Source organism: Tenrec ecaudatus, chromosome 5 (assembly GCF_050624435.1).
Source record: "Tenrec ecaudatus isolate mTenEca1 chromosome 5, mTenEca1.hap1, whole genome shotgun sequence".
In the NCBI taxonomy this organism is placed as follows: domain Eukaryota; kingdom Metazoa; phylum Chordata; class Mammalia; order Afrosoricida; family Tenrecidae; genus Tenrec; species Tenrec ecaudatus.
Window position 1 is genome coordinate 67,804,032 of NC_134534.1, and position 144,179 is coordinate 67,948,210.

General features: G+C 42.2%; 1 pseudogene; it reads left to right on the forward strand.

The window, feature by feature from the left end:
- The first annotated feature begins 119,392 nt into the window (after window positions 1-119,392).
- On the forward strand, window positions 119,393-120,330 carry LOC142448774 (elongation factor 1-delta pseudogene; annotated as a pseudogene).
- Window positions 120,331-144,179: the final 23,849 nt, after the last annotated feature.

The window sequence follows — 144,179 nt, forward strand, 5'->3', positions numbered from 1 at the left end:
AGGTTCCCAAGGACCATGTATGGGCACCAAAATCACATCATTTACAAATTACATTGATTGGGCATTGGCTCACTATTGGTTGGTTGAGTTCTTCTAGCAGCATGCAAGGCCCAAAAGAATACCTACCATACCTACAAAACACCTACAACTTCATTCATTCCAAGGCTCTCCCAGAACCTAAGCAGCAAATGGATCCATTAAGTCCAAATTATATATCTAGAATTTGGGCAGAGATATACTTTTTCCTAATGAAACTGGACCCCTTTCTAAGTGGCAGCTAGCAATGATTTCTACAACTATATTTAATATTAAGGATGTTTCCAGTCACTGATTACACGACTCAAAAAAACCCCAAACAAACAAAGAGCCAACGAGCAATGCTAGGACATTCAATAGACATGGAACTTCAACTCTCTCTAAATTCCCTGCTTAATTGTTAATGCCCTTGTGAAATTTATCACTAGTGGTAAAAATAACCTCCATAAATTACTTAAAACTTGACTCATTGCAATGTATGCCTGCGGTATTATATCGGTAATGTTAAAGAAGAGTAGCGGTGTTTTTATCCAACAGGAGTTGGCAGTGCAGGTAGGGTGTACCAATCTCTGGTGTCAGGCCAGCTCTAAAGCACCATTTGTTTGGGGGAGACTTGAAGGATATGAGCAAGTAAGAAAGAGTAGGTCCAGATGTTCTGCTTCAACCCAGGTGTGGCTCAGTTGTCCTGCTTCGTGATGAGGGATTTTCCAGAGCGCAGGAAGCTGCACCTGTATGAGATTACACACAGATTTAAACTCTCTGCAAAGTTGACTGCCTTCTGTCTGATCTCCTCCTAATTGCATTGGTTTGGACAGATCTCAGATGGAATTGACCAAATATAAAGACTTTGTTGGCTACTGCTTGAGTTGCCTGAAAAATGTGAAGGGAGCTTAGTGGAAGCAAGATCAATTGCCAATATAATGAGATCAAAGTTGAAAAGACCATAAAGATTGGTGCTCACCCAATTAATAATTAACCCTAGTCATATTATTGCTATTATACCCTTCCCCCCAAAAAGGGGCAAGCACATTTCCAATCATTTTCCATACCTAAAGCAGGGCAATAGTAGAAATGTGAGGCATTGCTAAGCATCCATGATCCTGGGTCGGTATTCAGCAGGTTTTCTCTGTAAATCAGTTTGGTGTGTGTAGATGACTTTGTGGCTGCCTTATTAAAGGAAAATTCTTCCAGTAAAAATACACAGCACCCTTTTTTATATAGTAAACAGATGTCAGCCTTTCGTTGTAAAGCAGTTTTGATTCGATGGATGTCAAGTATGACTTTAACAGACAGTTCCTGTCTACAAAGAATACTTAACTTTTGAAAGATGAAATAGTCACTCGAATGCTTTTGTCAGCAGAAAATGAGGCACTATTAAAACGAAATGACTTTGAAAGTCATGTCTTAGCACTTTAACTTAAAGATGAGCTCTATGTCAAAGTTTCTCCGGTGTATGACTTGGCAATGATAAAGAGCTTATGGCTGGATGTGTATGCAACATAACCCAGCCCCTTCATAAATCTTTGGGGCTTGGACAAACTCTCTTGTTCTTGCAGGACATGCATGCTGAGTGACAGAAAGCACAGTGCACATGGCCAAATCAAGATGGGTCAATCTGTGCAGAACTAGTTTCAGCAGTCAAAAGACTGTGCCAATGATGGACAAGAAATTGTTCTTTTTGTTTAGCTAGTATCGTCTCACTAGCTATTTTTAGGCAGAATAGCCAGCTGCTAGGGGTTGTGTGCTGCCCATGAGAAGCTGTGTTGGAATCCTAGTACAAAAACTAGGGATGCAATCCTCTTTGGAAATAAGAATTGCTCTGTTTCATTAATTAGGTCATCTCCAACTAGAGTGGGTTCTAAACCTAATCACTTCTGAGTTGTGTAAAAATAGCATGCTACTTAGATATGAGTGGGAGGCAGATGCCACATAAAAATTGCCAAGGAGTAGCCAGGGATTCCGACAAGGAAGGCTTCACTGTGGCTGAGAACTTCATTTGGACTTTAGCCTCCACAACTGTGAGAAAATAGGCATGCATTCTGTGAAGCCTGCTGCATGAGCTATGTGTGTTATGGCAGCTCTAAGAAACTAAAACACGAGTTTATGCACATTTCTATGAAGAGAGGCTCCTAACTCAGAGTTAGTTGCTGTATTATGCCACAGGTTCCCAGACTGATTTGGAATACTGTGTTCTTTCCAGAATAAAAATGTTACTCAGCACCTCCCCCATCCCTGCAGCCCCCAACAATATAAAAACTTTTATACTCTAACCCATAGTCCAGAATAAAGTATAAATACGTGTTTTGCAAACCCTATCCCCCCCTCCCCCATCTATTGTTTCAGCGCACCCCTCCCCGACGGGGCAGTATGGCCTACTTAGAGAGACACTGTTTTATAATGAAAGGTTTTAATTCAAGTACACACATGGGTGGTTTCATTTTCTTTCTAATGGACTTTAAAATAATCTTTGTAACATGCCCCATAAAAGCAAGTCACAAGTTCCCGTGCCCCTCTTAGAGCAACAAGCTCCCCCACTCTATGTTTGTATGCTGTCCCTCAGCTCACAAAGTAGGCCACATTGAGTTTTAGTCTCACAGCACCCCGGTGTTCACCTCTGCAGGCAGAGGAAAGAGTTACGGCTAGGGGACAGGAGAGACCCACCTCTACCTGGTAAGCAGAAGACCCAGGACTAAAACATGGGGTGGTTAAAATGGACAGAAGTGGAAATCGCTTTCCTAGCCTCTGGCTAGGAGTGTTCTTAAACAATCCTGTGTCTAAAAACTAACTACAAATATAAAATGTTTAAGCAGTTGATGGGTATAATCTTTCCTCACAAGTAGTCCATTTAGGGAAAATGACATCGTGTGTTAGTTTAGTAATAGGAACAAAAGTAAATGTTTGGTAACAAAGTGATTTCAACTAAGAAGACGCTTAAGCTTTCTCTGGAGAAGGTTCTGGATGAACCCCATGTCGAGAAGAATGCTTTTTGGCTGGAATCTTGACTCAGATTGTGCCGCTAATGGATTCCTGAAATGTCAGGAGTCACACAATTGGGCCAGTCATCCAAAATCACAATTATACTTCCTTGGCATGAGGGAGAGGGGCTGACCAGGACATGTCCATGCCTAGCCCTGGAAAATGATGCAGAGCAGAGTCTATGACTGGGCGAGTAACCTCACGTTGGATCACATGCAAAGGCAGCACACTCTTACCAAGCACAAAAAAACAACAACCACCAACAGCAAAAGCTGTTGCCATTAGATGCAACTCAGATCAGAATAGAACTTCGATTTTTGATTAATGTCATCCTTAGGAAGTAGATTGCCAGGCCTTCCTTCTCATGCTCCTCTGATTGGATTCAAACTATCAATCTTCTGTTTAGTAGCCAGGTGCTTAACGCTTTGCACTGCCTAGAGAAAACCTTGCCCAAGTATCCAGTGCCATTGAATTACAGTGTTTGTCGTAAACTGTTTGTCATGTGGAGTCTTGATCTAGTCTCTCAGAAGACCCAAGGGTTTCTCAGGCAGAGGCATTGTCTGAGTACTCCCAGCCCTTTGCTATGCAAGGAGGGGTCGGGGGTAGTGAGGATAGGGGAAGGAGTTTCTTAGAGAAGAAAAGTAGTCGATATGCATTGAAAACAAATAGTCGATATTCCCATAACGAGAATGGAGTCTTGATACCTGCTGCAACAAGATGAACACTGATAACAACATGAATGAAATAAGTCCATACCAAATAGACAAATATTTTATGAGCAGATCATCAGAGAAACTGAATTATATGAAGAAAATGTGGCATCAAGATTCAAGGAAGGCTTATTAACCACCCATGGTAAGCAGCTGACACAACCTTGCTTGCTGAAAGTGAGGATGACTTGAAGCACTTGCTTCAATGATGAAGATCAAGGATTATAGCCTTCAGCTTGGATTATGACTCAATGTAAGGAAGACCAAAATCCTCACAACTGGACCAACTGGTAACATCTTAGTAAAAGTGGTAAAAAAAAAAAAAAAAAAAGGAGAAAACAATGAAGCTGTCAGGGATTTTGTCTTAATTGGACCCACAATTAATGCTCATGGAAGCAACAGCCAAGAGATCAAAAGAGAAGTTGCATTAGGTCTGACTGCTGCACAAGACCTCATTAAAGGACTGAAGCACACGGATGTTTTTGCGAGGACAACAGTGTGCCCAACACAAGTCATGGCATTCTCCATTGCATCCTATGTATGTGAAAGTAGGAGTTGAACAAGGGTGATCAGAGAAACAATGGTGCATTTGAACTGTGGTGCTGGAGAAGAATATTGGAAGTACCTCAGACTGTCAAACAGATCTGTTTTGGAAGAAGCAAAGCCCAGGTGTTCCATAGAGGCAAAGATGGCAAGAATCCACCATATACTTTGGACAGATTGTCAGGAAAGGCCAGTCCCTGGAGAAGAGCATCATAGTTGGTAAAGAGGAAGGTCCTCAGTATATTCCTGTCAACAACAGGAATATAAAATATCTAGATAAATGTATAGAGGCAAAAGTTTATTCATGGTTACCAGAAGTACATGGACAGTAACCATTGTTTTGGAAGCATCAGGTATCTATTAATGGTGATGAAAATTTTAGTAATGGATACTGGTGGTAATTGTACAACATGACGAATGGAATCAATGTCTCACTGGATTGTTTGGGTGAAACATATTAAAAGAGCAAATGTCCTGTTTTATATATATTATATATGTTTTTAAGTAACTGATATAAGTTGGCATCGACTTGATAGCAGTTACGTTGATTTGGGTTGTGAATAACCTTTAACATATTCAGGCAACTAATTTGGCTGTTTTCTTTATTTTTTTCAAGTTCCCATACTTCCAACCCATAGAACCCTGGTGGCATAGTGATATTGAGTTGGGCTGATAACCACAAGCTGCTCCATGGGAGAAAGATGGGGCTTTCTACTTCCATAAAGAATTGCAGTCTCGGAAACTCACAGGGCAATTTCACCCTGTCCTATAGGGTCTCTGTGCGTTGGCATCAGCTCAGTGGCAGTGAGCGAGTTTCTATACTTCTGCCCAGCAATCCTGCTGACTCCTTGTGAAATGAGTACAAGAATAGCAACAACTAGTAAGTGTCTCAGGGATCCCTTCTGCCCACCTGGGATTCCCAGGATTTCCTACCATGGAATTACAGGAGTGCCCATGCTATACTATGCAGAACCCAGCCTCTTCTAAAATACTCCCAGCCACCAAGGCTGATGGTGGCTGCATGTAGTCTGAGGAGTTCAGAAAGCCTGCGGTCAGGTCCTCCACAGCCCCCCTCATGAGCCTCCGTCCCTGTTGGGCTCATCTCAGTGTGGCTCCCCAGGGGCCCACACACGTGTCCCTGCTTTTCACTGCTGTTACCCTCCACTTCATCCTCTCTTTCTACACCGTCATTACACTCTCTTTGTCCTCTTTTCCTCTTCAGCCCCTCTCCATGTCTCCAGCCTCCGTAAGGTCCTGCTCCTGCTACGCAAATGTCCTGTCATTATTGCAAGCATTTCATGATGGGGCACCTCAGCACCTCATCCCTTTATCCTTCTCTCAAATGAGGAGGGTAAGGTTTGTCAAAAGCAGAGACTAGAATAAAATGCATACAAACAAATGCATTTCAGTAGCAAGAGTATAAGTATGATAGGTGGATTTTGTGTCAACCTGGTTGGGAGAAGAGTCTCAGTTTGGTAACAGTTGGAGCCACCCTCCCAAGAGAATCTAACATAATGTAATCATCTCCATGATGGGATTTACTAGACTACTGTGAGCAGCCAAGCAGTAATCGGAAGATGAGGGTAGGTGCTACCTCCTGGATCAGGTCACAGCCCTGATTCAATTGGAAGGACATCTTATTGGGGGTGTGGCTTATTCCTACAGCCCTTGACACTGAGGAAGCAAGCTCACTTCTTGCTCATCCGGATCCTGACGTGGCTCACGGATCTCCCATATTGCCTGCCAACCTGGGATTCATTTGACGCTGCAATCACACATCTTACAAATTGTCTGCTTTTGTCCTCCTGCTTCCTGATTCATCAACCCAAGAAGCTACATGACTCAGAAAAAATGACAAGCCTGACTTGCTAAACTTGTACTCCTCTGCCAGTCTGTGGCCTTCCTGCTTTCTGATGCATCTTTCTGCTTCTTGATCCATCAGTTCCTGCAGATTATCTGACCCCCAGACTTGAACCAAACTGCACTTAACCACCCTCTTCTTGATATTAAATTATATATATACACAGCAAAAAAAGGAAGGCCCTCAATTGACATGGTGACTGCAACAGTGAATGCACACGTCAGAACAATTGGGAAGGGTGATGTGGGAGTGGGCAGCGCTCCATTCTGTTGTACCTTGGGTCACTCTGAGCGAAAACCAACTCGGTGGCACCTAACAACAACAACATCCCACAGGGGTCTTGTGAGAATTTGTGAGAAAACAAAAGGAACTCTAATGATGCCGTAATTGAAGCACTTGGCTGCTAAAGAAATGTTGGCGGTTCAAACCCACGAGTAAAGATTAGTGCTGGAAACCCTAAGGGGAAATTCTTCTCTGTCTGGTAGAGTCACTATGCATCAGAATCAACTTGGTGGTAAAGGGTTTGTTTGTTTTTTCTCTCTTAATGAGAAAAAAAACTTATGAAGCACATAATATAAGGCCACAGTACCTCAATCTCATTGCCATCTAGTGGATTCTGCGGCATAGTGACCCCATAGGCACAGCAGGACTGAGTAGACTTGCTCCTTAGGCTTTCAGAGACTAACTCTTTCCGGACGCAGACAGCCTCACCTCTCTCCCTCGGAGAAGCTTGTGGGCTCAAAACACAGATTTTGCGGTTGTTTAACCCAATGTACCACCGGGCTCCTTGGCATGTCCAGAGCACCATAAAAGTTAGCTGTGCGTATCCGAGGGGTCACGTCTAAAGGGCTGAATTAGGATCAGAGGTAAGTAGGTCATTCAGCCTGCTTTTTAGGATGAACATCAGAGTGCAGACCCCAAAGCCCTGTCTGTGGCTCCGCTAGGTCCGTCTCAGCTTATCCTGGGTAGAATTTCAACAAAAGTGTTTGGGGCTAAGTTTCACAGCAGTGAACACCACGCAGTCCCCTGGACTGGTCCTGTCCTGTCTTCTTTGAGAACCTGTAGTGTCAGTGGAGGTTTCTGTCCTTTCTTTCTCTCTGCCCACCTTATGACCCATGCTTATTTCCTCCCTCCCACTCCACATCAGAATCCTCTTCCTATTTACCCCAGCTAGAGAGAACTTGTATTTTCTTCCTCAAAAAGAATTTTTAGTAAACCAACAAAAATGGTGCCGTCAAGTCAATTCTAACTCATGGTGACTCCATTTGTGTCCGAGTAAAACTGCACTTGTTGGGTGTTCACTGTTGGGGAGACTTCTCTTCCCAGTCGTCACCTACTTTACTCAACCCTCCAACATATATTTTAGTTCCCAAGCACATTAATCATTTGCATCATCCAGGGACTCTAACTTTATACTATATTAAAAGATCTTTGAGGGCAGCCTTTAAGCCAGAGGAGCTCATTGAAGCCCCCATAGAAGTAAGCACATTGCTGAGCATGCAGCAAGAGCGCAGTAAATACATCATCCACTTTTTATTATGAGTTTTACCATTGATATTGTATGAAAGAAAAATTTTGCTAAAGATCATCTAACAATGGTTGTAGCAATACATTGACAGATTGTTGCCAGAGGCTCAGGCTGGATTCAGAAGAGTAGTGAAAAGTGATATCCTTGCTGATGTCAGGTGGATCTTGGCTCAGAGCAGAGATTATCAGAAAGATGTTTACTTGTGTTTTATTGACTGTGCCAATGCATTTGACTTGGTGGGCCATAACAAACTCTGGATGACCTTGAGAAGAATGGGAATTCCAGAACACTTCGTTGTGTTCATTCAGAATTTGGGTGACTAAAACAAGGGACTCCTGCATGATTTAAGACCAGCAAAGGTGTGCACCAGAGTTGTATCCACTCACCATACTTATTCAGTCTGGACGCTGAGCAAATCATCTGAGAAGCTGGGTTGTATGAAGAATAATGGGCATCGGGATGGGAGGAAGGCTTATTAACAACTTGCAGTCTGCAGATGGTACAATATTTCTTGCCAAAAATGAGGAGAACTTGAGACACTCACTGATGAAGATCAAGACTTGCAACCTTCAGTATGGATTACTACTCGATTTCAAGAAGAGCGAAATCCTCCCAAGAGGACCAATAGGTAACCTCATGGTAAATGGGCAGTAAGTTGTCAAGGATTTTGTCTTACTTGGGCCCACAGTCAATGCTCATGGAAGCAGCACTCAAGAGATCAAATGATGTATTGCATTAGGGTAACTCTGCTTCACAAGACCTCTTTAGAGTACTGAGGATCCAGGATGTTACTTAGAGGACTAAGGTGTGCCTGGCACAGCCATATATTTTCCATTTCCTCAGGTGAAGGTTGGACACTGAATAAGGAAGACAGAAGAAGAATCCACTTGAACTCTGATGTTGGAGACCAATATGGGAAGTACCATGGACTGCTAAAAGGGAAAAGTGGTCTGTCTTGTCAGAAATAGGGCCCAAGTGCTCCTTAGGTGCAAGGATGGCAAGACTTCATCTTTTATACTTCAGACATAGTGTTAACAGAGTCGAGTCCCTGGAGAAGGACATCATGCTTGGTAAACTGTAGGGGCAGCAAAAAAGAGGATGACCATCAATGAGATGCATTGACACATGGCTGCAACCATGAACTCGGGCCTGGGAATGTCTGTGAGGATGGCGCAGGACCATGCACCATTCTGTTGTGCATAGTGTCGCTATGGGTCAGAACTGGCCTGATACCACCTCATGAAAATTTTCTTTAGCAACATAATCTGAATCGAAGGAGAAGGAGCTAAGGCGGGGCATGTCTAAGCTAAAGAACCAATGGAAAGGATGTGGAACTATGACATAAGTTTTATACAGTGTTCTAGTAAAAGACTTCAAGTTATGAAATATATACTAACTGTGAATTCCGCGAGGGAGGTGGGAAGGGTATTTCTTGTTTTCATTCATCCCCCTTTTTTTCCCGTTATTTGTAGTATCAAATGCTGGATGTCTGCATCAAGTTCGTTACACACTGAGCTCTCCCACTAGTGCTGTTGTTGTCATTAGATGCTGTCAGGTCGGTTCCATCATAGCAACTCCAAGCACAACAACAAAACACTCCCAGGTGCCATGCTATATTGAAGTCCATTGCTGCAGCTGCTCTGTCCTTTTATCGTGCGAAGGGTCTTCCCCTTTGTTCCTGACTTTATCAAACCTGATGGGCTTTTTCAGGGCTAGTCCCTCCTGCCCTGAACGTGCCCAAAGCACCTGAGACAGAATTTTGCCATCCCCACTTCTATGGAGCATTCTGGTTGTACTTCTACCAACCAGCCTTGTTCATTCTTCTGGCAGTCTATGTTTCTTCTTTGGTCTTCCTTATTCATTGTCCAGCTTTCACATATATATGAGGGGATTGACAGTTTTATGATCTGAGTCCGATTTGATTTGAGTTAGTCTTAGAATGGCATCTTTGCTTAGTGCTGGTTTCCTGTCTCTATGAGACATGCAAACCACATAGTGCTTATGTTCTCTATGTCTCTTCCTTTCCGAGTTGACATAACAGCAAACAAAAATCCAGCATCAATAATTATTTATCACGGGCACAACAGCAGGCACTGTAGCTGATGCAAACGAACGACTTGGCACAGGGAATTCAGCTTTTAGGTCTCCCCAATAGTTAGGCTTAATGGTGACCATATTGTTTGGGGAGAAAGTACTCTTAATTTCTGTGTGAAATCCCAACAATATGATCTCGATTTATGAATAAGATGAATTAATCAAGAGTTTCTCCCCTCGGCATTGTTCAGGGTTTTTTTCCCTTTTTGTTTTATCTGATTGCACCAATAGCAGAACTGAAAATGTTTGGCCACATGAAAGTACCTTAGAGCTGAAGCGTGAGAGCGGCCCTTAGACAGTCACAGAAGAGCGTGAGCTGCTGTGTGTGTGGAAGTGTTGTCCAACTCCCAGGGCTTCCAAAAGGAAGCCGTGGAGCAAAAATTATGCCACTGCTCTTGGGGAATGAAAATCACATAAACTGTCTCCTATAAATCATATTTTGTTCATCTAAATGGATCCGACGAGGGAGAATGAGAGGGGGCTCTCGATGCCCAGGAGCTTTGATCACTTTGATCAAACACAGACCACCTATCAGCCCTCCAACTGCCACCATGCGTCATACACATTTGTAATATTGTGTCATAATAGCTACCAGTCATTGTAGTTGAGATAAAAAAGGGATTGTAATTAGACATATGATTGGATCCAGACATTTTAATCATGCCTCTATCTAGTTTGCAAAGCAGGCCTGCTGTTTTCCCAGCAGTCCCCTGGAATCGCCCTAGGAGCACAATTTGCATGCTAACTGAATTCATGTACCGTGCAGCTTGCACAAGGACATCTGTTGCTGATTGTTTTGGTCCTCTGCTCTTCAGACTCGAATATGAAAATGCAGAAAGTAAAAGGCAAATTATGGAGCCCGAGGCAAGAGAGCAGACTGATTGTTTGATTTTTCTTTCTCTCACCATCCTTCCAGAGGAGACAAATGCAGACCGCCCTCCACGGGGCAGTGTCCTCAGCCTTACAGTGGGATCTGCACCCAGGAAAGGATGCTCTTTCCCACCTGCCTCTTGCCTTAGCCTTAGAAAAGAGACCCCATTCCCAGCTTGAAAACCCCCAAACACAAGCATTCTGAGACTGTTGAAAAGGGGAGGGGCTGCCCTGACCCCTAAACACAGCCATAAAAATGAGGTGGGGCCCAAAATGTCCTTTGCTGCCTGAGGAACCTGAACAATGGACTTCGCAAACACTCTTCTCAACCTGGAGAATGGAAAATTACCCACCTGTGAAGGAAATGTGTCACATAAACATTGAAAGCAATGAATTCATGAAACCACTTTTTCTAAAAGACCCATATTAAAATGCAGAGACAGAATGGTTCAGGTGTAGTGTGCAACACACAGACCTTCATAGTTTGGAAACAAAACAGACTGAAAGAAACCCAAACTCACTTTCATTGAGTCGATACAGACTCATAGAGACCCTGTAGGACAGGGTAGAACTGCCCATTTGGGTTTTGGAGTGTTCTAACTCCTTATGGGTGTAGAAAGCCTCATCTCTTTCCCTCTGAGTGGCTGGGGTTAGCAAGTCAGTACACAGCTTACTAGACGAACAGAGCTACTCAAAAAAAAAAAAAAAAACCACAAACAAACAACTAAACTCACCGCCATCGAGTTGATTACAATTCATAGCAACCGTATAGGAAAGGGTAGAATTGACACTGTGGGTTTTTGAGGCTGCAATTCTATGGGAGTAGAAAGCCTCATCTTTCTCCCAAAGGGTGGCTGGTGGTTTCGAACTGTTGACCTCGCAGGGCTCCACTGGGGCTCCTAGTGAGTAAAATTAAAAGAGAAAATTTGAAATATTGATGATGATACTTCAAAAACTATTACAATAGTACATCAATAAGGAACTGAAAGAAGTTTACTTGTGTTTATTTAGTACACAATGGCATTTGACTGTGAGGCACATAACAAATTATAGATCACTTTGCAAAGAATGGAAATTCCAGAACATGTAATTATGCTCCCATACCTGTACCTAGACATGCACCTGTAGCTAGACCAAGAGGCAGTCATTCAAACAGAACAGGATACCATGTGGTTTAAACTCAGGAAAGGTGTGTATCAGGGTTGCATCCTTTCACCACATTGATTCAGACTACATGCAGCTCCCCTGAGGTCACCTCCTTGAGACCCTAGAGAGCAGTTCTTTGTTCCACTCAGCACGTGGAGAAGAGTGGGCATTGACTCTAAAGCAACTAACAACATCCGTTGACAACAACACATAAAAAGCATAGTAGTATTCCTAGTACAACACCTGACTCAGAATAGCTGTTCAGCTCCTACCAAAACCACCGACACTGAGTCGATCCCAATTCCTACTGTCCCCATAGAATGGAGTAGAACTGCCCATAGGTTTCCCAGGCTGCAAATATTTTTGGAAACCAAGTACCACATCCTTCTTCCATGGGGCAGCTGGTGAACTGAAACTGTCAACATTTTGGTTAGTCAACCAAAGCCTAGCAATTATGCCTTTGTGGTTCCTCCTGCTCAGCACACACTCATTGTCTCATTCTATGTTCTTCCCTCTCAAGGAATGTGTACAGTCCAGTATCTGCCTCCAAACACAAGTCCTGCTATAGTAGCAGTTTAATACAGAGAAGAGATTGCTAAGTGCAAAACCACCTATCTGCACCATTAATGATACTTCTTCTGTCTTTGTCATATGTATATGGAGCCAGGGAATTAGATGCTGCCACACCACTTGGGGGCATTTTTAGTGGAACACAGTAGAGAAGGGTCCCAATAGGAAGCAAACAAGAGAGGTATCCTTCCTGAGGGCACTGGTGGGAACCTCAAACCGAAGAAGGCAGTCCAGCCTAATCTTGTTTGTTCCTGTTATGGATTGAATTGGTTCTCTCCTCAGGCCTATATTAATCTGCAGAGGCAGATGAATCGAAGGATAGCAGGTGAGGCTCATGACTAGAAAGATGTATGTATCAGAGGTTGGCAGACCAGGTAGCAGGTCGCTGATGGCTCCTGGGATCAGCAGGAAACATGGCACTCCAAAGAACTAGCGGTCATAAGTCAGATGCAAGGTCCAGATCCAGCAAAAAGCAAGCAAGCTTTTCCATAACATGCACTTACATAGGAAGCAGGCCACAGCTCCTTGGATAAGCCCTTTCAATTTTGTCAGGGATGTTAACTGAGTTGAGAAGTTGACTATGTAAAGGCATTCTACTGTGTAGAATCATAACAAACTGGATAACCCTGAAAAAAAAGGAGGGATTCCAGAACACTTCACTGTGCTAATGAGGAATTTGTACATGGGTCAAGGGGCAGCTGTGTGAATAGAACAAGGGAAATTGCGTGCTTTAAAATCAGGAAAGGTATGCATTAGAGTTGTATCTTCTCATCATACTTAATCAATCTGTAAACTGAGCAAATCATCAAAGAAGCCGGGTTATAAGAAGAGAATGTGGCCTCAGGATTGGAAGGAGGCTTATTAACAGCATGCAATATGCAGATGATACAATCTTGCTTGCTGTAAACGAGGAGGACCTGAACCATTTGTTGACGAAGATCAAGAATTTCAGCCTTCTGTATGGATTAAAACTCAATATAAAGAAGACAAAAATCACAACTAGACCAACAGGTAGCATCATGGTGAATAGAGCGAAGGTTGAGATTATCAAGGATTTTGCCTTGTTTGGACCCACAATCAATGCTTATGAGAAGCAGCAGCCAAGAAATCAAAAGATGCGTTGTGTTAGCTAAATCTGCTGCACAAAGCCTCTTTTTTTTTTTTAACAAAGCCTCTTTAAAGTAGAGTGGGAGCGATTAAAAAACAACACCCCTCTTTTGAGTATTGAAAAGCAAGCAGGTTGCTATAAGGACGAAGGTGTACCTGCCCCAAGCCATGGTACTTTCCACGGCCTCATATGCCAGGGAAAGTTGGACCTCAAATGAGGAAGACCAGAGAAGAAGAGCTGCATTGAAGTGCGGTGCTCATGAAGAACACTGAAAGTGCCATTGACTGCTACAAGGGCCCACTGATCTGTGTTGGGAGAAGTGCATCCCATATGTTCCTTGGAGGCAAGGATACCAAGACTTCGATGTACATACTTTGGACATATTGTCAGGAGAGAGCAGTCCCTGGAGAAAGACATCATGCTTGGTCAAGTGGAGGGGCTGCAAAAAAGAAGAACGCTCTCAACTAGATGGATTGACACTGTGGCTGCAGCGAGGGGCTCAAGCATAGGAACAATTGCGAGGATGTCACAGGGCTGGGCAGCGTTTCAGTCTGTTGTATGTGGGGTTGATTTGGGTAGGAACTGACTCGATGACACCTAACGACTATGTCAACACTCCAGCCGCATCTTCGTATAGCTGCTTGGCTGCTCACAGCAGATACCATCGTGCAGTTGTTTATATTATGTTGGGTCACATCATGCGGAATGCCTACGCCTCAACTGACAGACCACGGCGAATCCTGGTCCAGTCAGGTTGACACGCACCTAGCTTGGCCATTGTGTTTCAAAGATGAAAGAGCAGAAGCCTCGTGATAGGAAAGGACGTAAGTACCATCACAGAACCAACAGCTGAATGACGCCCAGAAGCCAGGCTCTAGAACCCAAGTCGGAGACTTTGTCCCATGGAAGACAAAACTCTTCCAGCTCTCGCTAAGAATTTGCCACCTGTCTGTCTGGCCACACAAAGGATCATGCGCTCCATGAATTTTGCTAAATGTGTTCACTTGCTTGCTTGCTTGGGTCAAGCTACACAAGCACTTCCGCAATTAAGCTAGCCCACCTTGTGTGGCAGGTTTAGAAAGAGCTTCCTGCTTTCCTGTAGCAAGGACAGCACAGATAAAAGATCTTCTCCAACTATTGCATTTATTTCGTTCCCCATTTGGTCATGAGCCCCATAGATGTCTACCCACAAGCTAAACTGTAAGTCCCTTAAGGACAGTGCCTGTGTCTTCATTAAGCCCATTTTACAATTATCTTTCCATTTTATTTGCCTTTCTATCCCTGAAAAGGAGCAAAATCTCACACATTTTTAAACTAAAGGTGTTTCTCTCTTACAGCCCTCTCTCGGTGTGAAGACAAATGAGCTGCTAATAAAGTTCCTTGTGTGTGGCCAGAGTCTTTGTCCTTGTTAACTAGAGCACTGTGGTGCCTGTCACCACCTCTCAGAGCAGCAAAGCCTTCACAGGCCCACCTAGAGACTACCCAGCATCCCCCAGTAGACTGCCAACAGCTCTTCTATAGCTTCCTCCCCAGGAGCGTCACAAGATGACCTGGGTCAGCATTACTGGCCGCATTTCCTACCCGTGACCTTGTACTGCCCTCATGTCCACCCTTGCCTCATTCTCTCTACCCATTAAGCCCTTCTTCACCTTTGTCTGGCAAACTAGGCATGCTTCCCAACCAGGCTTCAAGATCCCCGCTTCCATACAAACCCTTCCGCCTTCTCCAAGTTTTCCATAAAGCTTTCGAAACTCACGTGTTTCCGTGTAAGTGCTGACGCTGACCTTTCCAAGACCTAATGAACTAGTTACCTCAACAAGGCTGTGAGGCCTGAGAAAGACAAATCACCTCCTGTAGGTAATGAGGAAATGTGATTCTCCTTGGGCTGCACCTTCAATGCCGACAAAGTAGTCATTCACCTAATCAACATTTATCAAGTGTCTAACGTAGGTGACAAGGAGCCCCAAGGGCCCAGCTGTTAACAGAAAAGTAGGCCCCTGGAACCCACCCCGCCACAGTTCTGCAGGAGAAAGCCCTACAAATCTGTTCCCATGAAGAATATCATGTCCTAGACAACCCTGTGGGACATCACACGGCATCCTTAAGAGTCTAAATCACCTCAACAGCACCTAACATGGACAACAACATATGCTACACACGGTCCCAGGTGCTGCGGACAGAGCAGTGAGGCAGGACCCAGAGCCCAACATGAAAACAGCAACCCTGATGGGGGAATCTCCACAGCAAAAAACAAACCAGGGCTGTTAGACCTTCTAATCTATCAGCACGATTTTAGAGAGTCTGTGAAAAGATAGCTGGGAAATAAAACACAGTGAAAGAACGAAGGATAGAGAGAGAAACTCATATTAGGCCCCGAACTCCTGTCCTCTTGTTTTCTTAATCTTAAATGACATCTATCAAGGTTTCAGTTTCAGGAGGCTTTTTGAAGCATTGTTCACCAATGCTTTTATTTTCTTCTTTAACTCTTCTTTTTGAGCCTTTGACTCCGAAGCTTCCTACTGTGAGGCACTGACAGTACGCAGGGAGGGTGAATATCAAGGCAATGATTCCTAAGGCAAGAAAGCAGAAGGCCAACCATTTCACAGAATCTCTGCACATTGCTTGTGTTACTGACCTAAAAAAATGAGCTTTCTGTGAATGAGATTACATACAAAATGCAGCAATGCTTTCAAAGCACTGGGCAGGACATGAGTGTGATGTAGTCACTAATTTCAAAACTGTGGAAGGGGGTGGCTGGGAACTGCATTGAGGAGCCCAGCACGTCAGGACCAAATGTCATCCACTCACAGCCCGTTAGTCTGGAGTCAAAGGAGACTGTCCCCCAACCAGACCATCGTGTCTGCTTTTGACAGCCTACCACAGTCTAGTAGAACGGGGAAGGCCTGGGACATATCAGCTAAGTCCTTGACTGCTAACCGAGCAGCCAGTGGTTGGAATTCACCAGCAACTCCCTAAGGTAAAAAGACCTGTCCATCTGCTCCCATAAAATGACAGCCCGAGGAACCCTGTGGAGCAGTTCCCCTCTGTCACGGAGGGCGGCTCTGAGTCGCAACCTTCTCTCGGGCCCAGACTAGTAACACTGGTGAGCTACCAACTAGGAGGGCCTTCACTCACCCCGTGCAAAGAAGTTGCCATCTGAAAGATAGCTGAGTGATATTGCAGTCAAAATGACACGATTCACTTGAAAAAATATATATATATATCCCTACCTATGTTTCCTATGACTGATGGCCAAAGAGAACAAGGAGATCTGTCTCAGAAGAAGTACAGCCAGGATTGCTATTACTGTGCCAGTGAAAGGGCTGTACTCCTTCACGCACCTCAACTTCCCAATCAGGAGAGTGCACGGTGCTTTTCCTGTCTTATTATTATTATGTAATTATATATATTATTATATTACATCCTAAAAGGAATGTAAGCACGGGAATTTTCATTGTCGCTCTCTCCCCCTGTTCACGAGCAGTGGTTCTGCTTTCTATCTGGGCCCCTCGGCTCTGTGCCTTGGGGCTTTGTCTCTATATTCGCTTGCCCTCTCCTCGGTGTTTGCCTTCCTTTGCTGCACCTCCCTCAGCTCTGGAACTCTGCACCTTCCAGCCCTGGCTCTTCCCGTTTCCGTTCCCTTTAGGAAAAATCCCGTGGTTCGTTTCTCTAGATAAAGCCTATAATTGGTCCCCTCGCTTCCTTAAAAAAAAAAAAGTACAGCCAGAATGCTCCTTAGAGGCAAGGATGGCAAGATTTAGTCTCATGACCTTTGTACAGGTTGTCAGAAGAGACCAGTCCCTGGAGAAGGACATCATCCTTGATAAGGCGGGTGGGGCAGCAAAATACCGATGGTCCTTGATGAGATGGATTCACACAGTGGCTGCACCAATGGCCTCAAGCCTAAGAACAATTGTAAAAATGATGCAGGGCCATGCAGTGTTTCATTCTGTTGTGCAGAGGGTCACCATGGGTCAGAACTGGCCGACAGCACCTCATAACAACAATGTAATACTGTTTTCTGTGACTAAGAGTGACCCTTGGATGACACGAATGTTTATGCACTCAGCTAGTAGTTCAAACCCACCCAGAGGCGCCTCTGCTTTGAAAAAGGCCACAGCTGGAACAGAATCAGTAGTAACTAGCAGCAGCAGCAATGGGAACATGGGACCTAGAGATCATCTCTCATGTTTCAGTGCACACACTGCAACAACTTCACGTGCCTAATTACTTTTGGTGACCATGAGGCTACCCCCTGCTGTCGAAAGGCACATACAGCTGTTTCCCCTTGGAGGTAAACAGCACCAACACAATAGAGTACAAGGGGATTGTGTAACAAAAAGTTAGCCTTTTGTTTAAAATGACTTCGCATACATTTATTCAAAGACCGACAGAAACTGAATGTTGCATGTTTTCGATAGAGGGGCATAGAATGCTGAAAATAAAGAAAAATAAATGTCACTTTAATGATGTTTGGAAAGGCAAAAAAACCTTACTGCAACTTTATTTGAAAGAGTAAAATAAATTGTTTAAAACAAAATCCTTGCCAGGTACGCTGGGCCCACTCCTCACATTCCGGAGGCTCTTATCCACCACCAGCTTCCCAGGAATTCGGGCATCATTATGGCCATTAACAACACTTGCCATGACATGACAGAGTTAATGCAATTTATTAAAATGACAAGGGATTCCTTACATGTTGCTGAGGTGATTCCAACGCACAATCATCTTCTAGGACAGAGTTGAACTCCTCAGAGGGTTTATCAAACCACAAGCCTTACAGAACCGACTGCCATGTCTTTCCCTCCAGAGTGACAGCTAGGGTTAGCCACTGAGTCCGTAAGCATGTAGCACCTAGATGCTTCCAATGTGTGCTCCATCCTGGCAGTTCTCTTAGCGCCCCGTGGTACCCCAGACTTCCACACTTGGAGAAACCTGATTGGGTGTCCTCACACTCATATATTTGTAAACATTTAAGCACTCTGTTAGATGTTCCCACACTTATGACATAAATAAATATGGAAAACCTTCAAGTAGTCCAAGTTAAACCTTATATTCTATGAACATCAATTCAGAGATGCCTCGGAGTTTTGATTACATTGAAACATGTAAAATTATAAAATGATTAAATTTTAAACTTTGTCACATACCTTTCTTCTATTTTGTGACATTAACAATTATTATAACAATGCATGTTTGCTTAACACTTTTTTTTCAATCCTTTTATTTTGGGGGCTTTTAACAGCTCTCATTGCAATCCGTGCATCCATCCATTGTGTCAGGCACATTTGTACATTTGTTGCCCTCATCATTTTCAAAACATTTCTTTCTACTTGAGCCCTTGGTATCAACTCATTCCCACCCCATGAACTTGATAATTTTTTTCATGTCTAACAATAACCACTGTCTCCTTTCATCCACTTTCTATTGTTTGTCCCCCTGGGAGTGGATTATATGTCAATTACTGTGATCAGTTCCTCCTGTCTCCCTCCACCTTACCTTCCTGGTATCACTACCCTAATTATTGGTGGTGAGGGATTTATCTGCCCTGGATTCCCTGTGCTTCTAGCTCTTACCTGTATCAGTGTCCATCCTCTGGTCGAGCCAGATTTGTAAGGTAGAATTGGGGTCATGAGAATTGGGGAGGAGGAAGCATCAAACACTTTCCAAGTTACAAAGTCCTGGTTTGGGGTTTGTTTGTTTGTTTTTTGTTGTTGTTGTTGTTTTGGGCAGCAAGTTAACTTTATTCTGTGGGCAATGGGGATTCCCTGCAAGTATTTAAAATGTACTTTTACATACATTTTTATTCCATGAGAGGAGGGGGGACTCATTTGTTTTGTTCAAAGCTGTATCCCTTGTCTTAGTGCAGTTAAGACCCAACGAACTCTGGTATGTAATACGTAATTTAATTTGATTTAGGCAAACCAGGAGGGATTAACCCCATTCTACCAGGAAGAAACTGAGGCTCAGAAAAGTTCATTGATACAGAGAAACAGAATAAGGACATGGCTGAGCTAAGACAACATCCGGGCTTTCTGGTCGCTAGTCCGTGTCTTTCTCATAATTGCTATTTTTGTTGTTAAGTGCCATTGAGTCAGTTCTGACGGATAGCAACCCACTGCGAACAAGAATGAAACACCGCTCAGTTGGGCACCATCCTCATAACGGTGCCCATGTTTGAGCCCATTCTTGCAGCCACTCTGTCAACCTCTCTTGTTTTGGGCCTTCCAACGATTACTCCAAGTCATTTCACAGGTTTTGTACATTTAAAGGAGCTGTCCATCAATCAACTAAACCAAAGCCACTGCCATCGAGTCCATGCTGACTCACGAGGGCCATGTATAAGGTTTCTGAGGCAGTAAATATTTGTGGGAGCAGACAGCCTCATCTCCGTCCTGCAGACGGCCTGATGGGTTCGAATTGCCAAACTTACAGTTATCCGACCAATAACGTCATCAGGACTTCTTCATAACCAACAAGCTGTTAGGAAATGTGTTTATGGTTTTCTTTGATCAATGTGATAGCCTTGTGAGGAGAACAGGAGACACAGTACTTCCATTTGGATGATGAGAAAAGTTGAGACTCCCGAATCATCTCACTAAGGAGAGGCAGAGCGAACCAGCGCAGACTATCTTTGAATTGCATGCTCAGTGCTCTGTGCTTTGCTCCATTATCTTACCCTTCTGTGGTAGCTTGATGATTTTGTCAACTAGACACTCCTGGCTAGGGGTGGAGTCAACCCTGTCAATCAAGCAGTAGCTTGGCACCTCCTTGGCGTGGCTTTTGTAGGAGAGCGAGTGACTCTGGGAACAGCCTCTCTCTCAGATACTTTGCCTTCCTCCTCTTCACTGGGACTCCATTTGAGTCCCCCAACCTGAGAGCTGTCAGGGCCCTGCCATGCTTCCACCGACCGTGGATCCATGAGACTCTGTACCAACCCTCCTTCCTGCGTCACCTCTCAGAGTCACCAGCTCCCATCTCCGTGAGTCTGAAGCGGGCCAGGCTAGCATCAGCTCTATGGGCTTGAGTTGGACTGGGCTGGGGTGCATTCTTGAGATTAAGTTAATTATTTATTATTATTATTTATTTATATATCATTCCATAGTTCAATCACGTCAAGCAGAATTGTACAATTGCTACCACAATGGTTTGAAACATTCTTTTTCTTGACATCATCTCACTGATTCGTTTCTTTAGACAATTGGCCTCCACACTTTCCAAGAAGCAGCGCTCTGACTTCTTTCTGCATTTCACAGGCAGTCTGTTCGGCAGGTTCTCTTAGGAGATGGAGGACGGACGACCCTGCCTGTCTCTCCCAAGGCTCCCCTCCTGTGGTGAGTGCACATGTGTGCATGGCGGTCCGTATAACAAATGGATCGCAAAAGCATTCAAAAGGTACACAAAGAAGGTCGATGGTTCTGTCAGACCCAAAAGAGAGGAGGACAATCCTGATTTTGAGTGCAATTTACTTTCTTATGGATGACGCTCCTATTTTGGATTACGTGGTGTTCCTTGATAGTGTAAATGGTTAACATGCTCAGCTAACAACTGAAAGGTTGGGGGTTCAAGTCCCTCAACAGCATCTCAGGAAAAAAATGTCTGGTGATGGAATTCCTAAATTTTGCCTTGGAAACCCTGGGGAGCACAATTCTACTCTGGCACACATGGAGTCGCCGTGAGTCAGAACATATTCAACAGTAATTGGTCACTTCTTATAAAATATCTCTAAAAAATTCATGGACAAATTATATTCTCTTCTAACTCCATTTTTCCAGGAATTTTTGAAGGTCCCTTATACTTTTCGGCCTATATAACTGGAAGAAAATTGCAGACCGTGTTTATAGGTGTTAGACACACATATACGCTACAGTGTCAATTAAAGCGTTTTCAACTTTTAAACACAGCTTGATCCTTATAGCAAAAACCTTTTCACCTATTCTCCCTCTCAGGGCTTGATCGTGCTTTGTGGCAATGTTCCCAGAACCAGAATGCAGCTCCTGCCTGTCTAAGCCAGTTGCTCGGTGCACAACTGCATGAGAATCATCTGAGGAGTCCTGTTGGCATATGGGTCATGCATTGGATCAGCAGTTCTAGACCCCCAGCAGCTCCTTGGGAGAAAGATGAGGTTTTCTAACCTAATAAAGAGTTACAGTTTTAGTAACCCACAGGGGCACTTCTACCTTGTTCTATAGGGTCGCTTAAAATCAGGATCAACTTGCTGGCAGTGAGTTTGGATTGGAGCTTTCTAAGTGCACTTTTAAAACCTACCGATGCCTGGTCTTCACCCAGATCAAATATACTGGACTATCTATCTATCTATCTATCTATCTATCTATCTCTATATATATTATTCTCCTAAATCAAATGGGACAATTGAGATCAAGTCACTTAAAAATAGTAAGTAATGTGATCACTATACCTCTTTGAGAACATTAACTTAACCATTTTACAGTTTACAAATCAGCAGCTTTTAATGCATTCATGGTGTTGTACAACCACCACCTCTACCTGGTTCCAAAACATCTCCACCCTAGCAACCATGAAACTTCTTTCTGTCTCTTCACATGGTCTATAACTCCACAACAATGAATGCAAGCATTTCAACTTTTCCCATCTGGAGCCAGTGAACCATTGTCTTTAGGGAATTTCTAATTTGGCTTTAAAATGACGTGACATGTTCCCACAACGTTTCAGATCGGGGTTGGCAAACTCGGGAGACAGAAGACCCAATCCCATCCCTGGCAACAATTTAAAAATCATTTGAGAGCTATGTGTTTACAAACAAATTTTGAAATCCTGATCATCTGAATAATAGCCTTTAATTGTTTTTCAATGTTACCTCAGAGTCACATGGAAGTCCTGAAAGAGCTGCATGTGGCTTGGGAGCTGCAGTTTGCCGACCAAGCTTTAGCTGAATCAATTCTGCACAAATTTCCGTGAATGTGAAAGGAAAATTATTGCACTCCCCCCCTCCCACTCCCTCCCACCTTTAAACTCCAGGGAATGATTTAGTGAGAGAGAATGTTGTTCCCCTTCGCCTATACTTTTTCCTAATGGAAGACTGAATCGCAACATTCTGGTAGCAACAAATTTAAATTTTTAGTATGATATAGATTTGGCAAAAAATAAACACAATGGTTATATTTTTAAAGTACTTGTAAGAGTTTGGTGTTGTTTCCTGGGCGGAAGAGAGACAGCATGAACTGACCACATTGTCACTCAATTACTTTGTCAGTTCCAAAAGTCTGAATTTATAAACGACATGAAACAGCTACTGCAAGAACAAAACTGTCTGATTCTTGCTACTTTGTGGTGGCTCGGTATTTTGGTGACAAAGGCGGTTTCTAGAAGTCACTGAGAATCATGTGTGGACACATTAAGTTGGGGGGTTTTCCACCGTGAAGAACAGATCAAAAGGACCCCCTGAGGGCCTGCCTGTCCTTTATTTCTGCTAGTATAATTATCAATCTATTTGGGGGAATACTTGGCATTTCACTTTTTCCCTAGACTTACGATTCTACTTCTTTTTTGATCCATACTTACTGTCTAAATTGCAGCAGTAGGCTAGAATATGTCGATGGCTTTGGTCATAATAAACATGTAAAATTATGGGTGACACACAGGTCTCATGCTGCAGCGAAAATAAAAATGGGCTACAAGTCAGCTCATTTATGTCTGAGCCAGAATAAACTACAAAAAAAGGTTATTTGCATTCTAGTCTGGTAACCATGCGGTAAAACAAAAGGTGACTTTTTGTGTGAAACTTTAAAATTGAAAAGAAAAAATATTATCTCTCACCCCTGGCATCTAGTAACTGTCATCAATCCTTCCAGCATTTAAATTCTGCATCAATAATTTAAATTCTGCATCAATAGTCTTCATTTTCCGGTGTTCTCACCCACTTTCAGGAACACCCCAGGAAGGTGAAAGAGACGCGGCAAGGAAGAGCTTCACCCACAGCCACTGCCACCACAGCATGCATGGGAATGGTCAGGGACCTTCTCAGCTCCAACTCAGTGCGACCCAGTAATGAGCTGTCCTATTGCTCGGTGGGTGGGGGGGGGAGGTATGTGTCAATCTCTTGGGGGAGGGGTGGTTCTTGTTAAACACACAACCCCCTGAACTACTCTGTCCTTGAGGGATTCACAATCTCTGCACGTGGAACCCAGGAATCTGTACCTACCATGATCCACCTGTGATTCTTATTCGTATGAACATTTGAGAGCATTTGAGACAAACCCATCGCCACTGAGTCAACACTGACTCATAGTCATCCTGTGTACAATTTCAGATGCTGTGACAGTTTGTGGGCTCAAATAGCCTCCCCTTTCTTCTCAGGAGTGGTTAGTCCATTTGAACCACTGACCTTGAAATGGCAGTCCATTGCTTGCCTGACAGCACCACCAGCACTCCTTTGAAACCATTGGATTCATTCCTGCTAACCATTCCGGGAGGAAGCATATTCATCAAAAACTCAAACCGAACTAACTCAAGCTCACTTCCAAGAGTCAATTGCAACTCATTCACCAAAAGACACACTAAATGCCCACGGTCCAGGGGAGTCCCTCGTTATGACACGCTTCATGTAGGAAGTGGATAATTAGGGAGGGGACGTGTAAGTCCATTTGAGAGTCTATGAGGGCCTTGGAAATATACAGGGTGCTAAAAGGTTGTAAGCCTAAGTAACTTGTTTCTGAGAAAAGGAGTTCCTTTGAGGTCTGAAATCCAGAAGTCAGCTCTTAATGCTGCTTTAGTGGAGGGAGCATCTTGGGTTTGGTGATTCGCTTAACCTCAATTCTTTTTAATTGAAAATAGTTGTTACAAATGACATATGTCTCTAACTGGGTATTTGAGTAACTGTTCACCAAATAACTGAAATATAGATCTTAAGTTCCTCACTCCCAGCTACCCGTCATCTGTCCAGACAAGCGTTCAAAGGCCACCTACTCACAAAGAGGGTGGCACTGTATCCAATCTGCATTTTCCTTCTGCTGCTGGGGATGATTTTTATGTTGTCTTCTCATCTAAAGTGTTATATAGAGTAACTGTACATAGAATTGAGTGATTAAAAATCACTAGGCAATTAAAATCTGCTCATTTAATGGGAACAAAATAGGGAAGAAATGTTCAGATTCTAATCATTTTTCTTGCACTTGCAAAAAATAATATCTGAGAAGCAGGTATCCCATACACTCATGTCATAACTTGTATCATGAGCCTACATTGTCTTCCGAGAAGAATATATAAAGAGGCATTATAGATATGACATGATTTTTATAACCCTCATTTATAACTGAGAGAATCTGATGTGATGGTAAATTCTCCAGGTAGTCTTAGAATGTATCATACCCAAGCAATCCAACAAACAAAATCATGTTGCCATAAAGTCAACCCTGGCGGTGCATGAGCTAAGCACTGACCCCTTACGAAAGTGGTTCAAATCCACTAGCCACTCCAAGGGAGAAAGTGTGCAGACTACTTCCATCAAGATTGACAACCTTGGAAACCCAGTGAGGAATTTCAATCTGTTCTGTCTATAAGGTTGCTAGGAGTAGGGGGTCAATTGATAGTACATGCAAAAGCAATGCGTAGTTTATTCAAAAAAATTATTTTTACCTGCATAGTATGATTTTAGGTGCTAACTTCTACCTGCCTGACGTGCATGAGTAAAAAACAACAAAAAAAATACCATCAATCAATTTACGGGAAATAGTGCATATAATAAAGAGTAAATCATATAATATATAAGGTGATAAATGTTGGGAGAAAAATAGAACGAAATAAGAGGGCACGGTAATGAAGTAATGAGGAGGCAGGTTATGACTTTAATATGCGATAAGACCAAAGGAAATTATGTAGGTAAGAAACTCATATCTGCTTGAATAAAGGTAGGGTTGGGGAAGCGATTAAAGAAGATAAAATAAAATCTGTTGTTTTTAATTTATCTAAAAGATAACGGTTTATGCAGTAATAGAAACCATGTGTTGTGTGACTACATTGTTATTAGATGGCCTGGAGTTTGCTCTGACTCCTATACACAACAGAGGGAACAATGCCCGCTCCTGTACTATCTTCACAATTGTTACCTTTGAGCCCATTGTTGCAGCCATTGTGTCTCAGAGGGTCTTTCTTTTGGCTGACCCTCTACCAAACATAATGTCCTTCTCCAAGGACTAATCCTTCCTGATAATAAGTCCAAAGTATACGAGACCGAATCTTACATACTTCTCAGAAGCATTTTGGTTCTGCTTCTTCCGAGATAGGTCCATTTATTCTTCTGGCAATCCACATTAATGTCAATATTCTTTACCAGCACTGTAACTCAAAGGCATCGATCCTTTGCTGTTCCCCTGGTCCATTTCCCACCTTTCACGCGTACATGATGCCAGTGAAGACACAGTGGTACACCTCAGGCCATAGAATGCCATCTTTGCTCTTAACCTCTTTAAAGAGGTCTTCTGCAGATTTTCCCAGTTCAATATGACATTTGATTTCTTGCCTGGCGCTTACAACTTTCACTGTAATCAACTCTGTTGATCACAAACGCTGGACAACTTTACAATTTTCTGTTTATCATGATGCTGTCTGTTAGACCAGTTGTGAGGATTTTCACTTTTCTCAACTTTGAATTGCGATCCATACTGAAGTCATTGATATTTACCTGTCCTCTTGAATTATGTCCAGTGCCTCTCAGTGGTTGTTAACGAGACTTTTCTCCAATTCTGATGCCCTGTTCTCCTTCACAGAGGTGAGCTTCTCCAAGTACTCACTCAGTTAACAGATTGAATAGGTATGGCTTAAGGCTACAACCTTGACATGCATTTTTCCGGATTTTAAGCCATTCAGCATCCCCTTGTTCTGCTTGAATGACTGCCTCTTGGTCTGTGTATAGGTTCTACATGAGCATAAGGAAGTATTCTGGAATTCCCATTCTTTTCAGTGTTAGATAGTTAAAGCTTATTGTGCCAATAAACACATGTGGGGTTAATTGAAGGGCAGAGAGATAAATGGTTCAGTGAGCCTCGCCTTTCTAGTTTTCGGGTCTCTTGCTTTCTGATGGTCGGACCAGGATGCAGCTGCCTTAGCCAGTTCCCTGCTTCAGTTGCCTAGGCTCACTTCCTGCAACACACCCCTGAGGAGAAGTCACATGGACCTACCCCAATGCAGCCCTGGGCGCTGGAGCAGCCGTGTGGAGACCCCTGCCAGCTCTGAGATGCTTACACATTCACTGATTCCATTTTCCTCCTGCAATCAGCATCATTATGCGTGTTTTGTGAGATGGAGGGGGACTTTGTGGATTGGTGTTGGACATATGGGTTAATGTTGGACTTGTGGGCTTGGGCAGCTCTGGGTTGGGATGTTTTCTTGATGTGCACTCACTCTTTATATAAAACTCTCTCTTATACATATGAGTTTCTGTTGATTTGTTTCTCTAATGTACCCAGACTAATACACAGTGTTATCCATAGTTTGTTAAGATCTACACAGTCCAATTCTTGCATCATCAATAAAGCATGAAGAGACATCTTTCCAATCCTCTCTGCCCACAGCCACAGTCCATCTGATGTCAGCAATGAAATCCCCCAAGTCCATGTCCTCTTTTGAATCCAGCTTGACTTTCTGACAAATCTCGGCTGATGTGCAGCTGCAACATTTTAAATTTTCTTGAGCAAAAATTTTACTTCTATGAGCTATCAATGATATTGTTAGATAATTTCCACATTCTGACAGGTCATCTTTCTTTGGAATAGACAAAAATATGGATCTCTTCCAGTGCTTTGGTCAGGTAACTGCTTTCCAAATTCCATGGCATAGACTAGCATATGCTTCTAGAACTGTATCAGTTTGGGGAGACACTTCAACTGATATTCTGTGAGCTCATGGAGCCTGTTTTTGTCAATGCCTTCACTGTAACTTAGACACCTTTCTTCAATAGCATAAGCTCTTGATCAGACCCTATCTCTAGAAATGGTTAAATGTCAATTAATTCTTTTGGATACAGTGACTGTGTACTCTTTCCATTTTCTTTAATGCTTTCTGAGTCATTTGCTATGTTGCTGGTAGACTCATTCAATATTAGAACCTAAGGCTTAAATGTTCTCTCTCATTCTCCCACATTGAGAAATATTGAGCATGGTTTCCCCTTCTGGGTTTTCTAAATTCAGGCCTTTCCATATTTTATTATATCACTTTACTTAGTCTTGTGAAGCTACCCTTTGAAATTTTCTCATCAGCCCTTTTACTTCGTCATTTCTTCGGCTTGCTTTCGTTAGTATACTAGCATCATGGGTGACCCTCCTGGTATCTGAGATACCAATTCCATAGCTTCCAGCATCACATCAATACACAAACCACCACTGCATGACATACTAATAGGCCAGGGATGACTGGGTGACTATAGCATATGCATTAGTGAAATAAAGGACATCAACATTAACGAGGTAAGAGGAGGGAATTGGAAATAATCTGTTGTGGTCAACTACTTCTGAAACAATATATAAGCAGTGCCAGGGTTAATACTGTCTGATTTACATTAAACCCATAGTTACGAACCAACTCCACATATCGTTCCTTGAGCACAAACCTAGACGCCATGCATGAGAAGAGTCAGAGTGTGTTCTGCCTCCCACTCCTCCTGCCACCAGCTCCTCTTGAAGCAGCAGGAGAGTGCTTCGCCTAGCTACCCAACCCAGAACTATCAGCCTCTACATGGAGGAGACCCCCCCTTTTGCAGGCTTGAGCCCAAACAATGAGCAAGTCAGCCAGGAGATCAAATAACCCTGGAGCCTCAGAGATTGGATGGAAGACAACTCCCATGGGGGAAATCTCACGATGACCATCAGCCTCTATTATTTAGTCTCTTCCTGTAGCTATTAGAAACATGGAGACCAGTGGGTGTGTATGGGAACAACCTGAAAATGCCTCAAAGATGGTTAGGGCTCCTGAATGGAGTAGGGTTCTAAAGGCCAAAAAAGATAACAAGGCACTGGTTGCTCCAGTAGCCTGGTCTCTTTCATGTTGGTGCTATCATGGTACCTGAGATGGCTGCGGGAATGATGGCTCTGTGGCCGGAAGAGCAGCTAGTTGCCATGAGTGGTGTCAAAATAGAGTAAAAAGGGATTCCGAGTGGAGGTATGTTTGCCTGGTGCCAATCAGCCTCGGGCACTGGAGGTCAGATGTGGACCCTGTGCTGTTTCTGCGAGGATGCAGATAGCCTAAGTATGGTGAAAGGCTGCATCCAGGTGCACACCTTTCCTGATCTTAAACCATGCAATAGCCCCTGTTCTGATTGGACAGCCCCTCACAGTAGGTGTGTAGGTTCTTCATGACCACCGTTGAGTGTTCAGAAATTCCCATTCTTCAAAATGCGATCCATAGTTTGTTATGACCCACAGAGTGAAATGCCTTTGTCTAGTCACTAAAACACAAGTAAACATCTTTCTGATACATTATCTATTTTCAGCCAAGATCCATCTAAAGTCGACAATGATATTCTGCATTCCACAGCAGCTCCCTGTTCATGTACTACTGAGTCTATTTTGTAATTTCAGCAAAATTTCACTTGCATATTGTGATAGGTAGGTTTATTGGGCCAACCTGGCCAATGAACACATGTGGGGTTAATTGAAGGGCAGAGAGTCTCGTCTTTCTGGTCTCTTGCTCTCTGATGATCAGACCAGTGTGCAGCTGCCTTAGCTTGCTCTCTGTCTCAATTTTCAAGCTGCACTACCTGTGGGACACCTAACCCATGGACTGTGTTGCTGTAATTTGAGATTCCTTCAAGACCTGCTTTGCCATGCTACTGAAGTATACATCATTTGAGCTGGGTACTATTGGACCCTGTCATCTGGTTGACTCTTGGTGACCGGCCTTGCTGTTTGCTGCCTGTAGCCAGATAGCCTGAATTGCTCTACAGAGGACTACCCAGCAGCCCTCAAGATATGCAGGACTTCCAGTGTATTAGCTGTCTCATGAAAGTGAGTTGCACTGAGCCATTTGTACTGCTCTATAGATTAATAACTGTTTATATCTTATGCTATATAACTATATATCTATATAAATATCGATATATAATCATTAGTGTCCTGGTTTTGTTTCTCTAGAGAACTCTGCCTAACATAATTGGTACCAGGAGTGGTTCTAGAGAAATAAAGTCATAAATATGGGCTTCTTAAATTGGCTCTCCAGCATGACTAGGCTTAACAGCACTGGTAATACTATTTCTACACCTAAAGACATGGATACTTCTGCCACTCTCACTAATCCATGGTGTGAAGTCGCAATACTCATGTCTACAGTCACACCACCAATAGATGAGGTGCTGGTTAAAGGAGAGGCTCTGGGTGATTGTATGTTTGGTGTGATATGGTTTGATGAATTTTCCATTCTGTGGGATCACCTTTCTTTGAAATGGGTACAAATTGGGATCTCTTCCAGTTGGTTGGCCAGGTAGCTGTCTTCCAAATTTCTTGGCAGAGGCTATGGGGACTTCCAGCACTGCCTCCATTTTTTTTAAAACATTTCCATTTGTATTCTAGAAATTCATGGAGCCTTGTCTTTCATGAATATCTCCAGTGCAATTTGCACATACCGGGTCAAACATTTTTTTTTAAGTTTAGCCATAAATCAACAACTGGAAGGGAGGAGTTAACAGGTCCACGGGCTCAGAATAACTGTCTCAGGGACATCAAGTCCACTGGCATAACACAGTCTACAAAGACAGTGCTCTATGTCTGACTTTTGTGAGAAACCCCTGCAGTCTTAAAAACTTGTGAGCAGTCATCTCGGATGTAATGATTGGCCTCTCCCCATCTGGAGTAAAGAAAACTGAAGACAATCAAAAGCACATGGGAACAATTTGTTCAAAGAACTAATGTACCCTGAGAAGACCAGCCTCCAGGACCTGAGACGAGAGGACTCGATAGTACCCAGATATCATTGATGACTGCTCTGACAGGGATGACAACTAGAGGTCCTAGGTAGGGTCAGACAAAAATGTAGAGCAAACGCAAACATAAAATAACCAACAATAAGAACAACAAAAAATGCCAGGATTTTGGGTCTATTAGGGACTGGTGAAAAAAGCACTAAGACTATGGCCCTTAATCACACGTTAATGCATGTCCCTTGGCTCAACTTCCAGCTAAGCAACAGAGAGGCCTACAAAGTGAACAAGGGGGCCTGGTGGCATGGTGGGCTATACATTGGGCTGATAACCACATGGTCAGAAGCTTAACCTGAGCAGCCACTCTGAGGGAGAAAGATGAAGCTTTCTGCTCCCGCAAAGACTTACAGTCTTGGAAACTCACAAGAGAAGTTCCACCTTGTCCAATAAGGTTATGATGAGTGGGAATCGACACCAGGGTGGATATAAAGTGAACAATAACACGAAAGAGGTATGACTAACAATAGAACATCAAAGGGCAACATTTGTCCCAAGATTAAAGCTCACAAGGCTATGAAAGACAGAGGGATAGAAACAGTAAACACTGGGAGGCCCTGTAGCATTATGGGAACTGCACCCAAGAGGATGGGTCAAAATGTCCATGACTATGGAATGCAAAACAAATCTGCTCTGCAAACTTTCATCCAAATTACAATGAATCTTTGAAACCTGAGATTTATATTATCATTAGTACAGTAAAAATGATGGTGAAACAACCGAACGTTAAGGACATTGTTAATAATTTGCCATCAAGAGTTCATAACTAGCTAATGTGGGACCTTTGTAAAATACTAACCAGAATTGAATCAGAATTGGGCAAAGGCTGGAGAACAGATTTAGCACCCAGAGCCATCCAGAGCGTTCCACGGGACTAGGCCATGGGAATTTTAGCAGCAACCCCACAGCTGAATAAGTAAAGCCAGCTCTCTCCTGCTAAGATGATCATAAGGAGCTCTAGTGATGCAGTGGCTGATTGCATGGCTGGTAACGCAAAGGTCAGTGGTTTGATCCCGGCAGCCAGCTCACTGGAGAAAGACGTGGCAGTTTGATTCCATCAAGACTACAGGTTCGGAGAACCTCTAGGACCATTCTAATCAGTCCTAGAGAGCTAGAATAGACCTGACAGGTTTGTGATGCGCATATACTCTAAATGCCCCACTCCCACACACACCGACCCTGACCCTTCTCAGGATGCAAGAGCTGAGTGAAAAGTGTGATCGTTTGTGCTTATTAGCTCCTGGGCTGCTCAGTGGTTATGGCAAGTACAGGAAAATCAACAAGTCTCTCAAGATTATGGTTATGCTTTGGAAGCAAGCAGTTGAATTTACTGTCCATATTTTTGTGTGTGTGTCCATACTTACCAGAGCTCACTTGCGATAAGATGCCACAGTAGTTGGAGTGGATTCTAATACAGAAATTTTAATACAAGTATTATATATATAAAATACAAGTATATATATATATATATAATGTAATATGTGGAATTCATTAAATGGAAGTTGAAGGGCCAGAAAAATCCAATGAAAGCACTGAAGAAACCCAAAGGTAATATCAATAGGAAATCCCCTTGCAAGAAGAAAGGAAAGAGGGGGTTTTGGGAACTTGGAAGCTAGAAGCCCTGGGATGCATCCTCTGAGGGAAGGCAGGCTCCGCTGCTGTTGGCATCTCAGAAGTTCATAGAAAGGGCATGCCAATCTGAAATCGGGCTTCCGGGTTTGGGAGTGCAGGAGATGAGTCTGCAGGCTGCTATTAACTTATTCAAGACTGGTTCTGGGAATACTGAGAGAAGCTAACGTGGGAACAAAATGCTGCTTGCTGAGCGCGGCTGGAAGGACAAAGGCCTTTCCTGAGGCGTTGCAGATTGGAACAGTAAGCGGGATGGACCAAGTCTCTTCTCTCCCTCTTGCTTTCCAGTCTCCCGCTGGTACCCCCTATTTACAAGAAGCCCACTAACAAAGGAAAAAGGAGATTTGTAGAACGCCTGTCCCAGTATCATAAATCCGGGCATAGCTGAGTGGACAAGCGCTGAGAGAGAGATAGCCTAATCCTTGATACTTCACTCCAGCAAGGTCAACATAAGAGTTGGAGTAATGGTGCTATTGTGTGTTGGAAATTCAATTCCAACTCAGAGGAACTCTATGGGACAGAGTAGACTGTCCGTGTGGTCTCCACGCTGTAATATTTATGAAAGCAGACTGCCTCACTTCCTCCAGTGGAGCTGCTGCAGGGTTCAAACTGCCAACATGTCCATTACTAGCTGAGCGCTTAAGTCATTGGACCGCCCCGGCTCCATAGGCAGAGGAAATTGGGGTGCTGGTGAAAGACGAGTGGTTGCTGGGCAGCCAAAAGGCACATGAGAGCTCCAGAAAGTTCAGAATAGATACCTTCTGGCTAAACCAATGACAATATCAAGAGAATACCTTATGCTCCATGGAGATGATTTATAATGTTCTCCAAAAAATTATTATGATATCTCTAAAATAAACCAGGGACAAATACAAAGCCTAAGGATAGACTTTGGCCTCATACTTAATCATAACCCTCATCTAAGAACAATTAGTTCTTATGACATGGCCCTACTCAATATTCGCCCTCATGAAGAGATCACTGAGGCAAGTGTGGTGAGGAAATCAGACAGTGCCTGGCTATCAGAAAGAATCGTGCCTCAGGTCTTAAAGGTTTGTTTTCAAAAAGAAGCCATCTAAGTGAGGTGTCAACTAAGTGCACAGGGACGAAGCACACCAGCCTGTGTGATCCAAGGATTATAAATAATAAAATCCAAACCCAGAAGAGAGAACAGTATCAGAGTTTAAATTCTGAACACCTGGTTTGCAGAAGCCTATGGAAACAGTAGAAGCCCCAAAGTCATGTTCAGGGTCTTCAAGTAGAGGAAGCCTCTGGTGAACTACCTCTGACCATGGTGCAGGGATGTGATAGCCTGGGTACCAGAGAGCACTGTGAGGTTGATAATGGCAGATGCACTTAGACTGAAATATAACACCTTCACATTTGATTTCCCTTTTAATCCATTTCAAAGATGTTACAGTGTTTAATATTTTCTGTTTTCTTTTCTATGCAGGTTTTCTGTTTTATTTTGTCAGTTATTAAGGTTTTTTGTTTGTATTTTATTTTGTGTGTGCTTTTGGTTTTTTGCATTTTGTTTTGTGTGCTTTTTCTGTATACAAAATCCAAGACACATAAATCTAGAGGCAGCAACTGGATTCATAATTACCCATGGGTGTGGCAGAGGAAGTTGTGGGGAAATGGGGAGCGAACAGCCTAACTATATGAAAGAAGAAAATGTTCAAAAATTGATTGTGGTAAAACTTTCCCTACTGAAATGTATGGTATGTGAAGTATTTGCCAATAATTTAGGTAAGCTTTAGATGGCTAACCCCGAGGTCAGTGGTTCAAACTTACTAACTGCTCCACAGGGAACAGATGAGGTTATCTGTGCCTACATAGAGACCCTAGATAGGGCCGCTGAGTCAGAATAGACTTGAAGGTAGTAGGTAGGTTTAGGTTAACGAGGGAGCCCTGGTGGCTTGTTAGTTAAGCTCTCAGCTACGAACCCAAAGGTGAGCAGGTAGAACCCCAGTTGCTACTCAGGAAAAGGGCGTAGCTGTCTGCTTTCATAAACATCACCACCTGGGAAAGTCTACTGGGTGGTTCTGCCCTGTCCTATCGTTAACCTGACAACAATGGGTTCGGTTTGGTTTGTTAGTGTCTACAGAGTCTCTGTGTGGTGTAAAGTTAATGTGCTAGGCTGCTAATCGAAAGGGGGAGGTCCAAGTTCCCCCACAGGCACCTTGGAAGAAAGGACTGATGATCTGCTTCTGAAAACTGAAAGGAACACTACTGACACCCATGGAGGCACGGTGGGTCAGAGTCAACTCAGTGGCAGCTGGTAGCAGCGGTAGAAAATGTCCCGGGGGAAACAGAAACCACCCACAACAGCTGAGGGGACAGGAGAGCATTTCATTTATGAAATTGAGAGGTTTTCTCTGTTAGTTATAATTTATTGGGGGGGAAGGGTTTCACAAATACCATCATTTTCAGTCTCCTAAATTAGCTGTATTCGCGGGGTTGCGCAAGCTAGTGTGCCCACAGAGGTCACCAAAGGAGGCTCAAAACGCAAATGCGAAGTTTTCCACGAAAGAGAAAGAATTCTGTGGTCTGTCTAGGGTTCACCATTCACATGAAAAGTTTCTGAGAATCTTGCAAAAAAGAGAAATGCTTTCCTTTAACCTAGTGTTTCCCCAACTTATTTTAACCAAGATGCCTGGTTTCAATAAACCTCTCCCTGAATTAGATTTTTTCCCCCCAGAACACAGCACTACTACATTCTGTCTGTAAATAGCATATAATTCCCCATTTCATAGAATAAATTCATTTTCTTGTCTTCCTTTGTTGTCTTAATAGAATCAAAATGTAAAAAAAAAATAGAAAACCTCTCGATGCCATAATATAAAAATAGACACGTCTGATGGATACAAACGGATGCTCGCAGGCCAGATTCTGTGCCACTGAACGGTCTCCATCAGCCCAGAACGACTGCTGCCTTCCTGAGACTTCTCAGTGGATGCCCCCGCCCCTCCCATAACCACACGGAATAGTTCCCAGTGACAGACACATAAGAGAATTGCCCACAGGCAGTTCTACTAGTCTTCTGTGTGGGTTGTACTCTTCTGTATCTTCCAGAATTCCAAAACTGCTGAAAAACACAACCCTTAGGGGAAAAATAAGAATTACTAAATCAAGATTCCTTGGCTAAAATCAATATGGATTTCTAAGAATGTGAATGGATCTATTGCTGTATAATGAAATCAAGTTTTAAAAAAATACGACTCTTAACATCTCCAAAGAAATTTTAACTTACCTGAACAGTCCAGTGAGGAACAGCTTCCACACCCATGTTGAAAACAAATTAATAAAATTACCCCATGTTTCTGGAAGCTCCCCAGTGCTGCCTTGTGAATACATCAGCCCACATGCTCATTTCTATTTCTCTCTGTGTCTCTGTTTCTCCCTCTCTTCCTCCCCCGCTCTCTCCTCTTTCCCTTTCTCCATCTTTTTCTCTATCATCTATTTTTACCCAAACTTCCTGATTTATTTGTCTCAGGATGTTCTCTTGGCTATTATCACTTTCTTTTAAAGGGTTTGAAAGCAAACTCATGATTTGGGTTAAAATGGAACGTGGCTCTCTAGAACTGAACTAAAGCAGTGATACTTTAGGAAATATTAAATAGCGCAATAACAGTTCAGAGATTTTGAAAGCTCAGATTAGTTTAAAAGGACAAATATAACTAAGCTGTTGTGGATTGCAGACACGTTAAATTTCATTTCAAATAATATAAATTCTTTTTTTTGTGTAAGATTATATTAAAAATAAATGAATTCCAGTTCCTTTTTTTTTTAATTTCCAGATGCTGCCTCAAGCTTCACACATCACTGGAAGGCAGATCACCCTGTATTTTCCTGTCATGGGAGAAGTCCTGCGATGTGAGATTCTATCTCAGATATATCTAGATGTTTGTTGTGAGGATACTTGTAAAGGGGAGTTATTAAAATTAGATTAACTACCAACTTAGAGTTTGTAAAATATCTTAACTGATAGTGTTTCACGTCATTATTATGCAAATAGTTCCATGAGAGAAATTGGGTGACCATTCTTGTGATTATCTTCTGTTTTTCACGGCAAGACAAAGAAGCTGAGAGAAGTTCTGTGGCTTCTTTAGGAACACACAAAGATCAGAGGCAAGGGTGACCTGTATGCAGGTCAGCTCACTGCAGATTGTGCGTTCTGTCTCTGTTCATTCACTATCTTCTCTGAGGGGCTTTCCCCCTATGGCTCCCAATTACAGTTCAATAACTCACCAGTTTAGTAGGTCCTAAGTCATACATACTTGAAAACAAAATTTTTTAATAGTGTGGGGAAGTGAAATTGCTTAAATATGGCTCTTCTATCCATGGGTGGGACCGTGCAAATAATGTGTAGAAACCTATAACTTGGGGGTTGGTCAGTTTTAGGATGCCAAGGGGTGGAAGAATGAGCCATCTCAGAAGTAGGACCAGAGAATCCTGGGACCATGCAGAGAAAGGAGCTACAAGGGAAGTCTGAGCAAGATCCCTGACTGAAATGGAAGAGGCAACAGAGGTAGTAGAGGGTGTAGCACCGAGATCATGCGACAAAGCAGAGGAGCCAAGCTGAGGCTACAACCATGGGGCAGAACAGCTGGTTTCCCGGCCTAAGGGAATAGGGCAGAAGCCAAGGGCTGAGAAGCCAAGGACCAGAGAACAACCTGGCTAAGAAGAGGTGCTGCAGACCAAAGAATGGCATACTTACCAGTTCTCGGTCTGTTAGTTTCCCCCATAGATCCCAGAACCATGAGGACTGCCGATGACTTCTGTGTGGCCATTGTGGTGAATCATTGCTTCCAACAGAGAACTAGAGTGCCATGGGAGGGACAACAAAGGAAGATGGCAGATGGAGGCATGTCTGTCCTTTGCCACACGCAATGGGCCGTGGGATGGTTGCGTCCCCTTCTCCCTTGCAGAGCTCCCTGGTGCCGTTCTCTCATGTAGTCACCCCACCCTGAAGATAGAAGAACCATAGGACGGCATTCTTCTACTGAAAGGGTTTGCAATGAATTAGCTCACCTTTAAAATTCAGGAGATTTATATATATATATATATATATATATATATATATATATATATATATATATTCCTGACATCATAAACTTTTAAGTTTAATATATTCGGTAAGTTAATTTGATATTCAAAATGAACAATGAAATTATATCTCAATAAATCACCTTTAAAAATACACACACCAGTTATACGCCTGCGTAGATGTACATGTATCATTTAATTTACGTGCACAATTTGCAGAGCTCCACAATTTCTTCTTTAATTGATAGCATTACTGGAGTGGCTATCAATAGAATACCACTTTACATAGCAAAACATGGAAATTCTGGCTATTCTGTTAGTTTATACCCCAAAATGTGCATTAGCCAATCATCTAAAATAAATACTGTTTTTCTATTCCAACAACCTTCAAGTGGGGGAGAGTCACAAAGAGGAGCAAAGTGGTTCCAATAGTTATCATCTATTCCTTCTTTCCTGCTGTCTAGATATTATCTAATTTGTCAGCTGCATAATCCTATAAACACTGGACATCGTCCATTGTTGAGAGGCATGTGGAGCAATAAACAAAAGTAGAGACAGATAGAAAAAGAGAGTGAGAAAATGCATTCAGCCCCTCTGCCTAATTAAGAACACACAGTTCATTCATTGGCACTCATTCATTTGTTGACTGTTACAGATACTGGTGAAGACCTGAAGGTTTAAGTGACTGTTTGCTGCCGCAGAATCAGCCCTGACTGATGGTGGTGACCTCATGCACAATGGAACAACATGCCCAGTGTTGAGCCATCCCCATGATCAGCTGCAGTTTGGACCGTTGTCATTTATTGGGTTTTCCTTTGCTGAGTTTTAGATCGCCAGATCTTTCTTCCTGCACTGGCATGGTCTGGAAGCTCCGTTGGACCTATCCAGGGCATGCAACACACAGCTTCCAGTGACATGAGTAGGGACTGCCCATGAGGTACATTGGCCAGGAGGATCCCAGGTCCCCCGCATGGGAGACAAGAATGCCACCGCTGAGCCCCTACTGTCCCCATGCTTACACTTATACAATAGAGACAACATCAAGTTAGCGCTTGACCTGCTTTACATATTGAACGGGTGGATATTAGACGCCATAGAGTCAGTGCTGAGCCATGGCACACTAGAACAAAACACTGCAAGGTCCTGCCCCATCCTCACAATTGTTCCTGTGCCTGAGCCCATTGATGCAGCCACTGCGTCCGTCCATCTCAGGGAGGGCCTTCTTTTTCGCCGTCCTTCCCTTTTACCAAACATGACATCCTTCCTTGGCCAGGGACTGATCTCTCTTAACAATAGGTTCAAAGGATGGAAGACAAGTCTTGCCCTCCTTGCCACTAAGGAGCATCCTGGCCTTACTACTTCCAACGCAGATAGGTTTGTCATTTTAACCATCTGCGGTGCTTTCACTCTTCTTCTCCAGCCCCGCAATTCAAACACACACCGATTCTTCTTCAGTCTTCCTTACTCCGTGTCCACCTTTCACCTGCACGTCAGGCAATGGAGAGTGATACCATGGGTGGATCAGGCGCACCTTAGTTCTCAAAGTCACCTCATTGCCCTCTAATGCTCTGAAGAGCTCTCCTGAGGCAGATTTACTCCCACAATGCTTTATGGGATAGAAAGCTTTGTTTCACCCTGTGAAGCTGCCGGTGGTTTTGAACAGCTGACCTTGAGATTAGCAGCTCAATGCATGATAACGAAGCCACCAGACTCCTTTTAAGCCAGTCAAGTACGCCCAAGGTGAATCTGAGCGGAGCCTATGTAAAAGAGAAAAGACAGAAAACTACAGACAGAAGGAAACTTTAGTAATGCTTTCGCTTCAGTTCTAAGAATGCCCGGGGCTGCCAAAAGTTGAGAGCTGGGAGGGGGGACTGTCTTTCCCTAGAGCCTTTGTTGAAACATGGCCCTGTTGAGACTCTGAATTCAGACAACTGCTAGACCTCAGAACTGTGAGACAATAAATTTCTTCTGCTTCAAGTCATCCACTTTGTGATACATTGCTACGGAACCCCTAGGAAATTAATAGACCATGCATAATGTAATATTTCTATTTTCTTGGATGTCCTAGTCAAAGATAATTTTCATAAAAAGGACATCTCCTGATAGACCACAGTAGGCATTACAGAAATTCATAATAGGGATTCAGTCCTCAAAAAGGTATCACAGGAGCTGGACTAAATCAATACTACTTTCTCCATGTTTTTGTGGGATTTGTATAATGATGCAGAGCAATTAAGAATTTGGAATCTGGGCTGGGGTGCGGGGAGGATAGCGGGGTGGGGAGAGAAGCTGATACCAAAGACTCAAATAGAAAGAAAATGTTCTGAAAATTATGATGGCAACATACATATAAATGTGTTTGATACAACTGATGTTTGGATTGTTATCAAAGCTGTAAGAGACCCCCCAAAATGACTTATTAAAAACAAAAAGAACATTTGGAATCCAACTGAGACTGCCTGGAATCAACATGTTGATTTACTTCTTACTAACTCAGTTTTCTCAGTTTTATCATCTAGAATAGGTAGGTGCCCTGGTTACACATTGGAAAGAAAACCACAGCATCAGCAGTTCAAAACTACCAGCTGCTCCTTGGGAGAAAGATGAGGCTTCCAATTCCCGTAAAGATGTACAGCCTCAGAAGCCCACAGGGGAAGTTCTGCTCTGTCCCACAAGGTCACCATGAGATGACTCCATTGACTCCATGGCAATGAGCTTTGTTTTGTTTACTTTATATAATGGCATTTGCTTTGGTAGCATGATGGGTTAGTATTGTGCTGCTAACTGCACAGTCAGCAATTTGAAACTACCTGCTACTCCTAAGGAGAAAGATGAGACTTTCTGTTCCTGTAAAGAGTTCGGTCTTAGAAAACCAAATGGGGCATTCTACCTGGGCCTACAGTGTTGCTATAAATTGGAATTGCTCACTGGCAGGGAGTGCAGTAGAATGCTGTGGAGTCTAAATTATATGACACTAAACTAAAGTAAAATGGTCTGATCTCCTACCCTTCCTGACAGCTGCTTTTTGCTAACAGACTCCTAACCTGCAAACAGATACCAGCCTGTAACTAAGGGATGTTTGCCCTGTCAAACATGGGGCTTTTTGATATAGATTGTTATCAATCCATTGTGTATGGTGCTTTCAGGAAATGTATCAGGGAACCCTAAAATTGGAGGTGTTTGACATAACAAAGATGACTACAGAGGTCCAACTTAAACTCTACTTTGACTTAGTCTCTATTCCTATTTCTCGGAAAATAATCCAGGACCCATGACCAGTTAACAAGGAAGGGAAAGCTTACCTTTTCGAATAACGTGGTTGAAAGTAGATTAATGAGTATATGGAAAGGTGCCTACCCAAAGAATTTGCCGGATATGTCTTTAATGCTTTACCAGAAATAACCCATCAGACCTTACATTATCGAGTCAATGAGAATATTACTTACTCTTTACTCCTGTTATTATTGTTGGTGGTGCTGGTGGTTCCAACTTGTAGCAAGCCTCTGTATTATGGAACCTAACACTGCAGCATCCTCTCAGTTGTACATATGGTCGAGCCCATTGTTGCAGTCAGTGTGTCGAGCCCCCTTCCAAGGGCCTTCCTTTCCCCGTGTCCCTCTACTGAGCCTGATGTCCTTCTCCAGTGACTGGTCTCTCATCCTAACAACCTGTCCAGAGTTTAGACCTGTGTAGACCTATATTGGTATTCCAGAAAGAGCCGTACCTTGGATTCATGGTCTTCTCACACTACAAGTCTATGATTCCCCACTCAAGGGTTCTTGTTCTTTCAATAAATCCTTTGTTTCCACGTCCGAGTCAGAGAGTCTTTTTCTCTATACCATTAACTATGCTGCATCTACAATCTTTAAATTTCTACCCAGGTAATCCATTATACCTCAGTAACAATATAGCTTTAAAATTAGCATTGTTTTAACAAATGTCTATTTGGGGGGAAATATATAGACCACTTTGATTATTTTTATCATCTTCCTTACATACTCTTTGTGCATGCTGACTACAGTGGGGCTCTCATCAAAGACCTAAAATAATTACCTAAATAAATCAATGGAACTGTTATCAGATACATCTTTGAAGGGTTGTTTTTTGTTTTTTTTTAGATTTGTTGTGTTTTAATTTCTCTACAGGAAAGCCATGAACAAAATAAAAACAAATAATTTCCCTTACATAGCTCAATCCTTACAGGATTTGATCATTTCCTGAAACAGACTTGGTTTTAGATGCTATCACGTCAGTTCGGACTCACAGGGACACAATGTACGCAGAGTGGAGCTGCTCTACAGGATCTTCAGGACTGTGATCTTTTGGAAGCATACTAGCAGGCCTGTCTTATAAGGCTACTGCATGTAGGTTGGCAACACCAACCTCTTAGTTAGCAGGTCAGCACTTACCCAATTGGTGTCATGAATGCAATATGACTCCAATGGAATTTTTATTGTTGTGAGATGTCTTCTAGTTGATAGCAACTCATTGTAACCCACATACAACAGAATAAAACATGTCCCAAGAATTCTCCATCCTTACAATTGAACCCATTGTTGGAGACACTTTGTCAGTCTATCTCATGGAGGGGCTTCCCCTTTCTCACTGACCTTATACTTTACGGAGCATTATATCCTTTTAAGGACTGATCCTGCCTGGTAACATATTCAAAGCACATGAGGCTCAATCTTCCCATTCTTTCTTCTAAGGAACATTCCAATTGTACTTCTGCCAGAACATACCGTACTTTTTTATTCTTCTGACCCAAAACATCGCCATAAGCTGACTCCAACTCATAGTGACTTTATGTTGGGTTAGGAGGGGACAAATCTTCACAGGGACAGGTAGCCTTACTTTCTCACAGGGAGGAGCTGGGGGTTTAAAGCTGTCGTTCTCAGTCCTTACCCACCCAGCCCCACCAGGGCTCCTCTGGCAGTCGATGTATATTCAAGATTCTTGGTTGACCCCATAATCCAAATGCATCGATTCTTCTCCAATCTTCCCTATGCGGTCTAGTTTCCATAGGTATATGAAGAAACTGAAAATACCAGCATTGGGCCAGACACATCTTAGACCTCAAAGTGACACCCTAACTTCAACAAATTGAAGAGGTCTTGTACAGATTTGCCTAATGGGGAATTCTAACATGGGACCACTACCATCATCTCTATCACCGAGGCCATCATTTCCAGTTATTGATCCTTCCGCTTTGTTTCCATCTTATGCATTCTAATCACCAGAAAATGGATTATCACTTAACATTGCATCTTAATTGCATTTGTGATCCATCTAAATTCCAGAAGTTGGTAGAATTCTCTAATGTCAATTTCTTCATCAGTTTTAGTGGCTGGTATGTAAATAAATTGATGGTAGTGGTAACTGGTCTTCCTTCTAGGCATATAGATATTATCCTCTCACAAGCAGCACTGTGCTTCAAGATAGACCTGGAAATGTCCTTTAGGATGATGAATGTGACACTATTCCTCTTCAATTTTTCATTTCTGGCAAAGTAACCCATATGATTGTTTGATTCAAAATGGCCAATACCAGTCCTTTGCTACTCATTAATGCCAAAGATATCAATCTTTATGTGTTCCGTTTCTTTTTTGATGACTTCCAATTTTCCTTGATTTTTACTACATATAATTCCTCAGCTCAGTTATTAATGGTGGTTTTTCATTGCTCCAAGGGGCCCAGGTGGCATAGTGATAACCTGTTGGGCTAACTGCAAGACTGGCAGTTCAAAACCACCAGCCACTCGATGGGAGAAAGATAGGGCTTTCCACTCCTGGAAAGTTACAGTCTCAGAAGCGCACAGTGGCATTTCCACCTCTTCTAGGGTCGCTGTGTGATTCGGCATGGACTCAATGACAGCGAGTTTGGTTTGGGTATTGTAGTTGCTACTTCTCATTTTGAATTGTACTGTATCCGCAAACAAAAGTTCCCAACACCTTGCTCCACCTACAAAATTTAGATTGGTGCTACTTTGAGGAAGAAACTCTTCCCCGGTCATATTTTAAGTGTTTTCCCAAAGGAGGGACTCATCTTTCGGTACTATGACAGATAAAATTCTAATGTTATTTATAAGGTTCTTGGTGGCTACTTTTCTAGAAGTGGGTCACCTCTTCCTTCTGCGTAGTCGATCTTACTCTGGAAGTGCCATTGAAGCCTATGACCATCAGGAGCCCTGCTGGTATGGGAAATACCAGTATCCTAGGTTTCAGTATCACAGCAATGGATGAGTGGTGGGTTAAGCAAACTATTGCAGCTAGAGTTTAATTTACATTTGCTCAGTTCAATGTCCTCTTCATGATATTCAAACTGATCTTTCACTAATTATATAATAATTAATTCATTATATGTCTTAAACACCGGGGCTTTTGTGTTCTTTTGTACCCAATGATTTGTACAGAGAGTTGGAAGGAAAATAGATGATAATGTTGGAGTTCTTTGTTATTATATTGATTGTTTTGTAAGGTTAGTTGGTTGGTTTGTTGTGGGTTTTTTGTAGTGATGGTTTCTTTTTACTTTTCCAATGAGAAGTGCATGTTACAAGCAAATCATTAACATCCTACATTGCAGAGCATGTGGTTCAAAAACAACACGGGGCTCATTGGTTATCATTTTTGATCATTTAATTTCCCACATCACCAAAAAAAAAAGGTTTTCAAATTAGAGGCAAACATTTTCTATTCAATCGCTATTACTCTCTAAAAAGCCTCTGCTTTTTACCCCAACTGCCCTGGTGGCAGAGTGGTCTAGCATTCAGCAACTAACTGAAAGGTCAGAGATTAGAATCCACCAATTGCTCTGCTGGAAAAACATGTAGCAGGCTTCTTTCAGAAAGATTTTTAGCCTTAGCAACTCTGTGGAAAGTTCTACTCTGTCTGTTCTACACTACGAATCAGAATCTACTTGGTGGCAATTGGTGTTAGGTGGGCTTTTTACTCAGTTGGCTTATTGGCGGGGACAGGGGGCAGCCATTGAGTCCATTTTTACAGTAATAATACTATATAAGACCGAATAAAACTGCTTATTAGGGTTTCTGAGACTGTAAATCTTTCTGGGAGCAGATAACCTCATCTTTCTCCCATAGAGCAGCTGGTGGGTTTGAACCATCCACCTTAGAGATAGCAAGCCAACATTGATCTTACAAGGCCACCACATTTTAATGGACTTACAGATAACAGCAATGTATGGTTTCATATGTAAAGACTCTATGCTTTTATAAAAACAAGAGTCTCTGGATATCTGAGAGGGCTTCACAAAAGTTTCTGGGGGAAAAATCTATTATCTTTCGATTCCATTTTGGATGAAGTCTCCTAGCACATACCGGATTTGGGTGACATCAGAGAAGCTGGAGAAACCTTCTTTACAATCGCCTCAGACGCTCAGGCAAACTAGAAAAGGTCCACCAACAGCCTGCCTTCAGGTTGATTTGCTGGCCTTCTTGGCAGGAATAGTGGAAGCAATTTCGGCGTTCAAGAAAAGAGATACCTCTCAGGAAGAAGGAGAACGGACAGTGGACACAGAAAGGAAGGTTCGAGAGTGGTGCTCCATGGTGGGAGCCATAACCAAACACCCTGAGGGAAGGAACCTCATCTCAGGCACACCAGAGTCTGCTGACATAGAAGAGTCGGGAAAGACCGTGTCCTGGTCTTACACTGGTGAGCAGTAACTGGAGACCTAAGAGCTTGAGAATGGCCATCTAAGCTGTGTCTATTTATCTCTCCATGGACAGAGCAAAGAAGAGTGAAGAAAACCGAAGATATGTGGAAACAATTAGGTCAGAAAAACTAGATGGTGCCTGGTTACTACTATCTGTGGCTCTGAGAGAGATGTCATTAGAAGATCCTGTAGAGAGTGGGAAAAAATGTGGAACAAAACTCAAAAATTTTTTTAAATCAGGCTGACTGGTCTTCGAGACTTGGAGAAACCTTAAAACAGTGGTTCTCAACCCTCCTAATGCTGCAGCCCTTTAATACAGTTCCTCATGTGGTGGTGACCCCCAACCATAAAATTATTTTCGTTGCTACTTCATAACTAATTTTGCTACTGTTATGAATCGTAATGTAAATATCTGATATGCAGGATGTATTTTCATTGTTACAAATTGAACATAATTAAAATGTAGTGATTAATCACAAAACAATATGTAATCATATATTGTAAAATGTTCATTTCTAATTATGAATAAATTAAATTTTGTCTTGAAGCATGGTGCAGCATGGGCAATAGTCTTCAAGCCCAGTACTGTATGTGGGTGCACCTGCATGTGGGCAGACCCGCCTGGAGACGGATAGAGGAGCGGTGTCTCGGTTCCTAAGACCATTGGTGTTTTCTCATGGTCTTAGGTGACCCCCTGTGAAAGGGTCATTCGACCCCCAAAGGGGTCACGATCCACAAGTTGAGAAATGCTGCCCCTTTAGGTCTAGAACTAAACTCCTCCCTGTGGCTCAATTCTTTGCCAAAACCAGACAGATATGTCAAGGGAACAATTACATTAATGTGGTATGCATTCCCTAGGATAATCAATTCCTGGGGAGTAAAAGGTCAGAAAAAAGAAACAAGAGAAACCGGAAACAAGGAGGAAGCGGGATGAGTAATACTGCATTCTGGAGACTGAAATAAATGATGTTAAACAAAATGTGTATGAATTGCTGAATTGGAAAACCGATTGACTCTGTAAACCTTTCCCCAATTTAAAATTTAAAAAAGAATTTCTGTGGTTTTCTCTTGAAAAATGTATGAATGATTCATATAATTTACCATTATGTGTGCCTCCTCATTAGGTGCTCTTAAAAATCTTGAGAAGTGAGAGAAAGTCATTTTCAAATGCAACAAAACTTTCATGGATTTTAGGTTTAGCAAGTAGTGAAGTGGATGCAATGCTGTGTTACTCTTAAAATATTTTAGTGGTCTGTAGCTCACATAACGTACCATTTAATAATTTAATCATCCCAAGGAGAGTCGTGCAATCACCGCTACAACCGTTTCAGAACACTTTCTCCTTTCTCACCCTCGTTGTTAGCTCCCCATGGCCTCCCACCCCCCATGCCATGCCCCGCGGTGAGTATTAATCCAATTACTTTCTCAAGAGATTTGCCCATCTTGGATTTCATATACAGAAAATCATACAAAACAAATTCAGGAAACAAGGAAACAAAAGCAGCCACAATGACAAAGCAAAACAGAGAAAAGCCTCAATCCAAAAGAGAGCAGAAATATTCAAAACTGAAACAACCTCCAAATGAGTCAAACGAGTGATCAGATGACAGAGTGTCACGGTTTAATCTAACTACGTCTTCCATAATTGACTTTGCAATGTTCTCTGTCTGGGAGCAAGGCTGTATATATATATATATATATATATATATATATATATATCCCTGGACTATGGCCACATGGGCTTCATCTAAGACTAAACCCATGTGGAGAGCCTTCAAATGGCTTTTTGGCTTCCATTGACATTCATCATCTTCCACAAGTAGGTGTTCATAATTTAAGCTCTGATACCTTTACCTGCTCTGGATTTGAATTGTATTATTCGCAATCATTGGATCACGCAGGCTGGTGTGCTTCTTCTATGTGGCCTTAGTCGACACCTCACTTAGATGGCAGCTTGTTAAAGACAACCCATTAAGTCCCCCACACGTTATACTTTCTGACAACCAGGGACCACTGAATTTCATGATTACATTTTGTTATACAACCCAGATCTTCAGTGATCTCTTCATGAGGGCAAATGTCGAGTGGAACTGATTGTTCTTCGTTTAGGGCTACAATTGAGTGTGAGCCCCAAATCCACTCATCTACCTATACCTATGGTTCACTTTAGAGACATGATTATCATTTTATAATAAGGAACAGTGTAAATCATCCCCATGGGACATACGGCAACTCCATGGATAGTGTCGCTAATCTAGCCATCTAGCACTTAAGACGCTTTAAAGACAAGGAAATTCTACAAGTATATGCCAGCTTTCCAGTTTCCAATACATGAATTATTGACTTGTACAGATCAAAAGCTCAAGTGTCTAGACACCATTTACGTGAACAATGAGGGTTGTGAGTAGGGGGAAAGTTTCAATGATACTCATTCACAAAGGCAGAACCATGCCTGCCAGACTAACATATATCATAAAAAAGCAAAGAGAACATAAAAATAGTAATGATGTGGTAGTCCTCGGCCACTACTCCTTGGGTATCACAATGATGCTGTTCTGCATAGACTTCTCCTAACACTGCTTCTAATTCAATTTTTACAATAAAAAAGTTTAAAACAAATTAACTTTATTTTTCAGTTCTCAAGCTTATAGTAAGGGTTTTCAGCAGCTACGCAGTCCTATACAGTACCATGCATGTCTGACAGGCAGAAGGAGACCCCAGTCATTCCACTGGGTGCAGGCGTGAAGGAAACGCTAAGTATAATTTTTGTTATTCATTTGCATTTTGTTGTTTTCTTTTTTACCTTTTCCCTTCCAAGCAACTGGAGTCTCGGGTGATAACCATGGTTAGGGGAGTTCGAAAGATTGTCAGGTCCTTGGTTCATTTGGGCACATTTTATTTTATTTTTTTTAATCATTTTATTGGGGCTCATACAATTCTTATCACAATCCATACGTACATCACTTGTGTAAAGCACATTTGTGCATTTGTTGCCCTCAACATTCTCAAAACATTTGCTCTCCACTTAAGCCTCTGACATCAGCTCCTCAATTTTCCCCTCCCTCCCCACTCCCCGCTCCCCACTCCCTCATAAACCCTTGATAATTTATAAATTATTATTTTGTAATATGTTACACTGTCCAATGTCTCCCTTCACTCACTCTTCTGATGTCCATTCCCCAGGGAGGAGGTTATATGTAGATCCTTGTAATCAGTTCCCCCTTCCCAACCCACCCTCTTCCACCCTCCTGGTATCTGGTATTACCACTCTCACCACTGGTCCTGAAAGGATCATCTGTCCTGCATTCCCTGTGTTTCTAGTTCCTATCTGTACCAGTGTACATACTATGGTCTAGCCAGATTTGTAAGGTAGAATTGGGATCATGATAGTGGGGGAGAGGAAGCATTTAGGAACTAAAGGAAAGTTGTATGTTTCATTGTTGCTACACTGCACCCTGACTGGCTCGTCTCCTACCAGAGACCCTTCTGTAAGGGGATGTCCAGTTGCCGACAGTTGGGTCTTGGGTCCCCAATCTGCACTCCCCCTCATTCACAATGATTTGATCTTTTGTTCTTTGATGCCTGATACCTGATCCCTTCGACACCTCGTGATCACACAGGCTGGTGTGCTTCTTCCATGTGGGCTTTGTTGCTTCTGTGCTAGCTGGCCACTTGTTTACCTTCAAGCCTTTAAGATCCCAGATGCTATATCTTTTGATAGCCGTGCACCATCAGCTTTCTTCACCACATTTGCTTATGCACCTATTTGTCTTCAGCGATCGTGTCGGGAAGCTGTGCATCATGGAATGCCAGTTTAATAGAACAAAGTGTTCTTGCATTGAGGGAGGACTGGAGGCCATTTGGGCACTTTTTCCTTCAAAGTCCTGAGTTTCAGCACTAGTAGCAGAAACCGCTCAGAGTCCAATATATTTTTAGGTTTCTGTTTCACAGAAGTCCAGAAAACCTGTGAGTGTCCTGCATGGTGGGGCATGAGAAAGGAGGTGACTTATCTAAATAAGAAAAGGGAGAGATTGCACAGCCCAGTGACGAGGGAGGAGATGACCCGATGCCAAAGGATGGTGGCAAGGGTTCAGAAGGGATGACTGGAAGGGCATCCTGATGCCCAGACCCAGCAAATTCCCCATTCCCCCTTGCCCTGCTGGTGCCATGCTAGTCTGAACAGTGAGAACAGCAGAGGCGCCACTGGTGCACTGAAAATTAGAGGTCCTCTCCATTTCTATTGCTACCAGTCATGTCAGCCTACTCGGCACACCAAGAAAAATGAAAGAAGCCCCAGGCATAACTGAATTTTCATGCCCTAGTAGCGAGGCATGATGATGACTTAGAATATAGAGGGAACTGGGTATATGTAAAATTTTAAATGCACCTCAAACTTTATCGCAAAAGTGGTGCTCCCTCTGAAGGTATGGTTGCTTGGATGCCCTGATGATTTTCATTCAGGCCCAGACTGACTTTTACTCCAGCTGTGTGACCTGATAAGGCAGGCATTACATTCATTTCGATTAGTCCCTAGACAGCAAAAACAGTTAAGCATTTGGCTGCTAACCAAAAGATTGTCAGTTTGAATCACCCAGGAAAACCTGCGGAGAACACGCTGGCAATCTACTGTCAAAAGGTCACAGCCATTGAAAATCCTTTGGAGCACAGGTCTACTCCAAAACGCTTGGGGACTTACCATGAATTGGAATCAACTACCCAGCATCTGGTTTGGGGTTTACTGAGGGTTCAATATAATCATTAATCAAATATAAAACTTATAGCAATGACAGATCAGGCAAGGGACTAATCTTAAAAGTATGTAGAGAACCGTAACACCTCAAAAAGGAAATAAGGCTAATAATCCAATTTAAAAATAGACAAGAGGCTATGAATAGGTACTTCACCAAAGAAAACATTTAGGCAGCCAACAAACATGATGAAATGCATGCAACCATTAGTCATGAGAAAGATGCAAAGCAAACCATGATGATATATCATCTTACCCCAGCATTAATATCAGTTAAAATATATATTAATGAGCTTGTGAGGAGATTAGAACCCTCATACACTGGTGGTGAACTTGTAAAATGGTGCAACCATTGTAGAAAAATGATATTGAGCTTACTTAAAAATCCAGGAAGTATAGGAATCCCAGATGACCCAGCAGCCCCTCTAGTTTGCTTGAGAAGCAAACGCTGTGTCATGAATACACGTACGCACGCCCATTTTAACTGTGGCACTCACTACTCACAAAAGCAAAAAGATAGAAACCACCTACATGCCATCCTACATGGAAGAATGGTTAACTAAACTTTGTTTCATAAACACCATGGCACACAACACAATGTTAAAGATTAATGATGCATCTCTGAAACACATCATCCCATTGATGAACCTGGAGGACGCCATGGTGAATGGACTCAGTCAGCCATAAAAAGAGCACATGTTGTGTGATGCCACTCTGGTAAAATGTCAAGAAAGGATTTTTGCACAAAAAGAAGCTTTATCTGATGGTTACCAGCAATGGAATCACGAGAGACCAGTCCCTGGGGAAGGAGATCACGCTTGGTAAAGTGGAGAGGCAGAGAAAGAGGACGGCCCTTGATGAGATGGACTGACGCTGTGGCTGGAACAATGGGCTCAAGCATAAGAACAATTGTGAAGGTGGCGTAGGACCCAGCAGTGTTTTGCTCTGTTGTACTGACTCAATGCACCCGCCCAACAGCAGGGGTAAGAGGATGTTTTAGGCTGGGTTTGCTAAAGAAACAACACCAGTGGCAATCATATATATGAAGGAATATTATATCAAGAAATAACTTAATATCAAGAAAGCATCCCAGTCCAGTCCAAGTCAGGTCCATAAGTCCACAGCTAGCCTGGACCCTCTTCAGACTCACATAGCTGCAGGCCAATGACACAGAAAGGTGAAACAGGAGGCAGGGAGGTGACAGGCCAGTGGATACAGAGTTGCATGGATCCAAAATGAATGGCAACATTACAGGGCACCGATAACTCTCAGGATTGGGCAGCCCGTGTGGGGCCATCCCTGGAAGCAGACACAGAGTTCCAGCACAGATGAAGGTGAAAGGCAAGAAAGGGTAAGTTTCCATATTCTCCCTTATAAGAAGGCCACAGCCCCAAGGAGGCATCATCAGACTGTGACCTGATTGACAGGTTGAACTCCACCCCTACACTTTCATACAAATTCAATTTGACGTAAAATTGAACTCCCTTGGAGAGCAAGGGAGGGTAAATTTCTGACTAAAGGGGAGCCCCCTATTAATTTGTGTGAAGAGAGAGCAGTATGTAAGAATAGCAAAGAATGATTGAAGCAGAGGAGGACACTGGGAGGAGTGTAAGCATTAAAGGCCTCTTAGTCAAATGCAGGGGTGAAGACACAGGTCAAATGGGCAAGGTGGGGCAGAGTGGGAGTATATCCACAATATAGAATCAATTTGATAGAGGATATTTGTACAGGTGTCTTCACCTTTGCTGCCATATCTTCATGAGTGTGGTGGGGCCTATGACATTATGAACACTTCTTCGACATAACCCATTTCCTTGAGGGAATGAGTCAATGGACCTGCAGGCTTCTGACCATGGTCTCAAGGAACACCAAAGGCCGATAGCATAACATAGTCTACCTATTGGTCTCTCCCTATTGAGAGGAAGGAAGAACAAAATCAAAGATGCGTGCAAACAATTAGTCCATGAACATGGGCTCGAGGCTAGAAGGAGTAGATGGTTTAAGAGAGGTCATATTAGAAGGTCCTGCATAGAGCAGGTGGGAAAATGTGTAAAATACGCAAAGTCGTTTAAAAAGAAAACAGGCATACTAGTCAAATAGAAACTGACAAACCCCAACCCCCATGTCTATGGCCCTGAGACCCCTTTCATGTCTGCAACTGACCTCACCGCCATGACTCGGTTCTCAGCCAAAGAATAGACAGGTCTATGAGAGTAGCAATAACATTAGTAGGGTGCGTTCACCTTAAGACAGTCAATCATTGAATACCAAAAAGACAGCGTTGTCCAAGGAAGTAGTAGGAAAAACAGAGAAATGAGCAGAAGAACCCCCGGGAGGATTGCTAGAGAGGATGTTACGTTGCAAAAACAGCGGTCAAGTAAAAAGGAAATAAACTGGGCGTGGACTGTGGGATGGAAAGCAGATCTGCCTTCACCCAAGTCACGCACTGAAGTGTTTTAAATCATATGGAGGGACTTCAAAGGTTTGTGGAAAAAATGGTATTGAAAGATAATGGAGTTTTTCCTGAACTTTTTTAAGCCCCCTCCTATTCCTAAAGCACCCACAGCATGCAAAGCACTAGATTTGTATTCTGGGACGGTGTGGTGGGCAGAGTGCCAGCCTGCTGGAGCTTCCCAGGAAAAGAACCGTCATTCAGTAGGAAATTACGATAAAATGGGGTGGATTCATGAGATGGTGCTCCACGAAGCTGAGAGAGACTGTCTTCGCACCCACACGGCGTCCCCAGAGAAAATGGTGACCGTCTGAAAAATAAGTGGGAAGCAGCCAGGCCAAGAGGAAGGAGTTCCACTTAGCAAATTCTGAAGAGCCCCATCTCGGGGTCCCTTAAGGCTTTCTAGGTCAGCTGTGCATGTAGTGTAGCACAGGGGTCTTCTCGATCCTGCACTGATGGTTCCCAAACTTAACCGGAAAAACTGAAAAACTTCCCATGTGGCCAAGCCTGGGTGCGATGTTCACTACTTGAAGTCTGAGTATTTAAACTTGAAAGGGTGACGATGGCTCTGAGATGCAGCAATAATGAATGACAGAAAATCATAAGCTGAAAGCCTGACATGAGGATTAAATGTACTCACCCATAAAACAACAATGAGAGCTTATAATAACACCATGGGACTAAAAAGACTCCTTATATATAGTTACGATGCATGGAATGCAGCAACAGGAATGGGGGTTGCAAAACCAGAAGGGTATGGGGAAGTGGAGGAGAAGAGGGGAGGAAGGGGAAATGGATTGCAATGATCAACGCTTCGCTCTCGCTCTCGCTCTCGCTCTCGCTCTCGCTCTCGCTCTCGCTCTCGCTCTCCAGGAGGATAAACGACAGAAACTGTGAGGGAAGAGAGACAGCAGTCAGTGTAAGTCAGTGTAAGATATGGAAATAATAATAATTTATGATGTATCAAGGGGTCACAAGGGTGGAGGGGGAGAGGAAAAAAGAGGAAGCGATAACAAGCACTCAATAGAAAGTAAATGTCTAGAAAAGAATGATGGCAACATACGTACACATATGCTTGATATACTTGATGTATGGATTGTTATAAGAGCCCCCAATAAATGATTTTTTAAATAAGAATAAGTATATATCTATAGTGACGATGCAAAATCTGGGGCCCCAGAGTTGCTTAGAAAATCCACATGTTGCAAACACTTCACCACCAATAATGCCATTAAGGCATTTCGTTTTATACAGTCGTAGGAGCACGTGGAAAGAGGGAGCAGGAAATCTAGAGCAATCATTTCATCAGAACGACGGGAGTGGAAACAAGGTAGTGGATGGTTGGCCCTCTTGATCCCCAACTCCTCTCCTCCTCAGATGCATTGCAAATCTTTACGGTTAATTCAGTCCATAGCGCATGGATCTGGAGGCAGCCCATATGGTTCTGTTCTGATTTTTCTAATGAGTTCATCCTGACGAAAGAAAATCATTTTGATCTACATTTGGTGCACTTTTCTCTTTAATCAGTGTGGCTGCTTTTATTACATGGTTTGAATTTTGCTGATCTGTCACTCCAGCTACTATCACACTGTAAAAAAGTAAAATAAAAACATTTTTAAGTGGATATAAATCACCAGCCTTACTTGCTATGAGCAGATTTTATGCCTTTGCATTTAGCAAATTCTTGTTTGAGAGGCTTAGTTTTATGAGTTTATCTTACACATTTTCACCACTTACCTCTTCTTATTGGAAGTTCAACTCTGGGCTTGCCAAAAGGAATATGATCATAAACTGGCACTCGGGGTCCAAAGCAAGCAGCATTATGAAATTAGCCTCTTAAATTCAACTTTACGTGTTTTTAATCCTGAAACTTCATTATTTGGATGTGTGTAATACGGTAGGACCTTGGTCAATTACAAGTAGTGAAATGCAAATCCCAGATTCCCAATAAATGGAGAACAAGGAGGGAGGGGGAAATGAGAGAAACCAAATTAAGAGGCATCTTTCCTTCCAAACACTTTTGTAATTATTCGATGAGTACGCCTCCATACACACAAAAAAAGACTCAAACCCAACGGAGCTGATTCTCATGTACAAGAAGCGTGTCCTTTGGACTTGACTTATTATACATTGGCTGTTGTTGGTTGGTTGCCCCCCAGTCAATTCTGACTCTGGAGGCACCGAGTGTGTCCAGTAAAACAACTTCCAAAGGGTTTTCAAAGCTGCCACTCTGGGACGCCTGTAATCTTGCCAGGTCTGTCTTTAAGACACCACTGGGTGCAAACCGTCAGTCAACCTTTTGGCCAATAGTCAAGCGTTTAACCTTTTGCACCACCCAGGAACTTCCTTAGCCTGACTAATATGTATTAAATAAACCCTGGTGATAGGTCTGGTTGAGATTTAGCTATTTCACAAGATACAGGACAGGCGTCAACTATTCAAAATAAGTTTTTATTTCTCCTGCACAATAATTTCAGGGATTCCTCTACTTTTTACCATTCCATTACATCTGGCTATTTTCCAAAGAGTTTGAGTTTTGTTGGGCAATCTTAGACCATTCCATACAAGATCATCTAGTCAACAGATTCTATTGTCTGTCTGGTCTGAGGAGCCAGTAGTGGTAGTCAGGCACCATCCAGTTTTGCTGATCCCTGTATAGATGAGACTATGGTTTGTGGCCACTGGTAGTCCTGTGCACTAGTTTCTTCTTAGGAGTTTTTTCCCTTTTCTCCTTTGCTCCAGATGAGTTGAGAACCCCAGTTGTATCTATGATTGCAGCTCCCAAGAATTTTAAGACCACAGATGCTGCTTGCCAAGTTAAGGAATCAAGAACAATGCTTTTATGAATTATCTACAGGTGAGTATCTTTCTATAAACATAGATGCATAAGTATCTACATATTTAATCACACACTTATTTTTAATTATTACTATTATTGCAAAGTTTCAGATATTTACCAAACTGGCCCTGATTCTTGTGTACTTGTTGTAATTGTGGTTAGATGCTGTTGTGTTGGCTCTGACTCATAGCAACCCTATGTACAATGGACGGAAACCATGCCCAGGCCTGGTCCATCCTCATAATCATTGTTGCGTTGGGGCTTATGACAGCCACTGTGCAGATGCATCTCCTTGATAATCTTCCTCTTTTTTGTTGAACTTCTACTTTACCAAGCATGATGTCCTTTTCTGGGGACTGGTCTCTACCAAGAAGATGTTCAAAGTACTCTAGACAAAGCCTTGCCATCTGCTAAGGAGTATTGTGGCGATTCTCTGCCCAAGACATGTTTGCGTGTTCTTTTGGCAATCTATAATATTTTCAATATTCATTTAAATACATAGATTCGTCTTCGGTCTTCCTTATGAGGCAATTGCAAATAAGGATAGGTCAAAAACTTGGTCAGGTATACCTTAATCCTTCAAAGTTTTATTCTTGCTCTTTAACACTTTAAAGAGGTCTGTGCAGCAGATTTGTCCAATGCCCAAATCATATGATTTCTTGACTACTGATTCCATGAATACTGACTTGGATCAAAGCAAGAAGAAATTTTACATTGAGTTGCGATCCACACTGAAGGCTTCAGACCCTGTCCTTCATCAATAAGTACATCAAGTCCTCTTTGCTTTCAGCAAGCATTGTTATATCATGTCCATATCACATGTAATTAATAAGTCTTCTTCCTATTCTGAGGTCACATTCTTCTTCATATAGTCCATGTTCTCAGAGTATTTGCTCAACACACAAGTTAAATAAGCATGGGGAAAGGATACCAGCCCTGGTGGATACTCTCTCTTATTTTAAACCATGAAGTATTACCTTGTTCTGTTCAAACAAATGCCTCCTGGTCCGTACACATATACATGTCATTTTATAATCCCACCTACAGGAGCTAAGAGTTCCAATCTCCCCACAGTCTTACCAGTGTGTTTTTGTTTTCTCCTTCTTTCCATATTTCCTCTCTCTTTCCCTTCCTCACTCCCTTCTTGTGATTCTTTTCCCTGGTGCCATTTTTGCAGGGTCGAGATATTATCTCATTGTATTTTTATTGTCATCTATACACTACTAATTATTGTGAGTATCTTCTGTGTGTTTTTTAGCAACCTGTACCTGTTCATGGCACTGGGGATCCATATATGTGTATTTCACTACCATTGAGTTGATTCCAACACATAGTGACTCTATAAGACAGAGTAGAACTGCCCCGGTGGGGTTCAAAAACTGTGACTATTTATGGGAATGGAAATTCTCAACTTTTTCTCACAAGATTAGTAGCCAAACATGTAATCCATACAACATCAGGGCTCCTTCTAAATATGTGTGTATAAACTATACATACATATATATATATATATATATATACTATACACAAACATATATACACATATGGGATAGGTCAAAAACTATTGATTTCTACTGGGTTCCAGCCCATTCGTGCACAGGTTTATTCCAAGCAAAACAAGTTAAGCCCTGTCTCTGTGATCAGTGGAGAGCTGCTGACAAGTTCTTTCAGTAATACACTTGTCTTAGTCTCATTAGTGTGCTTCTAAAAAAAATTTTAAGATACTAAAAAAAAGAGAGAGAGAGAGAGTTTACAAAAAGATCAGCTACTTCAAAGAACTGATCTTTCCATCAGTTTTTTAAGCAAGATCAAAGCTAATGAAGATAAATTTTATGAAAAGAGTCATAAACGGAGATTTGTCTTGAATTTGCCAATATGATCCAGGAAGTAAGGTCCCATCAAAACTGCCTTCTTCTGAGGCAATTGGCTATGTTAGTTAGACTCAAGGCAGGCAAGTCAGCTCAGAAGAGGTCAATTAGGGAGTCAAAAAATGTCTGAAGATTAAAAGAATGTCCAAATTCTTACATCATATCTTATCAGCATTGCTAAGGGGCCCTGGTGGCCTAGTGGTTAAGCATTGGGTTGCTAATCACCAGGTCAGTAGTTTGAAACCAGCAGCCACACCAGGGAAAAAGACAGAGCTTTCTACACCCAGAAAGAGTTACAGTCTTTGAAGCCCATAAAGAAGGTCTACCCAGACATGTAGGGTCGCTATGGGTCAGCATGAACTCCACGGCAAGGAGATGAAGATGGTGAGAAAACAGCAGATCAGCCACATGGGACCTCCTCTAGGTACCCCCAAGAAGAACCCATCACCGTACCACCTGAGGGCAATTGCCTCAAGGCAGAGGTCATGCATGCCTCTCCCCTCTCCTTCTTTTACCCTATCCTGGCACCAATTGTTCCTCCCACAGCACTGTACTCTTCTGCTGGGTTCGATAATTTGCTTCAATGGTCACAGGGCACGCACAGACAAAACTCCCGTAATGGAGGTTTACTGGGGACGTCAAAAGGTTACCAAACATCAGGAGTAGTAAAACGTTAAGGATGCAAAGCAGGACCTCCCCTCAGCCAGTAGCCAAGTCTCTGTCCCTAGTCTTCGTCCTTCAACCACATGGTCCATGGCAGGCCAGGAAGCCAGGCTGCCACCCCACGTCACAGTCAGTGGGCTCAGGCTCATGCATCAGCTGTGCAGTCCTCCTGCTCTCGCTCAGTGTGGCTCCTTCGCTTGGTTCCGTGGTCTCCAGGCTGCAGCGTCTTGTCTCAGCCTCTACCGCTTTAGGCAGGGGTCTTGAATGTGCTCTGGCTCTTCCTTGATAATCCCAAAATCAATCTCTCTCTCTCTCTCTCTCTCTCTCTCTCTCTCTCTCTCTCTCTCTCTCCCTCCCTCCCTCCCTCCCTTCCAAAACTTCTTTTTTATATATATAGGAATGATAACCGAAACTTTCCAACCCCCTTCATTAGTGCTTCACACACCCCATTAGTATAGCATCACCCAGTCATTTGGTGGGAGTTACCGAAGCATGGGGAGAAGGCCCACATGAACAAAGCTTACTTCATCACCCACGGAGCAGGGCCAGATCATTTAAATAATAACAATGTGTCCCAAAACATAGATTCTCCTCTGACCTTCAGGCTTCTCTTCCTGGAAACTGCACAGAGCTGATTCTTCAAGAAGCCAGCTTTTCTGAGTTCATCTGGACCACTGTTTGAGTGAAAGGTGACATGGTTTTCTTCAGGGCTTAAGGTTCAAAAGGATACCAAAGAGCAATGACCTTGGGCAGATCACCCCAGCTGGCATGAAAGCCAGAAATCTGGATTCCAGGAGAATTCGAACCACTTCTCATTACTGAGTCTTTCAATTAACTTTTAATACCCTCTTAAAACCTTACATTCCATAATCTAAATAGAGTCTATAGAAGAAAGTTGGTCATAAATCCTGCCTTCCCCAGGATTAAGGAGCGAAAATGAAAGCATTCAATATAAAATATGGTTTTAAAAATAGCGAAGTACTCCTCCACTTCAGTGTCGTAGTCTATCATAATAAGCCTGTAAGCCAGTAGAACGGACACTGTGCACTTCGTCTGAACCAAGGAAGGGCCTCTCCGCTGGAGAACAAGCCGATTTTCAGCAGCCTCCACCTGGTGATGCCATTGAACTTCAACTTCTTAGCGAGGCTGGAGCCCAGACTATGAGGTAATAGTCTGATCCTCGTGTTGAAGCCATAAAACCCAAAGAGGTTAACTACTTTCTCCAAGGTCACACAGCAGTCACTGGTGAAGCTGGAATAGACACAAGAAAGTTTCTCAATTCCCAGTCACTGTAAGGTTCCCAAGACAACGTTCTTAATTTAAACCAAAAACATCTCCTAAAGTCTCCTTAAAACCAAGCAATAATGTAGCTTAACTAGTAAAAAAATGTCTGCCTTGAGCATTATGCTGTTTTTAAAACTCTCTCTATGGAATTAAATTGACAACAGCAACTGGAAAGATTAGCTAGGACCCTGAGGGAGCAGGGAATGGGCATTGATAGGGGAGGAATCTCTCGAAAGAAGGAGGTCCGAGTGGCTGCCCAGCTTGTGGGACGTCATCTGGGTGGTTAAATGGTACATGTAGAAATAGGGATATTGGCGGATGCTTCGCTATATATTTTCTCCAGAACAACAAAATAAAGGCCAGTATAAAAGGGTCAAAACTCTTGTAAAATAAGCTACACAGTGACCCACTTTGTAATTCTATAGAGAAGAGTCATCTGGGGCAAAATGTTTCTTTCTTTCTTTTTAACTGGCCATACTATTCTTTGTTATTAACTTTTTCATTCTGAGAGAGGCATGTACTTTTTACCGCACCTCTAAACAAATCAGTGAGCTACAGGATTCTGAGATTCTCTATAATTTTGGGGGGCGGGGGGGGCAGGGAGTATGTTAGAACACCACAACACCAACTGCATTATACAATGGTTACTGAAGACAAGTCATAAGACAAGGCTAAAACATTACGACTAAAAATATTCATAGCAGCAACTTTTAAAATTACAATCTTATTTGATCCAATCGTTACACTTGGTCATTTTATTGCTACAGGAAGACAGGCTGTTAAATGATAACACATCTTATTTCTTATTTTAGCCGATTGCCTCTTTCTGGTCATAAACTTTAAGTTTAAATGCGAGGACACAATATGATGCTTACCATTCAAATGGAAAAATTCCAGGTTTCGTGAAGACGGATGTCTTCCCTTAGAAAATTGTGTATCTCAGGGAGGGGTGTTCTCACAGTTAAACAAACAAACAATTCACTGCCATCCAGTCGATGCCAACTCATAGCAACCCTGTAGGGCAGGGCAGAGCTTCTCCTGTGGGTTTCTGAGGCTGTAACTCTTTACAGGAGTAGGAAACTCCGTTGTGCCCCTGGGGAGCCACTGGGGGTGGGGGGATTGAACTCTGATCACAGTCCGATGTGTAGCCACTATGCCACCAGGCTCTCCTGTCTCAATAAAGTCTCCTCAAAGCTAAGTACCGCAGGTTGGCCCTAGCAACGTCATCACCAAAAGAATGATAAAGAATAAACAGAAAACCTCTGACTGCAAACAAGTAAGAAAACTTGAGCAAGGCCATTTTCCTCTGAAAGCCTCGATTTGGAATGTGAAGATCAGTGCACTGGTGCAGGGTCTGAAGGGAGCCCAAGAACAATCATTGGATTAACGTGAACCTGAGGGTAAAGCCCAGAAAGGTCCCCTAACTCCACCTCAGTTCAAGGTTAACAGTTCTTCCCAGGGGTCTGAATTTGAATCTCTAAATAATAACATCCCTTAAGACATAAAACTGATGAATTTGGTCAAGAACCATCCAAAGGTGGAGACTGTGTTTAGGGAAAGTCCACTTGGAAAATCCGCATCAAGCACAAATAATGCTGCTGGAAATGAGACTTGTTTGGGATGATTTTTTCAGGCAATCAGGTGCAGCAGGGAGAGGAGACACTGTAAAACCTCTGTGTTTACTCTGTGGGATATCAGTAAAGAGGTGGGGTACTTCATCCCCATCCCATAGCTCAACTCAGCCTTCTTAAAATTCACGGACAAAAAGGCCAATCGTCTTCTCCCTTCTGCCGTCTAGTGTAAGCAGAAGACCCAACGCTATGCCAGCGGAGGACTCAAAAACAAGGGCTCTGGATGGGGAGGCTGTCCTGATGAGTTGGCCGCATCATCTGCTTTGCTCTCTCAGTCATTTTTTTTACCACCCCCCCCCAAAAAAAACCCAGACATTTCAAAAGCCTGGACGTCACCCTTAGTTCTTTAAACGTAGATCACCTCCCTTGCTTTCCACTGCCCGTATCAATGACTGCAACTCTTACCCTAAAGAATTGCCTCCACCCCTTTACTCTCCTTGGATTTTTCCGTTTGCATGCCCATAAACCTACTCACCCCTTTTCACTTCAAAGAATTTTCCTGTAGCCTCTAGTCAATCACTCAGAGTCCAGAACAGGCAGAGTCATAGGCCAGGACACAGAGAGCCCACGAAATGAATGTGGACCACCAGGACCCAAACCGAGGCAGAGGAGGACAGACTCCTAAGAACTGGCAGGGGTGATGGAGACAGGGCTCACCCTGGTAATACGTCAGAATGGAGACATACACTCATGGAGCTATTTCCTCATGGCCGCCCTCCCCGGTTTCCCAACTATGGGGTGGAAATAATAAGAATGTAGATTAAATGAGATGGAGTGGACAAGGTGACCAACATTTAGTGAGTCCTCATTTCCACGCACCACCTGCCGGTCTGCTGTGCTGCTGGGATGCTGGAAGTCATGCTACAGGCAGGTGTCTGCACTCTCGGCAGGATCACCGATGGTGAACAGTTTGCAGTGGGGCTTTCACCTGAAGAACAGACCGGGAGAAAGAAATGCATGGCCCACTTCCGAGGGATTAGCCACCCACACGCTGACGTATCGCAGAGGGGTGTTGTCTGATAAAGTGCCAGCAGGCCACCCCTTCGGGCTGAAGAAATGGACTCGACTCTAATGAGAATTTGAGGATGGAGCAGGATGAGGCCGTGTTTCTCCCTGATGGTCCCCTCTGTTGGGACCTGTCGGAGGATGTCTGACAAGGACCCGTGGCTGCCCATTCGGCAGGATTTTCCAGAGAAATCAAAACAGAAGGGGGTATGTAAGTCTAAAAGCAGAACGACAACAGCACAGACACCTTTATTAAACAAAGACAACACAATGCAAAATTGCGTTGCGCAACATAGTCTCTATCTATCTATAGCTGAACACTTTTGAATGTGGCCTTTCCATCTCTCTGACCCTTCCCTGCAGGTTCTGCACTTTTCAATTCGCACCATGTCAAACTAGCAGTTTGGGCCTCCTGAGGGAGCCCCATCCTTGGAGGACCCCAATCACATTCCTTTGAACTGTTCTTTGAGTTTGGGGGACAAAAAGAATGGTGAAATGGCAAGATCGAGCCTATAGGGTGGAAGGTATAACGTTTCCCAAGGAAATTCTCAGCACCCCGATTCCAGCCCAAGTCCTTGGCTGTGGTAGTTGGGTGGGTTGGGTTGTGGTAGTAAGGTCGCTATGAGTCAGCATTGACTCCGTGGCTGTGAGACAAACACGCTTGGCTAGGGGTGGAGTCAAACCTGTCAATCAGTTTCAGCCTGACAATACCCCATCGGGTACATGGCCTTTTGTATGAGCGTGGGAGACTCTGGAACTGCCTTCCTGCCTACCTTGAGGGGTGGCCCCATGTGGGCCACTTGACCCTGAGAGCTGCAGGCCACTTGGCATGTTTCCATCCACCTTGGATCCACACAACTCTGCACCCACAGGCCTGTGACCTTCCTGCTTCCAAGTTCACCATTCTGTGTCACTGGCATGCAGCTACAGGAGTCTGATGAGAGGCTATGGACTAGCATCAGACTTACAGATTTGAGTTGGACTGGGCTGGGATGTCTCCTTGATATATAACTCCTTCTTGATATAAAACTCTTTCCTACATGCAGAAGAGCTCACTGGATTTATTGCCCTAGACCACCTGGCCTAACACCTACCTACACAATCTGAAAATGATCAAATTCTCTCTTGGCACCACGCTCCTTTACTGCCCTCTGCATCTGTTATCTCCCCATTTTTTTCTCTCCAGCACAGCCTACCACAGAGATGCATGAAAATTGTCTTTTAAAGCCCAGCTCATAAGAAAGACGTCTCATGCTACCAAAGTGGGAACTTGATAAGGGGGAGGAGAGAGACGGGAGTAAGAAAGGAAGGTGAACTTCAAAGCAGAATGAAAAGAAGAAGCCACCGTGCTTGGGTTACAGAGTGGTGAAATCACTCTGCTGCTAACCGCAAGGCCTGTGGCTCGAACCCAAAGCTGCTCTGTGCGGAAAGATGAGGCAGAGAGTCTGCTTCCAGGAGGTGCTGCTCTGTCCTCTGGGGTCGCTTCCCATCAGCATCAACTCAAAGTTGGTGGTTTGGGGGTTACTAAAGTAACAATAAGGCTTTCTCACAAGGAATATTCCTGGTTCATTTTCACGTTTCAGTAAGAATAATTTCGGACAATGGAGATACCTCTGAAAGCATCAGATTAAGCAAATGGAAAATTCACTGGCCCTGATACTGACTCACGGGGAAACTGTAAGACAGAGTAGAAAGCCCCGGTGAGTTTCCCAGACTGCAACTCTTCACAGGAATAGAAAGCCCCATCTTTCTCCCAAGGAGCAGCTGGTAGTTTTGAACTGCTAACCTTTGAGGTTAGCAGCTTGATTCATACCCACCAAAAGAATAGGCCCAATGCATAGGCCCCAGGGGTTACATAAAACACACCTAGTTAAAATTTTAAGGTGCAGAGACAAAAGATGACAGCTATCCCCCGACCATGTGAATAGTGATTAACTTTGTTTTGTTTAACTAACGGTTCCGTTTCCCATTCTAACACACTCTTCTTTGTTTAAAATCTTTTCCTTCGTGTGGTTGTCAGTTTTCATTTGCTAACAGAAAATAAAAAGCACATAGGCAAGTCTCTAGATCCATGAGCCTGCACCATGCACGGGTGTATGGCCTGTGCCGTCAGGAAAATCTCGCTTTGGAAGGGTTTAAACACATCACATTCAACAGAAAGGGATTCTATCCCCTCCTGAGTCTGCTGCCGATGAGTCACAGGCCAGGGGCTGGACACTAGTAGGCCCTGCAGAGAAAAAAAAAAAGTCCTAGGATGGATGCTGGGAGATTCCAATATTGGACCGAGGGCCCAGCTGCCCTCTCAGAGACAGCGTGGCCTGAGAGTTGAGGTTTATAATTCTAGGTACATTTAACTTGTCAAGAGAGAGCCTTAGGAAATAGAGGAAAGAACCAGGAGGCTAAGGACATTTATGGAGGTCTAAATACAGGCATGTACATATGTAAATATATTTATATATAAGAGAGTGAAATAGATCTATGTCCTTATATCTATAGGTTAAGTATTAAGCTTGCAGATGAACATTTGGCCTTGACTCAAGTAGTCCCGCAACACAAGAATACTTTGTTCTAATAATCCGGCATTCTGTGATGCTCACCTTCCCACACAATCGCTGAAGACAAAGCAGGTACATAAACTAATGTGGTGAAGAAAGCTGATGGTGCCCGGTTACCAAAAGATATAGTGCCTGGGTCTTAAAAGTCTCAAGATAAACAACCGGTCATCTAGCTGAGAAGGAACAAAGGCCACATGGAAGAAGCACACCAGTCTGTGTGATCACAAAGTGTTAATGGGATCAGGTATCAGGCATCTAAGACCCAGAACAAAATCATACCCAAGGTGGGGGTAGATTGGAGAACCAAAGCCCATCTGTAGACAACTGGACATCCCCTCACCGAAGGGTCACAAGAAGAGATGAGCCAGTCAGGGTGCAGTATAGAACCAATGAAACATGCAATTTTCCTCTAGTTCTTTAATGCTTTCCTCCCCCCACTATCATGACTCCAATTCTACCTTATAAATTGGATTAAACCAGAACATGCACACTGCTACAGACAAGAGCCTGAAACACAGGGAATCCAGAATAGATCAACCCCTCAGGGCCAACAATGAGAATAGAGATACCAGGAGGATTAGAGGAAGGTGGGGGGAGAAAGGGGGACTTGATCACAAGGATCAACCTATAACTCCCTCCAGGGGGATGAACAATGGAAAAGTGGATGAAGGGCAACAGAGGATGATGCAAGATATGAAAATAATAATCTATAGCTCATCAAGGGTTTATTAGGGTGGGAGGGTGGGGGAGGGAGGGAGAGGGGGAAAATGAGGAGCTGATACCAAGGGCTCAAGTAGAAAGAAAATGCTTTGAAAACGATGATGGCAGCATTCGTGCAAATGTGCTTGATACAGTGGATGAATGTATGGATTGTGATAAGAGCTGTAAGAGCCCCCAATAAAAGTATTTAATTTTTAAAAAATGAGAGAAAGAGAGAGAAAGCCTTAGAAGGAGTACTGATTTGAGGTGCATCTGGGGGTGGCTTTTGAAGTTGCTGAACTGACAGAAGAGGTTCTGCCGGAGGTCTTGTGCCTGCTGGCCCTTTAATAGCATCCTCTCCCTCCCTGAGCTCAAGTCTCTCCTACCCTGTGAATACCACGCCCTCCAACTACTGAGAAGCTTCAGGTACACATAACTGCTGTGCTATTTACAGAACATTTGCTATGTAAATAGGATGGTGTGTAAAGTGCTGACAAATATTTGTTCTCTGGACAAGAGGCCAGGCTCTCTCCCTGCAGAGTGGCTGTGGGGCCAGAGGAGGTCTCAGGCTCCAGGCTGTGTTCCCCTCACCCCCTGGCAGCCCAACGAGCTCACCTCCCCAGCGACTTGCTCAGTCAAATTCAGAAACACTTAGTTACGAATGTGTAGTCACACAACTTCATGTCTTTGGCTTCTCTCCGAGTCTGAATTTCCACCAGGGAAGCTTGCTTCAGAAAGACTTGCTTGACGAGGGAGGAGGGACCTCCGCACGAAGCCGTCCAAGGTAGTGAGTGAGTGCTCAGTGAGTGATGTGCGAGGAGTCCTGCAGCCCCATCCGAGGACATCCAGAGGGGAAAGTCTCCTAAGAGAAAGAAGTGCTTGGTGGTAACACCCTGAGGAGCATCAGCCTGGGAGTGGGAACTGGGAGTGGAAAGGGAAGAGAAAGAAAAAGTAAGCAGTTACTTGGGGGACGTTTCCAATGCATGTAACCCTCTGTGTGTACAACAGAACTGCCCCATCAGGTGTTCGCGGCTGCCCCTTTCTGAAAGATCTCTAGGTATCTCTTGCAAGGCACGGCTGGGTGGATTCAAACCACCGTTCTTACAGTTAGTCAAGTGCCTAACCAGCTACCTGTGGCCCCTGGGTCTGCAAGGCCTGTACGATCCCATCCCTGCAGTTCCCCGTGGCCCCAGCCTCCCTTCTTTCTCTCACCCACTCCCACTCCCTGGGCTTCCTCCCAGAACGGGGCCTTTGCTATTCCTTCGGCCTGAAGCTCTTTATCCCTCACCTCTCGCTAGATCATTCTGTGTTAGTCTTCGGATCTCGGCTCAAGAGTCCCTCCTCGGGAAAGGCTTTCCCTGGGTCAAATCTAATGTGGGTTCTCAGGGTATCCCGTGCCCCGACCTGTGCGCACTGGTCACTGCTGTAGTTTTACAACGGCATGGTGTGAGACAGCCTCACACTAAAGTGTAAGCCCAGGCGGACACTAACCATTGTGATTTTGGGCAGTTGTTGTTGCTAGGTGCCTTCGAGTCTGTTCCAACCCACAGTGACCCTGTGGCCAGCAGAAGGAAACCTGCACCGTGTGGAGCCATCGTCCCAAGGCTCCCTGCGCCTGCGCCCATTGCTGCAGCCAGGGTGTCAGTCCGTCGCGTTGAGGGCCTTCCTCCTTCTGTGCCCCTCTACCAAGCCCGATGTCCTCCTCCAGGGGCTGTTCTCGTCTGACAATGTGTCCAACGCATATCAGGCAACGTATTGCCTTCCTTGCCACTAAGGAGCCCTCTGGCCCTACGTACTTCTTCCAAGTCAGGTCATTGTGTCCTTTTAGCAGTCCGTGGTGCTTTCAATAGGCTTCTCCAGCATACAATTCAAACAAACAGTGTCTGGTGCTAATTGGCATATAGTAAGCATTGGTTGAATGGATACATGAAGCTAGTACATGATGCAAGGGCTCTCTGCCTCCAAAGCACCTTTTCTTAGCCAGCATGCTTGACTAAGAAGGCCCCGGTCAGGCAGAGTTTTAGAAAAAGAAGCCTGGAGGTTAAATACCAGGTACAAAGGCTTTGCCAAAGCATGGTGGCAGAGAAGACAGTGGCGATGGAGCCCGGTGGTACTGTGGGTTAGGGAGCAGCTGCTAACCACGAGGTTTGTGGTTCAAAGCTACCAGCCGCCCTGTGGGAGATAGCTGTGGGTATCTGCTGCACAGACAGTTTCGGACACTCTGTATAGCATCGGGCTGCTTTTGGAGGCCTGATCTGCTTTGGCAGTGGGTCTGGTTTAGGGTAGTGGGGTGCAGTGAACTAGGGAGGATAGTGGCAGGCCCCAAATCTTTGAAGGCTCACTGCTTACTGCTTGTATGCCCTTCGCTTCTCCAAATATCATCTAACAATGAGAATACAACTACTGTATAGCACTGTGATATAGACTAACGAAAATAACCCATGGAAAAACTTACCGTGATCCACGGCAAGGATGCGATTCAAGGTAACTAAAACTCTCTGGCAGAATCTCCCCTTGACTGGAGACCTACAGGATATGAGGATCCCTACCTGAGAGAATTGATTAATCTCTCGCTCACTCACTTGCTTTCTGTTTCATTACCTCCCACTCTCCTGGAGTATATTTACAAGTAGATTGATTTTTAACCCTTCCAGGGCCTTACCCAAGGAGTTCGAGTGGCACCGTCAGTTAAGCTTCGGACTGCTAATTGAAAGGTCAGCGGTTCAAACCCACCAGCCACTCTTCAAAAGAAAGATGAGGTTGTCTGCTCTGTCAAGCGGTCTCAGAAACCCTAAGGAGCAGTTGTCCTCTCTCCTGTAGGGTCACAATGAGTCAGAGTGAACTCAGTGGCAGTGGGTTTGGTTGTCTAGCTTTAAGATTCCTCCCACACTCCACCAGGAATTGTTCCCAACATACATATATACAAATGCATACACACACACATGTATATACACACATACATACATAAAGACATATACATTCTGTGGCAAACAAAAAAAAGCAAAAACCCACTCATAATACCCCAAAGTAGGGTTTCTGAGACTGAAGATCTTTATAGGAGCAGACAGCCTTGTTGTTCTCCTGAAGAACTTCTGGTGGGTTTGAACTACCAACTTTTACAGCCCAGTGTTTAAGCCACAGCACCACCACAGCCCCTTATTCTGTGGCAAGGCTGAACTAATGAATACAAATAAGTCTGAAAGAAAGAAGCATACTACATCCTCATGTAATTTCTCAGAGGTGTTTTAGTTTTCATCTACAGCTATCTAGGACTTCATGGAGCCCTGCTGGTATAGTGGTTACGTGTTCAAAACCACCTGCAGCTCTGCAGGAGAACAACCGGTTTCAACTCCAGTAAACAGCTATCATCTCAGAAACACACTGGGATCACTATGAATCAGCATTGACTCGATGGTACTGAGGGATCTAGAACTTCAAAGTTTCTCTGTACCTCAAGTTAAAACCAAAAAAAATGCAAGCTGGCCGATTGAGAAGACACCAATTTATATATATATATATATATATATATATATATATATATATATATATATATATATATATATATATATATATATATATAAATTGATGATGATGATGATGCAGAAATATACTACCTGAGGCTACTACTTGTATGAGAATACACTAAAAAGAGTTATTAGAAAAGTGTTCCACTAGTAGACAAAAGGTTATAAAAGTCCTTTTTTTCCTTCAAACTTGTGAAAGTTCAGAGAAAGAAAAATATAACTTTTTCGCTGAAACATGATGGAGATACCCCAGTGCACACATGTTTTCTGGAGCATTCTAACAACACATCTGTCAACTCTGGGGACAGGTCTTCCAGATTGCATATCAGTTTTCTGAACTTAAATAGCTAGTGGCAGCCGAAAACTTCAGCTTAAAACCCATGGATTTTCCTATTTGCTCCTCTAAGAGCTCATAAACGAATGTATCTTTAGAAAACTATCATGTGTTTTCAACTTCCTGAAGAATTCTTGTAAAATATAACTGAACCACATCACCCTTTGTCCCGAGCTTTCATTCCACTAATGGACAAATTGGGAGGAGACTGAGAACAAATGTGCTATTAATTACCCAGATGGCTTTTTAATAGAACCTCGGATTATTCTTCAGCCACCAAACATTGTCCAGAAATTTCTTAATAATGGTGGTGTGCAAGGCATTCCTTCCAGGAGAATAAAGATCGCATTGACCACCACAGGCTCAGCGATGTCAGGTTAGTTTAGGAGCCGGTAGACAAAGAGTGGGTATTGTATAGACCAGGGAGAATGACAAGCCATATCTGAGCTGCCCGGTCTCCCCAGCAATGACAGATTTTCTAATTCACTGCAGATTCTCACAAAACTGGGTGGTCAGCTTTGGAGAGAGCCAACAGTGGGCCTATTGATTCTGGGTGGGAGCAACCTAATTCTGAATTAACATGAATTGATTCAATACAAGAGAGAGTCTCAGCATCGGATTAAAATTAGGATTAATACATTAAATGTTAGGTCAGAATGTTAAGTCCTGGTGCTGAAAGGTCTAACATGCAGTAAGTAAGTCACAGCTAACACAGGTAGGTATTTTAGCCAGCAGATCATTTGCTCTTTTAGGCTCTAAAAGTACATCGCTCAAAATTCATGGGCACCAGTGAGACCTTTAATGATTCAATGCAGAGGTGGTGTGTGTGTGTGTGTGTGTATGTGTGTGTGTGTGTGTGTGTGGTGTTACTTAGGTCACAAACAATCATTTACAATTTGTGTCTCCTTTCTTACATTCATCACATCTGTATAAAGAGTCTTAAATCCGCTTTCATCTGACACAGTAATGACTGAGAGACAGGTTGGCTCATTATTTGTTCCCGCTTCTGTAAAAATATCTCGCCAGGGGCAAAATCTGCTGCTGCTTCGAGCTCCCCAAGTAGACAGCAATTAACTTGTACCGCACTCTCTAGCACACACATGCTCCTGTTAAATTTGGAGCCGTGTGAACGGCCCTGCTGAATGTGTTCTCACTCCTACGAGAGAAGAGTCCCTCTCCTTCGGAAGGCAAACACGGAATAACTATCGACCATGCTCCTGGGGAAATCAGCTGAACACACAACGTTTCAACTGTCTTCATGTTCAAGCCATATAAAAAAGGGCCCACACAACAGAGAAGGGGGCGAAGGGAGACGCCGGATAGGGCAAGATATGACAAAATAACAATCTATAAATTATCAAGGGCTCATGAGGGAGGGGTCAGCGGGGAGGGAGGGGAAAAAAAGAGGACCTGATGCAAAGGGCTTAAGTGGAGAGCAAATGCTTTGAAAATGATTAGGGCAAAGAACATACGGATGTGCTTTATACAATTGATGTATGTATATATGTATGGATTGTGATAAGAGTTGTATGAGCCCCTAATAAAATGTTTTGTTTTTAAAAAAAAAAAAAAAAGGTCCACATAAGCTGTGTCTACAGGAAAGGCCTGCTAGCAAGACAACAGTCCCAGTCAAAGCTAACAAGCTGCTTCACAAACGAGGGGGCATGGAAGGGACCTGCGCCGGAACAATGAGACAGAGTGGGGCATTTTGCTGGACTATTTTCTTTTTTCCGAGACACTTGAACCTCACTTAGATAGTTTCCTCTTCCTGCACTTTGCATGGTCTCAAAAGAAGGACAAGATCAAGGACTCAAGTGGCCTCTTTTTCAAAGGGTACTTTTTTATTTTAAAAAGGTGCTCAAAGACCTGTCTTCCTCTTTCTTTAACTTGGATTCTCATCATCATGCCTCTGCCCTAACATGTAATCAACATAAAGGAAGCTTTTCTGTTTGACCAGACTTTGTCAGTATCCTTTCTGTTTGGAGTAATTTAGTCGCATTGTCCTGTAAAGGCATCTCAACAGTCCCTATAGTGGGTACCTTGTGCCTTAAATATATATATATTTTTGCAGGCATTCAGATAGATAACACCATCAACAGTTTCTGACTGACGTTTCAGCTAGGTGTTTACTCTGTCGGGGTCTCGTTGCCAAATCTTGCTAACTGAAATGTGATTTCTTTTTCCATGTTGCTCCAAGTTTGCTTCCCCGGAGCTACAAGCTGCGTGGTGCCTGGATTTCTAGCACCTGCACACTGACCCCTGGCGGCCAAAGCTCCGACCCCCACCGAGGCGCATCAGGTTTAAATTAAACCCTTGCTCCAGCCAAGCAGTTCCATTCCTGAACCAACCCACCAGGCCGGCACTGCCTTCAAAGAAGCCTCCTCGGCAATTCAGTCACGAAGTATAAATAACTGGACAATGTGCGTCTCCATCCCTTTCCCAGCGTCTCTTACCTGAGATCAGAAGAGAAACTCGGGAGCAAGAGGCGGTCACAAGCAAATTTTATATGGGAGAGAGCTTTTCTACTCACCTTCCCCGTCAACTGGCTGAACCAAGGACACTTCCTAGAGAAGTGTGATCAGAAGAAGGGGGCTTTGCAGTCAGACAGGCCTCGCTTTAATTCGGATTTCTCTGCTTACTAACTGTGCGTGAGCTCGTGGGCAAACTGCATAACCCTTCTGAGTTCTATTTGCCTCATTATAAAACAATGATCGTTTTCTTTGAAACACGATCGTGAAGAGTATACATGCAAGAAAGCTTGAATATAAATTCCCCATAGATGTTTCCAGTGGAAAGATGAAGACACCGAGATTTGGGGTGATCATATTTAATGGTTCCCCAAAAATGCATCCAGGACCTGCTGAGCATCAATGGCATAAATGACACCCACAGCCACCAAGTCACTTCTGATGCATGGTGACCCGGATAGGGTTCCCGAGGCGGTGAAGCTTTATGAGAGTAGACAACCTCAGTTTTCTCCCTTGAGGCAGCTGGTTGGTTTGAACCGCCCACCTGGTGGTTAACAGCCCAATGCTTACCTGACAGCACCAACCCAGACTCCTTGTACGTGATATGGGACAAAAATATGTCAAATCAAGCTCAGTATTTTTTAATGTCTGAGACGATGGGGGATATATGTATCGTGCCTGCTACACACTTGGAAAAGTGCTTCTCAGAGGTAGCCACCCTCAGCCATGCAGCAAGGGCGGCACTAAATACAAAACAGGATTTCTGTTGTTTTGAAGTCCTAGCCAGGCCCGTGCTGCTTACTTGAGCTTCGAAAAGAATGGTAGTTAACACCAAATCAGATTTCTAAATAAGCCCAGAGAGAACAGGCAATTCTGACACATGGACAAGTGTTCCAGAGACTCCTGTTTACACAGACATCTTCGAACACTGTAAATAAGATACTAAGAGCGCGCCCTCCTTTGCAGAGCCTTACAAGCCAGAATGGAGTTAGGTAGTGTCTAGACGCCTTTGATCAAGAATCAAGGATTAGTGGTTGCTGAATTTACTAACACAATTTTCTTTCCTTTTCTCCAATTATTTCTCTTTTCAGCCTTCACTTTTAGGATTTAGTTACAGCATCTTGCACTGCTTAGTCAGCAGACATGTGCTGTTTGGGGGATACCATGATCCCCTTTTTCAAAATTAAATTTTGAAGCCAGAAGTGTCAAGTTTCATTTCTCATTTAATGTAATTCTGTGAGTCTTTACTCAGCATTATAAGATCAATTCAGTATCCACTGCTCATCGTATGCTTTCAGGCTCTCAGCCTGCATTCACGCATGCCCAAGGTCTTGCTATTGCTTATGTTCGCAAGCACTCCTCCATGGTTTTACCCAGTCAGTTAAGCTCAGCCAGTCATGGAGAAACACATGTTAAATGCCATCCATAATACACATAAGCTTGGTTTGGGAAATTCACAAGCACAAATTCAAAACGAGAAGGTATTAGAGTATAGATTATGCCAAAATGTCACTACTTTTTAAACCTTGGGTGCTTCTTACGAAAATAACAGCTACCCCATTAAGATTGACGATCTCAGAAACCCTGTTATCCAGGGTATGGTGATTGAAATCAACTTGATAGCAGTGGATTTGGTTTGCGATTCAATGCCATGCTGGTAGGTATTTTCCTCTTACGACATATTTTGTCTTACCTAATGTTGTGTTTATTCCCTACCGTGCTGGGCTTACTAAGAGCACATCCATTTGCTATTTTCTGTGGTATCACAAAGTTACTTTCATTGAAAGACAGGCTCAATGGTGAGGATTACCAGAAAACTGGGTCTGTGGGGAAATTTTACTGTGAGACCTCTGTCTATATGCTCATCTGTCAGGACAATGGAATACAAGAAGATCTTATATGATTGTTTTGACTAATGTGTTGTATTGAGCCCATTCCACTTTGACGTGCATGGTAAGGGAACATTTTGTCTGTTTCTCTCCTGAAACTTTTCCTTACTTGCTGGAGCTAACTGGTCACCCCTTCCCAGAGCGGAGGCCCCTGTGCAGAGACCTAGCTGCTGATGAGAAGAAAATAACGAAGTTCTTGATTCATCCCTAGCTGCTGTTGGATATAAAGTGAGACACAGGGAACAAGGGACAGGACTCTTTTTTTTTTTTTTTAAGCAGAGCAATGATCCTGTGCCACAGTATACTTTTCCTGCCTTGAGTGAAAACTGAGATCTCAAATAAGACCCCAAAATCTCATTTATTCTCCTTTCTGAATATTTTAACTTTATGTCAGTAACACCCAAAGAAGCACGCATACGTTCTTTTTTGACTCAAAGATTGACCCTATTTGGGGTACAATTCTTAGTTCTCCAGAGCAACACAAATAACTTTCTCTTAGGCCAAGCAATTCTACTTCACACTGTGAACCAAGATACCATTGCTTTGGAAGATAGATTTCTTTTCTTTTTAACACGTATGGAACAGTTTTTTTTCCTTGGAGGAAAATCTGGTCCAGTGCAGCTCTCTAGTAAGATGCGGGCAGCTCCACATCTCCAGCTCTGTTCAACTGAGCTGCACAAGTTCATCTGCTGCATGGATTGAAGATGAGCTGGACCATTCGCCACAAGAAAAAGATGCACACAAGTATGGTAGCATTATGAATCTTTTGAAGCTCAGAAAACTATTAGCTCTTTTTATTTAATCTTTTGAGGATATACTCAGATGTGCAAATCTGAATTTAAAAGCACCGGTGGGTGTTACATAATAAATAATTTCACAAGAATGGAACTTAACTAAAAATATTTTTATAATATTTAGAGAGGAAAAGGAAATATTGTAGGGCACATCACCATAGTAATGAGGTTAATGAGTTTTAAATGTAGGCTTTAATTTAATATTTTAAATTATAATATTAACATTTTAGGCCATTTCCATAGTTTTTTACCACAAAAGGGTTTGATAAGTTTTATCTGGAAAGATGGGACCCAAATCGCCAATCTTCAAAATCAATATTTTAGTAATGAAGCTTTCCTTGTAATTCCTTGTCCCAAGATTCCTTAACCATATGGGAAAGAGCAGGACAGCTGGCTTTGGGAAAGAAAACCTATTATCTTTCTTCACCATTACAAAAGAAAAAAAAAGATTTTTTTAAAAAAGAACTTTTGGCAGTTGGCAACAGTATTTAAAACTGAAATGTTTGAATTGGGCTATTAGTTTGGACTTAGCCAAATATTCATTTACCTTTTTAAAAAATTGACATTGAAACAATATTATATTCTAGCTTTCCTCTTAATTTTTTAATCAGAAATATATTTCAAGAAAAATGGAATCCAGCTATGTGATGCTAATTTATTCCTCTTCTTCAAAATAATGTCGGATGGCCCAAAAACCTTATTGATTCATTTCCAGCTTTTGTTTTTCAATTTTGAAATTATATTTGGCAAACAATCATAAATCAAAAGCTTGAGAAACTAAGTGTTTCATATAACCATGTGCAGTTTGGGGACCTTAAAGAAACCTTTTGAAGAATGAATAAATATATAATGCACAGTAAGGAATAACTCTGAATCATTCAAATAATACTTCATTAACCCCACTGATATGCTTATTGGACTTTTTATCCAAGTTCCAGAGAAAACCCTTTTGTCATTCCTTCAATTATTAATTAGATCATGATGTAGTATTCAGAAATTTTTCAAATTGTATTATAAACTTCGTATCTCCTGAGGTAGTTAGTTTATTGTGCCAACCTGGCCGATAAAACACATGTGGGGTTAATTGAAGGACGGAGAGATAAATGGCTTGATGAGTCACGCCTTTCGAGTTCTTGGGTCTCTTGCTTTGTGATGGTCGCACCAGGGTGCAGCTGCCTTAGCGGTTCCCTGCTTCAGCTTGCAAGGCTCACTTCCTGCAAGACAAAAAGCCACGTGGACCTACCCGGATGCAGCCCTTGGTGCTGGAGCAGCCGTGTGGAGACCCCTGCCAGCGCTGAGATGCTTACACATTCACTGACTCGGCTTTCCTCCTGCAGTTGGCGTCATTGCCTGTGTTTTGTGAGATAGAGGAGGGCTTTGTGGATTGGTGTGGGACATATGGGTTAATGTTGGACTGTGGGCTTGGGCAGCACTGGGTTGGGATGTTTTCTTGATGTGCACTTACCCTTTATATAAAACTGTCTCTTATACATGAGTTTCTATGGATTTGTTTAAAAAGTAGCCAGATATATTCCAAATATTTTGAAATGTAAATTATGCACCTATTTATTGAAATGTTAGCAAAATGAAACTTGATACTTAAAACAAGAACCTAGCAGACAAAGGAGATGAAACTTATGAACTGGGCAGAGACCAAAACTTTGAACAGCAGCAAATCTACTAAGAGTTTAAATCCCAGATCCTGTGCTCTGAGAGCTAGTTTTGTTCTTTCACTAATTTTCATAAAAACTCAATAGGTCGGTGTTATAGATTGTTGTATCCAAAAAAAATATGTGTCAAGTTGGCCAGCCTACTGCCATTGATTTGATTCCAACTCCTAGCAGCCCTCTAGAATAGAGAGGAACTGCCCCTGTGGGTTTCTGAGTTTCCGAAGTGGAACGATTAGATAGACTCATCTTCCTCCGGTCGAGCAGCCGGTGGTTTCAAACTGCTGATTTTGTGGTTAGCAGCACACCGTGGGACCCACTACACAATAATTATGCTCCATTTTGCTATCTGATGTAATTTCTTATGTGTTCTAAGTCCTAGCTTCTATGATATTAATGAGGCAGGAGTAGAAGCAGTTCTCTTAATGAAGTGGTATACATCTACAAAATTAGGTTGCACCTTAAGTTCATTTCTTTTGAGATATCCAAACCAAACACATGGCTGTCAAGTCAATTCTGAATAATAGGGGCCCAATAGGGCAAGCTAGAACTTCCCCTTTGGGTTTCTGAGGCTGCACATCTTTACTGGAGCAGAAAGTCTTATCTTTCTTCCATGGATCTGCTGTTGGGTACATAATGCTGATCTTAGTTATCGGCCCAACACATAATCCACTACACCACAAGTATGCTACATTTTTTAGATTTAAAAGAAATTAAATAAGCAAGCAGCGTTAACGGACCTTACAATCACTTAGAAGAGCTGGGAACAGAACACATGGTTTGGGTCCGGGGTGCCTATTCTGAGAACCTCCCAGACTCAAAGGAAAATTTTAATGCCGAAATACATACAGACCGTCCAGGAATGCTGGGCCCATAGTTGTTGAAAGGAAGAAAAGACCTTCCCCTAAAGCTAACGAGAAGTATTCCCCGAGACTTAGTGGCCTGGGTTTGGGCTTCCAGTCCCCTAAACTGTGAGAGTGGACTTGTTACAGCTGCCCAGTAGGGGTGGTTCCATCATAATAGCACTGGGTAACTGCGACTGTGTGGAATGTTTTACTTCCATTTGACACATCTTAAAACGGAAGTGCAGAAAGGTATATCCCAGGTTACAACAGTCCGTAAGGAGAGACATGATTTAAATCCAAAAACTATGTATGTCGCTAACTGGAACATGTCCCTAACTGGAACCCTTAAGCATCCTTAAATGAGCCTGTAGCGGAAAGGAATTTAAAATCACGGAAAGCTTCCGTGTTGGCAGTAATCTGCCAGCCACTTGTGGTACTCTCCCCAAGCCACCATGTCCTCAGCGGATGCTGCCTCTCTGGCCAACAGGTTGTTTTCTGGTTACCAAGGCAAGCAAGCGATTAACATCAAGACTCCTGGAAAACTAATGCTTCCTGGGGTATCTGAATCCAGGTAACATACAGGCAGATGAGAGGAACATTCCTGGAGAAACCATGAAAGTCAAAAATAGTTATCAACTAGGATCACTCTTCTTTTTTTTTTTTTTTTATAGGATCACTCTTTAACTTGCTGCAAGGTGATGTGCTGCTGGGATACACGGAAATACCCTGCATCCCTGGTACCTTAGAATGGGGCTCTCTTCATAGTTGCAGTGAGAGTTTGCTTAAGACACTTTCTCCACTTAGGTGAAGACTTAGCAGAGTTATAAGCAAAAAGATAGATAAATAAATAACCGCAACAGCCACACTACAGAAATGGGGCGGGGGGTGGGGGGACCATTTAATGTCAGAATCCATGACTTGAGAGTACCCGGTGCCAATTCCTTCTCTAGGACCTTCCAGGAAGGATGTCATGCCTTTCTCAAAAAATAGTTACATTGCTTGTAATTTGCACTTCACAACCCACTACCATTGATTCCGTTCTAGAGCCTGCTGTTTTCCGATGCATAACAACACTATAGCGGGTTTCTGAGACCTTTAATAGAGTACATGGTCTCATTTTTCTCCCAAGGAACACTAGTGGGTTTTGAACCACCAACCTTGCAATTAGCAGTCTCATGCTTACCCGACAGTATTATTTCTCCAGGTGCCCTTTCACAAAAAAAAAAAAAAGAGAGAGAGAGAGAGAGAGAGAGAGGTGACCTATCCATTCAGCATGAGCTGAAAATAGCCAAACTATGAAACAAATGTGTCTACTCCAAAGATAATCAGAATGTCAAATTGATTTTATGGTTAGGCAGACAACTTGTCAGATGATTCATATTCCTGAATAGAAAAAGATGGAGAACATTAACTTTCTCCTGGGGTAGCCTTTATAATTACACTTACAATTTTCATTTTTTTATTTAGAAATTTTAAAGTCATTAGTGGAGTCTTTTCCACGTGGAGTTTTAAGATCCAAATCACTCCATTTCCAAAGAAACAGCTCTGTCCCCCTGGGATTCCCCAGCAGTAAACTCCCCATCATCAAATTGAATTAGCTATAATTTCCAACCCAGAGTCAGGTCTCTATTTTCTTAAGGAAATTCATTCTCCTTCGCACGTGGGCTGTGTCCGTTGACTTGTTGTGGAGTGATTGTTTGGTTTTCCATATTGTTGAAACAATAAATCTTCTGAGTCAAACTCAATAGCCAAACTCACTAGCCTAACTACCAGACGATGTCTGACCTGCAAAGGACTTTCATATTTTCCATGTGAGACGCTTAGAAATGCAACTCACTGTCCTCTTTTTCTGTTGAAACTTTGATAATCTTCAGGAGAAGTGTTCACATTTCCTTGTGATTCCCTTCTCTCTAGCACTCGTGGGTATAATTATGTATTTCCTAGCAGGGTTAAATATCTTTTCATCATTGAACAACTTAATTCTATTCAAACGATCAACTCCTTCCATGAGTGAACCAACACACAACAAAGTCAATTTTAATCCCCCCCCCCTTGTGTCTGCTTTAGCATCCAGCCACATGCTTTCCACTGCTCAATATAGGATCACAATTCAATAAGCCCGAAATACAAGGCTTGGATTAACGCAAGCTGAGGGGTCTAGATTGGGTGGCTGGGGTCCCGGAGTCCTGGTCCTAAGAGTTAGCCCAAGAGCTGTGAGGAATATCCAAGTATTCAGCTGATGATTAAAATTTTCAGGACTGAAGAGATGACATCCCATAAATTCTTGATATTTTGTTGTGATCCCCTTAAGTACAGATCATCTTTTAAACTGTGGAATGCAAATTCACTGATCCAAAACATAAACCCCATTTTAATTTACAATTTTAAAAATGAGGGAATTGAACTTTTCTATCTTAATATATTTATTAAACTGTTATTATCTGATAGGCCCTGTTCTAAGCATGGGTGAGACAAGATTCTCTAAATCACAGAGACTAAATTTAGTCCAAAGGGTTGATTCATCATTCAACTTAGACAGGGAAATCAGGATGAACACATTTGCACAGCCTCAAGAAAAATACCTGCGCGGTGTCAGAGCGTTGGCTACCATTACAAAGAAAACACTGCTCCCCGTGTACAAAACAAACGATGATCCATTAACTCAGCACAGACGTTCTTCTCGGCTCCAAAGAAGCTGGCACCGAAACAGGTTTTGTCGTCACACTGCCAATAACTACCTGCCTGGTACTTTCTAACAGCTTTCCTAGCTTTCCTTGGGACATATTTCAGTAATTGCCTGTCTGCAGGTACATGGTGCTTACAGGAAGTGATTAATCTTTCATGAGACTATTCTGCTATTCTTTAATGCAGCATAATAAAAGCTTGAAGGGGCAGGCATCCTCATGTCAGTGCAGGCTTCAAGGAAAGCAAATTTTCATAGGAGATACATCTGATCACGTGATAGCGGCTGATGATGAAATCTCTCCCGCTTACTTTTTTTTTTTTAAGGAAGCAATCTAATAGGACAAAACCATGCCTGGGGGGAGGGGTGGACAGAGGGGAGCCCACCTCTAAACCTAAAACCTAATTCTTTTATTTTCCTGGTAGGAGGCCAGATGGGATCCTTGGACATCGTGAAACACTACAGCTGGAAGCTGAACGGTGGATCTATATCCCCAGCCCCCCTGCATGGAGCTACTGGAGATGAGAAAGACTCTTGTTTGCTGTCTGAAGCAGGTGTGGTTGGACTAAATGTGGAGCAGAGGTCCAGCTGGAAGAACCCATCAACCAGCTGCCCAGGGCAGTCTGCTTAGATAAATACCACCTGTTCCTAAACAGCCAGAAAAAAATTAGTCATCTCTCAGGAACCTGCTGGTTCTCTGTCTATTGTGCTGAGTTGCTTGTTTCTTTCCAGGTCCCAAATCCCACGTGTGTCTCAGAGTGATGCTCATGTTCTCTGTGCTTAGTTTTCTTCTGGCCAATGGCGGAAACTTGCTGAGCTTTAACTTGGAGGGTTTGCTGGAGGCTGGGCGCATATCCATGTAAGAATACTAAACCATATGCAGAAGAAGAGGACGGTGGCCCCAAAGGCACACTGTACCCGCACAGTCTCAATGGTTAATTGAATGTGATCACCTTGGGTGGCCCCTCTTCTGAGCTTCTTATTTCCTGCCCCGTGCTCTCAGGTCGGAGCTTGTCTTGTACTATATCTTGAGCATTCACCAAACCAAATCCAAGCTCACTGCCATCCTGTCAATTCTGACACATGTGGACCTTACCAGCCAGGGTAAGTACTGCCTCTCAGGGTTTCTGAAACTGTAACTCTTTATTGAAGAGAAAGCCTCATCTTTCTCCGTTGGAACCACGGGGGGGTTCAAACTATTGATCTCACAGTTCGTAGCCCGACGCATAACCACGATGCCACAAGGGTCTGTTTGGAGCACTGAGCTTGACTAACTTCACACATGCATGCAGACACACACTCACACCTTTGTTCATGCTTCTCCCATACTTGGAATATTTTCTCTTGAACTTTCTGAGTCCTCTCTTTCCAAAACCCCTCTTAAAGACTCAAATTGAATTCTGCCTCTCCTGCAATAATTTTGGACCAATAATTTTAGTCAACCAGGACCTCTGATGGCTCACTGGTTAGGCACTCACCTGCTAGCTTAAAGATCAAGTGTTCAAACTCATCGGCACTCCGTGGGGGAGAGATGTGGCCATCAGCTTCCATAAAGATGACGTCCTTTAACACCCTACGGGCTAGTTCTATTCTGTCCTGTAGGTCCATTAGTCAGAATTGACTTGTTGGCAGTTGGGGGATTTTAGCTCCCAATGACTTGCTCTGGATTGTTCTGAAAAACTACGTTAATACAGTTAATCATTTTAATGTTTTGTTTTCTACTCTTGCCCCAAGTAAATCTCACCTCCCCAATAAGTCTCCTTGAGATTGGAGCCCATTTTCCTGTAGTCTGCCTTCCCATGCAGCACAAGCACAGGCATAGAGCGCCTCGATAAATGTGTTCTCAATTGAAATGTTGCTGAACTAAAATTAAAGTATTTTAGGATGACAGCACACTACGATGTTGGAACTAACGAGATCCAACTGAAAAAGAGTTTGAATGATTTTTTGCTTCGGGCCATTAGAAGTAACACTGGCCTGAATTGAAAACTGATTTTCCTTCTTGTTAGCTTTAGGATATTGATTATTTTACCAGTACGCATTTCCTCATCTGTAAAACAGAACTCACAATGACTAAGTCAGGGGACTACTGGGAAATTCCAGTGAGGTAAATTATGCTTATCACATTCATATGCATTACATCATGCATTGGTGTTTCTTTAGTGAACTGCATAATTCCCTTGACATCAAACATGAGAGTAAAATGACATTATTTTAGGCTTCACAAATCTGGCAGATTATCAGAGTCATCTGAGAACCTTATTAAACCTCTAGATGACTAGGTCCCAAGCTTAGAGATTCTGATGTAAGTGTGATTCAAGTGCTAAACCAGGTTTAGGAATTACTGCGTGGAATCATTTTTGCCCCCCAACTGTTTAACCAAATGTCTGACTAAGAAATAGTTATTGGTGTTGTGGACTTTTAAATCTAATGAGCTCAGCGGTAATGACTTGTGGTATCTGAATTTAAAATACACTTTATCTCCTAAATCTTTTCAAAATTAAAACCTATATAACTACTCCCACACACAAACCTATGCCGGCGGTTATGGAGTGTGTGTGTGTGTGTGTGTGTGTGTATGTGTGTGTGTGTGTGTGTGTTTCCTGGAGGTATGTGCCATAATTGCCCAGTGTTCCGGAACCTCTCATCTATCCATTTATCTCTGTAATCTGATCGTTTGCTGCAGTTAGGGTATGTCCCATTTCCATTCCGCCACAAAGTTCACTCCTGTTTGTAAAATAATTACTCCAACTAAGAAATAAGAAAGTCCATCTATCTCAGATAGAAAAACAAAAACGTGACTACCAAGAAAAAAAAAAAGACAAAATCCTCCATGCGTGAAACTTACCTTTTAAAGAAGCAACGTTTGCCACTTTGCTAGCCTAAAATGTGCCTGGGTGCAGGCTGCCTGGAGCACAGGGCTCAAGCACGTTTAAGAAAACCCTCTGTTAAAGTTACTTTGTCCCTCAGATGGGCAGGGGTCAAGGCAATCAACAGTGGCTTAGACTAAACAGGAAGTAAACCAACTCAATTAATTCGTCAGACGGGCATGGTCATCCCATATGAAACAATAAAAGTCTGAAAATAATTTAGTTGCTGAAAAATGTCTGGCTAGTATATGCAGATAAATACAAGATCTTCCATCCCTTTTACATGTATCTTGTAAATTCCCAAGTGTTACAATCACTGTATTACATCTAAGTTCCTCACAGAACAGTCATGAAAACTGACTCGATCCCTTTTTTTTTAAATCGTCCCAGAAGCAACTTCTGGTACAAAGGAAACCAAGCATCGCTGCTCTGCCTGGGCCCGTCCAGTGTAAGGAAGACCACTAACATGCTCACAGGAGGAGATTGTTTCAACTTAATTGAACGAAGTAAACTTGGGGGAATACCTGACATTGCCAACTTGACCTCTGCTAAGCCTTTTGAACTTCAATCACTGTCCTCCCACACAAAGCCTTCTATTCGGCTTTCAGCTATTCCCCCTGATTACACCGGTAGCTTATCTTAAGGATTCCATGGTTTCAGTTATCATTTCTGACCTGATTGTGAAACAAGTATTATTCCCGTGCTGGGTTCTATGACTAAACCTGCTGACGTATTTAGTTGGTTCAATGAAGTAAAGAGCATCTAATGTTCATTTCTCTTCCACCAAGACCTGATCATTTATTTTCAAAAAGAAAGAGAAAATGGCTTAACTTATTAGAAGACTGATGAAAGAACAAAGGGGGGGGGGGGGAAGTATCGTGGAAACCACCTAAAATTTTAATTTTTGTCTCTTTATATAGGTTATAAAATAAAGCTGTACATTCTTCACTATAACAAAGTGCAGACAGTAAAAAATTAAAAAGAGCAACTCATAGAAAGAAAGAAAAAATAGAATTACATATTCCTCATCTGACTCCCTTACAAAGGGAGCAAAAATAAGAGTTAATCTTGGAAACATTTAACATTATTAATCATTGAAAATAAAAGATGCTTGAAATCTGAAGTTTAAGAATGTGAATAGTAGTTATTTTAACTAATACTGAATCCAAACTAAAGAGCTATTCTTCTTAACTCTAGATGTATCATTTAGAAATAAGTATTATTTTAAACTAAATCATTCTGAATTCATCCAGTATTTCACTGCAAAATAAAACCCAAGATACAATCCTACCACCACCACCCCAACCCCCCACAAATGATCATCAGACTCCAAAATGATTGCCAACAACCAGAAACACAAAACCGTAGGGAGTATATACTCATGTCTGAAGGTGAGTTGGTGGGAGGGTGGCAAACGTCATGGAAAGTTAATTGGCAATATCTATTGAAAGTCAAAATGTGTATACCCTGCAGGGCTATTCATTGATGAGTTGTTTATAAAAAACAAAAGAAGAAAACATTAAATAGAGGGATTCACTGACAGCGATGCCCAGCTATTAAAAAGTCAGAAAACTCAATATGAAGTGACCTAGAAAATTGTCCATAAGGGATTGTTAAGAAAGTAAAGCTGACTCTAGATACATATGTTTAATAATAATGTGATATACAGGTAAATTCTTCCCAGTATTCAAAATCATTTTCTAACCAAGAAAAACATTTTGAAATCAGAAACCTATATTTAAATAACTCCTAAAAGGCATAAGTACTTACTCTCAGCAATCACAGATAAGCACTTATGAACTAATTAATCTCGCCATTTTAGCACAACTGTATTTGTTAAAATGATTTGCATAGAACTAGACAATTTTTACCTTGGGTGGTGCAGGGGGAGGTGGGGAAGGGGCAGGACATCGTTTATAATTTGGTATCCAGTTAGCATGAATGCAGTAAGCACACGTATTTATCTCGTTTTGCATATTTGACATGCAGATTTCACTGAAGGGACACAGCTATTGTTTGATTCGACTCCATTTTGTAATAAACTTTCTTGGTAATTTCAAAAGTTGCCTCAAGGACACTTTGTTTTATTTGGTCCATTGAAATGACATTTTTATCTCCTTTTAAGTGGAATTACAGAGGACTGAAGGATGAAGCATCGAAGCATTCACAACAAATATTTTTGACAATGAGTTGTTTTGCTTTGCCTTATAAAACATAAAATAGTCACACAATAAGTTCTGGTATTTTCCCAAACTATGATTCTTTATTAAAGCCTTATTCCTGAAACTACCCACAGTTCTTATCAAACTAACGGGGCATTTTGTGAATATTAGCCAGTCAAACAAGTCTCCATAGCCTCATAAGTGCGTGAAATCTATTATTTTGCCAAAACTGCCTGGAATTTCCTGGCATTCCATTTCATCGGAATATGCATTTAACAAGATAACTCGGCAATATCCAAGTGAACAAATACCTTAGGAGTTAATATTTACTATTAACATTCACATAAAATCATACTGCATTCTATGTATAGTTTTTATACATATGTCAGCAGATATACGCAAATTATGTTTGCTGAAGTATCATTCCTTTTCCATTGTGCTTTATGCATCCTACCTACTTATGTAGTCTCGTGAAACTGGCTGTTTTTTGGGACCCTGGAAGCTCATCTTCAAGAGGGCAGAGACCTTAACACCAAGAACGTTTGCTCTGGTGGATGGGTAAATTGCATGGAACACCACCTAGCTCCACAAAGTACTCAATAAAATGGTTAATTTGTTATAAATAATAGATCTTCATGATTGTGACACAGAAATAAAGAGTCAACACGCTACTCTCTTTTGTTTAATCATTTTAGTGGGAGCTCATACAACTCTTATCACAATCCATACATCCATCCATTGGGTCAGACACATTTGTATATTTGTTGCCATCATTCTCAAAACATCTGTTTCTACTTGAGCCCTTGGTATCAGCTCCTCACTTTTTACCCTCCCTCCCCCAACCTCCGTCCCTCACAAACCCTTGATGATTTATAAATTATTACTGTTTTTTTCATGTATTACACTGACCGATGTCTCCCTTCACCCACTTTTCTATTGTCCATCCTCCAGGGAGGGGGGTATCTGTAGATCATTGTGATCAGTTCCCCGTTTCTACCCTCACCTTCCTCTTACCCTTCTGGTATTTCTACTCTCATTATTGGTCCTGAGGGGTTTATCTATCCTGGAATACCTGTGTTTCTGTTCATATCTGTACCAGTGTACATGCTCTGGTCTAGCTGGATTTTTAAGGTAGAATTGGGATCATAATAGTTATGGGGAGGAAGCATTAAAGAACTAGAGGAAAGTTGTATGTCTTATTGGTGCTATACTGCACCCTGACTGACTGGTCCACCAAGCCCTGAGGATGATATTCCTGCTCAGAGCAGACAAAGCATACAGAGGACCATAGGGCCGGCTCCACTACCAGACATGACATCTCTCACTGACCCATAGTGCTTCAGGGGAAAATACTGGAGACACAGTGCAGGAATTGCACCTGATTTGACCCTACTACACTGAGATGAAACACTAAGGGTGTGCAACAACAAAACAGCAAGGGGAACAAAACAATGAAGTCCCCAAGGAATTCCAAAAATAGACTTTGGGGCCAGGAAGTGGTACCCCATCAGACTCGACTGGAAAACAGTCCTAAAGGTCAACAGACCTTGAACTATTTACAGGCCTTTCTCTTTTTTTGTCATTGGCTTTTTTTTTTGTTGTTGTTTTGTTTTCTTTTGTTGCTTTGTTTTGCTCTGTCTTGTTTTTGTGCATATTATTATCTCTGTAGGTCTAGATAAGATAGGTAGGATAAACAATCTGGAGGAAAAAAGAATGGGACCAATGGTTGGAGAGGGGTGGACATGGGAGAAGGAGAAGAGGGGAAAGGAAGTGGGTGTTAACAAACCCAGGGACAAGGGAAAGCAAGTGATACAAAATTGGTGGCGAGGAGAGTGTAGTAGGCCTGGTAGGGCTTGATCAAGGGCTATGTACCTGAGAGGAATTTCTAAAACCCAAATGAAGGCTGAACATGATAGTGGGACAAGAGGAAAGTAAAAGGAAAGAACTAGAAGGCAAATTGGCATTTATAAGGGTCTAAACACAGGCATGTCCATATGTAAATATATTTATATATGACGATGGGGAAATAAATTTGTGTATATATTTATCGGTTTAGAATTAAGGTAACAAATGGACATTGGGCCTCTACTCTATTAAATTGGCATTCCATGATGCTCACCTTCCTGACATGATAGCTGACAAAGTGGGTGCATAAGCAATGGTGAAGAAAGCTGGTGGTGCCTGGCTATCAAAAGATATAGCATCTGGACTCTGAAAGGTTTGAAGATAAACAAGCAGACACCTAGCTGAGAAGCAACAAAGCCCACATGGAAGAATCACACCACCCTGTGTGATCATGAAGTGTTGATAGGATCAGGTATCAGGCATCAAAGAACAATAAATCATGTCATTGTGAATTAGGGGGAGTGCTGAGTTGAGACCCAAAACCCATCTGTAGGCAACTGGACAATACGCTACTCTCTTATGAGATATAAGAACAATGTTTGTCAATTGCTATAGAGTATAAGGTTCAAATGAAAAATTTTCAAAAGCCTGAGCCATATCCCCTAACTAGTCTAATTCATTAAGTCTAGGTAAGGCTCAGATATTTCCATATTTCATGAGCACTCTTGAAATATTTGGGTGAGGAACACGGATATAGAGGAAAGGGTCTTGTTGTTATGAGGGGCCATCAAGTCGGGCTTAACTCATAAATTCACTGCCATTGAGTCGATGCCAACACATATCAACCCTATAGGATGGGGTATAACTCCCCCTGTGGGTTTCTGAGACTGTAACTCTTTACAGGAATAGAAAGCCCATCTTTCTCCAGAGAAGCAGCTAGTGGTTTTGAACTACTGACGTTGCCAACTGCAGAGCGACACGTAACTACTATGCCATCAGGGCACCTCTGTTTCGCTCATGTAAATTCAACAGAATGAAATCCTGCTTGGTTTCGAGGCATCTTCACAACCAAGTCTTTGTTTGAACCTATTGTTGCAACCTCTAATAAGTCAGCTCATTTCCTTGAGGGTCTTCCTCCTATTTGCTGACTCTCTGCCACTTTGAAAAGGTCTTGTATGGCATGTCTTCCCAATGTCATTTTCCCAAAGCCTTTTGATTTCTTGACTATAACTTTCATGAAAGTTGATTGTCACTCCAACAAATCGTTGGCAGCTTCAAGTTTTTTCTCTACTTATCGTGATGCTGCCTATTGTTCCAGTGGAGATTGCTGTTTTCATTATGTTGAGGTATGACCCATGATGAAAGCAGCAGTCTTTGACCTTCATCAATAAGTACTTCAGGTCCTACTCACTTCCAGCAAGCAAGGTTGTGTGAACTGGATTTTCCAGATTATTAATGTCTTTCTCCAATCCGGATGTCATATGTTTCTTCATTGAATAAATATGGTAAAACGATACAACATTTGGATTATTTGTTCCGCATACATATTGAATAAATATGGTAAAACGACACAACACTGAGACACACCATTCTGATTTGAAAGCATACAGTACCCCCTTTGTTCTGTTCAATGACTGTCTCTTGGATTACGTACATGTCCTCCATGAACACATGTTTCCCTTTGTTTTATGAGTTATTTAAAAAGGATCTTAAAGGAAGAAAAGAACAATGAAAAACAGAATACATGTTATTGCTCCCTAAATTTCTTCAGCATCCACTAGCATTAAATATTGTCTTCTGACTTTTAGACGAGGAACTAATTTGCTGACTCTTGGGGAAGAAGAGCGGTGCTCCCGAGGAAATGCTACAAAAAGAAAGAGAATCAAGATGGTTATCCACTTCATCTCCACTAGCTGGGGTCAAGTTCTCTTCCTGCCTTAACAGTATGTTCCTCTATGCTCCAAATGCTCCCAGTGTCCATTGTGTGTGGTTGCTTTGAATTTTCTTTCTCTGATTTCTTTCTGAATAGCCTTATTAGCATGTATTTCACATATCATACAATTCAATAGCTTAGTCATATTAAGGAGGGTTGTGCAATGTCTAATGAGTCTAATCAGTATCTTCTCATCAAAAGGTAAACACAGATCTTGTGGTAGTTATATACTCATTTGTCAACTTGAGGATTAAGAATGTAGGGGTGGAGTCTAGCCTGTCAATCAGATCATAGCCAATGAGGGCTCTGTGTGCGCATGGCCTTCTCCTGAGAATTCTGGGAAATCCAGTATGTTCCTCCCTGGAGGCAGGAGAGATTCTCTCTCTCGCACTCTGGGAGACATAGCAGCTGACAAGACACATGGACCCACCCTGATGCAGAGACCCCTGCCAGCACTAAGATGTTTCCAATGCCACTGGATCCAAGGACTTTCTACCCACTGCCCTGTGATCTTCTACATTCGGCATCTTTGCATGTGTTAGGTGAGTCTGAAGAGGACTTTATACATTGATATTGGACATATGGGCTAATATCGGAATTATGGACTTGATCTGGACTGGACTGTGATGTTTTCTCAATGTTCAATTGCTCTTGACTATAGATCTCTTTCTTATACTCATACGAGTGTCTCCATGAATTTGTTTCTCTAATCTACCTAGACAAACACAGACCTTATGGGACCTGGAGACTATCCCACTTGGAAAGCATATGACTATGATATTGATTTGGGCTTAATCCATGTGTGGATTAATATCACTGTTGTTTAAGGGATTGTCATAATGAGCATTTCTTTATGTGTCTGTGGGCCACTTGAATGTCTTCTTTAGTGAGATCTCTATTCAATGCCTCTGCCTATTTTTTAAATTGAACTGTTTGTGTTTTAGTTGTTGATATGTTGAAGTTTTCTGTATATTTTAGAGATACACCCCCTTCTCCTATATGGCATTTCCAAATGTTTCCCCTAGTCTGTTGGTTTTCTTTTAACACTTTCAGTGAGTGTTTAATATTTTGGAGGTCCTAGTTGTCTAATTTGTCTTCTGCTGTTTGCATAATTTTAGATATAGTTGATATATTTATGTCATGGATTATGGCCTCTAAAGGAGCCTTGGTCATGTAGTTGGTTATGTGTTGGGCTGCTAAGAGGTCAGCAGCTTAAAATCACCAGCTCCTCCAAGACAAGGCTTTCTGCCCTGTACAGATGCAGCCTCTTAAACCAAAATGGGCTGTTCTACTCTGTCCTATAAGGTTGCTATGAGTCAGAATTGGCTCAACAGCAATAAAACCAGGGCCTCTCAGTTTGCTTCTTGCCTCTTGTCTGTCAATTTGTCATCCTGTGGTAACTGGCATGTTGCTGCGATGTTGGAAGTGGCCACAAAAGTATTTCAAATACCAACAGAATCACATGATAAACAAGTTTCAGACCAAGAACAGCTGAGGAAGAATGCAGAGGCTGTCCATTCCTGCGAGAATACCCACTGAAAACCTTATGAATATCAAAGGAACGAACGTTATCTGATACTATGTCAAAGCTGAGCCTCCACAATAGGAAGGAACTCAATATATAGTGGGGAAGGGCTTCCTCTTCAAAGTGGGGTCAACCCTAATGATGTCGATGGAGGAAAGCTTCGGAGAACTTCATTTGCTGCTGGGACACAACTCAAAATGAGAATAATAGCCCTGCAAAATCTCTTACTTACCAGATCATGGAATCTATGCAGTGCGAATCCAGGATAATTGAGAGTCATCCGAAATTAAATGGAATATGCAAAGATGAATATCCTAGACATTAGTGAACTGAAATTGACTGGTATTGGTCATTTTGAAATGGACAATTATATGTTTGACTCTGCCAGGAATGACTAATTAAAGAGAAATTATGTCACATTCATCTTCAAACATGACATTTCAAAACCCATATTGAAGTACAATGCTATCTGTAATAAAATAACATTTATGCACCTACAGGGAAGACAAGTTAATACAGCTATTTTTTTAATTTTAATATATCACTTTATTGGGGGCTCTTACAGCTCTTGCAACAATCCATACATCCATTGTGTAAAACACATTTGTACATTTGTTGCCATCATCCTTTTCAAACACTTTCTTTGCACTTGAGCTCTTGGCATCAACTCCTCATTTTTTTCCTCTTTCCCCCATCCTCCCATCCTCATGACCACTATATAAATTATAAATGATTATTGTTTTCATATCTTACAGCACCTGCTCTCTTCCTTCACCCATGTTTCTGTGTTCATCATCCTGCCAGAGAGGGGGTTATATGTCAATCATTGTGATCAGTTCCCCCTTTATGCTGCCACCTTCCCCTGTTCTCATGGTATCACTACACCGATTATTGTTTCTGAGGGGTTAGCACCAACCACTAAAGCTGATAATTTTAAGAAATGTACACCTGCTTCTTTAGTCTGAAACTGATCAAATATGCAATCACTATGCCTTGAGAATTATGGTGATTGGCATGTAAAAGTTGAAAACAAAAAAAAAGTTGAAAACAAAAAAACAAAAAAAAAGTATCAGTAGTCATAAAATAAGACCTTGGTGATAGAAATAAAGCTTTAGAGATCACATGATATAATTTTGCAAAATCAAAGACTTCTTCATTACAATACATTTTCCAGCAACATATATGGCCACCATGGCAGTTATACACAAGGCCTTCACATGATGGAGTGCACAGCAACCAAACTGACTGAAGTTGTAGGAAGAGATGATTGAGAAGCTAAATATCATCAGTCGAAACAAGGCCAAGAACCAACTGTGGTAGAGATCATCAATTGCTCATATGAAAGCACAGGTTCAAACACAAAACAAATGAACTTTAAAAAGTGACGTCCAGGAAGATGGTGATGCAGCGACACATACCAGAGGGACTCCGCAGAATTCAGTCCAGGAGAGTTGCTTGGAGGGAAATTCAATACTGCTGGAACACAGGAGGAGCAGCATAAAGATAAGCAGGCACAAACGCATGGGGTTTTGAGGGGCTTGTGGATTACCTGAGTGGAAGCCAGCTGGGGCTTGACCTTGACCCTGCCACTGTCTCTGCCAGAGCCAGAAGCATTTGGAACCCATGGGGGGGGGGGGGTTGGTCTCAACACAGCCACAAGTTGCTGCCACCTGCCTGAGTGCAGGGACTGGACCCTTACGGCTCCATGGACACGGATTCAGGTTCAGTTATATGGTTACTTTTGGTTTGAACTCTGCTGTCTATTCCCCTATAGTCTTGGAGGTCTGAACAGGGGCTTTTTCTCAACACAGACACACCTTGCCACCGCTGCCTCCTCCTCCAGGGACTAAACCCATGCAGCTCCACAGGCAAGAATTGGGTTCAGCAAAATTATGGCTTTTGTTTTGAGCTCTTCTATCCCCCCACAGTCTTGTAGGACTGCACAGAGGCTTTTTCTCAACACAGCCATAGCTTACCGCTGCTGTCTCAGGGCAGGGCATAAACCCTTGCAGCTCCATGGGTGGTGATCCGGAGTCAGCTACATTGTTCCTTTTGTTTCCTTCTCTTCTCTATATCACTACACAGTCTAAGGGGTCTTACTTTTTAATTATTTTTTCTCCCCTTTGTCTCTTTTCTGTTCTCTCACACTCCTCTGCTTACCTCTAGACCACTCCCCTTAGCCTAGGGCATTTTTGCCTGCGCCACACCCAGCTAGGTGAGCTCCACCCTATGTAGCTAGCCAGAGGTTGCAGAAAGCGCTGCAGCCCTCCACCAGGGATTACTCTGCCCAACTTATTACTGGGGAATTCATGCCTGTGTACCTGGGGGCCTGAGACAGCTCGGCCAACACTCATCAATATTCCAAGCTGTGACAGAAACCTCTGCCCAACCTACGCAACACCAAATCAGGAAACCCACCAGCCTTCTGGGGCACTCCCCTGAGAGGGAAGCCACAGGAGAATAAAGTGGTAGGTTAATCCCATAGTGTAATTAGCTGTAGGCAGTCAGAAGAAGCATTCTTACAAGTCTCCCAAAAAGAGCCACTGCTCTTCAACTTCCTGGAAAATGGCACCTGGCTCCTCTAAAACAATGCAAAGCAAACAGCTACCAGCACCAAGAACCTCAATGAAAAACACGAGAAACAAAAGGCAATGACAGAAGATGTCCCAAACATCACAACATGCATAGAAGAAACAGATATTGAGCTGCCACAGAAAGAAATTTTCAAAATGCTGCTTGGAGTCATACACGATATGAGGAAAACAATACAGAAAAAGGATGAAATGATAAAGGAGATAAACGCCATACACCAAAGAGAAATACAGGAGCTTAGGGAGGAGATAACAAAAACCAGTAGCTGAAACACGGACACTGAGAGTTGACTGGAGGAAGCAGAGAACCGCGTCAGTGACTTGGAGGACAGCCGAGCAGACTTTAACAAATGCGAACAAAATTCTAATAAGATCATCAGAGAAGCTGAAGAAAACATAAGAGCTATGTCTGCTGCTATGAAGTGGAACATTAGAATTATTGGCTTACTGGAGGAAGACACAACAAAGAAGTCATCAGCAACGATAGTGAGAGAATTCTTGGAGGAAAACTTCCCCAGCTTAATGAATGAGAATAAGGCAACCATTCAGGAGGCTGAAAGAACACCAGTTAAACTGAATCCAAAGAAGAAGTCACGAAGGCACATAACAGTTAAACTTTCCAACTTTGAAGAAAAGGAGAAAATCATGAGAGCAGCTAGGGAAAACAAACAATCAAATATAAAGGTTCTCAAATAAGAATATGCTCAGACATATCAGCAGAAACTATGGAGAAGAGGAGGGAGTGGAGTAACATTTTCCAAAAATTGAAGGAAAGCAATGCGAACCCAAGAATACTCTACTGAGCCAAATTATTGATCAAGATAGATGGAAAAGTAAGAGTCTTCCCAGTTAAGGAAAAACTCAAAGAATATGTTAGAAGAAACCCAGCCCTATAAAAATCCTTGCCAATCCAGTCTTGGCAGAAGAATAACACTCACCAAGCATAAATAAGAGACCACCACATAGAACAACCTCATCCAGAGGGCAACAAAGAGAAAACAGACCCCAAGATAGCATTGGCATAAGGATGGAAAGAAGTCAAGAATGATACACACACATACACAACACACTAATGAGAAAAGAAGGTAGGAAAACACCCAACACAAAAGGTATAAGATGACATCACAGAGTTCACAGATTGAGATAATAACCCTGAATATCAATGGCCTGAACTCAGGCATTAAAATACTGAGACTAAGAGACTGGCTTAGAAGATACAACCTATCAGCCTGCTGCCTACAGGAGACATATCTCAAGGCTACAGACAAATAAACTGAGAATCAAAACCTAGACAAAAGCTTACCAAACAAACTACAATTTAAAAAAAAAAGCAGAGGTTGCAATCCTAATCTTGCATAAAATTGACCTCAACGTGCAAACCATGAAAAGAAATGAGGAGGGAAACAAAGAACCACTAAGCACTGTAAACATACATTCCCTGAATGAGAGACCCGCTGGGTACATCAACCAAATGCTCTAAAAGATGAAAAAAGAAATCACAACCTCAAAAATTATAGTAGGTGACTTCAATACACTACTCCCTGCAAAAGAAAAATCACAGGAAAAGAAACTCAGTAAGGAGGCTAGAGATCTAAATACTACAATTAGACAATTTGACCTAATAGATATTTACATAGCTTATCATCCAAATACAAATAAATTCACATTCTTCTCAAGCCCCCATGGCATATATTCAAAGATAGACCACACGCTAGGGTGTAAGACCAATCTACATAAATTTAAGGACATTTGATATCCTACAGCCCTCTCTCTCTCTGACGACTATGCAATAAGGCTGGAAATCAACAAAAGGAAGACAAAGAAAACAAGAGGAAACAATTGGATGATAAATAACTCTCTACTGCAAAAAGAATGCGTACTGGGCACAGATCAGAGATAAAATTAGGAAATTTCTAAAAAAACATTGAGAATGAGAACAGAACGTATCAAAATATAAGGGGCACAGCAAATGCAGTTATCAGAAGTATCATAGCAACACATGTACACCTGAGAAAGGAAGAGAGACTCATGAATGATATGCTGACACAAAATTTACAACAACTAAAGCAGAGTCAGCAGGACAATCCTACTAATAGCAAAAGAAAAGAAATTATAAAAATCAGGGTTGATATTCAGGAGACGAAAAATAAAACTATGGAAACATTTAATGCTCCTAAAAGTTTGGTTCTTTGAAAGGATAAACAGAATCAACAGGCCACTGGCAAACCTAACCAAAGAAAGAAGGGAACAAATTTCAATAGCAAGAATAAAGGATGAATGAGGGGACATTACAACAGACCCTAATGAAATCAAAAGGATAATTACACAGTACTATGAAGGATTGTATTACAATGAATTCAAAATATTGGAAGACATGGACAAACTTTTGGGGGGAAAATTCCTCCCTAGACTATCCTTGATGGACATAAAGAATCTCAATAGACCCATACCAATAGAAGAAATAAACAAGGTTATCAAGGGATTACGAACAAAAATTCCCCTGGACCAGATGGCTTCACTGGAGAATTCTACCAAGCATTTAGGGAAGAACTAACACCAATCCTACACAAAATCCTCCAGAAAATAAAAAAAGACAGCAAACTCCCGAACTCCTTCTATGAAGCTAGTATAACTCTGGTAGCTAAACTGGGCAGGGATCCCACAAGAACCGAGAACTGTTTGTTTTTGTTGTTTTGTTGTCTGGTTGTATACTGTTGCTTTGTTTTCCTCTGTCTTGTTTTCATGCATGTTAGTGTCTCCACGGGTCTGTCTGAATAGGACAGGCCGGATGAACTATCTGGAGGAAAAACAACGGCACCGACAGTTCCGGGGGGACTTGGGGTGGGGGAGGGGGAGGGGTAAGGAAGTGGTGTTAACAAACACAGGGACAAGGGAACAACATGGGACCCAAAATGGTAGTGAGGGGGGAGTGACAGACCTAGTGGGGAATGATCAAGGGTAAGGTTGTGTAGAGAAGAGGTATAGCTGTAGCCCAGGTGGGGACGGAGCATGGTAGTGGGGCAGGAGGAATGTTAAGGGAGATGGAGGAAAGAGCTAGGAGTCAAAGGGCATTTATAGAGGTCTAGACAAAGACATGTACATGCAAATATATATATGAGGATGGGGAAATAGATCTATGTGTCTATATTTATAGGGTTAGTATTAAGGTGGCGGAAGGACCTTGGGCCTCTACTCAAGCACTCCCTCAATGCATGAATACTTTCTTTTATTAAATTGGCACTCTACGATGCTCACCCTCCCAACACAACTGCTGAATCCAAAGCGAGTGAACAAGTAAATGTGGTGAAGAAAGCTGATGGTGCCCGGCTATCAAAAGAGATAGTGTCTGGGGTCTTAAAGGCTTGAAGATAAGCAAGCGGCCATCTAGCTCAGAAACAACAAAGCGCACATGGAAGAACACACCAGCCTGTGTGATCACGTGGTCCCGAAGAGATCAGTTATCAGGCATCAAAGAACAAAAAATCATATCATTGGCTGTACACCTCCATGATACGATCGCCGAAGACAAATGGGTGCATAAGCAAATGTGGCGAACAAAGCTGATGGTGCCCGGCTATCAAAAGAGATAGTGTCTGGGGTCTTAAAGGCTTGAAGGGGAACAAGCGGCCATCTAGCTCAGAAGCAATAAAGCCCACATGGAAGAAGCACACCAGCTAGTGCAATCACGAGGTGCCAAAGGGACCAGGTATAAGGCATCATGCAAAAAAAAGAATATATATATATTTGTGTGTGTGTGTGTGTGTGTGTGTGTGTGTGTGTGTGTGTGTGTGTGTGTGTGCGTGTAGAGTGCAGAGTGGAGACCCGAGGCCAAGTGTCAACCACTGGAGATCCCCTCACAGAGGGGTTTAGGAGAGGAGACGGGTCAGTCAGGGTGCGATGTAGTACCGATGAAGAACACAGCTTTCCCCCAGATCCTGGATGCTTCTTCCCCCAACTACCATGATCCGAATTCTACCTTGCAGGACAGGATAGGGCAGAGATTGTACACTGGTGCATATGGGAACTGGAGGCACAGGGAATCCAGGGTGGACGATACCTTCAGGACCAGGGGTGTGAAGGTCAATGCTGGGAGAGTGGAGGGTGAGTGGGTTGGAAAGGGGGAACTGATTACAAGGATCCACATGTGACCTCCTCCCTGGGAGATGGACGGCAGAGAAGGGTGGGGGGGAGGGAGAATCCCAATAAGGCAAGATATGACAAAATAACTATCTGTGGATTATCAAGGGCTCATTAGGGAGGAGGGAGCAGGGAGGGAGGGGAACAAAAAAAGAGACCTGTTGCAGACGGCTTAAGTGGAGAGCAAATGCTTTGAGAGTGATTAGGGCAGAGAATGTACGGATGTGCTTTATACAATTGATGTATGTATATGTGTGGATTGTGATAAGAGTTGTATAGAGCCCCTAATAAAATGTAAAAAATGAAAAGAAAAAAAAAGAAAATGATTAGGGCAAAGAATGTACAGATGTGCTTTATACAATTGATGTATGTATATGCATGGATTGTGATAAGAGTTGTATGAGCCCCTAATAAAATGGTTGTTTTTTTTTAAAGAATCGAGAACTACAGACCAATATCCCTGATGCACATTGATGCAAAAAGCCTTAACAAAATACTGGCCAACAAAATACAAATGTATATAAAGCTAATAATTCATCATGACCAAGTGGGATTCATATGAGGGATGCAGGGAAGGTTCAACATATGAAAAACCATTAGTATTATTCATCATATTGACATGAAAACTATAAGAACCACATGATAATGATAGATGCAGAAATAGCATTCGACAACATTAAACAGCAATTCCTGTTTAAGACATTTGAGAAGATAGGAATGGAAGGAAAATTCCCCAAGACAGTACAAGCTATGTAAGAAAAACCACAGCCAACTCGGCAGTCAATGAATAAAAGACAAACACAATCCAAAAGAAAAAGGGGACCAGACAAGGATACCCCTTGTCCCCACTCTTATTTAATATCTTGCTGGAGGTTTTAGCTAACAGCATAAGGAAAAGAAAAGACATCAAAGGTATTCGTCTGGAGAAGGAAGAGGTAAAACTATTGTTATTTGCAGATGATATGATTCTATATATGGAAAATCCCAAAAGTTCCACAAGGGGAGTGTTGGAAGCAATAGAGGAGTTTGACAGAGTGGCAAGATACAATATCAACAAACAGAAGTCCATCGGAGTGTTATATACATAGGATAAGACCACAGAAGAGGAGATCAAAAAGGTGGTACCCTTCACAATAGCCAAATACAAATTGAAATATCTAGGGATATACCTGACTAAAAGAACAAAGGACCTATATGGGGAAAACTACAGAACACTATTACAAAAAACCAAGAGCAACCTCAACAAATGGAAGATTATTCCAAGCTCTTGGCTTGGAAGACTCAATATACTCAAGATGGCAGCTCTTCCCAAGGCACTATATAACTTTAATGCAATCCTGATACAATTACCCTCATCTTTCTTCAAAGAAATGGAAAAACTGATTACCAACTTCATATGGAGAGGGAAGAAGCCCAGAATTATCAGAGAACTCCTCAAGAAGTAGGAAACAGTGGGAGGGCTTGCTTTACCTGCCTTTAGCACATACTATACAGCCACAGTGGTCAAAACCTCATGGTATTGGTACAATGACAGATACTCACCAATGGGAAAGAACTGAAACCTCAGAAATAAAATGATCAGCATACAGACAACTGATCTTTGATAAGGGTCCCCAAAATATCAAATGGGAAGCAGTTCCCCTCTTTAACAAGTGGTGCTGGAAAAAATGGATATTTACCTACAGAAAAAGAAGCAAGACCCTTATCTCACTCCATGCACAAGAATAAACTCAAGGTGGATCATAGACCTTGAAGTTAAACCCCAAACTATTAGACCACCAATGAGGGAAATGGGACCTACTTGATAATTTTGGCACGGGGAACGCATAGGCTATCAAAAATTGGGAAGGACACAAACACAGAGGAGGCACAAATTGACAAATGGGATATACTGAAGATAAAACACCTGTGTATATCGAGAGAATTCACCAAGAGAGTAATAAGGGAATCCACCGACTGGGAAAATATGTTTAGCAATAACACATCAGACAAAGGCCTTATTACTAAAATCTACAATACACTGCTAGCTTCCAAAAAGAAAAAAAACTAATTGCTCACCGAGGATCTGGGCAAAGGACCTGAACAGAAGTTTCACAGGGACAGAAATCCGAATGGCCAACAAACATATGAGAAAATGTTCCTGATCTTTAGCCATAAGAGAAATGCAAATTAAAACAGCAATGAGTTACCACTTAACACCCTCAAAGGTAGCCCAATTAAAAAAATCAGAAAGCAACAAGTGTTGGAGGGGCTGTGTGGAGAGAGGAGCTCTCATCCACTGCTAGTGGACCCGTAAATATGCACAGCCACTATGGAAATCGATATGGTGATATCTAAAACAGATGGAAATCAAGTTACCATATGACCCAGCAATCCCCCTACTGGGCATATACCCAGAAGAGGCAAGAAACAAACCAAGGCCAGACATCTGTGCTCCAATGTTCATTGCAGCACAGTTCACAATTGCAAGGAGTTGGAAGCAACCCAAATTTCCATCAACTGGCGATTGGATTAAGAAGCTGTGGTATAACAGAGAAGAAACACACAAGCCTAAGTAAACACAAGGTGTTGAAGGGATCAGGTAGCAGACACCAAAGAACAAAAACCTTCATTGTGTGAACACCTTCCCCACATAAACGCTGAAGACGAATGTGTGCATAAGTCAGTGTGGTGAAGAAGGCTGATGGTGCCCTGCTATTGAGAGATAAAGTGTCTGGGGACTTAAAGGCTTGAAAGTAAACAAGCAGCCATCTAGCTCAGAAGCAACAAAGTCCACATGGAAGCAGCACACCAACACATGTGATCATGAGGGGCCAAGGGGATCAGGTTTCAAACAACAAAGGCGGGGGGTGGGGGGAATCATATCGTGAATGAGGGGAGTGCGTGATGGGGACCCAATGCCCATCTGTAGACAGCTGGACATCCCTTGCAGAGGGGTAGTGGGGAGATGTGTCAGTCAGGGTTCAGTGTAGCAACAATGAAACTCAAAACCTTCCTCTAGTTCTTGAACGCTTCCTCCCCCCGAATTATCATGATCCCAATTCTACCTTGTGGACCTGGTTAGACCAGAGGATGCACAGTGGTGCAGTAGGGAACTGGAAACACAGGGAATCTAAGACAGATGAACCCTTCAGGACCAGCGGTGAGAGTGATGACACCAGGAGTGAAGGGGGTGTAGAAAGGGAGAACCAATCTCGGGGATCTACATGTAACCTCCTCTTTGGGGGATGGGCAACAGGAAAGTGGGTGAGGGGAGACGCTGGGCAGTGTAAGATAGGATACAGTAATAATTTATAAGTTATTAAGGGTTCGTGAGGGAGGGAGGAGCGGAAAAGAAGGGGGAGGGGAAAAAAAGGAAAACGAGCTGATTCCAGGACCCCAAGTGGAAGGCGAATTTTAAGAATAATGAGGGCAATGAATGTATAAGGGTGCTTTACTCAATTGATGTATATGTGGATTGTGATATGAGTTGTATGAGCCCCAATAAAATGATTTATTTTTTTAAGCTGTGGTATATACATACGCTGAAAAGCAGTGATGAATGTATGAAGTACGTCGCAGCATGGGAAGAACTAGAGGAAATCATGCTAAGTGAAGTAAGTCAAGCACAAAATATGCAAAAGGAGCATAGGGAAAAAGCTACTGTATACAAATATTCCTGGGGTGAGAACCAGGTAATATGGCAGGGACTAGACCAAATACAGGGATAGACATTGTAGACTACTAAGAAGGAGGTGGGGAAAGGGGAAAATAATAATAATAATAATAAAGAAATGAGTAGTGGGGGCACAGGACACTAACCCACCCAAGGGGAGGGTATTGTTTATATCTCCACAAGGAAACAGGGACCAGATTTCAACCCAGTGCTCCAAGATGTGAATGCAACATGCCGGCATGGAGTAGGGAACCAGTGGAGAGGTCTGGGGGGCTGGCCCCAATCCCAACTACTAACTGAACACTTGCCCCTGCCCCCAGAAGAATTTATATCAAAGGATGGCATTGAATCTGCAGCTCCAGAAGAGGGAAATATCTGATTGGAGCACATGGGAGCAGATGAAGGGGTCGGAGGAGAGAGAGGAACACATCCTGGCCCCCCAGGCCTTGAGGACGATATTTCCAATTAGAGCAGCCAGTCCACAGAGAGGACCATATGACCGGCCCCACTATGAGACATGAAGCCCCTCACTGACCCATAGCCCTACAGGGGACAACACCGGAGACACCGTGTGGGAATTGCACCCATTCTGATCCTGCCACACTGAGACAAAACAGTAAGGGATGCAGCAGAACAGCAAGGGAATGGAGTGGCAAAGTTCCCAGGAAATCCTGAAGGTGTAGTTTGGGGCCAGGGCATGGTGTCCCAAAAGACTGGACTGGAAAACACTCCTAAAATGCAAAGGGCAATCCTTGTACTAACTGCAGGTTTTTCTTTCTTGTTGTCCTTTGTTTTGTTGTCATTGATTTGTTGTTGTTATTGTTTTGTTGTATATTATTGCTTAGTTTTTCTCTGTCTTGTTTTTGTGCATGTTATTATCTCTGCAGGTCTGTCTAACTAAGATACGCTGGATGAACAATCTGGAGGAGAAAACAAAGGGACCAACATTTTCGGGGAAACTTGGGGTGGGTGGGGGAGAAAGTGGTGTTAACAAACCCAGGGACAAGGGAACAACAAGTGATCCAAATTGGTGATAAGGAGGGTGTAGGAGGCCTGGTAGGGCATGATCAAGGGTAATGTAACCAAGAGGAATTGGTGAAACTCTGGTGGGGACTTAACATGATAGTGAGACAAGAGGAAAGTCCAAAGAAATAGAGGAAAGAGCAGAAAGGAAAGAGCATTTATAGAGGTCTAGATAAAGACATGTATATATGCAAATAAATTTATATGGGGAAATAGGTCTATGTGCATATATTTATAGGTTTAGTATTAAGGTAGCAGAAGGACATTGGACCTCCATTCAAGTACTCCCTCAATGCTAGAATCTTTTCTTCTATTAAATTGGCATTCTATGATGTTCACCTTCCTGACACAACCGCTGAAGACAAAGCAGATGAATAAGCAAATGTGGTGAAGAAAGCTGATGGTGCCGGCTATCAAAAGATATAGCATCTTGAGTCTTAAAAGCTTGAAGGTGAACAAGCGGCCACCCAGATCAGAAGCAACAAAGCCCACATGGAAGAAGCACACCAGCCTGTGCGATCACGAGGTGCCGAAGGGAGCAGTTATCAGGCATCAAAGAAAAAAAAATCATATCATTGTGTGCACACCTCTATGATATGATCTCTGAAGACAAATGGGTGCATAAGCACATGTGGTGACGAACGCTGATGGTAGTTGGCTATCAAAAGATATAGTATCTGGGGTTCTAATGGCTTGAAGGTAAACAAGCAGCTATCTAGCTCAGAAGCAACAAAGCCCCTATGGAAGAAGCGCACCAGCCTGGGTGATCACGAGGTGTTGAAGGGATCAGGTATCAGGCATCATTAGAACAAAAAACCTTACAATAGTGGATGAGGGGGGGAGTGCGAGGGGGAGACCCAGAACCCATTTGTAGGCCACTGGATATCCCCTTACAGAAGGGTTTTGGGGAGGAGATGGGCCAGTCAGGGTTTGATGTAGCAACGATGAAAAATACAACTTTCTTATAGTTCCTAAATGCTTCCTCTCCCCCAACTCCCCCCCACCGCCCCAATATCATGATCCCAATTCTACCTTGCAAGTATGGCTAGACCAGAGGATGTACACTGATACAGATAGGAATTGGAAACACAGGAATCCAGGGAAGATGATCCCTTCGGGACCAGTGGTGTGATTGGCATTACTGGGAGAGTAGTGGGAGGGTGGGTTAGAAAGGGGGAACCAATTACAAGGATCTATACGTGACCTTCTCCCTGGGGGACAGACAACAGAAATGTGGTTGAAGGGAGACGTCGGACAGGGCAAGATAGGACAAAATAATAATTTATAAATTATCATGGGTTCATGAGGGATGGAGGAGCGGGAAGGAAGGGGGACAAAATGAGGACTGATGCCAGGGGCTTAAGTGAAAAGAAAATGTTTTGAAAATGATGATGGCAATGAATGTCCAAATGTGCTTTACACAATTGATGTAAGTATCGATTGTGATAAGAGTTGTATGAGCCCCTAATAAAATGATTAAAAAGAGAATTAAACAAATAAAAAAGAAAGTACAAGTTGAAGTTGAAGAAAATTACAATTCTAAGGGAACCAAAATATAATCTTGAGCATATACACCTGAATTTAGAAACCATCTGAAGATCTCATTGAATATTAATGATCAAAGACCAGATGAGTTGTGCAATTACATGAAAAGCTTCATACATGAAGAACACAAAAAGTTCATTAAAAAGAAAGAAAAGGCCAAAGTGGAACCTGTACATATGAGGGGCAGTTGTTTGAACAGAATGAGATACCACATACTTTAAAATCAGAAAAGGTGTGCATAATGATTGCATACTTCACCCTACTTACTCAAACTGTATGTGTACCCGAAGATGGGCTATATGAAGAACATATAGGCATCAGAATTGGAGAAAGATTCATTAACACTTTTTGATATCCAGGTGACACAACTTTGCTTGCTGAAAGTGATGAGGACTTAAGGCTCTTACTGATGAAGATCAAGGACTGCAGCCTTCAATATGAATTACAAATCAATGTAAATAAAACCAATCTCCTCATAATTGGACCAATATGTAACATCATGATAAATGGAGAAAAATAGAATTTAAAGGATTAACTCTTGCTTGGATCCACAATCAATGCTTATGAAAGCAACAGTCAAGAAACTAAATGTATTGAATTGGGCAAATCTTCTGCACAAGATCTCGTCAAAGTGTTTAAGAGCAAGGATGTTGCTCTGAGGACTAAGGTGTGTCTGACCCAAGCCATGATGTTTTCAATCACCTCATATGCATGTGAAAATTGGAAAATGAATGAGGAAGAACAAAGAAAACTAGATGCATTTGAGTTACAGTGCTGGCAAAGAATATTGAAAATGCCATGGACTGCCAGAGGCACAAACTAATCTGTCTCCGATGAAGTTCAGCCAGAATGCTCCTTAGATGCAAGGATGGAGAGACTGTCTCACATTCTTTTGACCTATTGCCAGGAGAGATCAGTCTTTGGAAAAGGACAACATTGTGGATGAACACATCCAGCTATTATAGAACATTTTTACAAACCCTGAACTTATCCCAAATCAACAATTTGACTATTATTTGGCTTCTGTTGCATCATTTAGAAAGCCAGCCCAAAAAAAAAAAAAAAGGAAGATTATCAAGGAAATGGATTGACACAGTGAGCGCTACCATGTGCTCAAACAGAGCTATGACTGTGAGGGGGTTCAGGGCCAAGCAGTATCTTGTTCTGTTGTGCATGGGTTTGCTATAAGTCAGGCCCAATATGCTGGCACCTTACAACAACACCCAATGAGTTCATGACATCTAGAACTAAAACCAAGGAGTCATCGACGTTAGGCCCATCATTCAATCAGAGCAGCCAGCCAGACTTGATTTAAATTTTAAAATTACAAAATAGAAACATTGTAGGTTAACACCTGTAGCTATTGCAGAACTGTTTACAAAACCTACATTGATCCCAAAGCACCATTTGAGTTATGATTTGGTTCCCACTGGATCTATCCCTGTAGGATGTACAGATCTCTTCAACATGAGCATTGTAGTTTATATTATAGTGTCGTTTCCCATTGTGATTAAATGAGTTGACATTCTAATTTTTTTAAGCTGAAATAAGTTCCAAGCATTTGGAAACAGTTCAACTGCCATGGTCTTGTATTTAAATTTGAGAAAACGAATTTCACCTATTCCAGATTCAAATATAGCAAAGTTTACCACTCAGAGTAATTAGCAATAGCCCAAACCAAACTGGGAACTAACCAGCTCAGATCGAATACCTAATTTAACCATCGCATTTAGACCCTTCATTTCAGAATAAGGAAAAATGTCTCTGATATACTAATTGGCACATGGACCAGAACATTCTGAACCATAACCTGACCATCACTTCCTCCCATCCCAGTCGCTGAATCTAAGCAGTGATGACAGCCATTAGAGAGACACAACTGAAAATGAAGTGCTGACGAGAGAGAGGATTTATATCCCATTACCAGTCCCCTGAGTCATGCCATGAACCTTTAACTAGACATTTTATCATCATAGTTGCCTCTCTCTGAATTTTCTCTAATTTGTCTCTTTTTCAACATGTGGTATCCCAAACTAAAAGCAGTTGAAATATATTCAAGCAAGACTAGTGCCAAGTAACTTGAAATAATTTTTATGTTCCTGTTATAGAACATAACACAGTCTGATATCACTTTGTAAGAGGGTTTTCTTTTTAACTGAATCTTGCTTTTTGTTGATCTTAATAGCTTTTGAAAAAATAAGCTAGAAGCTACACTGGCAGTCTATTGCCCAAATCCCAAAGCCCAAAATGATAGCTCTCTGGGAGAAGTAATGAAGTCTTTTTCAATTGTTCCATAATGACGGGTCTAAACACAAAGGCCAAAGTTGGTACTCACCTTGACCTGAGCCAATGAGTTCCAAGTATTGGTTGGGTATGTTGCTAATTATTCTGAATGGCAAAAATTATTCTATTTGAATTCAAAGTAGGGGAAATTATTTGTCTCTCAAGTCACTTAGTCCTTCCATTAGATTCTTCCCTCCTAATTCTCCTCATGTAGTTTTCCATTCTCCTTCCACACAATTCAGCCAGCTAAGTATTAGAGGTCCATCTCATCTATATATTACTTAATATTGCTTTACCAGTTACCATCTATGGTAGTTACATTATCCGTTGCCAATTAGAGACTTAAGAGTGAAGGGCTGAAGCTTAGCCTGCCAATCAGGTCACACCTTGATGACCTCATTTGGAGGCGCTAAAAAGACAAATAGCTCGCTGGAGGCAGGACACAGTCACTCCCTGTGAGACATTACTGAGGACGAGCCTGATGGAGCTATGCTGATTCAGCCAGAGCCCTGGAACTGGAAGAGCCTCATGGAGACTTATGCCAGAGTTGGCATACCTCTACCACCACTGGATCCACATGACTTCCCACCCACTGGCCTGTGATGCTCCTGCTTTCCATGTCATTGCATGTGTTTCATGAGTCTGGAGAGAAATTTATAAATTGGAATCAGACATATGGGCTAATATCAGACTTATGGACTTGATCTGTACTGGGATGGGATATTTTCTCAATATTCAATTGCTCTTGTACATAAAGCTCTTTCTTATACACATATGAGTGTCTATGAATTTGCTTCTCTAGTCTACCCAGACTAACACACCATCAAATCATTTCCAACTAATGTCAGCCTCATATGTGTCAGAGTAAAACTCTGCTCCAGTGGGCTTTTCACGACTCATATTTTGGAAGTATATCACCATGCCTTTCTTTGAAGAGATCTCTAGGTGGATTTGAGCTTTTTGGATAATGTACAACAGCATTAACCATTTTCACTATGCAGGAATTTTATCTAATCTTAGTGTGATAAAAGCTAAAATCTTGATAAAACTCACTGCCATCCAAAGGGCATTTATAGAGGTCTAAATACAGACATGTACATATATAAATATATTTATATATGATGATGGGGAAATAGATCTATGTACATATATTTATAGGTTCAGTACTAAGGTGGCAGATAGACATTGGGCCTCTACTCAAGTACTCCCTCAACATAAGAACACTTGGTTCTAGTAACCTGGCATTCCATGATGCACACCTTCCCAATGCGATTGCTAAAGACAAATGGGTACATAAACAAATGTGGTGAAGAAAGCTGATGATGCCTGACTATCAAAAGAAATAGCATCTGGAGTCTTAAAGGATTGAAGATAAACAAGTGGCCATCTATCTGAGAAGCAACAAAGCCCACATGTAAGAAGCACACCAGCCTGTGTGATCATGAGGTGTTGATGGGATCAGGGGTCAGGCATCAAATTACAAAAAAATCATATCATTGTGAATGAGGGGGAGTGCAGAGTGGAGACCCAAACCCATCTGTAGGTAACTGCAAATCCCCTTATAGAAGGGTCACAGGAAGGAAACAAGCCAGTCAGCGTGCAGGGTAGTAACAATGAAACATACAGCTTTCCTCTAGTTCCTAAATGCTTCCTTCCCCACCACTATCATGATCCCAATTCTACCTTACAAATCTGGCTATACCAGAAGATGTACACTGATACAGATAAAAGCTCAAAACACAGGGAATCCAGGACAGATAAACACCTCCGGACCAATAATGAGAGTAGCGATACCAGGAGGGTAAGAGGAAGGTGGGGGGAGAAAGGAGGAACTGACCACAATTATCTACCTATAACTCCATACCTGGGGGATGGACAACAGAAAAGTGGGTAAACGGAGACATCATTCAGTGTAAGACGTGAAAAAAATAATAGTAATTTGTAAGTTTTCAAGGGTTCATGAGTGAGGGGATATGAGGGAGGGAGGGGAAAAATGAGGAACTGATCCCAAGGGCTCAAGTAGAAAGAAAATATTTTGAAAATGATGTGGCAACAAATGTACAAATGTGCTTGACACATGGATATATGTATGGATTATGATAAGAGTTATATGAGCTACCAATAAAATTATTTTTTTTAAAAAACGCCTCACTGCCATCAAGTCAATGCTGACTCATAGTGAGCCTATAACTGTCTATGAGATTAGAAAACCCAATCTTTCTCCCAAGAAGCTACTGGTGGTTTCGAATTGCCAACCATGCGGACCGCAGCTCAATGCAAAATCACTACACCATCAGACTCCTCTAAAGTAAGGTAGTATGTAAATGTATATCCATTGAATCCAACTTAGCTATATTCCCCATTACACCCTGCTCTTCAATGATCCCCAAGCTTCTTTTTAAGTATAATTCTTGAGAAGAGAAAGTAATTTAAAACTCAAAGCAATTAAGTTAGTCTACCTACCGTGAAATACACTTGACTTGAGAATTGGGCTCTAAACTTATTATGGCATATAAAAACCAAGCCTAATAAGATTTATTATTGGGATAAAGATAAGGCTTTCTATTTCCATAAACAGTTACAGTCTTGGAAACTAACGAGAGCAGTTCTACCCTGCCCTTTAGGGTTGCTATGAGTCGGCCTTGACTCGATAGACGTGAAAAAATTTATTATTGGAGTTCATAAAATCCTGTATACGGTCATCAGACTTTTAAAGGTGTCCCCTGAAATTCCATCCCCTGATTGTTGAATCAAATACTAAGTACTGCTGTGAAAGGATTTTGCAAATGGAATTAAAAATCTATGTAGTTGACCTTAAAATATAGAGCTTAACTTGTTCGACATGACCCAGTTAGATGAACTCTTTAGAGGAGAGCATTTTCTCAGACTAGTAGCAAAAGTCAGAGAGAGTCAAAGCACCAGGAGGATTTCCGGTGTCTTTGCTGACTTGCAAATGGAAGTGGCCACATGTAAGCCCAGGAGACTGGCCTCTAGCTGTCAACAGCCAACAAGAAAACAAGGATTTTAACGCTACAAGCATTCAAAATTGAGTGAGCGTATATGTAGCATATTATTATCCAGAATCTCCAAATAAATGCCTGTCCCAGGCAACATCTTGAATTCAGTCCTTTGTGAATCAGATCAGAGAATCTCGTTGAGCCAGCCCAAACCTTGGACCTATAGAACTTCTAGCTAACAGGTTTAATTTAAACTGCTAAATTTGTGGGAGTTTGTTCAACTGAAACAAAAGGAAAACAGGATCACATGGCAAACTCTGCAGCTCTACATTGCTGAACATGGTAGCGTGTGACCATTTACTTTAAATTTGTTTTCATTCATTATGTTTTTCCATTATGCTAGCCAACCTCCACATGCTTACTGACTACCATCTTGAATAGTGCACATTATAGAAATATTTTTTATAATCACAAATGGTTATATTGAAGAGTGCTGCTCTGAAAATCCAGAAGACCGAACCCTCCCTCCAGCCTTAGCCAAGAGGAGTATTCTTCTGCTTAGGAAGCGAATGATACAGTAGCATTGCCTTTACGATGGTAAGGAAAGCACATATCTTTACTTTCACAATCATACTTAGCCCTTTGAGGTGCTTACTTCTTAAGAGAAGCAGAAGGGCATTGCGACTCATCAAGGAAAAATTTATTTCTGCCAATTTACACCATCTTTCTCTGAGCTCCAAAATTTGGACTTGTTTCAACTAAGTGGACTTAAGATATGATTTCATTGTATCTTTCCTGCTCCCTCTTTGCCAAAATCTAGCAAAAATATACCCAGGGCATCTGGGAGAAAAGAAAAAGCTAGGCCTGACTGGCGTTGTAGTACTGAGCAGCTTTGCAGGAGAGAGACTACACGGTCAAGTCCAAGGAAGCAGAACGCTAGCTAATTGTGCAGGGATAATGCAAGGCCCAGACCAGGGAAGAGCACAGGCTTTAAGATGTCAAAAATTCAAGGTGTCAATCAACGTATAGGTGTACATACATGGAAATGCTTCTCAGAGGAGTGATAAAATGTTGACCCTGTTATATCAGGCACACTTTCTATTTGCATATATTTCATGAATCAAAGTAACTAATACATTTTCATCCTTTCAAAAATGCTACTATCTTTTATTTCCATTTTCTATGAATTTTTGAAGCCCCTTTGTATGTATATATGTATATAGACATACATAAATATATATGAGGGGAAGCCCCCCCAAAAAAAACAGAAGTTATTTTCAAAGGTATGTTTTTAAATTTTTTTTTTACAAAGCAACCTTATCACCTTCCAAGTACTCTCCATTACACTTAATACATTTGTCAAATCTGCGATTCCATTCTTGGAACATTTTTCAAATTCATCTGTTTGGATGGCTGACAGCACCTCCCTCATTTTATTCTTCATTTTTTCTACATCCTCAAATCGCTGTCCTTTCATGTCCCTCTTCATTTATGAAAACAAAAAGAAGTGGCACAAAGCGAGGTCAGATAAGTAAGGTATGTGGGGCAAGAGAGGCATGCTGTTTTTTCCAAAAATTGGCACACTGAGATGGCTACGTGAGCAGGTGCATTGCTGTGGTGGCAAAACCAGTGTCTTGAATGCCACAAATCAGACCTTTTTTGTCACACACTATTACAAAATCTCTAAATAGAAAGATTTATTAACAGTCTGACCTGGTAATATGAACTGCAAATGCATTACAAGTTGACATTTCCATCCATTCAGGAAGTTAACAGAAGTCCAGAAAGAGGTTAGTCATCAGTCTACATTTCACCATCTTTGAAATGACAAAAAGCACACATACTTGGGTTCTTCCAATAGTGCTCTCCTTGTTCAACATCACAACAGTTTCTGTGGCTTTTTCCTGAGCTAGAAACAATTTCACAGCCATACGCTGTTCTTTGAAATCAGCCATCACAAAAAAAAATGGGGTTCAAGTGAAACTGAATTTATAAAAGAGTTCACTGTGACCAGAGAGAACATTCCCAGGTGACTGACTGGCTGTAGGAACTCAGAGTGAGTTGCTTGATTCTCACCTAGCAGGAAAAACGCATACTAAGAAAACTCCACTGGATCCAGCATAATTCCAGGTTGTTGGGGTTTTATTTGGTTTGGGGTTTTTGTTTTGGTGGGGGGAGATGTACCTCCTCATAAGTATTAATAAATATATATACATATATATTAAGGCCTGGCAAAAAAAATACAAGAATGAAATGGATGGTTTAGAAGTGGATTTGAGTCATCTCAGGATAATATAAGACAGTACCAGGCATTTCTAGGAAGATGGGGGAAAATGGGGAAACAGGGAGCAACATACCCAGGCAGAGAACCCAACATAGACACACAGAGCCAAACAGGCTGTACACAAGGATTGGTGAACAAGAACATAGCATTCCCGGCCTTGGCAGGGCCCTGGAGATCAGCTCAGTTTTATTGAAGTTGGTGTACAGTAGCAGACCAATTCCAGGAAAAGATTGGCCAAAAAGTAAAGCAAACACTTACTTAGGCTTACTTACTAATCTTTAGTGAACAGTTTCACATTGTTCACCTTGCTGGGTCCACCCCAGCAGAGCTTGTAAATTTGAAGAGAGGATTTGTTTCTTTAGGAAGATGCTGTGGGGTTTGGAAAGAAATATTCCAGTCATACCAAGAAGCAGACTCTTGGATGTGATGAAATAAGTGTGAGATTGTTCACTATAGATTCGTCAGTAGGTACAGATGAACCTATGCAATGCCACACTGTTTCAGATCATCTTCCTTACAAAGAATAAAGAGATTTCCTATTTGCCACAAATTTAGAACCCACTACCTCCTAGCATAAGCCAGAATAGTTTTACATCATTCCAGGAAGCTCAGAGAGAGACGGACAGACAAAGGGATGGTCTGGAAAAGTGAAGTATCTGTGTGGCTGGGCACAGAAGGAAGATGCCCAGAACAGACCAATGGCAGCAATAATCTAGTAACACAGAAACAGGATATGAAGCTGCTACAATAGCCTAGACAGGTGATGTTAAAGAGAGATGAAATGTAATTAGCTCCCGCCACACCAAGGCAAAACACTGCCGGGGGGGGGGAATGTGCAACAGAACAGCAAGGGAATGGAGTGGCAAGGTCCCCAGGGAATGCTGAAGGTGGACTTTGGTGCCAGGGTGTGGTGTCCCAACAGAATGGACTGGAAAACATTTCTAAAGGCCAATGGGAAATCCTTGAACTAACTACAAGCTTTTCTTTCTTGCTGTGTTTTGTTTTGTTTTGTTTTGTTTGTCATGGGTATGTTGTTGCTGTTGTTGTTTTGTTGTATATTGTTGCTTGGTTTTTCTCTGTCTTGTTTGTGTGCATATTATTATCTCCGCAGGTCTGTCTAACTAAGATAGGCTGGATGAACAACTGGAGAAGAAAACAATGGGACCGACAGTTCCAGGGAGACATGGGAGAGGGGGAGGTTAGGAGAAAGGTAGTGGTGTTAACAAACCCAGGGACAAGGGAACAACAACTGATCCAAATCAGTGGTGAGGAGGGTATAGGAGGCCTGGTTCGGCATGATCAAGGGTAATGCAACCAAGAGGAATTGCTAAAACCCTGGTGGGGACTGAGCATGAGAGTGGGACAGGGGGGAAATCAAGAGAAATAGAGGAAAGAGCTGGGAGGCAAAGGGCATTTATAAAGGTCTAGATAGAGATATGAACATATGCAAATAAATTTATATATGAGGATGGGGAAATAGGTCTATGTGCATATGTCTATAGGTTTAGTATTAAGGTAACAGAAGGACGTTGGGCCTCCACTCAAGTACTACCTCAATACAAGGATACTTTCTTCTATCAAATTGGCATTCTATAATGCTCACCTTCCTGACACAACCGCTGAAGACAAAGTGGGTGAATAAGCAAATGTGGTGAAGAAAGCTGATGGTGCCCAGCTATCAAAAGATATAGCATCTGGAGTCTAAAAATCTTGACGGTAAACAAGTGGCCATCTAGCTCAGAAGCAACAAAGGCCACATGGAAGAAGCATACCAGCCTGTGTGATCACGAGGTGTTGAAGGGATCAGTTATCAGGCATCATCAGAACAAAAAATCTTACCATATTGAATAATGGGGGAAGTGTGGAGTGGAGATCCAAAGCCCATTTGTAGGCCACAGGACATTCCCTTACAGGAGGGTCTTGGGGAAGAGACAAGTCTGTCAGGGTACGATGTACCAATGATGAATAATACGACTTTCCTCTAGTTCCTAAATTCTCCCCCACACACACACACGCAACTATCATGATCCTTATTCTACCTTGCAAGTGTGGCTAGACCAGAGGATGTACGGATGTACACTGGTACAGATAGGATTTGGAAATACAGGGAATCCAGGGTGGATGATCCCTTCAGGATCAGTAGTGTGAGTGGTGATACTGGGAGAGTAGAAGGAGGGTGGGTTGGAAAGGGGGAACAGATAACAAAGATCTACATGTGACCTCCTCCCTGGGGGATGGACAACAGAAAAGTGGGTGAAGGGAGACATCAGACAGGTCAAGATATGACAAAATAATAATTTATAAATTATCAAAGGTTCATGAGGGATGGGGAAGCAGGGAGGGAGGGGAAAAATGAGGACCTGATGCCAAGGGCTTAAGTGGAGAGCAAATGTCTTGAGAATGATGAGGGCAATGAATGTACAAAAGTGCTTTACACAATTGATGTGTGTATGGATTGTGATAAGAGTTGTATGGGCCCCTAATAAAAATGATTTAAATAAAATATAATTAGTTACAAAGACAGAAAAACAGAAGTCAGTCCACTGACCTATTTTTAAGTGAAATTGGTGGCATCCTCCAGAAGTTTAGACCAGTCAGGTCTTCCGAATGTTGTGAGCTAGCTGTTCTGTCACTGGTAGCTGAACTCACCCATGAAAGGTGTTCAAGAAAATGAGAAAATTCTGTAAATGAGAAGGTTTTTTCTTTTTCAGAAAGCAAATTTACTGATACACCACTAGATGGAATTGACAAGATCCAGTATCAAGGTATAGGGAGCAAACAGTAGTTCTTCTTGGTCTGGGAGCCTGCAATTTTACAGTCTAGAGACCTTTCTGAAGAAAAAAATATATATCGAATATGAACGCAATGGCCATCAATGATGTAACATGTACAAAAATGGAAACCACATAAAAATGTTCCACTAAACCCAAGCTATCTGTGTCCCCAACTCAACTTCCTCTAGCCAGATACTGAAAGTGCCCCACAGCCACTCAAACACCACATCACATGATGGGAAGGATGCCAGAGGAGATGATGGTGGAAGCAGCAGTCTTAACCAATTGCGGTTAAAGTAGCTTCCATTGGCAGCTCTCATCAAAGCATATGACCATGTGAAGCCATTGCTACCGCAACTCTCCAAACCTGGGAAGGGCTCTTGCAAGTGCAAGACCTTGATGTTGGAGTGGCATCGGCTTCACAGGACATTTGCCTCAGAGAGTGAGAGACGTCCAGAGTAACACCAAGGCTCAAGGGCATGAGGTTGCAGAAGGATCTGCTGATTTATTACCCCTCCACACGTGCGCGCATTCACACACACACACACACACACCACATACACATAGTTCCAAAATGGCTGGGTGAATGGAGACACTGCTACTTAAAGAAAAGGAGGCACTGTGAGATCATACCACTCTCTTGCTTCTTCGTGGGGTAACAAGCACTGTTCCTATTTCACCAGTAACTGCCATCAAGAATATACCTTAATTGACAACCTTGTCAACCCCAACCTCCAGAGCCATTGTCAAATGGAATCCCTTACAACAGCTAAAAGGACATGAGCTTCAGTAGTGATGCTGCTGGACAACATCCCATTGAGGAAAGGTGAAATGTGTCTAGTACAAGCCAGAGTAATCCATTCCAGACACATGTGTCATGCAGGGGAAACAGGTGCAAACAATTGAGCCAGCTGTCAGCAAGCTACAGGGATAGCTTTTGATATCTTAATCGTTAGCTGAGCCATGCACAACATTGGCAGCATCACTGTCATAGCTGACTGCACATCTGTAAACCTTTTTGAGTCTTTTCTGATGTCTGTGTGAGTCCGTGAGAAGTCTGACGTTATGAGAGACTTAAATTGAGCATGATTGCTGCCATTTCCGTTTTCCTGACACAGGACCAGAGAGTTGACAAATGTCAATAATAGCTAATTTTTCACTACTGTTCATCGTGTACTCAGTTTAAGAGTTCTTTTTTTATGTGTTTATCTCAGCCTCTTTATCTCTTCAACAATGGTAATCATCTGGGAAAACTCTTTTAATGGGGAGGGCGGTGATTGGAAGACATAGATAAACTGACGGCATCATCCTTCCTGTACAAGGAAAATGTCACCACTCTAATTAATATAATAAGTAAGTTTCTCTAAGAAGGGGATTGGGAACAGTGACATTATCTGTATTACTCTGAGATATCAGTTGACAACTATGGCACCTGTACAATGTGATCAATTAAAAAGAGTTAGTGGCTTTCTTAATATTAATCCCGTCAGTTTTGCCAAAAAGAGAGCTGCCAACAGAACTGTTGGCATATCAAGAGTTATTGGAATCATGAAGGGCTTGAATGGCAACTTGATTTCTAGTTCTCAATCTATAGGATGCATACACCAGGTAAGAAAGAGGTAGCTGTCTCCCAAGGTATAATTAGCATGCCAACAACCAAACCAGTTGCCATCAAACACAAACCCTGTGCCACATCAGGTTTTCAAGGCTGAGACCTTAGGAAGCAGGTAGATCTCCAGGCCTGTCTTCGGAGTCCCATATTTGTAGGTTAGTTGTCCATGCCCCCTAGTGTTCATGCCCCCTAGGGACTCCTATAAGATGGATGTTATTGTTGGGGTGTGATGTCCATTCCAGCTCATAGAAACACTTTATAACAGAGCGGAACAGCCTCACGGGGTTTCCTAGGCTGAAAGCTTCATGGGAGCAGATCAGCAGCTGGTGGTTTCAAACCACTGACTTTTCCATTAGTAGTCAAGCATTTAATCATTGCTCCTACAAGGGCTCTTTTTAGCGGATGAGAATGGGGTTTAAAAAATAAAACATTGATGCAAAAGGCTTAAGAGAGATGCAAAGGGCTTAAGAGGAGAGCAAATGCTTCTAAAATGATTAGGGCAGGGAATGTACAGATGTGCTTTATACAATTAATGTATGTATATGTATGGATTGTGATAAGAGTTGTGTGAGCCCCTAATAAAATGTTAAACAAACAAACATTGAGATCAAGTCAAATCATAGCAATTCCATGGCTTGCTGTAGGACAAAGTAGAACCGCCCCCACAAGATGTCCCAGGTGGTAAATCTTTACTGAGGATGGCACAGTTTCTGACAGTGTTTTGCTCGATTGAACCTTCAGTATCTAAGTCAGAGCTGACTGTCTGACACTTAACAACAACAACAACAAAAATTTTTGGAATCACACTGCCCCTTCTTGCTCCCACAGAGCAGCTGGCGAGTTCAAACCCCTGACACTGGTTGGGCATCTAAGTGATGCATTGACTAGCTCTTTTATACGTAAACTAAGCCAACCCCACTATCATCTAGTCAATTCTGACTCATGACAGCCCTAAAGGAAAGAGTATATTTGTGAATCTAAGGTTGAAAATGAAAGTATGCAGTCTCATTATTCTCCCTCAGAGCAACTTGTAGATTCAAACTGCCAGTTTTCCAGTCAGCAGTCCAGCATTTACGCCACTACACCATTGAGACCAATTCTAACTGATAGCAACTCTATACAATAGCATTGCCCCCATAGGGTTTCCCAGACAATCATCAGACTTTATACAAATGGCCTCCTTTTTCTCCTTCAGAGTAGCTACTAGGTTTGAACTCCCACCCATTTGGTATGCAGTTGAGCACTTTAACCACTGTACCACCAGAGCTTCCCATAAGGAAGACCGAACAAACCACTACCATCTAATCGAATCCAACTCAAATTGATTCTATAGAGGATCTCTGAGACTGGAACTCTTTCTCTCCAAGGGGCCAACCTTGCAGTTAAGAGTCCAACACTTGCCCAGCAATACCGCCAGGCCTCCGTACGTAGGGTTTCTAAGACTGTGATCGTTATGAGAGCAGACTGATAGCTGTAAGCATCGACCTTTCCATGAACTCAATGCACACAACATTAAGACCCTTTAAGGGGAATATATCTAAGATCAAACCCACTGTCATGGGCTTAACTCCCACTCGTGGTGATGCTTCTAAGACAGGGTAGACCTGCTCCCCAGGGGTTTTGAAACGTTACGTTTTTTAGGGAACAGACAGCCTCATCTTTCTCCCATGGAGTAGCCAATGGATTGGAACCACCCACCTCTCAATTAGCAGCCCAACAGCCTCACCCTGTTAAGAATCCCACAAAACCCAAACTCACTGCCATCTAGCAGAGGTCAATTCATAGCAACCTGATGAGAGGAATAGAGGAGGTGAATCCCCAGCCAGCCTGTTTCACACTTCTTGATCTGAAGTTGGACTGGCAGAAAGTTAGGTAGGCCGTGGAAATTTATCATCAATTCTTGGTTCTCTCTTTTCAAGAATGTATACAAACAAAGCAAAAGAAAACAGTTGTAGAATAAATTTATAACTAAAAGAAGAAAAGTGGATCAGGGCGACTAACGGCATGGTTGAGAGTTCACATAAAAAAGCCGCTCTGCAGGAGAAAGATGAGGCTGTCTGCCCTTGCCAAGGTTCACAGCCTCGGGAATGCTATATATAGCTGCTGTGGGGGTTACACAATTTTGTGTCAACTTGAAAATGTAAACGTGTAGGAGTGGAATCTAGCCTGTCAACCAAATCACAGCCTGGTGGTGCCTCCTTGTGGGCACCATCATAAGGAGGATCCAGGGAACCTCCCCCTCTCTCTGCATTCACCTTCCTACCAACAAGCCACACTGACAGCTACCAGAGCCCTGTGATGTGGCCACTGCCACTGGAGCCACAACACATTTTACCCACCAGCCAGTGATGTTCCTGCATTATGAATCATTGCATGTGGCTTGGTGAGTCTGGACTAGTATCATAATTATGGAACTGAGTTGGACTGGGCTGGGATGTTTTATTGATACATAATTACTTCTTGATATAAAGCTCTTTCTTACATATATATTAGTGTCTGGCTGGCCTAACACAGTCGACAAGAGTCTGAATCAACTCGGTGGCAGTGGGTTTGATTTGGTTTGTAAAGAAAAGGAAATCAACTTAAGATCAAATTATTATTCATGCCAAGAAAAAAAAAAGAAAAGGCTTTTGATTTTAGGAAGGTGAACCATTCCACAAGTCTGAGACTTTAAATTCAGCTCCCTTAAGCATACATTTCATTTCTGTTAACAACCCAAACCTCAAACAAGGAGAAGGAGGACACATCGAACAAGAGCAGAGATACAAAAATACAGCAGCCTATGCAAACAGGTCATCCTCAAGGTCAGAGGCACCCAGAACGGCAATTGTCTTGACTTTGACTTCAGGAACTGAGAAGGAGCCATCTGAGCCTCAAGGAATTTTTATACTCCCAGTTTTATACTGCACCATTAGGCCTGCTGCATCGTTCTAATCCACCACCATTGAGAATTAAATTTATGAAATGTGGGGGTTTTGAATGTGTGGAGTGAGGAATCGCTATGGACTGGAAGGCTAGCATGTGGGTGGCAGCCACCACAGTCTGGCTTTCTGCACGAGCACTCTTCAAGGTAATAGGGATATCACTTCCTCAGATGCCATCTCGGAGCTCCTGGGCTTGGCTCATCTGTGTCTATTCTTCAGCATTACTGAAACAAAGCTTCTCGTTTGAAGCCCAGATTTGTACATCTTTTTAACTTTAAAAAGAGGGGAAAAATTGAAGAAAAAGAATGATTTCATAAGATGAGGATTAGTCTTTGCCACAGAAACCCAAGTGGCTTTTGTTTATTTGATTTTTAAATAAATACTCATGGGTATAATACGAAGGGCTAGGAAGGGACTTTGCAGATATGGAGTATAGGAAAGAATGAGCCCTGATGAGGCGCAGAAACGCATCGGCAGTGCCGTTGATCAGGGTGAGCACCTCGCCAGCCGCGAGTGCACATACGCCACACTGCGCACCGCACACAGGAGGCTCAGAAAATCCATCTAACAGGCAGGCAGAAAGATACTTTTAAAGGAAGAACACTAAATAAGAACTAAGGTAGTTAGGGTGGGGGCGGAGAGCTACTTTGTTTCATTAGAATGTTTGATGTATTATCTCTAGCATTTAAAATTACATTAATCACATCAATATTCTTAGGGATGAAGCATATCTTCATGGAAATTCAGATACCTAAGAGTGAACATTTCAGCTGTTCCTACTCAGTCTGTGACTTGGGAAAGTTTTGGTTCCTCACCTATAAAGCCAGGATAATGGTAGCAGGGATTATTGTGAGTGCAGTAAGAGCATATACAGGACCTGTCTACTGCTTGGCACACAGTAGGGGGTAATAAATGGTGGTTAAGAGAAGCATGTGGGACGTGCTTATCTCACCTATTCTTGTAAAGTCAAAATATGTTTTTGCTTTTAATGATCAGTTTTCATCTCAAAATAACAGGAACATTTACCGCCCCCCCCAAAAAAAAACCTATCTGCCTCATACGTATTTTAACTCGAGACAGCGTCATGTGAAAGCTAGTGGAATTCACTTAACTCTGCCTCAGTGTCATTGGCATTTTATAAAAGATGCCACATTTCATATCCACTCTGCATCTCTAGCCATTTAAGTTTACCAACCCGTGTTTCTACACTGATGGGGGACGGTGGGGGATGGTGTTAGGCAAAGTGTTTTGTTTCTATTGTTTTAATCTTTGGTTCTTTTTTCATTGGTTAATAAAACCTTAATAAAGGTAATATAAAAACATAATAATTTATTATAACCATGTTTCTAAGACACATTTTATATTTTAATTCTTAGGTAAATATCAAACTTCACAATATTTTTATCTATATTTTATTTATGGATAAAGTCATGGCCAAGTTGGACAATAAGATTCAACTCTTGGGAACTACGATGGACATAATTTCATTAGTGAGAAAAGTATGTCTCCCAAAAAATAGGCTGAATAAAGAATATATGTTACTAAGATATACTCAGGCATAGGTAATCTTCATGTTGGTTTTTTGAAGATATCTACAGTTGCCATAAAATATAGTTGCTACCTTATAGATAATATATTTGCTTCTAATAATGCCAACAGGTATTCATGTAGATAACTACATCAGAACCGTCTAGAAAGGATATCATGTCCATGACGTGGATAAGGATAAGAGTTTATAAATCTCCAAGCTCTCTCAACTGAAGTAATATCTCAAATCCAGTATTTTATCAGTTATGATAGCCATAGACAAAAATTATGAAAGAAGAAATGGATTTCTAATGTCTTACTTTCTAATGTTTAAATGTGCCTCTTTCACATTCTGGTGCCCCTTCACAGTACGCTAAACACTGTGGCAGTCACTTTGCACATTGTGGGCACTCCGCAAAGAGCCAAGCTCCTTACCCTCACGGAGCATGCAGCCACAAAAAGGAGACAGTTACTAAGCGGAGATATGAGTTTACATTTCGTTATCTCTATGATGTAGGCAGAGAAATAAGAGAAGACTGTCCTGAGGATGGTCATGTGCTAGTCATTCTTCCCACTTGTGGCTGTCTACTCTGGAATATAGTGGAGTGTATCAGTGATACTCTACTGCACACCCTACCCTGACGTAATGGTCAGGATTATTTCTTTGTCTTTTTTGTTTCCACTTTTCCCTACGATTTTCTGATTCAAAATTGACAATACCAGACCATTTGATGCCAATACTGGGCATCACAAATACTGGATAGCATTGCTTATGCATTCCATTTCATTTTGATGACTTCCCATTTCCCTAGATTTATACTTTGCACATTCCAAGTTTTGATCATTAGAAGGTTGTGGCATCTTTTTCTTCTGTCCAACATCGATGACAGCAGTACATTGACAAGGAGCTGCCAGAGGCTCAGGCTGGATTCAGAAGAAGACATGGAACAAGGTATATCATTACAGATGTCAGATGGATCTTGGCTCAAAGCACAAAATAACAGAAAGATGTTTACTTGTGTTTTATTGACTATAAAAAGTCATTCAGCCCTTTCCTCTATGTCCTGCGCCTGCTAGCTTCCACCGTGATCGCCGCGTCCTGTTTTGGAGACAGGAAAATGACCACCAACTTCTTGGTGCACGAAAAGATCTGGTTCGAGAAATTCAAGTACGATGACGCAGAGCGCAGATTCTACGAGCAGCTCAACGGGCCAGAGGCTGGCCGCTCCCGTCAGGAGAATGGCGCCAGTGTGATCCTTCGGGCCATCGCGAGAGCCCTCGAGAACATCCAGAAATCCCAGGCCGGGGGTTTCGGGGGCCGCCAGCGGGCCCAGCGGAGACCATAGTGAGCTGCTCGCACACCTTGCTAGCTTGGAGATGGGAACCAGAGCCTGCGCAGTGTGGTGCAGGACCTGCAGCAGGCCTTTTCACAGCTGGAGGCTCGGCTGAGCCAGCTAGAGAGGAATTCACCAGCCCACCGTCCCACGGCCCCACAGACCCAGCACGTGTCTCCCATGCGTCAAGTGCCCCCCCCCCCCCCCCCAGCTAAGAAGGCGGCCACACCTGCGGAGGACGATGAGGACAATGACATCGACTTGTTTGGCAGTGAGGAGGAGCAGGAGGACAAGGAGGCGGCCCGCCTTCGGGAGGAGCGGCTGCGGCAGCATGCTGAGAAAAAGGCCAAGAAGCCTGCGCTGGTGGCTAAGTCCTCCATCCTGCTAGACGTCAAGCCCTGGGATGATGAGACGAACATGGCGCAGCTGGAGGCCTGCGTGCGCTCTGTCCAGCTGGACGGGTTAACCTGGGGAGCGTCCAAGCTGGTGCCAGTGGGCTACGGCATCCGGAAGCTACAGATCCAGTGCGTGGTGGAGGACGACAAGGTGGGCACAGACCTGCTGGAAGAGGAGATCGCCAAGTTTGAGGAGCACGTGCAGAGCGTGGACATCACAGCGTTCAACAAGATCTGAGCCTGGAATGGAGTGTGTGGTGACCCATTAAAGATTATGTGCTCAAAAAAAAAAAAAGAAAAGAAAGAAAAGTCATTCAACTGTATGTATTATTTTTTTTAAAAAACTGTGGATAACCTTGAAAAAATGGGCCCATGTGGAACTTGTACATGGAGCAAGAAGCAGTTGTGCAAACAGAACAAGGGAATACTGCATGGTTTTAATCAGGAAAGTTATGTGACAACATTGCATCCTCTCACTAAACTTATTCTACCTGTATGCTGAGAAAATTATTGGAGAAATTTGATTATATAAAGAAGAATGTGACATGAGGATAGAGAAAGGCCTATTAAAAATCTGAAATAGTTGATGACACAACTTTGCTTGTTGAAAGTAAAGATGACCTGAAGTACTTCCTGATGATGAAAATCAAAAATTTCAACCTTCAGTATGGATTATTGTTCAAAATAAAGGCCAAAATCCTTATCACTGGATCAATATATAAGATGATGACAAATGAGAAATGGTTGATGTTGTTAAGGATTTTGTCTTCCTTAGATCCATAATAATGCTCATGAATCCATCATGAGATTAAAAAAACACTTGCTGCATTAGATAAATCTGATTCACAAGTCCTCTTTAGAATATTGAAAAGCAAGGATGTTACTTTGAAGAGTAAAGTGCACTTGACCCAAGCCATATTGTTTTCAATCACCTGATATGCATGTGAAGTTGCATAAGGAAGACCAAAGGAGAATCAATGCATTCAAGACACTGAATAAGAAAAACTAAAGGAGAATCAATGCATTTGAACTCTGGAGCTGGTGAAGAATGTTAACAGTACCTTGAATTCCTAAGAGGACAAACTGATCTGTCTTGGGAGAAATACGGCCAGAGTGCTCCTTAGAGGCAGAGATGGCAAGACTTTGTCTCTCATACTTTGGACATACTGTCAGGAAAGACCAATCTCTGGAGAAGGACATCATGCTTGGTAATGTAGATGGGCAGGTAAAAAGAGGAAGGCCTTCAATGAGATGGATTGATGCAGTGTCTGCGACAATGGGCTAAGGCATAGGACAATTGAGGATGACAAAGGACTGAGCATTGCTTTATTCTGTTGTGCATAGAGTCCCTGGGTCATTCTTAGTCAAAACCAACTCAATGGCCCCAAACAACCATTTTGATATCAGCTCCTAAATCCCTCTAGTTGGCGAGGGTGACCTGATAGGAATCAACAGTCCAGAGCTCCTGCTACCAGACCAGAAAATTGGGAGGTAAGGTGAAGGAAACGGGGAGGTGGAGTCCTGAAATTAGAACTAGGGTAGCAGGGTCTCTCCTGAACCCCTTTTTGTATGGGTTTTCCACTCACAAAGCAAACCAAGAATGCTCTAAAGCGATCTAGATTTGGCGAGCCCGCCAGCTGTGCCCTAGCCAGGAGCAGCGATTTCTCTAGGCAGACACCCAAGAAGGGACAGAATCCCACACACGAGGGGAACCCCACATGGGAGCTCTACGCCTGGTTAGCTACCTTGAGCTCACAGCCTGGGGAGCAGATGTGGTAGGTAGCCATAATTTAGAGTAGAAGAAAAAGTAGATTTTTACCTCAGGTAGATGGTGGTGTGGGAGAAAATAGGCAGAAAGTCGGGAGTCCAGGAAGCGAATTCAGTTCCAATTGGCCGAGAAGGAAACAACGCCCCTGATAAGCTGGGTCTCCCCCTCTGAGGGTCAGCCTGACAGCCCCCCAATCAGAGCACATCACAAGCATAATATTTTAAGGGTGAAATATATATTATTGGTTTAAAACTCAAACCCAAGTCTGGTTGCTCGGCTCCAAGGAGCACATAGGTGAGAAGCCCTTAACATAAATCAGCATAAGAAGAAACCTAGCTAAGGAGTGCCAGAACTCAGCTACAGAGCCTGGTGGCTTTTTGCATAAAAAAGACCTGCTGTAGCAAGTTTCAGCTTCAAACAATATGGAGCTACAGCCCAGAGACTGTGGGAGACAATTTTATTTGATTTTATTCTAGCTAGCCAGGGAGTTAAAAAAATAAAATCCTCTGATGTGGTAAGCACTAGAAAGGACAATAAGCCCAGCTTCTCTCTCAATGATTCTACACAGAGCTGGGGAGGCCCTGCCTGTCCTGGGGCCCTAGACAGGACTATGGGAACACCCCAGCCCCCCTCCTCCACCACTGCTGCAGTGCTACATACAGCACAAGGCAGGTACACCAGTGAACTACAGTACTCAACTGACGCCTGGCCACGGGTGCAATCTTGCCTTTGAAGTAATCCCACACAGCATCTGTGGAACCCTACATCAAATAGGTATACCACCCCACTACCAGAGGAAGAGTTGGAACTCCTCCAGCCTCACAAACAGGTGATCAAGTCTCAGTTATCTCCTTACCTACTACTCTATTTCTACTCGATTCACAAGCCCTTATATCTTTCCCACCGCAGTCAGTCTCAAGGAGCTCATGTTTCTGTTGGGTTATTTTTCTCTCTTGCTTCTTTTTCCTTCTTTTTTTCTTTTTCCCTCATTCTCTTCGTCTCTCTCACTCTGTCCTAGCGGATGCCACTTCTGGCTTCCAGGTCACTACAAATCAACCCAAATAGCAGGAGGAACTCCAGCCTGCACTCCATGGGAGTGCTGTACACCACACAAGGCAGCTGGGACAAACATCTACACCATGCTGCGCTGCTGAGGAAAACTCCGTCAGACCTCTAAGGTGATCTCATCAACTAGGACAATTCTGTCCCGCACCACTGGGTCCCGGTTTTAAAAGGGCACATCAACCTGCCATTGTGGGGCAGGGTATAAACCCCTCTGGCCCTACATGCAAGCAATCAGGGATCAGATATCTCTTTATTCTGTATTTCCTACTTCTCTCCTCCCTCTCTACTATCACAGCCAATATTAGTGAACACAGTTGGGGGTTTTTTCCCCACTTTTTTCTCTTTATTCCCATTTTCTTTCTTTCCTCTTTCTGTCTTTGTTCTCTTCGCTTCTCTCTCTGCTTGTATGATTCTCTCTGCTCCCTCTCATTCCTTTCACAGGCCACTGCTGGTTCCCAGACCCCTACACTCTGCCTAGGGCAACCCTGTCCTCCCAATGGGCAGCCTGACCCCTAAGACTGTGATGCCCACAGGATGGGACAGTGCTACACACAGCACAGTATGGGGTCAGCTATTTCTTTAACTATTTTTTAAATTCTCTCTCCTTCTCCTTCCTTTTCTCTTTTTTCCGTTCTTTGTGTTCATCTTTCACATTTTCTTCTTTTTCCTCTTCTGTTAGCTCTTCTCTACTTCCTACCACAACCTCAGCAGATTTAGTTCTCCTTTTTAGTTGTTTTCATTTCTTTATTTTTTTACTGTTTTCACTTTTGAATACTCTGTGCATTTTAGTTGTTTGTGTGTGAGTGGGTGTCAGTTTGCTTGGCATTATTGCTCCAGTCTGTGTCTTCCTCTCTGTCTCCTTTTCCTCTCCTTTCATTCTCTTTCTTGTCACAAGTCAATAGTGTACTCAGGCCACCCCCCTCTGCCTAGGGCAACTCTGAAGGCCCAACTGGGGGAGCCCCCACCCACATTTATTGGCTTGACAAGCAGCTGGGGAATTCACACTGGTCCTCTCCCACACACCAAGCAGCAGGAGGTTCTCCCCTACAAAAAGTAGGGCATCCCCAGCCTAAATCCTGAAGCCCTACAAGTAACTGGGGAAATGCCTTACCACCACTTGTGGGGCTCCACCCTACTGCAGGAACATCCATCCAACCTCCAAGGCAATCTCTCTGTCTACAGTAATTCCCCTGCCAGCTACAAAGCTATACACCAAGGAGGGTATGCCCGCACACCCTCCTCAAAACTACAGGTGTAGAGAAAAACACGACAGGCCAGCAGAGGTGCTCCAAAAACTGTTAAGCCTATTTAGAGATCACCCAGGGAAGTGACGCCCTCGTGGGCCCACAAGAACACGACTAGTGTCACATGAGAGGAATATCCAACACACATTCCAAGTAATAGAATACTGGACAGCTAGGAAGATATAGCCATAGCCTGATCCCTCAATACAGCTGCCAGCAGGTAGTTCATAGATGTACTCATACGAATCCCCCAAGAGAGAGTCAGGGCTCCAATCTCCTCTAAAACAACATGTAAACAGCAATCAGTTATAACAGCTTCAACGAAAAAGCAGGAGAAACAGAAAACAATGCCATAAGAAGTCATGAACCTAATCATGGGCATAGAAGAAGCAGATATTGACCTGTCACAAAAAGAAATTTTCAAAATGCTGTTTGAAGTCATAAACAATATGATGAAAGCAATGCAGAAAAAAGATGAAATGATAGAGGAGAAAAGGCAACGCACCAAAGGGAAATACAAGAGTTAAGGGATTAAATAACAAAATCCAGTGACAAATTGACAGACCTTGCCAATAGCTTCAGAAGGCACAGAATCGCACCAGCAACCTAGAGGATAACTAAGCAGACCTTAACAAACAAGAAAAGCAGTCAAGTAACACAATCAAAGAAACTGAGAAAACCTGAGAGCCATGTCTGATGCTATGAAAAGAAACAATATACAAAAATTGGACTGCCAGAACAAGACACAACAACAAAGTCAACAGCAAAAATAGCAAGGGAATTCTTAAAGGAAAACTTCCCCAGCTTAATAAATGAAAAGCAGGCAACTGTTCAAGAGGCTGAAAGAACACCAGCGAGACTTAATCCCAAGAAGAAGTCACCAAAATACATAATTGTCAAATTATCGAACTATGAGGAAAAGGAGAAAATCATAAAAGCAGCTAGGGAAAATCAAACAGTAACATATAAAGGTACTCCAATAAGAGTATGTTCAGATCTATCTGCAGAAATGATGACGAGGAGGGAATGGAGTAACATATTCCAAAAATTGAAGGAAGACAACGCAAACTCAAGAATACTTTACCCAGCCAAATTATCTATTAGATACATGGAGAAGTAAGAGTCTTCCCAGACAGGGACAACCTCAAATAATGCATCAAAAGAAACCCAGTCCTACAAAAGATCCTTGCTGATCCAGTATGGGCAGAGGATCAACACTCACCGAGGGCAAATAAGAGACCATCACATAGAACAACTCCACCCATAGGGCGACAAAGAGGAAACAAACAGCCTCCAGGATAGCATCAGTTCAATGGTGGAAGGAAGGCAAACATAAAGCATACACACAAAATAAGTGGATAAGATAGGTAGATAGGAAAATATCCAACACAAAAGGTACAAGATGACATCACAGAGTTCACAGATGGATATAACGGTGAATATTAATGGCCTGAACTCAGGCACTAACAGACAGAGGCTAACAAACTGGCTCAAGAAACATAACCCATCGAACTGCTGCCTCCCGGAAACTCATCTCAAGCTTACAGACAAAAACAGGTTGAGGATTAAAGGCTGGATAAAGATATACCAAGCAAATGGTAATGCAAAAAAAGCAGGGGTAGCGATCTTAATATATGACCAAATTGACCTCAAGATACAGGCCATAACAAGAGACAAGAAGCGGCACAACATAATGCTCAAGGGAACAACAGAGCAAGAACCAGTGAGCATAAAAAACTTTTTTTAAAACATTTTATTAGGGGCTCATACAACTCTTATCACAATCCATACATATACATACATCAATTGTATAAAGCACATCTGTACGTTCCCTGCCCCAATCATTCTCAAAGCACTTGCTCTCCACTTAAGCCCTTTGCATCAGGTCCTTTTTTTCCCCCTTCCCTCCCCGCTCCCCCCTCCCTCATGTGCCCTTGGTAATTCATACATTGCTATTTTGTCATATCTTGCCCTATCCAGAGTCTCCCTTTCCCCCCTTATCTGCTGTCCATCTCCCAGGGAGGAGGTCACATGTGGATCCCTGCAATCAGTTCCCCCTTTCCAACCCACTCACCCTCCACTCTCCCAGCATCGCCCCTCACGTCCTTGGTCCTGAAGGTATCGTCCACCCTGGATTCCCTGTGCCTCCAGCCACCATATGCACCAGTGTACAACCTCTGCCCTATCCAGCCCTTCAAGGTAGAATTCGGATCATGGTAGTTGGGGGGAGGAAGCATCCAGGATCTGGGGGAAAACTGTGTACTTCATCGGTACTACCTCGCACCCTGACTGACCCATCTCCTTTCCTAAACCCCTCTATGGAGCATAAAAAACTTTTATGCACCTAACGAGAGACCTGCAAAATTCGAAAAAGCAAACACTCCAAAAGATGAAAAATGAGATCAGAGGCTCAACAATTATAGTTGGTGACTTTAACACAGCACTCTCTAAAAAAGGCAGAATATTGGGAAATAAACTCAACAAGGAGACTATAGATCTAAATAACACAATTTGACGACTTGGCTTGATATTTTCAGAGCTTTCTACCCACATACAAAAAAATCACATTCTTTTCCAGTCCACATGGCACATATTTGAAAATAGACCACATGCTGGGACACAAGTCGAACTTGAGTAAATTCATGCACATAAAGGTTAGGCAGACATCTCTCTCTGATCATTGCGCCATAACACTGGAAATTAACAGAACAGTGAGGAAAACAACGGCAAACAATTGGAGGATGAACAATTTCCAATTTCAAAAGGAATAGGTATTGACCCCAATCAGAGATGAAATCAGGAAATTTATAGAAACCAATGAGAACGAAAATATGACATACCAAAACCTGTGGGATAGAGCAAAGGCATTTATCAGAGGAAGACTGATAGCAATAAATGTACACATTACAAAACAAGAGATACTCGTGGATAATATGCTGACACAAAACTTACACCACTTAGAGCAGAGTCAACAGAACAAACCCACTAATAGCAACATAATAGGTATAATAAAAATCAGAGCCAAGATACAGGAGAGGGAAAACAGAAAACTATGGAAAACATTAATGCTGCTAAAAGTTGGTTCTTTGAAAGAATTAACAGAATTGATAGACCTCTAGCAAACCTAACCACAATCACAAGGAGTTGGAAACAACCCAAATTTCCATCAACAGACAAATGGATTAAAAAACTGTGATACATATATACAATGGAGTACTATGCATCGCTAAAAAGCAGTGATGAACACATGAAGCACATCACCGCATGGGAAGAACTGGAGGAAATTATGCTATGTGAAGTAAGACAAGCACAAAAGGATAAGTATAACATGAGTCCACTGAGTAAGTTTATATATATATATATATATATATATATATATATATATATATATATATATATATATATATGAGAGAACACAAAGGTAAATGCAAAAGGGGCACAGGGGAAAAGCTACTGTATACAAACACTCCAGGGATGAGGTCCAGGTAGTATGGCAGGGGCCAGACCAAATCCAGGGGTACATATGGTAGCCAACTAAAAAGGGGGTGGAGAGAGGAAAGGGGAAAGAATAAAAAAGACGTGTGATGTTTGTGTCTCTGCAGGGAAAGAGGGACAAGATATAAAGCCATTGCCAGATGAATGCAGCATGCGGTAAGGAGTAGGGAGCCAGTGGAGGGGCCTGAGGGCTCAGCCCCCATTCCAGCTACGTGGACAACCGCCCCTCACCCCAGAAGAATTTACTTGAGAGGACGGCACTGAAGCTGCAGCTAGGGGAGAGCGGCATATCTGATCAGAGCAAATGGGAGCAAATGAAGGGGAAGGAAGAGAGAGTGGACTACATCCTGGCCCATCAGACCTGGAGTATGATATCACCACTCGGAACAGTCAATGGACAGAGTGGACAATATGGCTGATCCCACTAGAAGACATGCCGCCCCTCGATGGCCCAGGACCCTAAGGGGGACAACACTGAAGACTCAGTATCGGGACTGGACAAGACTGACCCTGTGACACCAAGACAAACCACTAAAGGTGTGTGGCACAGCACGCGTGGGAGCAGCGCAGGGAACCCACGAGGGAGTACAAAGGACAGACTCTGGGGCCAAAGTATGGTACCCCATTGAACCTGATTGAAGGACACGCCTAAAGATCAAAAATCAGACCTTGATCTATTTACAGGTTTTTCTTTCTTTTTAAAAGTTTTTTTTAATTAATTTATTCTTCTATGGGTAATTGGTTTCTTTTTTTGTTGTCATCGCTGTGTTCTCACTCATCGCCTATCTTGCTATGGCTTGATTTTTGGGGCATATTATTATCTCTACAGATCTATCTAGATAAGATAGACTGGATGAATAGTCTGTAGGAGAAAACAATGGGACCAATGTTTCCAGGGACACAGGAGAGGGGGAGGTGGGGTAAGCAGGTGGTGCTGAGGAACCCAGGGACAGGGGAGCAACAAGTGATCCAAAATCAGTAGCAAGGAGAGTGTGAGTGGCCTGGTAGGGATTCAGCAAGGGCAAGGTAACCATGAGAAATTACTGAAACCAAAATGAAGGCTGAGCATGATCGTGGGACAAGAGGAAAGTAAAAGGAAATAGAGGGGAAAAACTAAGTGACAAAGGGTATTTATAGAGGTCTAAAGACTGGAATGTACATATGTAAATATATTTATATAAGAGTGTGGGGAAACAGATCTACGTGGACATAGAGAGATATTTAGTATTAAGGCAACAGATGGACATTGGGCCACCACTCAAGCACTTACTCAATGCAAGAACACATTGTTCTATTAAATTGGCATTGCAGGATGCACACCTTCCTGACATGGTTGCTGAAGAAAAAGTGTGCCTAAGTAAATGTGGTGAAGAAAGCTGACGGTGCCCGGCTATCAAAAGATATAGCATCTGGGGTCTTAAAGTCTTAAAGATAAACAAGCAGCCACCTAGCTGAGAAGCATCAAAGTCCACATGGAAGAAGCACACCCGCCTATTTGACCATGATTTAGAAGAGGATATGCTCATGAATGGAAAGGTTTTGCCTAGTGGAAATATCAATTCCAGCCAATGCAATTTAAAGATATAATTCTGTAGTGATCAAGATCTTGTCATGATTCATTAGAGATTAAAAAACTAACCACAGCTTTATATGTAAGGAAAAGAGGCCAGGATCAGCAAAACTCTATTAAGAAAAAGAGACCAGGATAAGCAAAACACTATTATAGAAAAAAGAAACCAGGATAAACAAAACACTATTATAGAAAAAAGAAACCAGGATAAGCAAAACACTATTAAAAAGAATAAAGTACACTACTGGATCTTAAAACACACTACTCAATCAGTACTGGTACTGGTACATAACATATACATAAATGAAAGAAACAGAAGTCAGAACTCAGAAGTAAATTCATCTCCTTATGGAGAGCTGATCATTAGCAAAAGGCCAAAATCCATTCAATGGTGAATAGAGAGTGACTTTAACAAATAGTCCTGGCAAAACTGGATATCCATTTGAAGAAAAACAAAATAGGGTCTATAGCTCTCACTATATATAAAAACTAGCTGAAACTGGATCAAAGACTTAAACATAAAATCTAAAGCTATAAAGGTCATCAAAGAAAAATAAGATCAAACTTAAGAGCCCTAATACATAATATAAGTACACTATCAAACATATCTAAAATGCACACCCAGTAGAAGAAAACTAGATAACTCGGACCTTCCATAAATTTCTATTCATCAAAAGACTTCATCAGATGAATACAGAGGCCACATGCAGAATAGAAAAATAAAATTGGGCAATGAGATATCAGACAAAGGAGTAACCCTAAAATGTGTAGTAAACTTCAATCAACAACAACAAACACTCGAATTTTTAAAATGAGCAGAAGACACGACTAAACACCACCAAAGATACATCCAGGTGTCCAACACATGAAAAAGTTCTCACAAGGCATTAGACATTAGACAGGTGCTAATAAAATAGCAATGAAATATCATGTTGCTCTAGTATTAATAACAAGGTTAAAAACAAAGAACTCCTGGGGAGAGTGTGGATAGATTAGTATCTCTAACCACTACTCATGGGCCTGGAAAATAGTGTTACTACTGTAGAAAACTCGATGGCGCACCCCTAAAGTGCACCAAAGAGAAACCCCACCATTATCAGATCATCTTATTTCATGTTTCATCAATTTCAGAGCTCAGAAGTTAGCAAATATATTTAGTTAAATCTTAAAAATAAGGTTGAGCATAAGAAACAAGAGTACATAATACATATTATTTCATTTATATAAAGTTTCCAAACAAGCAAACTAAACCATAGTACTGGAAATCAGGATAGTTACCCTCCAAGAAGAGAGAACCGTGAAAGAGGGGGCCCTGCTGGTATGGTGGTTATATGTTGGGCTCCTAAATGCAAGGTCAACACTTTAAAGCTCCATGGGAGAAAGATGTGACTTTCCACTCCAGTAAAGAGTTACAGTTTCAGGAGCCCACAGGGGCAGTTCGGCCCTGTCCTAGAGGGTTGCTATGAGTCAGAATTGACTCGATGGCAGTGAGTTTCGTTTTGCTTTGAATGTCAGGAGAGGGACCTAGCTGGGACTTTTAAGAGCCAGGTAATCGTCTATTTTTTAATTAGGGTTATGATGACACAAGTATTTTCACTTTGTAACAATCCATTGAGCTGTATACTTACAATTAATGTACTGTAATGTTAGACGTAATAAACATGATTTGCAAGAATTGGGAACAACCTAAATTTCTATCAATACACAAGTGGATTAGAAAACTCTGCCACATACACACAATGGAGTACTACATATCACTGAAAAGCACTGATGGCTGCATGAAGCACATAGCCTAATGGGAAGAGTTGGAGGAAATTATGCTAAGTGAATGAGTAATGAGGTAAGTAAAATCAGCACAATTGGTATAGAAGAAAAGCCACTTATCTCACACCCTATGGGTTGAGGGACAGGCAGTCTGGTGGGTGGGGGACAGGCCAAACCCAAGGATGTACATGACATTCCAACATAAAGAAGGGGAAAGGGGGTAAGGGGAGGGAGAAAAGGGGGTGGGGTGGGAGATGATGGCATTGAGGGAGTAGGACACTAACCCATCCAGGGAAAGAGTATTAGTTATGTCTCCACAGAATTGGGAGTGTGCATGCAAATCCCAGCATGGCGCACCAAACCTTGAGGGCAACGTAACCACATGGAGCAATGTGTGAACAGAGTGGGCTACAGGGCCAGCCCGAACAGAGTCAGCCTGACCCCCTCCCTAGAAGTTTGTTGCTACCACAACAACACTAAACCTACAGGTTAGAGAGAGCCCAAACAGGGCAAACCAAGAAGGGAACATAACAGATTAGCAACAGGAGCAAAGCCAAGCCACGAAGCCCCTAAGGAATGCCCAAACAGTCTTCAGGCTAGGAGGGGGAGTTCCTGGAACTCCCCAAGACCAGTGGGAAGGTACTCATAAAGAATCGCAGACAGACCTGAAATTATCTGTGCTTTTTTGGCTTTTTTTGCTAGTTATTATTATTTTTCTTTATATTTTTCCCATTTCCTTTTTTCTCTTTTTATTCATTTTTTGTTTCCTTTCTGTATTGTTTATGTTATTATTGGTTTGCCTAACTATATAAGATAGGCAAGGGAAGCAAGCCCGAGGAGAAGGTTCCGAAGGGACTTAGGGGGAGGAGGGATGAAGGGAGTGGTGACCACGCAATGCCATAAATAGCGGAACAACTCGGGAATTAAAATAAATAACAAGGAGGACTTAGAGATCCTGGGGGTGTTGAGGCAACAGCAATCTAGCTAAGAGGAATTATTAAGAGGCAGAAGAAGGGCAAGTGTGATTGTGGGGGGGAAAGGAAGGTAAAAGAAAACAGAAGAAAGATCTAGGAAGCAAAGCTATGGAGAGAGTATAAACATAGGTGTGCACTTATGTAAATATATTGTTTAAAAGTAGAGGTATTGACATAGGTGCATAAATTTATATGGCAATATATTAGGAAATAGTTGGACTTTGGGCCTCTGCTCAAGTTCTTCCTCAATGCAAGAACACTTTGTCTTAACGACCTGGCATTCTGTGGTACATACCCTCCCACACAATTGCTGAAGACAAAATGAGTGCACAAGCAAATGAGGTGAAGAATACTGATGGTGCCTGGCTATCAAAAGATAAAGTGTCTGGGGTCTTTGAAGTTAAACAAGCAGCCATCTAGCAGAGAAGCAACAAGCCCATGTGGAAGAAGCACAACAGCCTGTGCAATTATGAGGTATTGAATCAGGTAACAGCTATCAGAAGATCCAAAACAAACCAAAACACAAAAAAATATTGATGAGAATGAAGGGGGCCAGAGCAGAGACCCAAAAACCATCTGTAGACAATGGGGCATTCCCTCACAGAAGAGTTGCAAGGAAGGGATGAGATAACCATCCCCATGAAATATAGCACCGATGAAACACACAATATCCTCTGGTTCCTTGAGGCTTCTTCACCCCTAACTATCATGACCCCAAACCTGCCTTTTACTGCGGGCTAACCCGGAGCATGAACACGGGTAGAGATAAGAGCTCAGGACACATGGAATCCAGGTCAGATAAACTCCTCAGGAACAGAAGTGGGAGTAGCAATACCAGGGGGGTAGGGGCAAGGTGGGGAGAGGAAGGGGGAAGAAACAGGGGTCAGTGTAAGATATGAAAATAATAATTTATCAAGGGATCATGAGGGTGGGATGGGGGCAGGGAGGTTAAAAGGAGGAGCTAATACCAAGGGCTCAAATAGAATATAAATATTTAGAAAATAATGATGGCAGCATATGTACAAATATGCTTGATACAATTGATGTATGGATTCTTATAAGAGCTGTAAGAGCCCCCAATAAAATGATCTTTAAAATAATAATAATATTACATGATGACTACTGGTATTGAGAAGTTGTTTTGCTCAGAATTCTTGTCAAAATTAATGCATCTAATTATTTCAAATTTTGAGGCAAATATTTTGCACTTGTAATCTGTGTATTATAATCACTTCATATGCTTATATATCAATAGTTGTTACTTTTAGGAAATAAAAAATAAATATAAATTACTATAACAGTAAACAAAATGATTTGAAAATACTATGATTGCTCTTTTTCTAGTTAATAATTTTAATCACTAAATATTTTTTCCTAAGTGTTCCTTTATGATGCATTCCAAGTAATATTCTTCCTCTTTTAGGTAGATAATTAGCTTCACTGATACTCTTCCGTATTTTCAAAATCCATCAACTGCAATGCTGTGTATTTTACTCAAGCTGATTTTTAACATATATGTTTTATTTCTCCCTCAAACTCGGGAGCTGCGGGGGCACTAGCAGTTCACAGTTGAAAATGTGCTTTAAAATCCCTTAGAAAGCTCGTTTCAAATCAATATTTCTTATTCACACGTTTCAGAAATTCTGACTCAGTATACTAGGAATGGTGACTTGGGATCCGGAATCTACATTTTTCACTCATACTTCAACAGATGGTGATCCAGTAGGTTCTCCAGCTTGCGTTTGGAAACATCCTACAGATGATTCATTGTGCCGCCTTTTAATTTTCTATGAGTTCTTGATTTATTTCTTGTGTGCTACCAAACTTTTCACTGAAAATTAATTAGAAGAGGTGAAATGTGGTATTTCTTTTTCCTTGAGTCTAACCGCTAATAAGATGTGTGGAAATGTTTAAGGTATTAAAGTGAATGAATTCTTGAAACTCCCTTGGTTTCTGTGACACTACCTACCTCATGAGCAAATTCTAAGTTTCCTTTGCAGCCTACTCCCACCCCCTTTGAAACTCCTTTTCTCTGTCTGTGCTATACATTCTTCCTGGGTGACCTCATCTATGTCTGTGGTTTCAACGACCATCACTTCGATGACAACCCCTAATTTCTCCAGTCTGAGTTCCAGACAAGAATATCCAATTGCCTGTTGAAAATGTCCATTTAGCTGTTACCCCTTGGGAACTTGGATTCAGCATGTCAAAACCTGAACTCTTCAACTTTCACCCCAAATCTCTTCTTTCTCCAGTATTCCCTGTCTTCATGAATTGCTATTCTTAGCAGACCAAAGCAACCACTTCATTCTGTTTTCATGGTCCACACTCAGAATTTCTCAAAACCTGTCTGTTTTATCTCCATATTTTGTCTCGGTTCGACCCGTCTTCTTCAATAACCTCCAGAATGTAGCCTTTACGTGCAGTAATAATGACTGAGTTTTCTTTCCCCACCTAGTCTACTCCTTCCATATTCATATTCTGTACTCCTTTCAGTGATGTTACAAATCTGATCATGTTACATTGGGATCAAAATATTTCCTAGAAGTCTTCTGGATAAAACTTATAAACACAGGAAGAGTTACAATCTTGAAAATTCACATGGGCAGTTCAATCCTGCTCCATAGGGTTGCTATGAGTCAAAATCGGGTTGGTGCCAGTGAGTTTGGTTGGTTTGATACATCACTAGCTTTATCTCCCATCATATTTCCCCTACAAACTCCATTCTTCGGGTATTTCAAACCACATGCAATTTTCTCTCTTCTTCTAGTAAGATATCTTTTCCCACTTACTGCTGTTCTGTCTTCAACATCTTTTCCTACTCTGGTATCTTATTAATTCACATTTGTCTTGCAAGCCTGCTGCAAAGCTTCATGCTCCTGGCCAATTCTTGTCCAATGCCTCTACATACCAGCCTAGAGTTCTTCTGCTGGGATTTCAGCCTTATCAGATGCAGCAGAGAACCAGCCAAACTCCCAGGACCTCAGACCTATCAAACTGTGAGATAGCACTTTTGATATTTTAAGCTTCTATGTATGTGATGACTTAAGATAGAAGCAGCAGAGAAATAACGCAGGCTTACTTTCGACGTCTACTCCCACCAGTTTGTAGCAAGTCTTCGAACAAATTATTTCACACTTCTGAGGTTTTGTTTGGTATCAGATTCTATAATAAATGGATTTATAAATAAGTATAAATAACTATTTGGCAGAACATTTTTGAATCTTAAAGATAATCTAATTTCATTTCTTCATTTTAAAGACTAGAAAACATGGTTCCATAGCTTCCATTAGCAGAGACACTAAAATCTAGGGCCATATTCATAATTCATTGCCTGGTGCTCGTTCCACGGCAACACTTAATTTAGGGACACAGATGGCTAGTGGTCGTACTACAAAGGTAGCTGGAATAATAGTAAGATTGCCTGCAGCTGGCAGCTCAAAAAAGATGGAAATTCACTCTTGCTCCCTAACCTAGCAGTTGGATAAGTCCCAAAGAAGTCATTTATTGCCACAAAGTATCCATTATTGAGTCTGTGCAATGGAAATTAGTTTACTTTCCCTACTTTCTTTATCAGATTCAATTCAGTTGGAATTTATTGAACACTTACTACGTAATAAATATTGCACCAAGTACTAAATTATAAAAATCAGTCAAGTTGGGACCTTTCCCAATTAATTCATTTCTAAACAAAGCATTCCCATGCTACATGATACATGAAAGGTAAACAAGGGGACTATTGTGGATTGAATTGTGTTCCCCCCAAATATGTGCTGAAATGCCAGCCCTATACCTATAAATGTAATCTGGTCTGAAAGGAAAGTTTTCTATGTATGTTAATGAGGTCCTAAAACTGTAAAGTGTATCCTTAGCCTAATCATTTCTGAGCGCTGTACGGGGCAGCCTAGACACAGAAACAAGTGAGAACATATTTGGGGAGACAGACACACATGTGGGAATTATCAAAGAACTAAACACCAGGATTGCAGACACTAAAACAAGTATCATCCACAAGGGCTAACAGAGAACCCGCCTTTAAAAACAGTTCCCTGAATTCTGACTTCTAGCCTCTTGAACTGTGAGGAAATTTCTGTCCTTTAAAGTCTCCCACTTGTACTTCTGTTACAGCAGCACTGAGAAACTAAGACAGGAGCTATACCTGAATGTAGAACAGGACCGTCTAGATTCTAGTCCACGCATCAACAAAGGAAAGGTAAAGATGCCAGCTTTGTCTGGAAGAATAACTGAACATTGGCCAGAAGGCAAGGGTGTTCCTACAGGAGACCAGCATGGCTTTGTGCATAGCTTGATGTGAACAGCAAGTAGCCTTTCTGGCCAAGATCCAAGAGGGTGAGGAGACTGAGCCCATAAGCCACAGCCAAAGAATATTAGCTTTTTTCCTGTGACTTAATTGCGAGTATGGACTTAACTTATAAGTCATGGAAGCCATTAGAGGGGTTTTGGAGCAAGATCTGAAGTTAGACTACAGAATGTAGAACATGAATTAATGAGGATCTTCTGCTGGAGACATAGTCTACTACGGCATTTCAGGTACAAGATGATGGGAAGGACAACGGTAACAGCGACATGAAAAGGAAGAGAGTCAAGAAATTTTTAGCATATGAAGGAATTCTTAATCCCCTCCAGTACAATAGAATTCTCTGGCCCCTCATAGACTTCCTGAATCAACTACTCCTGGGGACAGGCCAGGCATTTTTTCCAAGAGCCACAGATGACTATGATGAGCAGTGATATTTGTACTCTTCCCAAGCAAGGGTCAGCAAACTACATTCCACAAAATAAGCCTTTCTATGCAACCATCGCGGACTAAGAATGGCATTTATATTACTAAATGCTTGAACAAGCAAAAGGAGAACTGCAGTTTGTTACACATGAAAATTTTATAAAATTAAAATAAAGTTTTATTGGAACACGCTAGTTTTTCCACATATTTCCACACATTTTCCATATTGTCTATGGCTGTGTTTGCACAAAAACAGCAGTTCTATAGTTGTGACAAAGACCATATGGCCCCAAAAGGACTAAAGTATTTACCATCTGGTTCTTTCCAAGACAAGTTTGCCAACTTCTGAGCTAGAGCAGTACCAGTGGTGCTTTCTTCGCCACATTTGCTTGTGCACCCATTGTCTTCAGCAATCATGCCAGAAAGGTGAGCATATCAGACTGCCAAATTATTAGCACAAAGTGTTCTGGTGTTAAGGGAGTACTTGAGCAGGGAGGGCACAGTGTCTACCTGTTTCCTTAATACTAAACCTATAAATATATGTACATAGATCTATTTCCCCCTCATTGTATATAAATATATTTATATCTGTATATATCTTATTTAGATCTCTATAACTACCTTTTGCCTCCTAGTTCTTTCCTCTATTTCTTTATAATTTCCTCTTGTCCCACTATCATGCTCAGCCTATATTTGGGTTTTAGGAATTCCTCTCAGTTACATTACCCTAGATCCAGCCCTGCCAGACCTCTTACATCCTCCTTGCCACTGATTTCGGATCACTTGTTGTTCCCTTGTCCCTGGGTTTGTTAACACCCACTTCCTTTCCCCTGCCTCCTCTTCTCCCATGTCCCCCCCCCCCAGAACTGTCATCCCGTTGTTCTATCTTCCAGCTTATTTATCCCACCTATCCCTTCAAGGTAGACATGCTAGGTACCATCACAAGACTGAGTACAATGAAGCAACAATAGAAAGTAAAACAATAACTACAACAACAACAGCACACACCCCTATAAATAGTTTCAGGGCCTATTTGTTGTCCTTCACGAGTGCTTTCCAGTCGAGTCTGATAGGGTGCCATGCCCTGGTCCCACGTCTTTCCTGGGGAATTCATTGCTTTGCTCCCCCCGATGCTCTGCTGCATGCTCCCAGAAGCTGGCTTCAGCATTGTGAGCTCAGGGCAGGCACAATTCCCACCGTGGGTCTCTAGTGTTATACCCAATGGTGCTATGGATCAATGAGGAACGTTGTGTCCCATGGTGGGGCCAACCCTGTGGTCGTCTCTGTGCATTGACTCCTCTGAGCAGAAACATTGTCCTCAGGGCTTAGTGAGCCAGGATGTGCTTCACTCTTTTTTTTCCCCTTTCCCCCTTCCCCTCCCCCCCCCCCACGTTGGCTCCTGAGTGCTCTGATCAGACAAGTTCTCTTCTTGAGCTGTAGCTTCAGTGCTGTCGTCTGAAGTGGATTCTTCTGGAGGGTAGGGTGGTGCTGTCCACTTAGTTAGTAATGGGGCCGGCCCCTCTGGCCTCTCTATTGGTTTCTTGCATGTCAGTGTATTGCATTCTTGTCTTGGAGAATCAGGTTGAAGTCTGGTCCCTCTTTCCCTGTGGAGACACAATCAACACCCTCCCCCTGTGTGGGTTAGTACCCTATTCTCCCGGTTACCCATGTCTTTTCCCCCTCCTTCTTAGTGGGCTACCATATGTATCCCCGAGTTTAGTCTGGCCCCTGCCATATTACCTGGACCTCATCCCAGGGAAGTATGTATACAGTAGTTTCTTCCCTATGCCCCTTTTGAATGTTTTGAGCTTACCTCCGTGGTCTCATGTAGTACTTGCCCTTTTGTGCTTAGCTTACTTCACTTAGCATAATTTCCTCCAGTTCTTCCCATGCGGCAATGTGCTTCATGCGTTCACCACTGCTTTTTAGGGATGCATTATACTCCATTGTATGTAGGTACCTGAGTTTTTTAATTCATTCGTCTATTGATGGGGATTTTGGATGTTTCCAACTCCTTGCAATTGCTAACTAAGCTGCGATGAACATTGGAGCACAGATGCCTGGCCATGGATTGTTTTTTATCTCTACTAAGTATATGCCCAGTAGAGGGATTGCTGGTTCATATGTTAGTTTAATTTCCAACTGTTTTAGATATAGCCAAATCGGTTTCCATAGTGGCTGTACATACTTACAGGTCCACCAGCAGTGGACAAGAGTTTCTATCTCTCCGCATCCCCTCCAACACTTGGTAATTTCTAGTTTCTTGAATTGGGCTATCTTTGAGGGGGGTAGGAGGTAGCTCATAGTTGTATTAATTTGCATTTCGCTTATGGCTAGAGATCTGTAACATTTCCTCATATATTTATTGGCCATATGGATTTCTGCCCTTGAGAAACTCCTGTTCTGGTCCTTTGCCCAACTCCAATGTTATATCTTCCTATCCATGAGCATATTTTTTCCTTCCATGTATGTCTTTCATGATTTCTTATAGTAGTGTTTTATAGTATTCTTTGTAGGTCTTTTGAATCCCTGGTGAGATTTATTGCTATTGTAAATGTTATGTTCATTCATTTTTAGTAACTTTTTTCTCTTTCTTCCTTTTCCATTTCTTCTATTTATTCTGTTTTCTTCTTTTTTTTCTTCTTATTTTGAGATTCCTAGTAATCCTCTGTGGCACCACTTAACAGACACAACTGCTTCTAACTTATCCAGTCTCTCTTCCACACCTAAGAGAGCATCATGATGTCATGGAGATGGCAAAAAATATCAGTGCTCATGGGGGGTAGGGGAGAAGGAAAAATATACAAACAAGTGAACAATATCCAAACACAGACAAGTTTTCTAAAGAAGAGAAGGTTCTGGAGTTACTAGAAAATAAGGAATCTGGCAATGATGTTCAGATACTTCCAACAGTTGGAGAAAAATGGCAAGAGAGCTATGAAAATTTAAAAAGTAACACTTGAGAGAGACTTCCCGGAAGATGGAAACTGATTAATACATACCAGAGGGACTCCACAGAAACCAGTGCAGGATGGTTACTGAGAGGGAAATTCCACATTGCCAGGTCCCAGGAGTAGCATCATAAAGATAAGTAGGCACAGATCCACTAGGTTTGGAGGAGGTTGGGGTCTTTGGCTTACCATAGAGGAGACCGGCTAGGGTTTGATCTTAGCTCCGCCACTGCCTCAGCTAGAGTGGGATCATTTGAAGCGAATACAGGGGTTTCATCTCAACACAGTCACAGCTTAATGCTGCCTCAAGGCAGGGATTAAAACCCTCCAAACCCATAGTCAGGGATCAGGGCTCAACTATATTGATACTTTTGTTGCCCCCTCTTTTATGTATAACTCCACAGTATCAGCAGGCTTAGTTTTGTTGTTTTCTTTTTCTTATTTTTCTTTTTCTCTTCCCATTTCTCTCACACACTAATGCCGACATCCAGACCACTCCCCTTAGTCTAGGACATTTACACCTGCCCTCAAACCAGCTGGGAGAGCTCCATCCATAACTGAAGGCTGAGTACCCCAAGGCTCTGTAATGCACACCTTTCACCAAAGGAAATCCCGCCCACCTTCTTCCTGAGGTAATTCTGTCCACCCACCAACTTCAGTGTTTAACACATGGCTGGGGAAATCCTGCCAACCTTCTTCAGGATAAATCCTGTCTGCATGGCTGAGGGGAGTTACTATCCATCCTCTGTGGTTCCACATGACTGAGGGAACATCCTGCCACCTGCTGTAGTGCCTCACATGGCCTAAGGCAGAGCAGCCAAAACTCGCTAACGCTACACGCTGCTGCGGGAACGTCTAACCAACCTCCACAGTGATATACCTGACCATGGAAATTCTGCTCACTATTCACAGTGCTCTACACCAAAGTGGGCAACCTACCAGTCTTCTGTGACACTCTTGCTGCAGCACGCAGGCCCACATGTCCTACGCAGCACCCCAAGATGGTGTTGGCCACACCATCACAGATTCTTGTCAAGTCACCCAGTACAGCACCATCTTCTTGGGTCCACAACAATTCAACAAGTGTCCCCTGAGAGGACAATCCAAATTGCCCTCAAAATAACAATATTGGGTGACTAAGGAAAGAGTGAGGCCAGTAGGTTAAAGTGGTGAGACAATTCCATAGTGGAATTAGCTGTAGGCAGGTCAAAGAAGCATTCCTATGAGTCTCCCAGAGAGTCAATGCTCTTTGACTCCCTGGAAAACGGCACCAGGCTCTTATAAAGCAATGCAATGCAAACATCAATTAGCACCAATGATCTCAACAAAAATCAGGAGGAAAAAAAGGCAATGGCTGAAGACGTTCTGAACTTAGCAACATGCATAGCAGAAGCAGACATTGATCTGCCACAAAAAGAAATTTTTAGAATCCTGCCTGGAGCAGGATATGAGGGAAACAATGCAGGAAAAGGATGAAATGATAGAGGAGACAAAAGCCATAAACCAAAGGGATATACAAGAACTTAGGATGAGAAAACAAAAATCAGTAGCAGACTCAGACTTCGCCAATCGACTAGAGGAGGCAGGGAACCACACCAGTGACCTAGAGGACACCCAAGCAGACTTAACATACATGAACAAAAATCTAATAAGATCATCAGACAAGTTGAAGAAAATCTAAGTTTTGTCTGATGCTATGAAGAGGAACAATATCAGAATAATTGGATGACCAAAGGAAGACACAACAAAGAAGTCATTTACAATAGTGAAAGAAGTCTTCGGGGGGGGGGGGGGGGGAAACTTCCACAGCTTAATGAATGAAAACGAGGCACCCATTCAGGAGGATAAAAGAAAACCAGCTAGACTGAATCACAATAAAGAGTCCCCATGGCACATAATAGTTAAACTATTCCACTTTGAGGAAAAGGAGAAAATCATGAGAGCAGCTAGGGAAAAACAAGATTTCACATATAAGGATTCCCCAAAAAGAATATACTCAGACCTATCAGAGGACACTATGAAGAAAAGGAGAGAGTGGAGCAGCATCCCCAAAATTGAAGTAAAATAACACAAACCCAAGAACACTTGACCCATCCAAATTATCTATCAAGATAGATGGATAAGTAAATCTTCCCAGATAAGGAAAAATTCAAATACTACGTTAGAAGAAACCCAGCCCTACAAAAGTTCCCTGTCGATCCAGTATGGGCAGAAGAACAGCACTCACCCAGCATAAACAAGAGACCACCACATAGAACAACCCCACCCAGAGGGAAACAAAGAGAAAACAGCCCCCAAGATAGCATTGGCGTAGGGGTGGAAAGAAGTCAAGAATGAACCAGACACCCACGCACTCACATGCATGACACACTGATAAGAAAGGGAGGAAGGAAAACACCCCAAACCAAAGGTAAAAGATGACATCACAGAGTCCACAGAAAGAGATAATAACCCTCAATATCAATGAAATGAACACAGGTATTAAAAGGCAGATGCTAGCAGACTGACTTAGAAAACACAAACCATCAATCTGCTACCTGCAGGAGACATATTTCAAGGCTACAGACAAAAATACCAAGCAAACAGCAATTCAAAAAAAAAGCAGGGGTTGCAATTCTAATCTCAGATAAAATTGACCTAAAAGTGCAAACCATAAGAAGAAATGAGGAGGGACATGATATAATGCTCAAGGGAATGGTAGACATGGAACCACTAAGCATTGCAAACATATATCCCTGAATGAGACAGCCACTAAATACATCCAAAAAAACACTCCAGAAGATGAAAAAAAATCACAGCCTTAGCAATTATAGTGGGTGACTTCAATACACTGCATTCTGTGAGATAGATCACATGGAAAGAAACTCAACAAACAGGTTAGAGATCTAAACACTACAATTAGATTATTTGATATAATAGCTATTTACATAGCTTTTTATCCAAATAAAAAAAATCAAATTATTTTCAAGCCTGCATAGCACATATTCAAAGATAGACCACACGCTGGGGCATAAGGCAAATCTACATAAATTTAAGCACATTGATATCATACAGATCTCTGTCTCTGACTTCTGTGACATAAGGCTGGAAATCAACAAAAGGACGATGAAGAAAACAAGAGCAAACAATTGGAGGATGAATAACTCTACTGCAAAAGGAGTGTGTACTGGCACAGATCAGAGATGAAATTATGAAATTTCTAGAAACCAACGAGAATGAAAAAAAAAATGACATATCAAAATGTAAGGGACACCGCAAAGGAAGTTATCAGAGGAAGTTCCATAGCAATACATGCACACCTGAGAAAGGAAGAGAGACTCATGATTGATATGCTGGCACAAAATTTATAACAACTAGAGCATAGTCAGCAGGAAAATCCTACTAATAGCAAAAGAAAAGAGATAATAAAAATCAGGGTTGAGATTTAGGAGAGGGAAAATAAGAAAACTATGGAAAATTTTAATGCTCCTAAAAGTTGGTTCATTGAAAGGATAAACAGAATCGACAGACTGCAAGGAAACCTAACCAAAGAAGGGAGGGAACAAATTTCAAGAGCAAGAATGAGGGATGAAAGAGGGGACATTTCAGCAGACCCTAATCAAATCAAAAGGATAATTAGACAGTACTACAAAGGCCTGTATTCCAATAAATTCATCAACTTGGAAGACATGGACAAATTCTTGGAAAAACAATCCCTCCCTAGACTGTCCCCAAAGGATGTTGAAAATCTCAAAAGACCCATAGCAATAGAAGATATAGACAAGGTTATCAAGGGTTTACCAACAAAAAATTCGCCTGGGCCAGATGGCTTCACTGGAGAATTCTACCAAACATTTAGGGAGAATCTAACACCAACCCTACACAAACTCTTCCAGAAAATAGAAAAAGGCAGCAAACTCCCGAACTCCTTCTATGAATCTAGTATAACACTGATACCAAAACCAGGAAAGGATCCCACAAGATCTGAGAAATATTGGACAATAGAACACAAAAGTATATAAAACAAATAATTCACTATGACCAAGTGGGATTCATAACAGGGATGCAGGGATGGTTCAACACATGAAAAACCATTAGTATCATTCACCACATTGACATGAAAAACTATAAGAACCACATGATAATATTGATAGATGCAGAAAAAGCATTCGACAACATCCAACACCAATTCATGCTTAAGACTTGGGAAGATACAAATGGAAGGAAAATTCCTCAAGACAATACAAGCTACATATGAAAAACCAACAACCAACGTGGTAGTCAATGGAGAAAAGACTAACACAATCCCACTGAAAAAGGGGACCAGACAAAGATGCCCCTTATCCTCACTCTTAGTTAACATCTTGCTGGAGGTTTTAACTAACAGCATAAGGCAAAGAAAAGACATCAAAGGATGGAAGAGATGAAACTATCATTATTTGCAGATGATATGATTTTATGTATGGAAAATACCTAAAGTTCCACAAGGGGAGTACTGGAAGAAATAGAGAAGTTTGGCAGAGTGGCAGGATACAAGATCAACAAACAGAAGTCCATCAGACTGCTATACAC